Source organism: Lithobates pipiens, unplaced genomic scaffold (genome assembly GCF_037356315.1).
Source record: "Lithobates pipiens isolate NorthernLeopardFrog02 unplaced genomic scaffold, aLitPip1_a1.2 Scaffold_8, whole genome shotgun sequence".
In the NCBI taxonomy this organism is placed as follows: Eukaryota; Metazoa; Chordata; class Amphibia; order Anura; family Ranidae; genus Lithobates; species Lithobates pipiens.
Genome location: NW_027507903.1, coordinates 158,066,818 through 158,210,996, shown reverse-complemented (window position 1 = coordinate 158,210,996; position 144,179 = coordinate 158,066,818). Strand labels below are relative to the sequence as shown.

The following is a 144,179-nucleotide window of genomic DNA, read 5'->3' as shown; positions in this document are numbered from 1 at the left end:
TTTTTGTGCCGGAGAGATAGAAACCTTAGTTCCCTGATCCATTATCCACTCCCAATCGGGTATAGACACTGGTCCCACATCCCTCTCCCATTTCCTTTTACTTTTGGTCATACCACTTCGATCTAACAATTTATCGCCCAACCTAGTATATATAAATGAAATCAAGCCTTTTAACGTATCTCTAGACATGATTTGGGATATCACCGGGATCTGTATCAGCTGTATCTCCTGTGATCTAAATTGGGCCTGAATTGCGTGTCTGACCTGGAGATATTTATAGAATGAGTGGTTTGATAAAGAGAATTCAGACCTTAAGTCAATAAATGACCTAATAGTTGAACCCTGCACCATTTGCTCTAGCTTATGTATCCCTTGAGTTACCCATTCCTTACATCTTTCAACTTTAAATAGCTCATCTAGATTCCTATTATCCCATAGGGGAGCCACCACGGATACCTTCTGATATCCCAATAAAGCCTTGACTGTTTTCCAGAGTTTAGTAACCTGAGTAGTTGTTGGGCAGCGCATATTAAACGAGTTTGCCTCTAACGCCTCCATGAGCGTATTGTGTGGACATCCTAGCATTAGTAGCTTATGACAGGGATTAGCTTCATTTATTGCTATTACTCCAGCTAAATGCTGCAACTGGGCCGCTAAGTAGTAGAGTCTAGGGTATGGAATCGCCAACCCCCCCTCTTCCAGCGGCAGCTGCAAAGTCCGTAAGCTAATCCTCGGTGGACCCTTTTTCCATATAAGAAGTCTGAATAAGGCTTCTATTTTCTTAAACCATCCTTCCCCAATCCATACTGGTGAGTTGTGAAGGAAGTACAGGATTTGAGGAAGCCATACCATCTTAACCAGATTGCAGCGGCCTGCCATCGAAAGGGGGAGACGACTCCAAATATCAGCCTTTTGTTTTAACTTCACTAGGAGAGGGGATAAATTATCTTCCAGGTAAGAATTTGCGTCCCTAGTAAACCACACCCCTAGATATTTGAACTTCTCAACCTGTTTCAAGTTCAAAATATCCTGGGGAGCGCAAATAAACCCCCGTTCCAGTGGCATCAAAGCGGATTTATCCCAGTTAATGGTTAATCCTGATATGAGACCAAATTCTCTAATCATCTTCATTGCCACTTTTAATGAGGTTTGAGCGTCCCCTAGAAAAAGCAAAATATCGTCGGCAAACAATGACATTTTTTCCTCTACCTGTCCTCTCCTAAATCCCTGTATATCAGGGCTAGCCCTAATGGCGATGGCCAGTGGCTCTACCGCCAAAACAAACAATAGGGGGGAGAGGGGGCACCCCTGCCTCGTGCCTCGTTCCAGCAAAAACATCTCAGAGAGCACATTATTGATTTTAATTTTCGCTCTTGGGTCTGTATAAAGCAGTTTTATCCATTTAAGAAAATTTGGTCCGAACCCAAATCTAATAAGCACTTTGAATAGGTATACCCATTCGAGGCTATCGAATGCTTTGGCTACATCCAGAGTCAAAACTACTCTGGAGCTTCCATTGTCTACTGGGATCTGGGCATTCAAAAACAATCTACGGATATTAATACTAGTAGATCTATTCGGGATAAAACCCGACTGATCAGGGTGAATGAGCTTATGGACAATTCTTTTTAGGCGTGTTGCAAGCACCTTTGCTAAGATTTTTACATCTGATCCCAAAAGCGAATACGGGCGATATGAGGCCGGGTCCATAGGGTCCTTATCCTCTTTAGGAATAACCACTATAGTGGCTTCCAACATCGAGGAAGGCAGGGCTCCACACTCCAAGGACTGCCTCAGTGTCTCCAATAATTGTGGCAGCAGGACCTCCCCATATCTCTTATAGACCTCGATTGGTAACCCATCGGGTCCTGGTGCTTTTAAGTTAGGCATCTCTGCTACCGCTCTTTGGAGTTCCTCGATAGTGATTGGGGCCTCCAATACTGCTAAATCTTCTGCCGTTACTATTGGGATATTCAGATTCCCCAGAAAGGCAGCCGTAGCTCCCCCTTCGCTCCCTCCTTGAGATTTATATAATGAAGTATAGTATTGATAAAATGTGTTATTAATAATGGATGGTTCAGAAGTAGTCCCTCCCTCTAGGGCCCTAATTGATAATATCGCTGAAGGGGCCGTATTTACTTTAACCAGCAGGGACAACATACGTCCCACTCTCTCTCCCTCCCCAAAGTTTGCTTGTTTCTGCAATATACGTCTATTGTCCATTCTGTACCTGGTGATTATCTTGAATTCTTGCTGTTTATCGAGCCAGGCCTTCTGTGTAATAGGATTTGGGTTTATAATATATTGTCTTTCTGTCTCTAATACCGCCTTAATGGCTTCCTCTTCCTGTTTTTTCATCCCGGCCCTGTTTCTAGCAATTTGTTGAATAAAAAGACCTCTTAAAAAGGCCTTTAAAGAGTCCCAGACGACCCCCATTGGTGCTGTGTCCATATTGACATTAATAAACTCCTTTATCCCGGTTGTTACCCAATCCGTATCCTTCATTAGTTCCAACCATACGGGGTCCATTTTCCATTGGCCAGAATATTGTTTCTTACCTACAGAGAGTGTCACTGTTAGGGGGGAATGGTCCGAGACTCCTCTCGGGCCATATTCTACCTCATCCACTCGTAACATCGCGCTACTATTCACCAGAGCCATGTCGAGTCTTGATAATGTAGAGAAAGTTGCTGAGTAACAAGAGTATTGTCGCTCTCCCGGGTACCGAGTGCGCCATGCATCGCATAGGCCAGCTTCATGTAGGAAACGAGCTAACCTCGTTGCATCTTTCACCGTTGATGCATTTACAGTTGGGAACCTGTCCAGGGATTTATCCAAAACTTCGTTAAAGTCCCCTACTGCTATCACTGGAATATCAGGTTTATCTATTACAAAGGATAATAACTCATATAAAATCTCCAATTTAAATGGAGGAGGGACATAGATGTTGGCTATCACGTAGGGGTTGTTTTCAATTTGACAATGTAAAAAAATGTACCTACCCTCTGCGTCTATACAGCTATTATAGCAAACGAACCGAACCGCCCTATCGACGAGGATGCTAACCCCTCTTGCATAGGTTGAGAACACAGAATGAAACTGGGTCTGAAATTTCCGACCTTGTAGACACCGAATCGTATCATCCATCAGATGAGTCTCCTGGAGACATAATAATCCGGGTCCTTTACCCTCTAAAGCTGACAATACCACTTTTCTTTTGGTCGGATCTCCCAGGCCCCGCACATTGCACGATACTATCCTAATTCATTTCACCTGCATCATTACTTAACAACTTATACATTTGGCAGTTTTGAAAAAAAAAAAAAAAAAAAAGTGAGAGAAAAAATAAATAAAAAAAGTGCATAAGTATAATAATACCAGAAGAAGCCTTCCCCCTTTTTTTCCTTTAATTTTACCTATGTGTGCCCTATATAGTGCATAATATTTTCTCCCATCCCCTTCTAAGTAGTGCATCTCCAAATTTGTGTATCCTTGTATTATTTTTGTTGTTATTCCCTTACCCCACCTTCCCATCCCAACTCTCCCACCCCCCCCCCCCCCCCCTTGCCAACCTCCCGACCTCCCCGCCCCATAGGGCTACCCCCTAGGGGTACACTTGTGGCCTTCTTACAATACTCCCACCACTCACTACACATACCTCCTTGTCCTTCACACATCCTTGCTGCTCAACCCCTACCCCCCACCTACATTGTGCACATTACAAAATATAAAAATTTACACCAAACTAACCCGCAATTCCTACCCACCCCCCCCCCCATAGAATATATACCCCCAAATCCCTTGAAATCCACCTTACTGCCCTATATTGTATATTTATAGGTCCTTTTTAATTTCATCTAGCCATTGGAGTGCTTCCTCTGGCGCGTTGAAAAAAAAAGTTTTTCCCAATGCAATCGCCCTTAAACGAGCTGGATAGAGGAGCGCATACTCTAGTTTATATTTAACCATTTCTCGTTTGACTGGTATAAATTCGGCTCTTCTTTTCTGGAGGTCGGGAGAGAAATCAGGATACAAAGAGACCCTAGCTCCTTTGAACCTAATATCTCCCCTCGCTCTGGCCTCCCGCAGTAGGGACACCTTATCCTGGTAATTAAGGATCTTAAGCATTATAGGCCTAGGACGCTCCCCCACATAACGAGCTTTTACCGGGGTACGGTAAGCCCATTCTATTGCAAATATCGGGGTAAATATTGCAGCCCCAAAAAGTTCTCGGAACCACCCCTCAAGAAAACCTATCAAATTAGTCCCCTCGGAGTGCTCAGGAAGACCTAGCACCCTGATGTTGTTTCTTCGATTCCTGTTCTCCATCTCATCGAGTTTATCCGCTTGTGTAGTAACTATTTTTTTAAGTGAGTCAATTTCCAGCATTGCAGGTCTCAACTCGTCCTCCATCGCGCCCGTGCGTTCCTCAAGCTCGGGAGTTCTTAGTATAGTCCTATTCAGTTCCTGCCTTATAGACAATAGTTCCTCCTTTATATATCTCAGCTGTTCATCAAAACTGGATATTGAATCTTTACATTCCTTAATTGCATTCAAAATGTCTCTTAATGTAGGCTCCTCATCCAGGTTGCCCGGCATCGGTAAGTGGGAGCTGCCTAGTGTTACTTCCGGGTTCGTTGTTATTGTTGCTGATTTACCTCCCCCCCCTCCCTTATTGCCCCCCACCTTAGCAGCTGATAGAGTGGAGTTGACCAGAGACTGGCCTTGACTCCTTCTATCTGTGGAAGAATTTTTAGTGTCTTTATTATGTGGATTTGCCTGCTGAGAGCTTAGATTGCTAGGTGAGGCTGGGCCCGAGTGGGCATAACGCTCCAATTTTGCCGCTGCCGACGCTGAAGCCATTTGGTTAGTTTTGTCCTTAGCGGCTCGGGTAATTTGTTGACCCTCTGAGGGTATCTGCTCCCCAGGGGATCTTTTTCTCGACATATTTATGGATGACCACGTAGAAGCCTGTTTTATGTGTAATCAATTTCCACCTATCAGTTCATCAGGCAGGGGTAGCGCTAGTTCAACACGCTCAGTTCCAAAAAAAAAAAAAAGGGGGACAGCAATAGTGTGGCGTCTCTCCTTCCGTAGGTGACAACTGCTCATCTATCAGAGGGGGCAATACTAATTAACATCTGACCTCCAACCTCCGCAATGACCCTTCAGCCAAGTATTCACTATTGTTTTATATTTGTTTATATCTGCACATATTCAGGCTAGGGTAATTCCAGTCAATAGATCACAATAGTTCACTATATTGGTAAATGGAGCCAAAAAAAAAAAAAAAAGGAAGGAAAAGGGAGTACTTATCTCATTTGCTAGTCCATTACCACATGAGAGTCCATGAGTCCATAGGATGGGGGTCTGCAGGGCAATCAGGTCTTCCTCTCCCTTCTCCGCACCCTTTATCAGGCAGCACTGTCAGAACTTCAATATGTTGCCTTTTATCTCGTCTATCCTGCTGACAGGTAAACCGGGGGGAGGCAGAGCGCAGCAAAACGAAAGGGGGAGGGCGGGGGAGAGCGAGGGAGAGGGGGGTCTGCACACAGGGCCCGCACGCCAGCGAACCCGCCGCCCAGAGCCTAGAGCGCCAGACGTATCCGCGCGCCAAGCTCAAACGGAGCGGAGGGAAGAAGGCTGCAATATCACAGGAACCTAGGCGCCGAGATCTCGCGAGATCCCCAGCGAGGATCTCAGCCCCTGCTCCAGCCGCGGACATCCAAAACCCAGAAGCAGCAGACCGCAACGGCTCAGATAGACACTATGAGCCTAGACATAGGGACCATAGACCCGCATATACGGGGGGGGGGCTCTTAGGCAGCAAACAAGCCCGGGGAGTGGAGAGTCAGAGCGGGGGTCTCAGCATAGGCAGGATGGCAAGAGGGAGAGCTGCGCCATGCTCTCACTCCTCACTCGCACTCACTCCCATCCACGTCCGACCACGCCCCCAGCAACAAATATCTTTACATCCAGTGCTGAGGGGTCCTTCCATTTTAAAGTCCAACTAAAGGCAAAACCTTTTCTTCAGTTTTGGACAGAATGGAGAGTAATTATAACACTTGTCAGATTTTTATTGCCGTCTGTGCTCTCATTAAAGTGGAGTTCCACCCAAAAAGTGGAACTTCTGATTTAAGTACTCGTGACCCCCTGACATGCCACATTTGGCAAGTAATTTTTTGAGGGGGCGGAGCGGGTACCTAGTTTTCACAGGTACCCAGCTCCCACTTCCTCTCCTGGTGCCACGGCACAGAGCGGAATTTCACCCCCCCCCCCAATCTTCTGGGACACGTCACAGGTCCCAGAAGATTGCCAGGCCATTCATAACACACAGCGCAGCTCGCGCATGTGCATGCCATAGCCGGGAACCCACATTTGCAATGATGGCACCATGGAGAGGAGGGGGAGAGAATCGAGGCTTTGGGCGGCCACATCACTGGACCGTGGAACAGGCGAGTGTCTGTTTATTAAGAGTCAGCAGCTACGCTTTTTGTAGCTGCTGACTTTTAAATGGGTGGAACTCCGCTTTGAGATTCCCTCTCTCTATTTGTATAATTATCATTGAAAGTGAAAGTAAAAAAAAAAAACCAAATTTTGGGTTGTCCCTAGAAAAGTAATAGACAGGGAATATTCCAAATATGAACACTAATTCTGGTTAGGGTTGCCACCTTTTCTTGAAGCCAAACTTGAACACTTGAGCAGCACACAGCAAGCTTTTTTTTTTTAGATCAGAGACCCCTTATATCACGGAACCCCCTTTAGAGACCAACTTTTGGCCTCTGAGGTGGGTCGCTGATATAAGGGGACTCTAAGAGGGGTGCTAAAATAAAGGGACTCTGATCTAATGGGAGTCTGTAAGGGGGGGTGCTAATATAAGGTGACTCTGATATAATGGGGGACTCTAATGGGGGGGTGCTGACTGCTGATTTAATAGTTGGTCAGAATTAGACCAGCAATCAGAATCCTCTATTAGAGTCCCCCATTATCTCACACTGCCCTTATATCAGTGCCCCCCCCCCCCTTCTTTAGAGACCTCTATTAAAAAGAGACCACCCCCTTAAAAACAGCACCATCTGCCCTCTTCTAGAAGATTGTCTAACGCCTTACTGGCTGGAGGGACTCTGCAGCTGCGAGTGAGTGTGTGGGATGCTGGGAACTGGCTGGAGTTAGGGGGTGGAACTGTGATGTGGAGCGGAAAAAAATCCTGTGCGTGCTGCGCACAAGCGTCATAGGATGCTAGTACACTAGCGGTCCTAGCAACCAATGATTGCAAAGATTAATCAGTCAGGTGGAGGGGTGGCAGGTTCTAGCGGGGGAGAAGGCAGAGCAGAGAGCACACAGAGCTAGGCGCAGCTGACAGAAATTCCTGAGGATATCCCACAGAATTCTCTCACTGCACTGGGACAGATTTACCTGACCGGACTGGAGGTCTGGGTTCCAGGTAGACAGACACCATGGGCACAAGCTGCAAAACCCAGACCGTCCAGGTCAAACCCGTACAGGTGGCAACCTTAGTTACGGTGACTTGGGGGTCCCCAAAGAATTCCCCTAATTTGCAGGGATTTCCTCTAACTTCCTGATTGTCTATGGGACAGGAAGTTAAGGGAAATCTCCGCAATGGGACACAGATGGCGAAAAAAAAAAATCTGACAGGGGTTCTAACCTTGCTCTATCCAAAATCAAAAATTGTCTATAGTTCTACTTTAAACAAATTTCCTTTTTTCTGTAGAACAAAACAGTCTTACTAGGTATTGGAGTACTTGCCCAGTACATGGTTTAGGATCAAAGTAAGCAGATACATTTCTGGAAGATCTGGCAAATCATGGCTCAAGGTTATCGACAGCAATGAATGGATCTCTGCCTGCAAGATGAAAGTTTGGGACATATCCACAGAACATGAAGCACATCCTCTGGTGTTTCAGATACTTGTCAATTATATTAAATCTGATTGTAAATGCTAAGAGCGATATCAAACCATGGATACTGGCCAAGATTACAGCCTGGGTAATTTTATCTGCTTGTGTATATCGCTTAATATTTGCACCAGTATCAGGTAAACACAGTACATCATAAAACTGCCACTCAGCCCAGATGCCAGGATGTCTAGTTGCCCTTAATGGTCACTTCCTTTTAGGGGCATGAGTATAATTTAGTGGCAGAAAGAACAGCCCTGAAGAGGTTATTATTGTCTTCTGTCATTACTTTACAGGCTTTTTATGTGCCAATTGAAAATATGCAAACAATGACTGGAGCCACAAAAACCGGCTAGCCAAAAGCTCCCAGCTTTTAACTTTGTAAATATTCACATAGGTATAACACTCCACAGTCCTTGGTTACCACAAAGCAAGAAACCTGATTGTTTTCTATTGGGCATTGCTGGAAGAGTCCTTTCATCTACTGTATGTGGGTTTGTGTATACATACAAGAATTTCACAAAAAATAGGAAAACTATTTTCAAGAAAGAGCTATAAGGTAAAATTATGCTTTATAAACATTTGTCTTTTAAGTGGAAATTGGCACAAAACTTTTTTTTTCCATTTTGGAATGACCTGATAGGACCTCTTGTGTGAAACTTGAAAGGGACCTAAGGCTGGCTATACATGGGTTTCAGGAAAGAAATTTGCGTGATTCCCCCATCAACACAGGGGAATGTTGACAAGGGAAGCAGCAATTGTCTTCTCACAAGACAATCTGGCGGGCTGATTGCATCCAAGTTGATTGGTCGATCAACTTGGTACATTCAGCTACCCATTAACGGTTCGAATCTTGATGAACCAGCTGAGATTCGAAGCATGTATAGCCACCCTAATAGAAAAGTTGGCCCACTTGCCATCCCCTTTTGCTCTCTCCATCTCCATATTACTACTCTACCACAAGGCAACACAGTCTGGGAATGGGCGGTGGAGACACCGTTCAACTTCTCCTTCCCTTTGCCACTAATTGAGCGATAGTGCTGCAGTGATTTCACTGCAAGGTATACCTCCTGTTGAAGAAATCTCAGGCACCAGCAGGATCAGATTGAATTTATAACAGGGTTTCTCAACTGGAGTTCTGCGGATCCCTAGGGTTCTGCAAGAAGTCTCCAGGGTTTTGCCGATGACCACTGTTCCCGTGGATTTACAGTGCCTTTAAAAATGTATTCTTACCCCTTGAAATTTTCCACGTTTTGTCATGTTACAACCAAAACTGTCAATGCTGAGGGGGTGCGGGAGGCAGTACAGGAGGGGATGTGCCACTTCTGGCTGGAGAATGAGGCTGGCTTGTCCCCCCTGGTAACGTGGGATGCCTTTAAAGCTTGGACTAGGGGGGAATATATTGCTAGGATTTCGGCCGCTCGCAGGCAGGCCTCCCACTCTCTGGATGAACTAGAGCGGGTTGCTAAGGAAAAGGAGGAAGGGTATGTGGCTAATCCTGATCAGCTGGCCTATGGGGAATGGCAATTTGCATTGCACCGGTTGTCCCTGAATCGGGTGGAGGGGATGCAGAAGTCACGGCTAGTTACAGCCCAAAAAATTTTTGAGTACGGGGACGTCTGATGGCATGGCTGGCTAGGGGACAGTTTGCGGTCAACCACATTCCTGGGGTACGGGCCTTGGACGGGACATTACTGCGGTCCTCAGAGGAGGTGAATCTACGATTTGCCCAGTACTATCGACACCTATACTCGACCAGGGTGGACTATAGCTCTCAGGAGCTGTCTGGAAACCTGGAGGGTGTCCCCCTTCCGTCCCTTAGTGTTCAGGCATGTTCGGCACTGGAGAAGGATATTACCTTGGAGGAGGTCCAGGCTGCCCTGTCGCAATTGCAGGCAGGGAAGACCCCTGGGGCAGATGGCCTGCCTAGGGAATTTTACTCACAGTATTTAGATCTACTGGCCCCCCGGCTGGTGTCCCTGTATGCTCAGTGCTTCCGTCTGGAGGCACTACCGGCATCTATGTATGAGGCGGTGGTGGTGTTGGTGCCCAAACCGGGTAAGGATCCTGAAGACTGCTCCTCTTACCGTCCGATATCGCTCTTGAATGTAGATGTCAAGGTGCTGGCGAAAATCCTGGCGAACAGGTTGTCTGCGGTATTAGAGGAGGTGGTCCACTCAGACCAAACTGGGTTTGTGCCCGGGAAGGGCACCGACATCAACCTCCGGCGCCTTTTTATTAACTTTTGCATAGCGCATAGTAACTGCGGGAAACGGGTCATCGCCTCCCTGGACGCCGAAAAGGCGTTTGACTCGGTGGAATGGGTCTTTTTATGGGAACTCTTGGGTCGCTTCGGGTTTGGGCCTAGGTTTCTCCGTTGGCTGTGGATACTGTATCGGGAACCTCGGGCCCGGGTTCGGACCAATAATAGCCTCTCGACATCCTTCCCACTACAGCGGGGTACGAGGCAGGGCTGCCCCCTTTCCCCGGCCCTGTTTGCATTGGCGATTGAGCCTCTGGCGGTGCTGGTTAGGGCCTCGGAGAGGGTGCGGGGGCTGCGGCTGGGATCGCTGGAGGAGAAAATTTCGTTATACGCGGATGATGCCCTTCTGTATCTCCAGGATGCGGATGACTCCCTGTCAGCGGCTCTTGAGATCTTTAACACCTTTGGTAGATTTTCCGGTATCCGCATCAATTGGTCCAAATCCATTTTATTTCCAATTGACCCGCAAGCTCAGGACCGCACTGTAGATGTGCCTCTCCGCTGGGTCGATCAATTTAAATACTTGGGCATCCGGGTTGGAAGGGAGCTGTCAAGCTTTGGGGAGCTTAATCTGCAGCCGGTCCTGTCCCAGCTTCGGACTAGGTGTGCGGCTTGGGCCACCCTCCCTCTGAACCTTATGGGCCGCATCAATCTGCTGAAGATGATTTTCCTCCCCAAATTCTTGTATGTTTTTCGCCAAAGTCCTACCTGGGTGCCCAAGTCCTTTTTTGCGGAGGTGGACAAATGCGTGGGCTCCTTTATTTGGAGGGGGGGGACCCCCCGGCTGGCTCGTGCTACCCTGATGCTCCCTGCCCGCTGTGGGGGGTTGGCGTTACCGGATTATCGGGCGTACTTTTGGGCGGCGGTGTTGGTCTCGGTTCGGTGGTGGCTCGCGCTCCCTAGAGGGAATGCTGCAGTGTGCTTAGAAGCGGAGGTCGTGGGGTCATTCACTGAGCTGAGCGCCTTGGTATATAAGGGGGGGCGGGCACGCAGCGAGCTCCCGGCACCTACAAAAACTACCCTCAGGGCATGGATGGTGGCCAGACGAGGGCTTGTTGGCCCGCGGGACTGGTCCCCTCGCTGCCCTCTTTGGGGCAACCCTGGTCTTTCCCATGTACAGAGAGTGCCGGATCCGCGGATTTGGGTTCGATATGGGATTAGCACGTTGGGGAACATATACGAGGATGGTGTCTTGCTCTCCTACTCAGCCCTCCGGGAGAAGTACCGCTTGCCGGGTTGGATGCTGTTCCGCTACCTCCAGTTACGCCATGCCATCGGGGCACAGTTCCCCTCCCCGATTAGACTGCAGATGGACCCTATTGAGGGGATACTAGTGCAGGAGAGGGTGGATAGGCCCCTGTCGGATCTGTACCTTGGCCTGTTACGGATGGACTCTGCTAAGATGCATAAATTGTGGGACCTGTGGAAGGCAGACTTACCTGGCCTGGATAGGTCTGACTGGGAGGACTGTCTGGCGGATAGCACCGCTATCCTGATATCCTCCAGGGAAAAGCTGATTCAGGTTAAATTCCTGCACAGGGTCTACTACACTCCCCAAAGGCTTCATAAACTGTATCCCCAGCGATCGCGGGACTGCCCCAGATGCAAACAGGCTGTGGGCACGTATTTCCATATGTTCTGGAGTTGTCCCAAAGTTGCTGAATACTGGGCCCAGGTAGTTGACACTATTAATGGTCGCCTCCAGCTGGAACTCCCCCTGTCGCCGGAGTTGGCTTTGCTGGGGATTCAGGACGATGATCAGAGGCCCAGATATACCAAACTGCTGTTGACTTACCTCCTGTTCTATGCCAAAAGGGAAATTATACTGAGGTGGCACACCTCTTCTCCCCCTACGGTTGGTATGTGGGAAAAGTCCATCAATGCGGTGCTCCCGTTATATAAACTCACTTACATGAACAGACACTGTCCCCAAAAATTCTCCAAGGTATGGATGGCATGGACGGGCTGAGGGTGGGGCTGTTGGGTGGGAGAGTGGGGGTCCCACGTCCTTCTAATTACCCTTTTTTCCCTTCTCTTTGTCTTATTCCCTGTAACTTTCCCGTTTTCCCTTTTTTTGGATATGTATTTTCATTTCATGTCTGCTTCCGGTACATGTACTATATGTTGTTTTTCTTTGCTTGGATTTGGTCCATGTTGGGCTTATTTGATGTAACGTGTCTTCATTGTTTGCAATAAAGGAACATTCTGGTTTGTTAAAAAAAAAAAAAAACTGTCAATGCATTTTACTGGGATTTTATGTGATAGACCAACACAAAGTGCACATAATTGTGAAGTGGAAGGAAAATAATAAAGGTTTTAAATTTTGTTTACAAATAAATATATGAAAAGTGTGGCGTGCATTTGTATTCAGCCCCCTTTACTCTGATACCCCTAACTAAAATCTAATGGGACCAATTGCCTTCAGAAGTCACCTAATTAGTAAATAGTCCACCTGTGTGTAATTTAATCTCAGTATAAACACAGCTGTTCTGTGAAGCCCTCAGAGATTTGCTTGAGCACCTTAGTGAACAAACAGCATCCCGAAGGCCAAGGAACACACCAGACAGGTCAGGGATAAAGTTGTGGAGAAGTTTAAAGCAGGGTTAGGTTATAAAAAAAAATATCCTAAGCTTTTAACATCTCACGGAGCATTGTTCAGTTCATCAATTTAAAATTTGAGTATGGCTCAACTGCAAACCTACCAAGACATGGCCGTCCACCTAAACTGACAGGCCAGGCAAAGAGAGCATTAATCAGAGAAGTAGCTAAGAGGCCCATGGTAACCTTGGAGTAGCTGCAAAGATCTACAGCTCAGGTGGGAGAAGCTGTCCACAGGACAACTATTAGTCGTACACTCCACAAATCTGACCTTCATGGAAGAGTGGCAAGAAGAAAGTCATTGTTAAAAGAAAGCCATAAGAAGTCCTGTTTGTAGTTTGCAAGAAGCCATGTGGATGACACAGCAAACCTGTGGAAGGTGCTCCGGTCAGATGAGACCAAAATTGAACTTTTGGCCTAAAAACAAAGTGCTATGTGTGGCAGAAAACTAATACTGCACATCACTCTGAATACACCATCCCCACTATGAAACATGGTGGTGGCAGCATCATTGTGTGGCGATGCTTTTCTTCAGCACAGACAGGGAAGCTGGTCAGAGTTTATGGGAAGATGGATGGAACCAAATACAGGGCAATCTTAGAAGAAAACCTGACTTGGGGGGGCTGAAAACAAATGCACGCCATACTTTTCACATATTTATTTGTATAAAAATGTGAAAACCATTTATCATGTTTCTTCCACTTCACAATTATGTGCCACTTTATGTTGGTCTATCACAAAAAAACAAACAAACAATTAAAATGCATTTACGTATTTGGTTGTAACATGACAAAATGTGGAAAATTTCAAGGGGTATGAATACTTTTTCAAAGCACTGTACATCCGCCCAGCAGTGGCTTGGCTGTTTCCCCTTTACAGTTTTTGCTGTTACTGAGTACCACCAGGTGGATTGATATCATCCCTGATGGCAATCTTAGGTCTTATTCACATGACCAAATTGGCCATGGGGTAGCAAGTATCTTGTGGAAAACTGTAGACGGGAATCCATGTGTGCTAATGTCTATTAGGTAAGTATAAGTAGACGCTGGTCTAGGAACTTTGGTCAGTAATATTGTATACTACTGCAGAGTGCAGAAAATTCTTGCATTCCTAAAAGAACATATGACAGATCTCAAGAGATTTAAAGCTACAGATTTAATGGAATGTGCTCTGGCCCTACAGGTCAGCCAAAAAGAACTGAAGGGTTTTATGTATGTCTGCCTTCTGTTTTCTTATGTGAAAGATATATATGAAAAGCTAGGCTGTCAATGCATTAAAAAGAACAAATAGATTAGCTGTGTGCAATGCAATGTACAGTATGTGAGCTAGACTGCACCAAGAATTGCAATGAAAGGCTACATGTTTTGCATTACACACTGACGCAATATTAGTGCTCATTTACATTGCGGTTGGGGTGGTAAAACATGTGGTTGAGCTGCATTTTTATCCCCCCCCCCCCCCCAACTGCTCCACCTTAAGCTGCAAAGGCAGTGGATAAGGATGTATTTGCAGCACTACCACCTCAGGAGCCACTGGATTTTGGGTCCCCTTTTATCTGCAAAGCCAGGCAACATGCATTTTCAGCAGGCACACATAGTCAAAGAACCAGGCCAACAGCTTTGGTTTTGTTATTTATTGGGGTAAATAACTTAGATGGGGTTAGGGTGGTTATGGAATGCCTAGAACTTGGTCAATGTAGAACTTTGAGAACAACTTGAATGATCACAGACTTATAGCAAAGACTCCCAGACTGTATTCGCTCTGTAATAACAGTACATCCTGGCTAGCCAGAAGTCTCAACTTGAGTTCAGCTACTTTAGTCTTCCCTGCAAAATGCCATCGCACCTGGCTCTAACCGAGAATTCCCCCAGCAAGGGTGAAAGATAACAGTATATTGTTCCTCTGAAAGCTAGCTGAATATTGCTCTTGGCTGTAATCTCCCTTTTAGGCTTGGGGGGGGGGGGGGGGGGACAGAGGGCTGTAGCGGTTACTCACTCCATCTCTTTTAATATTGCAGCATGGATGATGACTTCTGCCCAGGCATCCTGCTAGTTAGGTTCCATTTACTTGCCAGGGTGTCGCAACCATCTGAGATGAAACTAAAGGGGGGGGGGGTGAGGGTTGCTCTCTGGTTCATTCACCTCTCTATCCATTGCCACCCCACATCTTCTGCCTGGAGGCAGAGCCCCCCAGCATAGGGGTCCCCTCTAGGCCTCTGGATCGGCAATCTCTCCACCTTCCACCCAGGGATTGGTAGAGCTCTCACAACTATTCAGGCTTTTATCTCCATCCCTTCACCCACTAAGTTCTGGAAAGCCAAGGGGAGGCAACAGTGGCTCAGCCCTTAGAACCTGCCAGCTGAACTGTAAGCAACCCCAAATAACCCTGGCTCCACCGGCTACAGTGAAACCAAATGAACTTTACCTATAAGGCTGCTATCACACTGAGGCGCTTTACAGGTGCTATAGCGCTAAAAATAGCACCTGTAAAGAGCCTCTCCTCTCACTCCAATGTGAAAGCCCGAGTGATTGCACACTGGAGCAGTGCGCTTGCAGGGTGGTAAAAAAACTCCTGCAAGCAGCATCTTTGCAGCGCTGTAGGAGCCGTGTATACACCGCTCCTAAAGCGCCCCTGCCCATTACCCTGCCACACCGCTAGCAAAGCCCTTTTTTGGCTGCTAGCGGGGGTTAAAAGCGCCCCGCTAGTGGTTGAATAGAGACGCTAAAACGATGATAAAGTGCCGCTAAAAATATCAGTGCTTTACCCCCAATGCCCCCAACGCCGACGCCCCCAAAGACTCAGTGTGAAAGCACTCTAACTCCATTTACACAAGGGGGTGCTACACACACATAAAAAGGGAAAGAATTATACCCTGCTGCTTTAGCCTTCAAGTGTTTAGTGCCAGGCGCGTGGCAAAACTCATCTCCACAACATATTCGGTAGACAGTACATTTAAAGATGAGCTCCAGGCTCCTGCAGAAAAAATTAAAAGTCAGCAGCTACACATACTGTAGCTGCTTAATTTTAATAGCAGGACACTTACCTGTCAAGGAATCCAGTGGTGTCTTCATCCAACCTGATTTTTCAATTGGCTATTGGGTGCTGCCACCACCATCTCCACTAAGGGAAACCAGCAGTGAAGCCTGACCTTCACAGCCAGCTCCCTACTGCATATGCGCAAAGCATGCTCTCTGAATGGTCTGGCTGCAGGGGAAGAGGGATGGGGGCCAAACTTCCGGCTGAGTTTGCAGCAGAAAACTCAGCAGGAAGTGGGAGTGGGTACCTGTCAAAACCAGGTACCCTCTCCCCCCTCCCTCCTCAAAAAGGTACCAAATGTGGCAGCGGGGCGGGGGGGGGGGGGGCATGGGGAGGCAGACAAGTGAAGCTTTCCCTTTTGGGTAGAGCTCTGCTTTAAGTGAATGAGGCTACTTTGCAACCACCTGGCAGCTGCATGCAGGTTGCTCATATGGTGGGGCAGGCTTTTACGGTTAAAACAGGTGGTGAGGAGGTGACATAATGCCTCCTCACCGTCTGTTAATCATCCTCTGTGGATCGCTCTCCAAAGGGCTAACATAAATGTAAACTAGCCTTTAGAGATGAGGATTGAACACTGACTGGGACAGATAAACTAAGAATGGTGGTTGTTGAAGAATGTAAATTTTCACAGCAGACATCCTTTTTTTGGTGCAAATGTATAGCTGTTTACTGCACACCTCTGTTGTGCCAAATACTCAAAAACTCATTTTCTGTACCTGTATTTATTTGGTGCAGATTGTGAGACTCTTTGTGCAGAAAGTTGCAATTGCCATTTTATTCAAGACTTTCATTTCAAAGCCTTCAAACTGAACTATTATTTGGTCTATTATTTGGTCAATCAAAAAAAAGCAGGTTTCCATGTACTAAATATTTGGTTCACCGACAACAGGTTAACATGGATCTTTACCTTCCCCTAGTCAAAGCACATCCCCACTGTTAGCGAGCACCACTTAGGCATACATTTGACCTTTGGTCGCACCTGAAGTTAACCCCTTCCCTGCCAGTATCATTAGTACAGTGACAGTGCATATTTTTCTTAGCACTGATCACTATATTAGTGTCACTGGTCCCCAATAAGTTTCAAAAGTGTCAGTTAGGTATCCATTTTGTCAGCCGCGATATCGCAGTCCCGCTATAAGTCGCTGATTGCTGCCATTACTTGTGAAAAAATAAATAAAAGTATCCCATGGTTTGCGCACACCGATCAATATACACTTATCGGGATTATTTTTTTACCAAAAACATGTAGCAGAGTACATATTGGTTTAAATTTATGAAGAAATTCGATTTTTTACATTTTTTTATTGGATGTATTTTATAGCAGAAAGTAAAAATTGGGACAAATGATATACTCTCAGGTATATACAGGCCTCTTTTCCTCCAGCACAACTCTTACTGCAGACTACTACTCCTCAGCTCATCCAGCACTCTATTTGCATGAGCTTCCAGGCATAGCTAGCACCCTGTGGTTAGGCCTGAGACTGACTCTGCCAGGCCTTAGCAATTGCCCTTTACAGGCAGGAGCCACAGGCACCTATATTGTAGCAAGATAGAAAGTATCTGGTGCTAGCTGTCCTACATGCGGCTACTGAGCCCAGTCAGCCATCTTCAGGCCCTGTCAGCCCTCCTGGCTGCAGCTGCCCTTCTCCACTGCCCATGACACCACAGTCCATTTCTCTGGCTGTGCACCCATCCCAGACTGCATCCTCCCAGTCCTCTCAGGCGCGCCTCCCCAGTGCTTTAAGGTCTGTGCATGTCACTCACCAGCCCTCCTCGCTGTGACCAGTTGTTCTTCTCCCTGGAGACTTGCCTGGCAGTGCACTCTCCTGCTGTGCCTTTCTTGCTCCTCCTTTGCCTCCTGTCCAGGACACCCCTGTGGTTCGTATGAGGGTCTCATCTACATGCAAGCCGAGGCCCAAGGTCACCAAGAACACTGTAACCCCTCACAGTTAATCTTGTTGGGCGCAGAAATGGGCCCTGCTGTTAAAAGTTTGTGAAAAAATTTAAATTCCATGCCCCTGTAAAACAGGTGCAGAAAAATTGGGCCTATGGTGTTGGCAGTGCCTGAACACTCTAACCCCTCACAGTTACTGTTGGGTACAAGAACGGACCCTGCTGTTAAAAATTATAAAAAAAAATTAAAAATTACACGCACATGTTAAACAGGTGCAGAAAAATAGGACCGTAGGTGTTGGTGGTGCACTAAACCAAAAATATTGTTGGAAGCTAGCATAATCCAGATTCAGGAATAGGATAGGCAGCATAGGCAGTCTACAATGGATCCCAGATCCCTAGCAAATTCAATCAATTACATCAGCATCAGGGGCTTGATAGCTGCTGATCCAGGACTGATTCATTTTGATAAATGTAAGCCTACCCACAGAGTCTGTGGACAGGCACACTCTTTGATCTGTTACAAACCGTCCAGCAGCACTGAATATCCATTCAGAAAGCAGGCTGAATGCAGGAAAGGCCAGTAGTTTGCTTGCATATTGAGCAAGTTCTGGCCAGTGGTCCATCCTCAAGACCCAGTAACCCAGTGGATGCTATGTTGGAAAGGTCTCCAAGTCTGTTCTTGCCCCTAGATATTCCTGTACCATATAATGCAGACGCTGCTGATGGTTGCTTAAACCTAAAAACCCTGGTCGCTGAGGACTAAAGAATTGTTTAAAGGCATCAGTGAGCCGGCCACCTTCTCCACCGCTCTTCCTCTGACCGAACGAAGGCTCACAAACGGTTGTCCAGGACCAGGAAATGGTGACCTCCCAGGGTCTGGAAAGGCATTACACAAAGCTTTCTTCAAGGTGTCCTGAAGATGTTTCATCCTCTGCTCCCTCTGCGAAGGCAGGATAAGCTCTGCAACTTTACCCTTGTAACGTGGATCAAGAAGGGTTGCCAGCCAGTAATAATCCCTCTCCTTGATACCACGAATCCTTTCGCAGGCTTTGCAGAATCAGGGAGCCCATGCAGCGTAAGTTGGAAGAGGCACGAGATTCTGAGTCCTCTGGGTTACTAAGGATTACATTGTCAGGAACTACCTCCTCCCAGCAACGTACAAATCCTTGGGTTTCTGGGGACTGAAAACCATCCCTTGAAGACTGCTGCATGTTATCCTCTACATCTATGCTGACACAATCCTCCTCCTCTTCCTCTTTCTCCTGTGTGTTTGGTGGCCCCATAGGAATGGAATCTGCATAAAGGGGTCCTTGAGAGGAAAGGAAGTCCTCCCCTTCCTCCCGCTGTTCTGCCTCAAGTGCCCTGTCCATGATTTCATGAAGCGTGTGCTCCAGCAAAAAGACTAGAGGGACGGTGTCACTGATGCATGTATTGTCACTATTCATCATCCTTGTGGCCTCTTCAAATGGTGACAGGACAGTGTATGCATCCTTAATCAGTAGCCACTGGTGTGACAAAAAGAAGCCAAGCTCCCCTGAGCATGTCTTGGTGCCATTCTCACACAGGTACTCATTGATGGCCCTCTGCTGTGTAGGCAGCCATTGTAGCATTGCCAATGTTGAGTTTCACCTGGTGTGTATGTCACAAATGAGGCGGTTGGTGGACAGGCTGAATTACCGTTGAATGTCAGCCAGCTGAGCACTGGCATTGTATGACCGCTGGAAATGACCACAGACTTTTCTGGCCTGCCTCAGAAGATCTTATAAGCCTGGTTACCTGGTCAAGAAACACAGCTTTTTGGAAGCGTGGTGGCGGAACAAGCTCAAACACTGAGCCCTGTCCTACATCCCCAGCTTTCCCAGCTGCCAGCAGAGTTACCCAGTGTGCCGTGAAGGAAAGGTAATGTCCCTGACCATGCCTGCTGGACCATGAGTCAGCGGCAATGTGAATCTTGCTGCTGAACGTCCTATCCAACGAAACTAAAACATTTTCTTCCACATGATGGTAGAGAGCTGGAAGGGCCTTACGTGAAAAGAAAATTATTTTTGGAACCTGCCACTGTGGTACAGCACATTCCACAAATTCACTAAAGGGGGCAGAGTCTACCAAATTAAAAGGCAACAGTTGTAGTGCTAGCAATTTGGCCAAGCTAGCATTTAGACGCTGAGCATGTGGATGGCTGGGACAGTATTTTTTTTTTTACGGTTCAGCAACTAGGGTAGTGAAATTTGCCTGCTGAAATCAACAGGTGGTGTCCTGCTAGCAGATTGGCTGCAAGTACTTGTGGCACCTATTGCTATACCTTCATTCCTCTCAGTGCAGGTTTTTGAGAGGACTTGAGGTATAGTAGAGGTTGGGATCCCAGATGAGGAGCAAAGAGAAGTCTGCTTTTTTATGATGTAGGTCTTTCAGGTGCTGTTGCCAATGGACTGCATGGCAGGTCATCATATGTCTTGTCAAGCACGTGGTGCCCAAGTGGGTGGTGTCCTGGCCACACTTGATCCGCTTCAGAGATTGCAAACAGCAATGGTGCGATCTACTGCACGTGTTGAAAAAAGCCCACACCAATGAACTTTTGGAAGTCAGCTGGGAGTGAGCAGTGCCCTGCAGCTGTGGAGCTCTAGGGTGGCTGCCCTTAAGCTGGCCCCTGGAGGACATCTTGCCTCATTGGAGTTGTGCCTCCTCATCCTCCTCACTTTCCTCCTCTCTTCTCTCAGGCATCCAAATACAATCAGTGACCTCATCATCCCCTCCCTTCTAGATCACTGGAGCAAACTTGGCAGTATGCTGCAGCTGGGGGAACATGACTGTAGTTTCTTGTCCTTCTGTGGCACCCCCTCTCTCTAGGTTCACGTTCCTCCCTTCCTCAACCTGAGAACCAACATCGAATCATTCAAATTGCTGTGCATCCCCCAGCAGCATGTAACCGATACTATGATCGAATAATTCTGGTGACTCCTCCATGCCTGATGGTGGGGCTACGGAAGGAGCAACTTTGGACAAGGAGCTGGTGGAATAGTTCGCTTTGGAAGGCAAACTAGTATCAGCATGGGTGACAGAGAAAGAGGACGGCTTAGTTATCCACTCCATCAACTCTTCTGCATGTTGTGGCTCAATAATACGGCCAGCAGCAGAAAAAAAAGGACAAGTGTGCCCCGCCTGCAGGTGATGCACCATGTCTGCGACCACCAATTTTCACTGTAGACACAGAGGCTGCTTGCCCTCTTTTAGTGCCTGTGAGAGTCTTCCTCTCCTTGGTGGCCTTCCGGACATAATGGGAATTTTTCACACTGCTATACACAGTATTATATATACTGTACACTGCCTGCACTGTATTATATACTGTACACCGCCTGAAGTGTATTATATACTGTACACCACCTGCACTGTATTATATATTGTTCACCGACTGCACTATATTATTTACTGTACACTGACTGCAATGTATTATATACTGTACACACTGTATTATATACTGTGTACAACGCCTGCACTGTATTATATACTGTACACCAACTGCACTGTATTAGATACTGTACACCGCCTAAAGTGTATTATATACTATACACCGACTGCACTGTATTATATTCTGTATGCCGCCTGCTCTGTATAATATACTGTACACTGACTGCAATGTATTATATACTGTACACACTGTATTATATACTGTGTACACTGCCTGCACTGTATTATATACTGTACACCGCCTGCACTGTATTATATACTGTGTACACCGCCTTCACTGTATTATATACTGTACATGGCCTGCACTGTATGCAGGTCAGATGCATACTTTGGCCAATCAGCAACCGTCAATGCACTGCGATCTCGCAGTGCTTAATGGGGCACTCCGCGATGCTCGAAATTGCCGCGAACGACCCATATGTTTGTTCTGTGAACAAATGAATACCCATTGTTCGAGTTGAACTTACGTACAACTCGAACATTGGGACCATTCCTAGTTATATGCCTGATAAAGGAGTCATGTGTGACCCCAAAAACTTGCACTCTTCTGCTGTGGTGTGATCACTCTGAATAAAAACTTCTGGACGTTACTTGAAGATCTATGCTGTGCTGGCCAATATGTACATTAGTTTGTGAGATCTCATGCATGCATACACATGCTGCCGGATCTCTGGTGTCGGATTAGCAGATACCTGTGGCTTGTGTGTGGAGAACTTTGCTGACAACCCCGCCTAGGCGATAATTAAGCCTAGGTCCACATACACTATATTGTCAAAAGTATTGGGATGCCTGCCATTACACACACATGAACTTTAAAAAAGGAAGTATGCTTTTTTTTTTTTCTTGGCCATTCATACTTACCTAGGTGGATGCAGCATCGGTCTGATGCTGCATCTGTCCCCCACCGCCTCTACACTGAGAACCTAGCCATCAGACACTGCCAATGGCTCAGTTCTCACAGATCCCCGAGCAGAGAGCTGCTGACTGTCAATCAGCAGCTCTCCTCTCTGCTCCTCCATGCTCACTGGAGCTCTGAGTTGTGGAGGGGCGGAGCGGCCACCTCAGGCTCTCGGCAGTTTGCGAGAGGGTGAGACAGGCATCAGTCCAGGCACCTAGCGGATCCAGACTTTATTGTTGTGATGATGCTGTGCCTGGACTGATTCCAGTGACGTCAGCAGAGAGCAGATTTCAGACCGCTCTCTGCTGAAAACGGGTCACAGGAGTGCAAAACGAATTGCACTCCTGTGACCCATAGGAGAAGTCCAGCCAAGCAAGCTCAAGCTGGCATCCCAGTCTTATTCTGTAGGGTAAAATATTGAGTTGGCCCACCCTTTGTAGCTATAACAGCTTCAACTCAGGGAAGACTATCTAGAAGGTTCAGGAGTGTGTCTATTGGAATGTTTGACCATTCTTTCAGAACACTTTTGGGATGAATTAGAGTGGAGACCGCAAGCCAGGCCTTCTCTTCCAGCATCAGTGCCTTCCGTCACAAATGCACTTCTAGAAGAATGGTCAAACATTCCTATGGACACATTCCTAAACCTTGTGGACAGCCTTCCCAGAAGACTTGAAGCTATTATAGGTGCAAAGAGTGGGCCAACTCAATATTGAACCCTACGGACTAAGACTGAGATGCCATTAAAGTGGTTGTAAACTCTTTACAGCCACTTTAAACTACAGGCAAGCCTATAATTAGGGTTACCTGTAGCTGCACTGGATATCTCCTAAACCTGCACGGTTTAGGAGATATCCCTGTATTTGCATGTACTGACGTCATGTGGCACATGTGCACTTAAGCCAACTGAAGCAATGGCTCGTACGTACCGCTGCTTCAGTTGTACTGTGCTGTTCCCGGTGACTCCCGTGCATGCGCGGGAGTGACATCATCGCGGCTCCGGACAATCACAGCGCCGGAGACGAGATACCCGGAAGTAACCTCTGGGATAGATGTCGCCGGCCGGAGGGGGAGATGAGGACGGCTGCGAGGGCTTCATTCTTGGATAAGTAATTCATAATGTTATGCATACTAGCTCGTTATGCCTTTATGTTGCAGGGTGTTTATTTATTTTTTTCAGGAGGGTTTACAATCACTTTAAAGTTCATGGGGTGGCAAGCAAAATCACGCATGCATTCCCCACCATTACACCCCCCATTTCAGACTCGCAGAGAAAACATGCTGCTCTTTTGCAGAAGTGTGAGGGTGACATTGGGGCCCATTCACACTACAACACACATAAAAACGTGCCTGCAGTGCATTGCATTTGTTGCGTTTTCATGTGTTTTTCTGCATATATTTTTTTTCAAAGGCATGATTCCTCTGAGCTATGGCTGTGAGTGAGAGGTACATTTTGACACATTTATCTATGTTGCGATATTATGCAAACCTGTTGCATAAAATCGCACTGCTAAGGAACGCAGAGAAACAGCGTTCTGGTGTGAACATAACACATAGAAAGCTATTGTTTTCTGTGCGTCATTGCCGTTACCTGCGTTTTTCCACATGGAACTGCACACATAGTGTAAATGGGCCCTTAATTGTTAAAGGCACCCCCCCCCCCCCCACATATTGGCGTTCTCATGAATGCCAAACAAACTACAGGGCTGCGGCACTCTGAGGCTTGGTGCAGAGCGTTTGAAAGCGTCAGAGATTATTTTAGTGACATTTTGGGGGGGGGGGGGTAGAGCATCCCACTGAAAAGAATGAGCCCCTACACGCAGAACGCGGATCGAAATTTTGAGAAACTAGGTAAGAATATATATATATATATATATATATATATATTTATATATATATATATATATATATTTGTGTATATGAGGGGAGAGAGGAGCTGGATAAAATGGGTGAAGTTGCACTTTAAATAAGGCAGTTTGCTGTGTTTGTGTGGTAATTGTGTGCACACTGTCCATAGTTGTAGTTTATTATATATTATAACATGTAGTACTCGGTTCTTCCATTCAATAACTCCCCATTCCAATGAGGGGGGGGGTGTCCGTCCTTGTCCCAGTCAGGTGTCCCCTCATGTCCGGGGCCCTCACACACAAAGAGAGACCGGTGTTATCGGTGTGAGCGGACACACTGACTGCCGCCTCCTGTCTGATCATAAAGTAGAAATGAGGGTGTGCGTGTGCTGAGCGCGGTGCATTGTGGGTGTGCGGGACCTGCGGAGGGAGGCGGATGGAGAGCCGGTAAGTGAGAGGGAGGGAGGAGGAGCGGAGGAATCACAGGGGAGGGCGTCCGCCACCGCCGCTTAAAGGGGAACCGTTAACTAAGAATATAGATCCGGTGAGTAGAGCCGCGTCACCCCTTCCCCTGATCCGGTGTGTGTCTGGGCGGCGGGCTGCGGTGGGTGAAGGAGGGGGGAAAGAAGGCCGTGCCGCCTTAAGGGCCGGGGGGTTTGGCAGCGGCGGGGTTAATGGCAGTCGGACTGCCGACATCTTTCTTCATCGCTGGCCTGTACCGAGGGCCTGAGTGGCGGGCCGGGCCTGGCCGGGGACACTGGAGGAGCCTCCCTGCGCCTTTAAGGCGGATGGGGAGGAGTGAGCGGTCCGGGGCCTGGGCCCCACTCTACAATCAATAGAGGCAGCCTGAGGAGAGAGGGGCCCCGGGCCGGAACACTTATCTCACCGGCCTCACTCCTCTGCACAGACCAACACATGTGTGCTGACACCCGGGGGCACATATGGGAGCCTGCACAGAGACATAGTGCAGGGGGCCCCACATATAGGAGCCTGCACAGAGACATAGTGCAGGAGGGGCCCCACATATATCAGACAGTGCAGGAGGGACCCCCATATATCAGACTCTGCAGAGTGACAGTGAAGGAGGGACCCCCATATATCAGACTCTGCAGAGTGACAGTGCAGGAGGGACCCCCATATAGACTCTGCAGAGTGACAGTGCAGGAGGGACCCCCATATATCAGACTCTGCATAGAGACAGTGCAGGAGGGACCCCCATATATCAGACTCTACATAGAGACAGTGCAGGAGGGACCCCCATATATCACAGCCTGCACAGAGACAGTGCAGGAGGGACCCCCATATATCAGAGCCTGCACAGAGACAGTGCAGGAGGGACCCCCATATATCAGAGCCTGCACAGAGACAGTGCAGGAGGGACCCCCATATATCAGAGCCTGCACAGAGACAGTGCAGGAGGGACCCCCATATATCAGACTCTGCATAGAGACAGTGCAGGAGGGACCCCCATATATCAGACTCTGCATAGAGACAGTGCAGGAGGGACCCCCATATATCAGAGCCTGCACAGAGACAGTGCTGGAGGGACCCCCATATATCAGAGCCTGCACAGAGACAGTGCAGGGGGGACCCCCATATATCAGACTCTGCATAGAGACAGTGCAGGAGGGACCCCCATATATCAGACTCTGCACAGAGACAGTGCAGGAGGGACCCCCATATATCAGAGCCTGCACAGAGACAGTGCAGAAGGGGCCTCACATATCAGAGAAAGTGCAGGAGGGGCACCACATTTCAGACTCTGCATAAATACACAGTGCAGCAGGGGCTCCATATATCATACTCTGCATAGAGACAGTGCATGAGGGGCTCCATATATCAAACTCTGCATAGAGACATCGTACAGGAGGGTCCCCCATATATCAGAGCCTGCACAGAGACAGTGCAGGAGGGGCCCCACATTTCAGACTCTGCATAAATACACAGTGCAGGAGGGGCCCCATATATCAGACCCCGCATAGAGATATAATGCAGAATGAGCCCCGATATGGACTCTGCATAGACACATATTGCCAGATGGACCCTGCATAGAGACACATTGCAGGAGGGGCGCCCCAAACATCAGACCCTGCATAGCGCCATAGTTCAAGAGCAGTCCCCAGACATCAAAGGGACCCTGCATGAAACTGTAGTGCAGGAGGGGCCCCAGCTATCAGACCCTGCATAGTGCAAAAGGGCCCCCCACATATCAGATGGACCCTGCATAGAGCCATAGTGCAGGAGTTGCCCCCAGACATAAGATGGACCCTATACACCTAGAGTTATAGTACTGGAGGGGCCCCTAAACATCTTTATAGGGGGTCAGTCAGATGTACTTTGCACCCCTAGAGCCATAGTGAGGAAGGTGCCCCCTGTTATCAGATGGACCCTGCATCCCTAGAACCATAGTGCAAGAAGGGCCCTCAGTCATCAAAATCACCCTGTATAGAGCTATAGTGCAGGAGGGGCCCACAGATTCTGTACAGTGCATAAATAAGTAAGAAAATGCCCCCCCCCAATTCTTCTAGCTCTCTAGGAGCACACCCTGAAAACAGGACGTGTAGATAAGCAGCACAGGGGGATTTTCTGCTCCTGTAACCATTGCAGTGTTTGTACTTCTATTGCCCTTCATGGCTGCATTGCTTTATTACCTTAGACACACTTTACAAAGTACATGTAAACCTCATATGAATAAGTAATTTTTAATTATAAAAGTGTTTTTGCCTTTTTTTTTTTTTCCTATGTTGTATCTTAATGCTGCTGATCGTCTGCGTCCTCTTTGTAGCAACTTTCCAACTTTTTTTTTTTTTTTTTTTTTTTTTTATTGATTGGTGCATGTGGCTTGCCTAGGACAGGTTAGCTGATGCTGACAAGGGCATTGGAGAGTGTATGACAGGCTGACAATGCTGGAATACAATGGAGAGGTGGGGACAGAGTGCTGTCACCGAAAGATAGGAACAAAGGACTTTCATGACAGGATCACTAGCTATACTTTTCCTGACAGCTGCAGATTAAAAATATTGGAAATTATTTTTCAAAATGACATTAACGTTCTGATGGTTGTGTGAGATTTAGTTGAATTTACGTAATATTAAATCCAAATGTGCTTTTCGTCCCTGAATATGGGGCAATTGTTTTGTGACTCATTCTGCCTTCTTTATCAAATATTTATCTTTATCTAAAATAACAGTTATAATACTGTATTGCCATTGAATGAAATCACATAACATTTTCATTGTCTTTATACATTGACAATAACGCTCATTATTATTATTGTGAGGAATCTACAATAATGTTCTTGTATGTTATGACGTTGGCTGTAAAAACTGTTTCTTGTGTAATAAAAAAAAAAAGCAGAATCCAGGCTGATTTCTGGAAACAGGAGGGAAATGCGAGTCCTAAATTATAGTAATTGGATATATAGATCTCCAATATATTCCCTCTGGTCTGATAGTGGAGGTCTGTTATCAAATTGGTTTCATGTTTTACCTGGACAAAATAAAACGATTAATCTGATTATTCATATCTTAATTTCAGATACACAATGTGGGGGGGGGGGGGGTATTATATAGCTGTGCCCCTGGGAATAGTGTCTCACAACAGTTGGCTTTGCCCCACTGCAAATAATGCGATCAAAGTGTCTGGCCTAATTGGTCAAAAATGCACCATGTTGCACCAAAAGAATCTCCTGCACCTCTTTCCAGGTCATGTATATGACGTGTATTGCCTAGTTGTGAATGGACCTCATAGACAATGTTAGCATTCCTCTTGTGTTGACTGCTGAAGTGTAACAGGCCGCTGCATTTCTCTACAGGAAAACTTGCTGCACTGCAGCATTGTGGTGCAAGGATTAAATGAAATCTTATTTTGTGACCCTTCAATAAAGTAAATAGAAAAAGTAAGCAGTGCCTTGTAGTGTAACAATGCAAAGCATCACCCTTGTACACCTGGTGTGAATCGGCCCTATGTGGAGAATTATTTTGCATTGAAAACAGAAAAGTTGGTGCTTTTGACAGAGTTCCAGAATTGGGGTGCCAAACTTGCAGATCTTTGATTTTTGTATGAGAGAGTATTATTATTTATTTTATATTTCACATAGAAATGCAGAGGAAAAACTGTATTTGAGGTCTTGGGGTAAGGATGGGAAAAAATTGTGACATCACAAAGCTCAACCGTGACCTAGGTGATTTTTGTCAGGGTAATATTCTTCCGGATGGTTGTCTGACCTCACATAACCTGATTATTTGGGGTTATAATAAGGTCACCAGTGACAGGAGGAAGTTGTTTTATCTTGCTAGTGTTTATGGTTTAGATTTGTGTTTAGTTATGTTTTAACTTCCTTAAAATATGCATTGTTTTCTAATTTGGAGCTAGAAATGTACTTGTGGTTATAACCTAGTTTTGTTTGTATTGTGCTAAGAAGGTGTTTTTTGTTTAAAATCTGAATTTATCCTGGTGAGAATATTAAATATCTTGCACGCATGTACAACTTTCTTGCTGGGAGAAAATCTCTACATCTGTGCTAATTGATTCAACTTTGGACTACTTTTACATGTACTTATTGCTGTGGGAATCTGTGTGATCAAGGCTGTTAGTGTCTGTTGTATGCTGTTTAATAGTTGCGTTCGTTGCAGCAGTCCTGGCTGTGCGTGCGCTGTTTCTGCAGGTAATACAAAGCCCGGCTCTGGCACACAATGAAGGCCTGTCTGTGCTTTGCTGCATTAAAGGCAGCGTCTGAAATTTAAGGTGTTCCTGATTCCGGCAGTCCTCATATCAGCGGCGTTCTCTCAGCAGTATCTGCACACACCTCCTCCTTCCTCCCCTTTTTTTTTCTTCTGCTCTTTGAATGGATTTTCTTGGTTTCTTTTTCCACCAATGTGTTTCTAATTGTAGGAAAAATTGGGAGGGTCTAAGCTGGCATTGCGTTTCCTTTTTTTATTTTTTTTTGAGTGTTGCATACCTTCATGTCATTGAAAACAACGAATACTAATATACAAAGGAAAATCCATTCAATTAGTTTTTTGGCCAAAGTTTGCTGCTTTTTTGTAAAGTTTATTTCTATAGCATTACAAATGTTCATAGGATTAAAAGAAATCTGACATGGGCAAAAATGGAGGTATCATTGCTGACCTATATTTCTGAAAATTCTGATTGCCTGGCATAATTTGGATTCAGTACTCATGTTTTGGCTTGAAGCAAGCTTAAGCCTGCCTAGGTTCACACTGACAGTGGGAATAAAATCGTGTGAGTTCAGCTGAACTAACACCATTTCAATCCTGCATGTCAGCCCCGACTTTGGGGGCGATTTCAGAGACATCTGTGGGGGTTTCTGCACAGATGTCTGAACAAATTGCACCCCAAAGTTGCCAAAAGTAGTACAGAAACTACTTTTGGGAATCGGTGCAGCGCCGTACCGCTTCGAACTGTGCCATTGCTGCCAATTTGACATGCCAAATTTGCGTCAATGTGAATTAAGGCTTAAAAATGCTGCTTGTGTTTTGCTTGTAGAAGCAGTGCAATGTTATCCTATCTGTCCATGCACATCAGAACGTTTGGAGGCATATTTTAATCGCTTGCCTACCAGGAACTCTTACCCCCTTCCTACCCAGACCAATTTTCAGCTTTCAGTGCAGTTAGTCTTTAGGCCTGTACACATGATCGGATTTTTTGACAACAAAAATGCAAATTGGCTGTTTTAAGGCAACATCCAACCGTGTGTACGCTCCATCAGACAAACTTTTTCAGTTTTCTTTGGACAAATGTTGGCTGCGTGAACAGACAAGCTTTTTGACAACATAAGTCCGATAACGCAAAGTCCGATCGTGTGTACAGAAAACCATCGGACTTAACAAACACGCATGCTCAGAACCAATGCAAAAGATCAGACAATACAGAAGTTGACCAAAGGTGGTGGTAAAGAGCAGAAAAACCACATGATTTGGTGAAAGTTGGTTAAAAAAAGTCCAATCGTGGGTATGCTTAAAAAGTTCAGAGCCAATGCCCTTTGTACAGAAATCCACGGGAAACTTTTGTTTCAACTCCATTCGTGTGTATGAGGCTTAAGACTGACAATTGTGCAGTCATGCAACACTGTACCCATCCTGAAATTTTTTATCATTGTTTTGCGACAGAGCTTCCTTTTAGTGGTATTTAATCACCACTGGGTTTAATATTTTTTGCTAAACAAATAGAAAAAGACTGAAAATTTTTTGGGGAAAAAACCTTTCCTAACCTGGCCATACATTATACAATGTTATAATTAATGACATTTTCTTTAGACTTGCCTATAACTGTGTAGTACAAGGGCATGCACGAATGCATACAAATTTGAAAGTGTTTAGGTCTGAACTCATATTATATGGTCTTGGTAAATCTAAAGGAAAGTTGTACAAGAAAATTGTATACTGTATGGCCAACCTTAGTTTCTGTTTATAAAATTTAGCAAATAGGTAATCTTCTTCCTTCCTTTTTTTTTTTTTTTTTCTTCACTGATGTGTGCTGATGAGGCGGCAGCACTGATGATCAGTGCCCTGACTATCAGTGTAAGGCCCCTTTCACATGGACGATCTGTTCAGGTCCGCCTGTCAGTTTTTCAGCCGGACCTGAACGGATGCTCCATAGAGCTCTATGGAGTGTCGGATGTCAGTGGTGACATGTCCGCTAATATCCGAGCCGCTCCGATCCTAAAAAGTATGACGGAGGAAAAGGCAATTTTTCCATCCGTCATCGGATCGGGTGACGACGGACACTGCGGTCCGTCGTCACCCGATCTCCCATAGGGGAGGGCGGCGCTGTGACAGGTCCGTCCCTGCGCAGTGTGCAGAGACGGATCTGTCCTCTGCCTGCTCAGCGGAGATCGCTCCGGCGATCCCCGCTGTGCAAGCGGGTATCCACGGGGAGGATAATTACTGATCCACCCCATGTGAAAGGAGCCTTAGTTTGCCCTGTCACAGGATTGCCAGCTATCGGCTTTCCTTTCCTCAGACAGTGTTAGTGCTGAGGAAAGTAAATGCATTTATTTACATGTGATGAGCTGTGATTGGACACAGCTGATCACGTGGTAAAGGGTAGCTGTGATTGGCCCTTTACCTCGTTCTGTGATCAGCTGTGTCCAAAGGAGTTTGCTAGCAAAAAGAATAATTGCTCCTAAACTCTCATACAAAATCACTCTATGTGAGGTTTTTTTTTTTTTTCTGCCAAAAGAACTGGCTTTTTTTTTTTTTAATATTTTTTTAGCCCAGCGTACGTGGACTCTAACAATGCTATACATAAAGGTAAAAAAAAAAACTATATGCAGCAGCCACCCCCCCCCCCCCCCATAATACTTGCCCAAGCCCCAATCTCTGTCCAGCAATACACATGAGCGCCTTGGCTCTCCTGGGTCTTTCCCTCCTCATGAGACAGTAGCGGGAGCCATTGGCAATTGTCAATAACAGCTAGTGAGCCAATGAGGGAGTGGAGCTGAGCCGTGCTCTGTGTGCGAATGGACACATGGTGCAGCTGCTCGGGAACAAGCCTGCTTGGGTGCCCCCATAGCAAGCTGCTTACTATGGAGGCACTAAGTAAGAGGGAGCGGCCAGGAGCGCTGGTGGGGGACCTGAGAAGAAGAGGTTCAGGGCTGCTCCATGCACAGAGCAGTTAAGTATAACATGTTTGATGTTAAAAAAAAATAAAATAAAAATAACAAACCTTTAATATGTTAAAGCCAAAGGCCTTGTTGGACTAATGTAACTATGCCATACCTGCTGGACCCCTGTGGAAGCAGAGAATCGCTGTAGTAGTAACCAATACTATAGTAATCATCGCTGTCTTCCCAGGTCTTGCTGAGCTGCTGCCCTGTTGCGTAGTGAACGTGGGCTCGCTCGCTCGGCATAAGTGCCATTCACAGAACAACTTGCATTTTTTTTCCAACAATGCAAAGCGCTCTCTGACTGGACAACATGGAGATTGTGACATTATCTCTCAACCTCATACATTTGGAGAACATCTTGATACACAAAAGTTGAAGGATAAGTCCAGCCTGAGCTTGTTTGGCTGGGCTTCTCCTCCTATGGGTCACAGGAGTGTGTAATTCATTTGGACTCCCGTGACCCATTTTCAGCAGAAAGTGGTCTGATGTCACCAATATCAGTCCTGACTCTTGGAGTCGGGGAGCCACCAGGGCCCTGGACTGATAGCCATCTCAGTGAGCTGCTGAGACGGCCACTCCCTGCCCCTCCACAGCTAAGTGCTCCAGTGAGCTTGGAGGAGCAGAGCAGGAGAGCTGCTGACAGGCAGCAGTTCTCCGCTCAGGTAGGTGAGAGAACCGATCCATCAGCGGTGTTCGAAGGCTTGGTTCTCAGTGCAGAGTTGCTGGGGGACAGGTAAATATAAAACTGCAATAACCCCCAAACCCATACTTTTAATTAAAGCTGAACAGTAGTCTTATCTAGCTCCTGTACTATACTTTGGGATTAGACAAAGTGCAGCAGCATGCTGTTGAGATCATTGCTCTCCTTTCAGGGAGCTCTTGATACATGTTTAATCCAGTTATGGATTCATTAAATTGTGCTCAGCTTTGAAAACCTTAAGGAATTGCTTAGAAAACCTATCCAAAGAAACCCAGAACACTGGGGTACTTGAGATAAATTTACACCAAATTGTATTTGCGAAGCACGGGCTTTAATAAAAAGATATAGCAAAATGTCAATGTGCACTCACAGTTGTGAATTTTGTAAGTACATTTTGTCACCTGCAATTTTGTGAGCAAAGAAAGTAAAGAGAATTCTGTACAGACAGAATTCTGAAATCCTCCATTGAAGATGTGGTTTGCAAGTTCAAGTGCCGTTTTTCAATCCTGACTATATTAACCCCTTCAGTCTCAGACACTTTCATCCTCTTCCTGCCCAGGCCGTTTTCAAGTTTTCATTGCTTGCACTTTGAATGTCAATTACTCAGTCATGCAACACTGTACCCAGATAAATTCTTTTACCATTTTTTTATTTTTTTTTATTTTTTTGAGATAGAGCTTTCTTTTGGTGTTAATTATTCACCATTGTGTTTTTTTAGTTACTGTTCTAAGAGGCATGGTGACTTTTTTTTTTTTTTTTTCCGCAAAGTTGCCGTTTTACCAAGTTATGTCTCACGCACATCATAGGCATATTACTAATTACACCCCAAAACTCATTCTGCTGTGCCTCTCGATAATGGGGATACCACATATGAGACTTTTTTTTTTTTTTTTTTTTTTTTACAGCTTGGATGCATATAGGGAGGGGCCCAAAATCCAAGAATCACCCTTGGACTTTTTAAGGAACATAGATTACTTCAGATCACATTTTTGGAGCACCAGGACAATGGAAACACCCACAAAATGACCACTTTTTGAAAAGCAAACACTCCAAAGGTATTTTCTAAGAGGCATAACGAGTCTTTTAAAAATAAATAAATATATATATAAATATAAATATATATATATATATATATATATATATATATATATATATATATATATATATATATATATATAATTTTTTTTTTTTTTTTTTTGCCACAAATTGTTTGAAAAGTGAAAATGTGTGTGGTGCGTGTTTTTAGTTTTGTTTTTTTTCTTTACAAAAAGTTGTCAGTTAATAAGATATATTGACCACATTGATTATACACATTCTTAGAATTACACCCAAAACACATACTGCTGCTCCTCCCGAGTATGGTGCTACCATAAGTGAGACTTATCCACACATACGGCCCAAAAATTAAAGAAGCACCTTCCTGGGACATAAATTACGAATCTAATTATCACATTTTTTGGAGGCCTTGGAGCACCAGGACCCGGAACATTCATAAAATTACCACATATTGGAAACAAACAGGTGTTTTCTAAGAGGCATGGTGAGTCTTCAAAAATGAAGATAATGATAATTTTTTCCTTTTAAAAGTTGTCAGTTTAACCACTTCAGCCCCGGAGGATTTTACCCCCTTCCTGACCAGAGCCCTTTTTTTGCGATTCAGCACTGCGTCGCTTTAACCACTTCAGCCCTGGAAGAATTTAACCCCTTCCTGACCAGAACACTTTTTGCGATTCAGCACCGCGTCGCTTTAACTGACAATTGCGTGCAAGGTTGTAACCGAACAAAATCCCCCCCCCCCCCCACAAATAGCGCTTTCTTTTGGTGGTATTTGATCGCCTCTGCGGTTTTTATTTTTTGCGCTATAAACAAAAGAACAGCGCCAGTTTAGGCCAATATGTATTCTACATATTTTTGGTTAAAAAAAAGCAATGCAATAAGCGTATGTTGATTGGTTTGCGCAAAAGTTATAGCGTCTACAAAATAGAGGATCTATAGCATTTTTATACATTTAAAAAAAAAATTGGTAATGGCGGCGATCTACGATTTTTATTATTTTCTTTATTTTCGGGACTGCAACATTATGGCAGACGCATCGGATATTTTTGACACTATTTTGGGACCATTGTCATTTATCCAGTGATCAATGCTATTAAAATGCATTAATTACTGTGTAAATGACACTGGCAATGAAGGGGTTAAGTGTGTCCTAGGGAGTGATTCTAACTGTTAGGGGGCCGGGCTTCAACACACAGGATGATCACTGTCCAGTCACTAGGCAGAATGGGGAAATGCTTTGTTTACAAAAGCATCTCCCCGTTCCTCTCTGTGACACGATTGCGGGCACCCGGTGGACATCAAGTCCACGGACAGGCACCTGCGACACTGCTTCTTAACTACTTAAGCCGCAGACCATTTGGCAGCTAAAGGACCAGGTCCCTTTTTGCGATTTGGCACTGCGTCGCTTTAACTGACAATTGCGCGGTTGTGCGACGTGGCTCCCAAAGAAAATTGGTGTCCTTTTTTTCCTATAAATGGAGCTTTCTTTCGGTGGTATTTGATCACCTCTGCGGTTTTTATCTTTTGCGCTATAAACAAAAAAAGAGCGACAGTTTAAAAAAAAAAAAAACAATATTTTTTTACTTTTTGCTATAATAAATATCCCCCAAAAATATATATAAAAAAACAAAACCCTTTTTCCTCAGTTTAGGCTGATACGTATTTTTCTACATATTTTTGGTTAAAAAAATCGCAATAAGCGTATATTGATTGGTTTGCACCAAAGTTATAGCGTCTACAAAATAGGGGATAGTTTTATGGCATGTTTATTTTTACATTTTTTTTTAATTTTTTTTTTTTATTTTTTATTTTTTGCGACTGCAACAATATGGCAGACACATTGGATATTTTTGTCACTATCTTTGGACCATTGTCATTTATACAGCGATCAATGCTATAAAAAAATGCATTGATTACTGTGTAAATGACACTGGCAGTGAAGGGGTTAACCACTAGGGGGTAATGAAGGGGTTAAGTGTGTCCTAGGGAGTTATTCTAACTGTTAGGGGGCTGGACTTCAACACACAGGACAATGATCACAGTTCTCGATGAGAGAGCTGTGATCACTGTCCTGTCATTAGGCAGAACTGGGAAATGCTTTGTATACAAAAGCATCTCCCCATTCTTCCTCTCCGTGACACGATCGTGGCACCCAGTGGACAATTGAGTCTGCGGGCCCTGCGACACTGCTTCTTAAAGGGGACGTACCGGTTTGCCAACATACATCTGCGTGTGCTGGGTCGGCAAGTGGTTAATAAAATATTTCTCACTTGAAGCATTGGGAGTACCTAGAATTACAGCCCAAAACGCATTCTGCTGTTCCTTACGAGTATGGCAATAACACATGTGAGGGACTTTTTCAGTGTGTCTGGACTAATTATATACCAGACTTTATATCTTGTGTATCACACAAATAAACCCTCCCAGACAAGTTAGACACATTCCTAAACCTTGTGGGCAGCCTTCTCAGAAGAGTTAAAGCTGTTATAGCTGCAACGAGTGGGCCAACGTAATATTGAACCCTATGGACTAAGAGCGGGATTGCATTAAAGGCCATGTGCGTGTATAGACAGGTGTCCCAATACTTTTGACTAGTGTATGTATGTGAGGGGAAAAAATATATTAAACTCTTTTCATCAATTTTGGAGGGACATCCGGTTCTTGGTAATATCACTGTTGTGTCATATTTTCTCCATTTGGTGATTACTGTGTTCCATGGTATATCTAATGCCTTGGAAATTCTTTTGTACCCATCTCCTGACTGATACCTTTTGACAATGAGATCTGTCTGATGCTTTGGAAGCTGTCTGTGAACCATGGCCTTTGCTGTAGGATGCGACTAAGAAAATGGCAGGAAAGACCTACTAGAACAGCGGAACTTTATTTGGCGTTAATCAGAGGCACTTTAAATATTGGCAAGTGTGTACTGACTCCTATTTAACGTGAGTTTGAATTGCTTAATTCTGAACACCGCTACATCCCCTGTTATACCCCACACTTATGCAACCACATTCTTGTAGTTTTTTATTTGTACTCCCCCCCACACACACACTTGTCACACAATTGTCACCACATGTCGGTAACAACCCGTGCAATCAGTACTTGCAAAGAAGCCAAAACAAGTTCAGAAATGAAGTTGTGTAATAAAATGGAATGACATAAGGAAAAGTATTGAACACGCTAACTGAAATGTATTTAATACTTTGTACAAAATCCTTTGTAATGTCAGCTTCAAGACGCCTTCTGTACGGAGAAACTAGTCACATGCATTGCTCAGGTGTGATTTTGGCCCGTTCTTCCACACAGTCTTCAAATCTTGACTGTTCTGTGGGCCTCTTCTATGAAGTCTGATCTTTAGGCCTGGTTCACACCGCTGCGGGGGGAGATCCGGATGTGATTCGCACAGCAAATCACATCTGATCTCCGTAGCGATGCGAGTTCAGCCATACAGATAGTATGGCTGAATTCGCAGCGCTCCCGCAGCAAACTCGCACGGGACCCTTTTTTGGGTCAGCAACAGAATCGGATCGCATGGGGAGGTTCACACCATGCGATCCGATTCCTGTGCGAGTCGGCAGATCGCACTGCGATATGCCGACGGATCTGGGGGTGTCATTAACATAACATTGACACTCCCAGCCGTCCGCATAGGGCAGTGTGAACTGCCGGCGGGAGGTGTGCGATGCGGGTAAACGCCGCGGATTCGCGGCGTTCCCGCATCGCTATAGTGTGAACCCGGCCTTGGTTCTTTCCATAGAATTTTCTATTGGATTCAAGTCAGGTGATTGGCTGGGCCATGCTAGCAGCTTTATTTTCTGTCTTTGAAACCAATTGTGTTTCCTTGGCTTTGTGTTTTTGATCACTGTCTTGCTGAAATGTCCACCCTTGTTTCATCTTCATCATCCTGGTAGATGCCAGTAGACTTTTTTTTTTTTTTTCTCCAAATAGTTTTTATTGGTAAACATGAACAGAAAATCATAACAGAAATTAAAGCCGATGCAATCAGTATTTGTAGTCTTACAACTTTCTAATTAGAGTAGTTCAAAAGCACTGTTACATACCACTTGCCCTATTAAAATTAGGGCTGCAACTAACAATTATTTTCATAATCGATTAGTTGGCTGATTTTATTGTTTTCGATTAATGGTTAACCTTAAAGAGGAGCTGCACCTTTAAAAAAATATATTAAAAGCCAGCAGCTACAAATATTGCAGCTGCTGACTTTTTAATAAATTGACACTTACCTGTCCCAGGGTCCACCGATGTCGGCGGCAGAGGACGGGCAATCGCTTGTCTCTCCGCTGCCCCCGCCGCCATCTTCTGTCAGGGAATCGGGAAGTGAAGCATTGCGGCTTCACTACCCGGTTCCCTACTGAGCATGCACGTCTCCACTGGTCCCCGCTGTGTCCTGGGAACTGTGTGTTTCCTAGAACACAACCGGGGGGGAGGGGCGGGGTCGCATCTGCGGCTTGCTTGTCCCGGAAGTGAGTGCAGATACCTGGATTATCCAGGTATCTGCACCCCCCTCCCCCCTGAAAGGTGCCAATTGTGGCACCAGAGGGGGGGAGGGATCAGATGAGCAGAACTTCCACTTCAGGGTGGAGGTCTGCTTTAAAAAAAAAAAAAAAAAAAAGTGGGTCAAATTGACATTCATTTTCAACCACAGTGACGGGAAAATTTGGAAATAATAGGAAACTTCTACAGACAGTGTATGTGGTTTTTGTGTAGAAATGAAGTGAAGATTTCAAACAAAATTCTTTCATTCAGCGAATGTACAAAGATTTTTCACCTGAATATTCTCACCTGAAAATTGATCCGTGAGGCCAGCATAAGGCTCGGTACACACCTATGCAGTTTTTACTTTTGATCTGTTTCTGCAGTGCTTTTTGCTGTGCATTTTGATTTTACTGCAATTTGCGTTTTTTTTTTTTTTGCATTTTTTTTTTTTGGGCAGAGTAAAAATCTTTTTTTTTTTTTATCATTTGTTTTTTTCCAAACAAATTGCGTTTGAAAGACCTCTGCGAAAATACTGTGTGTCATAAAATATTGCAACAACCTCCATTTTATTCCCTAGGACAGTGATGGCGAACCTTGGCACTCCAGAGGTTTTGGAACTACATTTCCCATGATGCTCAACTACACTGCAGAGTGCACGAGCATCATGGGAAATGTAGTTCCAAAACATCTGGGGTGCCAAGGTTCGCCATCACTGCCCTAGGGTCTCTGCTAAAAAAAAAAAAAAATATATAATTCTTCTAAGTCTACGTTGTCTAGCAGAAAATACAGGATTTTTACTTGTGTCAGAAAAGATTTAGGGTCCTTTCACACGGGGCGGATCAGTTCTGATCCGCCCCGTGGATATCCGTTTGCTCAGCGGGGATCACTCCGCCGATCCCCGCTGAGCAGGGAGATGACAGCTCCGTCTCTGCACACTGCGCAGGGACGGATCTGTCACAGCGCCGCTCTCCCCTATGGGAGATCGGATGACGACGGACCGCAGTGCCCGTCGTCATCCGATCCGATCCGCAGACGGATGGAAAAATAGCTTTTTCCTCCGTTACACTTTTTCGGATCGGAGCGGGTCGGATGTCAGCGGACATGTCACCGCTGACATCCGACGCTCCATAGACCTCTATGGAGCACCCGTTCAGGTCCGCCTGAAAAACTGACAGGCGGGCCTGAACGGGACATCAGTGTGAAAGAGGCCTTAGTCTTTAAATGGTTAAACTGAGAACTACACAAAGAGTTAAATTCATTCATAAGTATAAACCATGTATCTCTTTGTTCTTTTCTTGGCAGACTGCCCAGAGAGGAGGAAAGTCTCTTCATGGAACACTTCAGGCAACTTGCATTGACTTCTATTACAGAAGTCATTTGCCAGTCGCCTGTTATAAGTTATAATCTGCCTTTTTTATTTTTTTAATCAGCACATTCGGATGATGCTGATTAATTAAAAAAACACCAAATATCGGTCGACCTCTAGTTGTGTTCACTAAATAGAAGCGAGTATACCGTCCAGATAAGAGGTCTTTGAGGATCTGTTCTAGCGGAAAGTGCTTCAAAAGGAGTTCTCTAAACCATTGTGTGATAGGTCTGGCCTGGCACTATGCCAGCAGATTTTTATCAAAGTCTTGGTATATTTTTGCATTCATCCTTCCTTCAATGATATCAAGTTTGCCAGTACTGAAAGCTGAAAAACAGCCCCACACTATGATGTTCTCACCTCCAAACTGTTGGTAGGGTTGTTTTAGGGGAGATGTGCAGTGCCATTTGACCTTTAGGCTAGGTTCACACTGAAGCGATGTGGCAACGCAGCGAATCCGCCGGCAGTTCACACTGCCCTATGCGGACTGCTGGAAGTGTCAGTGAAACCTTAATGACCCCCAGATCAGTTCGCATATCGCAGTGCGATCTGCAAACTCGGACAGGAATCGGATCGCATGGTGTGAACACCCATGCGGTCCAATTCTGCTGCGGACCAAAAAAAGGGTCCTGTGCGAGTTTGTGGCGGGTGCACTATCTGTATGGCTGAACTCGCATCGCACAGAGATCAGATGTGATTTGCACTGCAGTGCGGTGCGAATCACATCCGGTTCTCCTAGCCTCGCCAGTGTGAACCCAGCCTCAAACATAGTGTATAGTATTGCTTCCAAAGAGTTCAATTTTGGCCTCGTGACCAGACTATATTCTCCCATTTTTTTTTTTTACAGGCTTGTCTAAATTTTGTGCAGCAAACTTTAACCACTTCCCGACCAGCGCACGTCGATGTACGTGGACAGAATGGCACGGGCAGGCATATGGGCGTACAGGTACGTCCAATATTCAATGCCGCCCTGCCATCGGGGGCGCGCTCCCGCGCTGGTTGGCACCCCCGTGAGTCCGGTCGCGGGACTCGATCGCCGCGGGCATCCCCGCGATCGTCTCACGGAGCGGCCGAATGGAGGAAATGCAGAGTAAACAGCATTTCTCCATTCTGCCTAGCAACTAGTGACGCTGATCTCTGCTCCATGTGATTGGAGCAGAGATCAGTGTTTACTAAATGAAAGCCCAACCCCCCACAGTTAGTAACACACCCCTAGGAACACTTAACCCCTACACTGCCACCCACTGGTTAACCCCTTCACTGCCAGTGTCATTTACACAGGAATCACTGCATTTATATAGCAGTGATTACTGTATAAATGACAATGGTCCCAAAAATGTGTCAAAAATGTCTGTTGGGTCCCCTACAATGTCGCAGTCACAATAAAAATCGCTGATCGCCGCCATTACTAGTAAAAAAAAAAAAATAATAAAAAATTATTAATAAAAATGCTATAAAACTATCCCTATTTTGTATACGCTATAACTTTTGCGCAAACCAATCATCGCTTATTGCAATTTTTTTTTTTTTTTTACCAAAAATATGTAGAAGAATACGCATCGGCCTAAACTGAGGGAAAAAATGTTTTTTTATATATTTTTGGGGGATATTTATTATAACAAAAAGTAAAAAATAATGCGTTTTTTTTCAAAATTGTCGCTCTATTTTTGTTTATAGCGCAAAAAATAAAAACCGCAGGGGTGATCAAATACCACCAAAAGAAAGCTCCATTTGTAGGAAAAAAAGGACGTCAATTTTGTTTGGGAGCCACGTCGCACGACCGCGCAATTGTCAGTTAAAGCGACACAGTGCCGAATCGCAAAAAGTGGTCTGGTCTTTGACCAGCAAATTGGTCCGGTCTGAAAGTGGTTAAATGAGCTTCAACATGCTTTTTCTTCAGCAATGGAGTCTTGCATGGTGAGGGTGCATACAGGCTATGGCGGTTGAGTGCATTACTTCTTGTTTTCTTTGAAAGAATTATACCTGCTAATTCCAGGTCTCCCTGAAGCTCTCCACAAGGCGTCCTTGGCTCTTGGACAACTTTTCTGACAATTCTTTTCACTCCACTGTCAGAAATCTTGCGAGAAGCACCTTGCCATGGCCGATTTATGGTGAATTTATGTTCTTTAAATTATTATGGCCCCAACAGTGCTCACTGGAACATTCAGAAGTTTAGAAATCCTTCTATAACCAATGCCATCAGTATGTTTTGCAACAATAAGTTTGCAAGGGTCTTGAGAGAGCTCTTTGCGTTTACCGATCATGAGATGTTTGTGTGACACTATGGTAATTAGATGCCTTTTTTATAGGTCATCATTTGAGACTGAACCAGCTGATATTAATTTGCACTGACAAGGGGCAGGATTGCTTTCTAATTACTGATAGATTTCAGCTGGTGTCTTGGCTTTCCATGTCTTTTTGCATTTCCCTTTCTTGTGTGCAATACTTTTGCCATGTATCATTCCATTTTATTACACCTAACTTAATTTCTGCACTTATTTGTTTTGGTCTCTTTGTATGCATAGATTGCATGGATTGTTGCCAACGTGTGATGCAAATGTTCATGTCAATAGCAGCTTTAGAAATCTATTTACGATGTAAATTTGCTGTCCCCTCAAAATAACTCAACACCTTTTTAATGTCTAATCCGCTGGCAACAAAAGTGAGTACACCCCTAAGTGAAAATGTCGAAATTGGGCCCAAAGTACCAATATTTTGTGTTACCATTATTTTCCAGCACTGCTTTAACCTCACTGGGCATGGAGTTCACCAGAGCTTTACAGGTTGCCACTGGAGTCCTCTTCCACTCCTCCATGACCACATAACGGAGCTGGTGCGCTTCTCCACCTTCCGTTTTGAGGATGCCCCACAGATGTGCAGTAGGGTGTAGGGCTGGAGACATGCTTGGCCAGTCCATTACCTTTACGCTGAGCGCTTCTTTAGCAAGGCAGTGGTCATCTTCTGTGGCCCAGTCTCCGAAGGGGGGGGGGGGGGAATCATGCTCTGCTTCAGTATGTTACAGTACATGTTGGCATTCATGGTTCCCTCAAACTGTAGATCCCCAGTGCTGTGTCTTTGTACCCCTCACCTGGTTGCCGCCACACACACTTGACACCATTTGAACCAAATAAGTTTATCTTGGTCTCATCAGACCACAGGACATGGTTCCAGTATTCCATGTCCTTAGTCTGCTTGAATTCAGCAAACTGTTTGCGGGGGTTTCTTGTGAATCCTCTTTAGAAGAGGCTTCCTTCTGGGACAACAGCCATGCAGACTAATTTGATGCAGTTTGCGGTGTATGGTCTGAGCACTGACAGGCTGACACCCCTCCCCCCCACCCCTTCAACAATGCTGGCAGCGCTCATACGTCCATTTCCCCCAAGACAACCTCTGGATATGACGCTGAGCATGTGCACTCAACTTCTTTGGTTGACCATGACGAGGCCTGTTCTGAGTCTAACTTTTCCTGTTAAACCGCTGTATGGTCTTGGCTACCGTGCTGCAGCTCAGTTTCAGGGTCTTGGCAATCTTCTTATAGCCTGGGACATCTTTATGTAGATGAACAATTCTTTTTTTCAGATCCTCAGAGTTGTTTGCCATGAGGTCCCATGTTGAACTTCCAGTGACCAGTATGAGAGGGTGAGTGAGAGCTATAACCCAAAAATTTACCACACCTGAGACCTTGTGACACTAAGGAGTCACGTGACACCAGGGAGGGAAAATGGCTAATTGGGCCCAATTTGGACATTTTCACTTAGTGGTGTAGTCATTTTTGTTGCCAGCAATTTTAAACATTAATTGCTGTGTATTGAGTTATTTTGAGTGGACAGAACATTTGCACTGTTATACAAGCTTTACACTCACTACTTTACATTGTAGCAAAGTGTCATTTCTTCAGTGTGGTCACATGAAAAGATATAATAAAATATTTACAAAAATGTGAGGGGTGTACTCCCTTTTCTGAGATACTGTGTATATATATATATATATATATATATGTGTGTGTGTGTGTGTGTGTAAGATATATACCGTATAAAAAACATGCGCGCACACACACACACACGTACATATGCTCTTTTCTTTGAGAGAAATAATTCAGGAAGAGAGCACAGGAAAGCCTTCAGGCCCAGTTCACACTGGTGCGACTTGCGCTCCGACTTTGAGAGCATGTGTCACATGGCATGTAAAAATCATGGTTTCCTTATGAGAGCTGCCCTGACTGGTCCAACTTGTGTCGGTCTGGCATCCTCATCTTAACCACTTGCCGCCCGCCCTATTACAAATTGACGGTGGCAAAGTGGTTTCATAATCCTGATCGGACGTCATATGACGTGATCAGGATTATGAGCCCCGGGGGCGCGCATCGCGGCGATCATTGTTGCGGGGTGTCAGTCTGACACCCGGCAACTACGATCTCGGTAAAGAGTCTCCGACGGAGACTCTTTACAACGTGATCAGCCGTGTCCAATCACGGCTGATCGCAGTGTAAATAGGAAGAGCCGGTGATCGGCTTTTCCTCACTCGCGTCTATCAGACGCGAGTAGAGGAGAGCCAATCGGTTGCTCCTCTGACAGGGGGGGTCTGTGCCACACTGGACCACCAGGGACGCCACCAGACCACCAGGGATGCTAAGCAAAAGGTAATCCTCCCTAGACCACCAGGGATGCCAGTCAGCACAATGGATGCCAATCGGTGCCCATAATGGATGCCAATCAGTGCCCACAATGGGCATCACTGATTGGCATGCATTATTGTTTGGCACTGATTGGCATCCATTTGTACAGTATAACACCAATGCCGCCTATCAGTGCCCACCTGTGCCGCCTATCAGTGCCCACCTGTGCCGCCTATCAGTGCCCACCCATGCCCATCTGTGCTGCCTATCCATGCCAATCCGTGCCACCTATCAGTGCCCATCCGTGTCGCCCGTCCGTGCCGCCTATCAGTGTCCATCAATGCCACCTCATCAGTGCCACTTCACTGGTGCCGCCTTATCAGTGCCCATCAGTGCCGCCTTATCAGTGGCCATCAGTGTAGCCCCATCAGTGCCCATCGGTGAAGGAGAAAATGTACTTATTTACAAAGTTTTGAAACTGAAACAAAACATTTTTTTTTTCAAAATTTTCGGTATTTTTTTATTTGTAGCGCAAAAAATAAAAACCGTAGAGGTGATCAAATACCACCAAAAGAAAGCTCTATTTGTGGGAAAAAAATGATAAAAATTTCATTTGGGTACAGTGTAGCATGACCGCGCAATTGTCATTCAAAGTGCGACAGCGCTGAAAGCTCAAAATTGGTCTGGGCAGGAAGGTGTTTAAGTGCCCGGTATTGAAGTGGTTAATTGATGTGATTTGGATCCGACCAGGAAGATTACACAGACGTTCCCTGAAGTTGTTTCGAAGTCGAGTCAAAGTCGTGCACTAAAGTCAAAGCCACACGACTTTCATGGCAAAGCAGTGTGAAACCTGCCTCAACTGTATTTATAAACAGACTAAAGCAATGTTTTTCAACTCCAGTACTCAAGGTGCCCCAATAGGTCATGTTTCCAGGATTTCCCTCAGATGAAACGGCTGTTGTAATTACTAAGGCAGTGAAACTGATAAAGTTACCTGTGCAAAATAATGGAAAGCCTGAAGACATGACCTGTTGGGCGCCTTGGACTGGAGTTGAGAAACACTGGACTAAAGGATGCAAATTAGAGAAGTTCATTCAACCACGTGTGCTTGTGTGTATGTAAGAAACTGGGGGAAAAAAATCTGTTTGGCAGCAAAATAGTTAAACTAATTACAAAAAGTGTGAAAGAGAAAGCTCATAAAAATCTGCAAGTCAGATCAAAATGACTTTTAAAACCCTGCATTAATTAGCCAACTTGGGGGGAGCTCTACTTCCCTTTTAAAGGATAACTAAAAAAAAAAGAAAAAAAACAAACGCTTGAAGGAGTTTTGGCAGGAGAAATTTGCAATTCTGCCAAAGAAACTACTTGCCTTTTTAGTATTTTTTTTTTTTTTCACTTGGTGTACATGGCCTTTGGGGCACATGCATACAGTAGCATACACCCGACCTGTTTCCAGCATCTGCAAGATGGAGGAGGGTATTCCAGGAGGCAAGAGTGCCATAATGTGCATTCTAATAGCTCACCCATCACAAAGCAGATACGTTTTTCCATGAGAATAAAATTGCTTGGCATGCATACTGCATTTATCAGTCATGTATTTGTCCTTTTTAATAAAGAATCAACATCCATGTCCCGTAACCATATTTAACCACTTCAGCCCCAGAAGAATTTACCCTCTTCCTGACCAGAGTACTTTCTGCGATTCAGCACTGCACCGCTTTAACTGACAATTGCGCGGTCAAACAAACTTGACATCCTTTTTTTTCCTACAAATATAGTTTTCTTTTGGTGTTATTTGATCGCCTCTGCATTTTTTATTTTTTTATTTTTTTGTTTTTGTTTTTTTTTTGCGCTATAAACATGTGGCTACTGGCCTCTTTATAGGCCCGTCGTACGTGTTTATATGTCACCTCATTCTGAATGATCGGATTTTCTGACAACTTTGTGTGACCGTATGTATGCAAGACAAGTTTAGGCTGAAATCCATCGGAAAAAAAATGGCGGATTTTGTCGTTGGAATGTCCAACCGTGTGTACAGGGCATTTCTGGCTCCTGTCCAAATTGGCCCTAGTATTTGGATGTGTGACTGTGCGTTAAGGCCCGTACAAACGGTTGGACTTTTTGACAACAAACATGCAAATTGGCTGTTTTGGAGCAACATCCGACTGTGTGTACGCTCCATCGGACAAACTTTTTCTGTTTTCATCAGACTTTTGTTGGCTGTGCGAACAGACAAACTTTCTGGCAACAAAAGTCTGATGGAGCAAAGTCCGACCGTGTACGCAAAAGCATCGGACTTTTGTACAAGGTACAAACACGCATGCTCAGAACCAATGCAAAAGATCAGACTACAATACAGAAGTTCACCAAAGGTGGCACTGGAGTCATTGAACGTCCTCTTTTGAAGCGGAGTCAGTACGTTGTGACATCATTGCGTTCGTGTTTGTTGTCAAAAAGTCCGACCGTGTGTATGCAATACAAACTTGTGGACCACGCCCTTTGTACAAAAGTCCACGGAAAAGTTTGTACAAAGTCCGACCGTGTGTATGAGGCTTTAGGGGCCTTGGAATGTAAGCTCCCCGGAGGGCAGGGACTGATATGAATGAATAATATACTGTATATGTAAAGCGCTGTGAAAATTGATGGCGCTATACAAGTACCTGTAACAAGTGTATACTCTAGGGCTGATTGTTATCTTCATGGATAAGCGAGTTCCTGAACCTCATCAAGTATGTACATGTGAGGTATCGGGACACTGGGCATTTACACACTTGTTCTGAGTCAGGGACTCATCGAGAATGGCCATACATTGACAGAATTTTTTTATCATTCAGTCTCTGAGCTGAATGAAGAAAATATAACAGATTCCTTCATCCACGCTACACAGAACAGGTGGACAAATCCCCCTGCTGTATTATTGTATTTTGACAGCCACCAGCAGAAAGCCCAAGAGGTCACATCTCTGGAATCAAGCCAGTACTTGGTGAAATGTTTGGTAGAGGGGTAGATCTAGACAGGGCTGCAGTGGGCTATGTCCACGTTAAATAAAGCTGGATGTGATCTGACATCATTGATATGCAGCTTCCTGCTTTCCTACAGTGTACACCATTTTGGTATCTAACCTTCCGTGAGTGCTTCAGTCGTGCATATATCAACACATAGCTGTTTATTTGTACTTCCCTGTTTGAACACATTGTTTAGATAAGGCAATATGTATAGAAAACAATTTGCCTACTTGATGACACATTTCAATTAAGTACTAAAACTGTACCCCAACCAAACCCCACCCACAAACCCCCAGATTATGCCACGTTCTGTTTGGAAGTTCCATTTTTGATTATTTCCTGTCACATCTCATACAGCCAGACTTAAAGTAGTTCAAAAAGCAGAAGTTTTTTTTTGTTTTTTTTTAATCTTAATGCATTCTATGTCTTCTGTGTGCAGCATCCTTCCTAACACTTTCCTAAACCCCCTCTCCATCCAGTGACGTTGTATGAGAGAATCAGCTGTCTGGGACTCGCCTTTCTCATTTTCTTTTTGCTAGAAAATTACTTAGAACCCCCAAACATTATACATTTTTTTTCTAACATCCTTGAGAATAAAATGGCAGTCATTGCAATACTTTGTCACACTGTATTTGCGCAGCTGTCTTACAAGCGCACTTTGTTTAGAGAAAAATACACTTTATTAAATAAGACAACAGTAAAGTTAGCCCAATTTTTTTATATCGTGAAAGATAATGTTATGCAGAGTAAATCAATACCAACATGTAACGCTTCAAATTTGCGCGCGCTCGTGGAATGCGACAAACTTTTACCCTTAAAAATCTCCATAGGTGACATTTAAAAAAACTACAGGTTGCATGTTTTGCATTATAGAGCAGGTCTAGGGCTAGAATTCTTGCTCTTGCTCTACCGATCACAGCAATACCTCACATGTGCAGTTTGAACACTGTTTTCATATGCGGGCGCTACTCACGTATGAGTTCGCTTCTGCACGCAAGCTCGGCGGGACGGGGCACGTTTAAAAATGTTAACTTTTTTTCTTTCTTTATTTTTTTTTTCTTATTTGACCATTTTTTTTTTTTTTTTTTTTTACAGGGTTTAAGGGGGAAAAAAGAGTAACTTTTACTCCTATTACAAGGAATGTAAACATCCCTTATAACAGAATAAAAAGCAGGACAGGACCTCCTAAATATGAGATTTGGTGTCAAAAAGACCTCAGATCTCACATTTACACTAAAATGCAATAAAAAATAAATAAAAAAATAAGTGTCATTTAAAAAAAAAATGGCTCTTTAAGAGCTATGGGTGGAAGTGACGTTTTGATGTCGCTTCCGCCCTGCAGTGTCATGGAGACAGGTGGGGGCCATCTTCCCCTCACTTGTTACCATGTCAGCCCAGGGGACAGACGCGATCGTCTCCGCCACTGCCAACAGCTCTGGAAAGCAGCGGAGGGCACCTCTCCCACCACCGATAAAAGTGATCTCGTGGTGGATCTGCCACAGAGACCACTTTTTATCTTATCTTGTACTGGACTGCCGGCTGAACACGGGGATACTGGGGTTATGGCAGCTAGCTGCTGCCATAACGATGTCCATTCCCAAAGTAGGGACGTACATCATCATGCGGCGGTCCAGAAGTGGTTGAATAAACAAAAAAACAAGACTATGACTTTAAAGTGGTATTAAACCCAAAAATGTATTATATTGCAGCTTACTTATCATTAGATGTGGTTGCATCAGTTTTATCTTCTTTTGGCCTTTTTCCCCTCAATTTTCATCTGGTGATCTGGCCTCCTGTGTAAGGCCCCATATACACTGCTGCTACTGCTCAATGGATGTTCAGAGTTGCATTTAAAGGCAAAAAAATTAGACGCTGAAGTTTCAGATGCAAAATGCGGTAACCCACATTTAGCCGCGTTTTTGTTTTTATAGTCGTTTTTGTTCTTGGCTATTAAAATAAAAAAAAAAATTTCTTTTTCTTTTTTTAGAAATGCTTCTAAATGCAAACGCGGCATGTAAACATGACAAAATGGACGTTTTAAACGTGGGTTACTATCTGTCAAGTTAAATCGTTCAGGAGCGGTTGTAAAAATGTCCCATTAACATGAAACCTTACTGAAATGTTGACGTTGTTTAACCACTTGCCGACTGGGCCATAGCCGAAAGATGGCTACCGCGCGGTTGGCTTATTCTGGGAAAGCGTCCATGCGCATCCTTCCAGAATGTTGCTCTCGCGTGCTCCCGTAAATATCCGTGATCACGGTACCATGTGACAGTGCGATCACTTTTAAACAAACCAACGTCATGTCTTGATGCTGGTTCCTCCCTCCCTCCCTCCCTCCCTGTACCAATCTGTACAGTGCGAGGGGAGAGATTGTTTGTTTGTAGCAGCGTTGTGAGCTGGATCTGTAGTGCCCACAGCGCTGCTCAGTGCCCATACTCTCCCATAAATTTTAACAGAAACACAGAATTATTATTTTTTTAAAGTCTTTTTTGATTTATAGCGCCAAAAATAAAAAATAAACCCAGCAGTGATTAAATATCACCAAAAGAATGCTCTGTTTGTGTGAAAAAAAGGACAGAAATATCATATGGGTACGGCGTTGCATGACTTTTTTTTATTACACATGCACACACCGATCAGCAATAACTTATAACTGAGTAGGCCCCCTTTTGCCATCAAAACAGCCCTGATCTTTTGGGACTTGAACATCACTAGACCTCTCTCTATGGTCCTCCAGCTCATACAGAAGTAGGACACACAGACCCTTATTTGGAGCTATTTTATCCAAGGATATAAGATAAAAGGCACATCTTTGCCAGTTAATATTTAAAAGCTATGTTCTCTGCTGATCTTTTTCTTTCTTTATTATATTGTTTTGTTTTACTCTCTCTAGGTTCATCCACAAAGGAGCCAAAAGTATTGTTGATTAAGTGACACAAACTGAAGAATTCATCTGAGAAACATGTCTGTCCGGGAATCTTTCAATCCTGAGAGTTATGAGCTTGACAAAAGCTTCCGCCTAACGCGCTTTGCAGAGCTTAAAGGCACTGGGTGCAAAGTTCCTCAAGATGTTTTACAAAAATTGCTAGAATCTTTACAGGAGAATCACTTTCAGGATGATGAGCAATTTCTTGGTGCAGTTATGCCAAGGCTGGGTAAGTTATTGGGTGTTGTAAGTGTAACTTCAATAAATATGCTGTGAAGATGCTCACTAAAGTGATTGTATGTAGTACATGGCATTTGTAACCCTGAGTTGTAGGATCTTCTGCAGGTTGAGTTTTTCACAATGCCATGTAATACATGACCCAATGGTGTCTGTGTAAACAAATCACTGGTGGAATTTGGGTAATCCTAGGTTGTTGACCACATGTAATGTGTAACTTTGAGCATACATTAAAAAGGAATCCAGTCCACATTGTTTTGGCGCTGGTAGCAAAATACTGCATGAAAAGTTGTCTGTACATATGTAAGGTTTGCATACAGCTTAAATGGCGCCTATTGGCTTCTGCTCAGAGCCAACGTGTAAATATCACTGATTACACAATATTATTGTTTACATTCCCCCCCCCCCCCCACCCTCAAACTAGTCATTCATGCAGTGGCAGCAGATATACAGAATAACCGTGGCATTTTCATTCTGAAAAGGTACAATACTCCTGCAACTTGTACACCCCCTTGTGAGCCCTTAAACTGTGAGCAACTGCATTATTGCTTTTTTTTGTTTGTTTTTATTGAGAAAAAATGTTCCAACCATGGTAGGGTAAATACAATATCTCAAGATCACGATTGAGTCATCTATCCGAGACTTCTCTGTAGAATGAACCATGTGAAAGAAATACACAATACAAGCAATGGAAGAACATAGGTTCAAACTGCAAGGCATAATTACACCTACATGGCAAAATAAATAGACCGCATTTGATATCAGCACGTGATTGGGAGCTTGTATCGGGGGCAGCCAACCATCAGTCCCAGATCTTGTTGTATTAGCTGGGTACCCTCTATTTACATAGATACGCTTCCTATAGGGCACTAAAGAATTGACATCAGGACACCAGGCTTGAAGTGTAGGAGTTAGTGCCAGCATCCAAAACTGAGCAATAAGTTTCCTAGCAATAAAAAGCACTTCCTGCAAAAAATATCCCAAACTTATCTTCTGGGTTAGGGAAGAAACCTAACAGACACAACTTTGAGTCAATTATCAAAGATGGGGCCCATCTTTTGAAGGAATCAAACTACTTGAGATCAGTAATTATGTATAGCCAGACAATCCTATAGGATATGGAAAAAAAAGTCCCCGGGGGGTTGTAACATCTGGGACATTTGGGGGAATGAGAGGGGCGATATTTGGCAATGTGTACTGGGGTCAGGCGTGCTCTATGTAGAATGTAAAGCTGTGTAAGGTAATGTTAGGCCTTAGAAGACACCTATTTACAAGCATCTAGTATCTTGTCCTAATCTCCATCCTACGTGTCCCGGACATCCTGCACCCATCTAGATTTAAGCTGTTAGGCCGACCTAGTGGCTGAGGGAATGAGAAGATCATTATAAAACATTGAAACCAGTTTTCTTAGGATCCGTTCCTATTATTGCATCCAGAATGGGGAGGACTGGGAACTGGGGATGGAGCCAGGAAATTGGGTGCGTAGGGCATGTTGTAGTTGTTGTTATTGAAAGAGCAAAGAATTGGCAAGGCAGAACTTATCCTTAAGCTCTTGAAAGGATTTTAGCCCAGCTCCAGTGAAAACCTGATATACATGTAGGATGCCCTTGGAAGTCCAAAGGGAGTGGTCCCATATCGTTAAGAGTTCAGGTAGTTGGGTGTTACACCATAGAGGTGTGTTAGCATGGAAAGTAGGCGGCTCGATCATGCATACCATGAGGTCCTAGATTCTCAGGTGGTGACAGGCTATGCAAGAATGGTCAAAGTGTTCCCACATAGTAGAACCTGCAAAGGATGGGTGGCAAATTGGGTGGTTGGGTTACAAACCAGGGCCAGGTACAGCTGTTTGTCCTGTTTTATCCAGATTAAAAAAAATAAATGGAAAAAAAAAAGGGTAGCGAGATGGGATGCTATATTGTATAGGTTAAAATTGGGTAGGACCGCACCCACCAGTGAAACAGGATTCTTCAAAGTTCACCAGGGTGGCTTATGGCGACTTGATCCCCAGACAAAGGAGTTAAAGCGGGAGTCCGTCCGGAGTTCCGCCGTTTTTTTTTTTTTTTTTAAAGCCAGCAGCTACAAATACTGCAGCTGCTGACTTTTAAAATAAGGACACTTACCCGCCCAGCGCGCCCGCGATGTCGGCACCCGAAGCCGATCTCTCAATCGTCTCTCGGGTGCTGCCGCCGCCATCTTGGGTATGGGAATCAGGAAGTGGAGCCTTTCGGCTTTATTTCCCGGTTCCCTACTGCGCATGCGCGAGTCGCGCTGCGCAATAAGGATGGACCCGCTGCCTCTGGGATCTGTGTGTTTCCCAGCAGGCAGCGGGGGACTTTCGGAAAGGGGCGTAGATTCATGCCCCTTTCCGCAGAGAGCTATCCCGGAAGTGGGTGCAGATACCTGTACTGTACAGGTACCTGCACCCCCCTCCCCCCTGAAAGGTGCCAATTGTGGCGCCGGAGGGGGGGGGAGGATTCCAAAGAGCGGAAGGTCCACTTTAGGGTGGACCTCCGCTTTAAGAATAAAATACATAAGTCGGAAGAATTGAAAAGGCATGTAAACTGGAGAAAGCCACAAGAAGTCTAGTATTTTTGGTAGTAGATTAATAATTTTGAGTAAATTTGATTCTTCCCATAACCCCCAAGGGAAGGCAGCTCCATACTTGAGTCTTGGTTTTGATCAAAACAGGTTTGATATTATTATTATTATTCAGGATTTATATCACGCCAGCAATTTACGGAGCGCTTTACAATATAAAAAAGAGACAATACAGTTACAATACAATAAAATACAAGAGGCTTAAGAGGGCCCTGCTCAGATGAGCTTACAATCTAATAGTTAAGGGCTAAATATCAGAAAATGCTTACCCTAGCCATGGGGCAAGGGCACCAAGGGATCTATGGGTAGTATTTTTGAGATTTCTCCCAGTTAATTTCTAAGAAGCAACTGCGTTTTTTTTTTTTTTTTTTTTTTTTTTTTTATAACCTTTTTGTTAAGCATGTAATTGAGTGCAGATTTTATAGCAAAGAACCAGAATTCAAAGACCTAGTAATGTTATTTATCTGCTCATGAAAAAGCTGCATCTTCAGTGTATACTTTTTTAAAATTATGTTTTCAGTTGTGAACAATAAGGTAGTAAAAAGGATTTTGTTGTACTGTTAATTGCATTTTATTTCCTTTTTTTTTTTTTTTTTTTTTTTTTTATTAGATCCCTTGGTGTAATAATTATTGTTTTTACCCAAGATTCACACCATATTCAGTTAAGATTCACACATTTTTCATAACAACAAATCATGTGTGAAAACTGTACATCTTTGGTGTTCTGTTTGAGAGATTTCTCTTCACTTCCTGTCCCAATTGAGGAACCGGGAGCGAGAGGAATTCTTTCCAAAATGAGGGGAAACTAATTGTTACAAGATGCAAAAAAAAAAAAACGAAGGCCACATGTTAGATTCCCATACGTCAATGAATAATCCAATGATCACTCTTGTCTGCCTGCTGTATACTAGTTTAATTTCTTTTGAGTGACACTTGTCACAAGGAGGAACCCAGAATGGTGAAAAGTAATCATGGGATTAATGGTTTTATTGCGGTATGTGAGTTGAACAAATGAGCCTGCAATTGCAGTCGAAAAGGAGATCTGGGGGGTGGCCTTGAGCAGTATCCTCTATACCTCCAGCTTTAGTGAATATTTTTCTGCATGTAGTATATGTAAGAGGTTTTTGGATTTTGACACGTGATCTTTGCTAGCTTATGTCTGTTAAAGATCAGGACAATTGTTTGTAACTAGATATAATGTGCACATCTGGAAGGAGGAAGAAATTCTGGTCCACTTTCGTGTGTCATCTTGTTCTACTTTTCTAGTTTTTTTTTTTTTTTTTTTAAATCTATTTTTCATTATGTAAAATCCAAAACTCCTCTTTAAAGGAAAGTAAGTACATCCACTCCTGAAAGCTATTCATTACATGAGGTTCAAAGTGAAAATGCAGATTTTTACATTTTCTGTAAATACATTTTTTTCAGCGAATTTGCCAAATGTAATGAAGTTCATTAAATTCAGTAATGAAGTTCATTAAAAGTAGTAAGCTTGCTGGCTGCAGCTGATCACAAACGCCTCTAATCCCCACCACAGATTTACGTTGCTTGCCACACCATAGTGCAATTGGCTGTGTGTACCTTCAACTATAAGGCCTGTTCAGTCCTGTTTATTGTATTAACGCGTGTTCTTTGCACGATAGCATAGGGAAGCCCTTTGGTTTGTATGGGCTGCCCTACGTGTGACAAATGCGCCAAAAGAAGTTCTCGCTTCTTTCTTTGTTTTGTTTTTCTTTCCTATGCATTTCCTAGGTGTGTTTTGGGGAGCCATTAACGGCACAGCGAGTGTGATGATCAGTTTTCACATGTTCCCAAAAGGCACATGTGTGAATGGGCTGAAGAGAGATCTGCTATACCTATCGAGAGTGCAGTTCTATTTAGCTTTCACATCATTTCAGCTTTTTCCACCAAATGTGCTCTTGATCTTAGCTTTTACATTCTTTAGCTCTCCTAGTGGCGGTATCTTGCACTCTCTTTGGCTGTCTCTCTGGCAGTCTCTTACACGCCCTGGCTATCTTTCTGGCAGTCTCTCATGCTCTCTGGCTTTCTTTCATATAGTCTCTCTGGCCCTTTCTGGTGGTCTCTTGCAGCTGTCAGTCTTTTTTAAAGTCTCTCGCGCTGTCTATGGCTCTTTCTGGCAGTCTGTCACGCACTTTATGGCTTTCTTTTTGATACTCTTACGCTGTCTGGTGACCTGATGCTTGCTCTGGATCTCTTGATGGGCTCTCTCCAACTCTTGCTCTCTTTTTGATGGCATATAATACTTTCTTTGGCTTTTTCTAGTTGTGATTCTTGCTGGCTCGCTTGCTCTTCTCACTGGCTCTCACTCTCATCTTGATCTTTGTTTTCATGTATGACTACTTAGTCCTGTGCAAATGTCAGGTAGTATTGAGCTTATAATATGAGAAGGATGAACTCCCTCCTCTCTTCTTTCTTCTTCTTTCTTCTTTCTTCTAATTTTTTAAGCTGGTTTATGCTGAAATTTGTCCAGACCTGACAAAGAGCTTGTTTATACTTGCATTTTGGGACGGTAAAAACCATCAAGTTGTGTCCCCCTTAAACTGCAAAGCTAGTGGAGGGGAGTGTACACACGCCATGATCCTGATGCTTTACTTCGCAGCCATGGCAAGTATTAAACTCCCTGTAACATTTGGCAGGCAGTACCACTCTCCAAACAAACACTCCAAAGTCGGTTAAGTAACTGAGGCAGAATATCCCCCCCCCCCCCCCCCATATGCGCAGAAAAAAAAACTAGACTTCTTTGTGCCCATCCTGCTACCTATTATGTATCAATTGTTCTCTTTCACTTTTGCGGTGTTTTCATATCTTATGAGGCAGACAACATCCTATACAGGAGCTTGAATTAGGCCAGACTTTTTACTTTGCATCACTGTGCAAATAACTCACAGAAAAGATTACTTGTAAAAGCAATCTGACAGAAATTGGATATGTATGGCTTTATGCCAAGAAGTTCAAGCAATATTATTTGGATTGGAGAACCTGTTCATACTAGAATAAGATTTTTGTACTTGCTGTAAAATCCTTTCCTTTGAAGCCATTGCGCGTTTTTTTTTCCGGTTATACTGCTGCATACAGGAGAAATGGATACTGGTAAGAAAACTGGGCCAGCCCAGGATAATCCCTTCTGCTACCAGCATTCCCCAGTTTTGTAGCAAGCAGTATTGAGAGCATGATCTTAAACAAAGAGGGGTGGGACATGTGTCCCTAATAGACGCCAGAGAATAGGATTTTATGATGAGTGCAAATATCCTATTAGGAAATTAGGAAAAGGGATTTAAAAAAAACATGCCTAATGGAGGTTGAGTAACACAAAACCAAACAAGCTAAAACCAGAGTCTTTTCTGCAGTTTGAAAAACCATCTAAAGGACCTTTTGCCAAAAGATGGCATCTGATAAAACCTCAACACTTACCTGGTATAACTTGGAGAACATGTGAACTGAATATCAGGTCACATACTTGATGATCTAAAAAACAGTTTAAACAGCATAATGCCGAACAAAGCCCCAAAAGCCTTGCCCAACAGACCTAGTAGAGTGCACCTTGATAGGAAGGGTTAGAACCTAGTCCTCAAGACCATAAGCTTGGCTAATGGTGTCTGTCTGAGCCACCTAGAGATCATAGAACGATGAAAGAACAATGTCCTGGTTGAGGTAAAAAAAACAGAAATTACTTTTGTAGGAAGGAAATCCTGGGCCTCAACACCACTTTGGCCCTATGCAAAACCAAAAAAGGTTCTTTGCAGGATAAGGTCTTGTATTCAAAACACAATCCTATGCATTAGGCTCGGTTCACACAGGGGGCGAGGCGACACGACTTTCCTCGCTGTGACCTGCCGCGACCTCAGCGGCGACTTGCAAATGACTTCTGTATAGAAGTCAATGCAAGTCGCCCCGAGGTCGCCCAAAAGTAGTACAGGAACCTTTTTTCTAAGTCGGAGCGACTCGAGTCGCTCCTCTTAGAACGGTTCCGTAGTACAGAACGGGGGCGACTTGTCAGGTCGCGGCACGGCAAGTCGTGTCGCCTCGCGTCGCCCCCTGTGTGAACGGAGCCTTAAGGTGAAAAAACTTCCGACTGACCAGCCTCCCACCGCGCCCCCCCCCCCTTTTACTCATTTGAGCCCATTCATTCCCACGAGCTCTACCTCTCTGCCTGTTGTCCCGACTCTCGATTGGATAGATTGATAGCAGCTCAGCCATTGGCTCTCGCTGCTGTCAATCAAATCCAATCACGATGGGCGGGGCCACATCCTGCATTCTGTGTGATTGGATGCAGAATTAGGACTCGGGTGCGCGCCTGCGCGGGTGTCTACCTTAGGAGATCCTCCTCCAACGTGGGCACCCGATGCAGGAAGGAGTTACCAGCACCGCCAGGAGAGGAGAACCAGGGCCACTCTGCAAGACGAACTGCACAGTAGAGGCAAGTATAACATGTTTGTTTTTTTAACCGCTTCGCGCCCGCCCTATAGCCGAAAGACTGCTACAGAGCGGACGCTAACTGCCGGGAGGCCGTCCCTGGACGTCCTCCTGTTTACTTCCCCTCTGCGCGCCACCATGGGTGCGCATCGGGGAAGTTCTGTGCTGGCCGTGTCCCTAGGACACAGCCAGTCACAGCGCTGTAAACGGCCGAACACAGCGGCCTTTTACAGCGCGATCGGCGTGTCCAATGAGGGATGATCTCATATGTAAACATATGAAATCATCTCTCAGCCCCGCTCTCCCTCCTCACACAGCGTGTGAGAAGGGAGAGATGAATGGCTGCAGGGGCCGTAAAAAAAGTGCCATCCTCCCCCAGTGCCACCTGTTAGTGCTATCTGTTGTCAGTGCCATCTGTCATCAGTGCCACGTATCAGGGCCATTTGTCATCAGTGCCACCTGTCAGTGACACGTGCCATCTGTTGTCAGTGTCACCAATGCCACTTATCAGTGTCACGCGTCATCGGTGCCACGTATTAGTGCCATCTGTCATCAGTGCCATGTATTAGTACCATCTGTCATCGGTGCCACGTATCAGTGCCATGTGTCATCAATGCCATGTGTCGGTGCCATCTGTCATTGTCCTGGTGCTCCAGGGCCTTCAAAAGTGTAATAGGTAGTCAACAAGTTAGATGTGTAATTTATGCTCCTAGAACATGTGATGGTGCTCCCTGCATGCTGGGCCTCTCTATGTGGCCAGGCTGTGAAACAGTCCCACACATGTGGTATTGTAATACTCGGGAGGAGTAGCAGAATTTTTTTTGGGGGGGTGTCATTTGTGGTATACACATGCCATGTGAGAAAAATAACCTATTACAATGACAATTTTGTGGAAAAAAATTAAAAAAATAAAAAATCTTAATTTTGCAAAGAATTGTGGGAAAAAAATGACAACATCAAAAAGCTCACTATGCCTCTTGCTAAATACCTTGGAATATCTACTTTCCAAAAAGGGGTAATTTGGGGGGTATTTGTACTTTCCTGACTTGTTCGGGTCACAGGAAGCGAGAGAGGCCACCAGTACATCAGATGTGATCAATTTTGTATGATTCGCAGCTTGTAGGCTCTCTAACTTTCTCACAGACAAAATAATATCCAATAATTTGGGTTATTTTTACCAAAGATATGTAGCAGTATAAATTGTGGTCAACATTTATAAAGAAAAATTAATAATTTGCATAATTTTGTCACAGAAACAAAGAAATATGCATTTTTTTTTCAAAATTTTCGGTCTTTTTTCATAGCGCAAAAAAAAATAAAAACCCCAGAGGTGATCAAATACCACCAAAAGAAATCTCTATTTGTGGGAAAAAAAGGACAAAAAATTCATTTGGGTACAGTGTCGCATGACTGAGTAATTGTCATTCAAAGTGTGAGAGCACTGAAAGCTGAAAATTGGTCTGGGCAGGAAGGGTGTTTAAGTGCCCAGTAAGCAAGTGGTTAAATTAGGGTTTTAAAACCCCTTTGAAGTGTCCTTCACATGTGTACAGCCAGGAGACTTGTGCTGGAGGTAGAGCAAAGAAATTTGATCTTCCTCAGCAGTCTGTCACAACCCTATTTTAAAGAGGTATTAAAACCCAAAAGTAAACATTTTATATTACAGCTTACCAATATATGTGATGGCTGCATTATTTTTAATTAATTTTTTTATATATATATATATATATATATATATATACACATACACACACACACACACACACACACACAGTGCCTTGCGAAAGTATTCGGCCCCCTTGAACTTTTCAACCTTTTGCCACATTTCAGGCTTCAAACATAAAGATATAAAATTTTAATATTTTGTGAAGAATCACCAACAAGTGGGACACAATTGTGAAGTGGAACGAAATCTATTGGATTTTTGAAACTTTTTTAACTAATAAAAAAATGAAAAGTGGGGCGTGCAAAATTATTCGGCCCCCTTTCGTTAATACTTTGTAGAGCCACCTTTTGCTGCGATTACAGCTGCAAGTCGCTTGGGGTATGTCTCTATCAGTTTTGCACATCGAGAGACTGAAATTCTTGTCCATTCTTCCTTGCAAAACAGCTCGAGCTCAGTGAGGTTGGATGGAGAGCGTTTGTGAACAGCAGTTTTCAGCTCTTTCCACAGATTCTCGATTGGATTCAGGTCTGAACTTTGACTTGGCCATTCTAACACCTGGATACGTTTATTTGTGAACCATTCCTTTGTAGATTTTGCTGTATGTTTGGGATCATTGTCTTGTTGGAAGATAAATCTCCGTCCCAGTTTCAGGTCTTTTGCAGTCTCCAACAGGTTTTCATCCAGAATGGTCCTGTATTTGGCTGCATCCATCTTCCCCTCAATTTTAACCATCTTCCCTGTCCCTGCTGAAGAAAAGCAGGCCCAAACCATGATGCTGCCACCACCATGTTTGACAGTGGGGATGGTGTGTTGAGGGTGATGAGCTGTGTTGCTTTTACGCCAAACATATCGTTTTGCATTGATGCAAAAAGTTCGATTTTGGTTTCATCTGACCAGAGCACCTTCTTCCACATGTTTGGTGTGTCTCCCAGGTGGCTTGTGGCAAACTTTAGACGAGACTTTTTATGGATATCTTTTGAGAAATGGCTTTCTTCTTGCCACTCTTCCATAAAGGCCAGATTTGTGCAGTGTACGACTGATTGTTGTCCTATGGACAGACTCTCCCACCTCAGCTGTAGTTCTCTGCAGTTCATCCAGAGTGATCATGGGCCTCTTGGCTGCATCTCTGATCAGTCTTCTTGTCTGAGCTGAAAGTTTATAGGGACGGCCAGGTCTTGGTAGATTTGCAGTGATCTGATACTCCTTCCATTTCAAAATGATCGCTTGCACAGTGCTCCTTGGGATGTTTAAAGCTTGGGAAATCTTTTTGTATCCAAATCCGGCTTTAAACTTCTCCACAACAGTATTACGGACCTGCCTGGTGTGTTCTTGGTCTTCATGATGCTCTCTGCGCTTTCAACAGAACCCTGAGACTATCACAGAGCAGGTGCATTTATACAGAGACTTGATTACACACAGGTGGATTCTATTTATCACCATCAGTCATTTAGGACAACATTGGATCATTCAGAGATCCTCACTGAACTTCTGGAGTGAGTTTGCTGCACTGAAAGTAAAGGGGGGCCGAATAATTTTGCACGCACCACTTTTCAGTTTTTTATTTGCTAAAAAGTTTAAAATATCCAATAGATTTCGTTCCACTTCACAATTGTGTCCCACTTGTTGGTGATTCTTCACAAAATATAAAAATTTTATATCTTTATGTTTGAAGCCTGAAATGTGGCAAAAGGTTGAAACGTTCAAGGGGGCCGAATACTTTTGCAAGGCACTATATATATATATATATATAAATAATAAAGTTACTGAAAACCATGCAAAGAAACAAGAACACTAGCACACTGGAACAAGAAAATCAAGTTTTGGCCAGAGCAGGAAAGGGTTGGAGCCTCTGTCTGGTGTTTTAAATGCTATTTATGTTCCTGAGGATATTTATCTTTCTGTGATAGTGACAGATGTCAGACTAATATAGGCAAAATCTTACTAATGTGGACACAGTGGGCAAGTCAATTGTAACAGATGTTTTAACCCTTCCTAATTTTATAAATCGTGTTTGTCGCTGCCTGTGGCTCCTATTTCATATTCTGTAGGGTGATCTCCCCAAATGGGGCCTTGGACAGCAGTTAAAAAGCAGTATTTGAAGTTTGAGAGTATGGAGCACTGATTCTTCTTTATTTATCTTTTAATAGGCTATTCATTTTTGCGTGTTTGGCTGTAGTTCTACTTTAAATGGTTGCCAATTATTTTACAATTAGAACAATCTTTGAATATTTGCTTTTTCCGTAATTTTGCATAGATAATGATTTTATTTTTCTGGTAAATTCTTTTTACTTGCAGGTATTGGCATGGACACATGTGTCATTCCTTTAAGACACGGTGGCCTTTCCTTGGTTCAAACTACAGATTACATTTATCCCATTGTAGATGATCCTTATATGATGGTAAGTTGAAATAATTGCTCATTTTATAGGGGCAAAATTTGCAGAATATAGGTCTTCATATTTCATAGCTTTTGTTATAACCAAGATGTGAGAAAAACTCATAATGTTCCTTTTGGTTGTGGTACCCTACATGTGTATTTCTTAATATTGCTACCTATGTAATCCCTTCAATCCGTTTCTGTATGTGCTTTAAAGGAAAGCTATAACAAATTTGGGTAATTTTTTTTATTTTATTTTTTTAATACCAATTTATTTATTGAAATAAGTTGTAGAATCTTTGTTTTACAAATAAACACAAAGGGGCATACTTGTAAAGCAGGTGGCAAATCAATCTCTGTCATGTAAAACCTGTGCAGTGAATGTTTTTGCAAACATGAGATTCACTGCTTTATAAATAGACCCCTAAGGGGTCTGTTCACACTGCCCACACTAAACCTCAGCAATTTAGTGTGCGGGCAGCAGTCCATTTTGGCTGCAGTGAGAGGGCTGGGCAGTATGATCACACATTTCCCCCCCCCACCCCCCTTTTTTTTTTTTTTTACTTAGTTTGAAGTGCACTAAGTGACACTTCATGTCACGGCACACCACTGTGGTGTGTTTTTGCTGTACGGTGACATGTAATGCCTTCCTGTGCACTACGGCAAAATGCAGCATGTCTGCAGCTCATTGTACCTCCGGGCTGTGTTGCAGTGTGTCCTGTTGGTGACCCAGTACTATAAAACTCAGGTCCCCAATATGTGAATAGGGTATTAACCACCAATTTTCAGATTTTAGGGCTGTCACACTTTTGCAAACAGGTCGTTTTTTTTCTCCTTCACTGATGTGCGCTGATGAGGTGGCACTGATAGGTGACACTGGCATCACTGATGGGCACTGATTGGCAGCACTAGAGGACAATGTTGGGACCGATGTCAATTTTACAGAAGCAGTTTATAGGTTTTCTTCATCTCTTGCTGTCAGCAGGAAGAGAGAAAAGCCGATGACCAGCTTCTGTTTACATCCAGTGATCAGCTGTCATTTGCCGACAGCTGATCACATGGTAAAGGGCTGCTGTGATTAGCCTTTTACCCCAATCTGTGATCAGCTGAGTCTGAAGGACTTGACAATCACAGTGTGCCGTCCGTTTGCCGTAGATATAGATAGATTTTATATATTTTTATATATATATATATATATATATATATATATATATATATGTGTATGTATGTGTGTGTGTAAAGAACCTGCAAGTACATAAGAATACCTACAGTGCCTTGCAAAAGTATTCAGCCCCCTTGGCATTTTTCGTGTTTTGTTGCCTCACAACCTGGAATTAACATGAATTGTTTGAGGATTTGCATCATTTAATTTACAGAACATGCCCACAACTTTTGAAGATTTTCTTTTCTTTCTTTTTGTTTTTGTTTTAAGCAAACGACAAATAGGACAAAATAACAGAAAATGTCAATGTGCATAACTAGTCACCCCCCTAAAGTCAATACTTTGTAGAGCCACCTTTTGCGGCTATCACAGCTCCAAGTCACTTTGGATCAGTCTCTATGAGCTTGCCACATCTTACCACTGGGATTTTTGCCCATTCCTCCTTACAAAACTGCTTCAAGTTGGATGGTTTGCGCTTGTGAACAGCAATCTTTAAGTCTGACAACAGATTTTCTATTGGATTGAGGTCTGGGCTTTGACTAGGCCATTCCAACACATTTACATTTTTCCCCTTAAATCACTTAAGTGTTGCTTTGGAAGTGTGTTTGGGGTCATTGTCCTGCTGGAAGGTGAACCTCCGTTCTAGCCTCAAATCGCACACATAGTTGTACAGGTTTTGTGCAAGAATATCCCTGTATTTAGCACCATCCATCTTTCCCTCAACTCTGACCAGTTTCCCAGTCCCGACTGCTGAAAAACATCCCCACAGCATGATTATACCACCACCATGTTTCACTGTGGGAGTGGTGTTCTTTGGGTGATGTGATGGGTTTGCGCCAGACAGTGTTTTCTTCGATGGCAAAAAAGTTCAATTTTAGTCTCATCAGACCAGAGCACCTTCCTCCATACATTTTTGGAGTCTCCCACATGCCTTTTCGCAAACTCAAAACTTGCCGTTTTGCTGAAAGTAATGGCTTTCTTCTGGCCACTCTGCCATAAAGCCAAACTCTATGGAGCGTACGGCTTATTTTAATCCTATGTACAGATACTCCAGTCTCTACTGTGGAACTCTGCAGCTCCTCCAGGGTTTTCTTGGGTCTCTGTGCTGCCTCTCTGATTAATGCCCTCCTTGCCTGGTCGGTGAATTTTGGCGTGTGGCCGTCTCTTGGCAGGTTTACTGTTGTGCCGTGTTCTTTCCATTTGGTTATGATAGATTTGATGGTGTTCCCAGGGATCATCAAAGATTTGGATATTTTTTTTTATAACCTAACCCTGACTTCTACTTCTCAACAACATTGTCCCTTGTTTGGAGAGTTCCTTGGTCTTGATGGCACTGTTTGGTTAGCGGTGCCTCTTGCTTAGGTGTTGCAGCCTCTGGGGCCTTTCAAAAAGGTGTGTATATGTAATGACAGATCATGTGACACTTAGATTGCACACAGGCGGACATCATTTCACTATGTGACTTCTGAAGGTAATTGGTTGCACCAGAGCTTTTTATGGGCTTCATAACAAAGGGGGTGAATACATACGCACATGCATATTACTCTGCCAGAAATGCGTTTAGATCCTTAATCATGTTATTGACTGACAACCCAAAATTGTCAGCTCTGATGGGTTTTCTCCTTGCCAAACTACCCAGATCCACCCACTCTCCCATCTCAGCAACATAATGGCTAATCATGCTGCAGTCTCGAGATGAGGACTAGTAGGGCTAATTGCTGTTCTTGATTTGATGCAGAAAGGCAGACTGGAGGCAGGACAGCACTAGAATTCTAAAGTTAATTGGTATTTTCTTGCACTTCTCTTGTTTGCTCCCCTTTGGTCTGTTAAATATACCATTAAAAGTGTTTTGTTATATCGGTTTGCTAAAAACAGAAATAACAAAACCGTTTCAATGGTATAGTTAACAGACCAAAGGTCTGTTAACTATACCATTAACTAAACCCGATTCATGAAATTTGAGCTGGGCACATATATCTGTAGTGTTTTGTTATCTCTCTTTAAAGCACTGTGTCCTGTAGCTTTTGCCTGCTCAGTAGCTCTGTTATCAGCCTGATAACTTCTGACAAGTTCTCCCAAATGGGAGCCAGATTAGCAGACTGCTGCATGATTCACAGGAGGGCCCTGCAAGTCTTTGACTATATGGAGTGGGAGTGTGTGCCTTTCCACCAGTCAGGTGTCTCCTAGTGTAATCAACAATACACTGCTACTGCTGAATAAGGAAGTGAAAAATCGAACAGGACGTGCACATTTAAACTACTTGTTGCCCACCATATAGCAGAGTGACGGTGGCAAAGTGGTTTCAATATCCTGACTGGGCATCATATGACGTCCTCGGGATATTAAGCTGCTGCAACTACGGAGACTCTTTACCATGTGATAAGCCGTGTCCAATCGTGGCTGATCACAGTGTAAATTGGAAAAGCCGGTGATCGGCTTTTCCTCACTCGCTTCGGTCAGACACGAGTAGAGGAGAACCGATCGGCTGCTCCTCTGACATGTGGGAGTCTGTGCTGATCGATTTATCAGCGCAACCCCACACCCCCCGAAGGTGCCCACACTGGACCACCAGGGACGCCACCAGACCAGGGATGCCCAGCACCAAGTATGCCACCCTAGACCACCAGGGATGCCAGTCAGTGCCCACAATGGATGCCAATCGGTGCCCACAATTGGCATCACTTATTGGCATGCATTGTTTGGCACTGATTGGCACCAATCGGTACAATACTTTACATTACCGTCATGCCGCCTATCGGTGCCCATCCGTGCCGCCTATCGGTGCCACAGATCGTTGCCACTTCATTGGTGCCATTTTATCAGTGAAGGAGAACTTATTTACAAAGTTTTTTGTAACTGAAACCAAAATTTTGGTCTTTATTTTATTTGTTTAACAGAAAATAAAAATCCCAGAGGTGATAAAATACCACCAAAAGAAAGCTCTATTTGTGGGAACAAAATGATAAAAATTTAGTTTGGGTACAGTGTTGTATGACTGCGCAATTGTCATTCTGAGTGTGACAGCGCTGAAAGCTAAAAATTGGTATGGGCAGGAGGGTATATAAGTACCCTGTCTTCCCTCCTTTTTTTTTTTTTTTTTTTTTTTTCCTTTCGCTTGCAATTTGGCTAGTTCAGAGGAGTTAAGGTATAACTAAAGGCAAAACGTTTTCCTTTTAGTTTTGGACTGGAAAGAGATTAAAACACCTGTCGGGTTTTTATTACTGTCCTGTGTTCCTGTGATTCACCTTCTCTAGCTGTCCTTTTTACCAATATTGCCAAAAATGCTGGCTAAGCGCTTCCACCTCCTCACAACACTCCTTTATGTAGCGGCGGCAGCCAGGAATTTAAAACCTTTAAAATTATAGACCGGTTCTCTTTAATATGGGGCAGAAATCGAAATCGCTTTATCAACAGATTTTTTTTTTTTTCAAATAAATACTTTCTTGCAAATCATTAAAAAAAAGTACTCCCAAATCATGTAGGTTCACAGCACATCAAGCCACTAGCTTGTGGCACAGTGGTAAGTTTGACTCAGAGTGTTCCAATGCCAAAGAGACACTGTCTAGGATCTAAATTGGCTTGCGTGTTTCAAGGGTAAACCCTCTTATTCATTCTTGTTAAAAAAAATAAAAAATAAACCCTCTTCTTCAGAGCCAAATAGATAGGATCTATCCATTACTAATATACAATCTCTCACAAAAGTGAGAACACTCCTCACATATTTGTAAATATTTTATATCTTTTCATCTGGCCATACTGAAGAAATTACATTTTTGCTGCTATATAAAGTAGTGAGTTTACAGCTTGTATAACGGTGTATTTGCTGTCCCCTCAAAATAAATCTACACACAGCCATTAATGTCTAGTGAGTACACCCCTAAGTAAAAATGTCAAAATTTTGGCCCAATTAGCCATTTTCCCTCCCTGGTGTCATTTGCCCATTAGTGTTACAAGGTCTCAGGTGTGAATGGGGAGCAGGTGTGTTAAACTTGGTGTTGTCGCTCTCACTCTCTTTATACTGGTCACCTCATGGCAAAGAACTCTGAGGTTCTGAAAAAAAAATGAATTGTTGCTCTACATAAAAATGGCCTAGTCTATAAAAAGATTGCCAAGACCCTGAAACTGAGCTGCAGCACGGTGGCCAAGACATACAGGACAGGTTCCACTCAGAACAGGCCTCGCCATGGTCGAACAAAGAAGTTGAGGTCACGTGCTCAGCATCATATCCAGAGGTTGTCTTTGAGAAATCGATGTATGAATGCTGCCAACATTGCTACAGAGGTTGAAGGGGTGGGGGGCCAGCCTGTCAGTGCTCAGACCAAATGCCGCACATTGCATCAAGTTGGTCTGCATGGCTGTTGTTCCAGAAGGAAGCCTCTTATAAAGATGATGCATAAGAAAGCCCACAAACAGTTTGCTGAAGACAAGCAGACTAAGTACATGGATTACTGTAACCATGTCCTGTGGTCTGATGAGACCAAGATAAACTTATTTGGTTCAAGCGTGCGAGACTGGGCCACAGGGCAGTTTTCCAACATAACGACTCCAAGATGACCACTGCCTTGCTAAAGAAGCTGTAGGTAAATGTGATGGACTGGCCAAACATGTCTTCAGACCTAAACCCTATTGAGCATCTGGGGCATCCTCAAATGGACGGTGAAGGAGCGCAAGGTCTCTAACATCCACCAGCTCTGTGATGTCATGAAGGAGTGGAAGAGATCTCCAGTGGCAACCTGTGCAGCTCTGGTGAACTCCATGCCCAGGAGGGTTGAGGCATTGCTGGAAAATAATGGTGGCCACACAAAATATTGACGCTTTGTGCCCAATTTGGACATTTTCACTTAGGGGTGAACTCGCTTTTGTTGCCAGCAGTTTAGACATTAACCACTTCCCGCCCAAGGTACGTCATATGATGTCCTGGACTTTGAGTGGGGATATCTGAAAGATGCCTGCAGCTACAGGCATCATCCAGATATCCTCTTTCAGCCAGTGATTCCCTGCACCGTAAGAACAATCAGATGTGGAGTCTATAAGACCCACATCCCCCCGTAAAGAGGACCTGTCACGCAATATTCCTATTAGGGGATGTTTACATTCCTTGTAATAGGAATAAAAGTGATCAAAAAAGAAAAAAAAAAAAGTTTAACTAGAAAGTAAAATAATACATTTTTATTTAAATTTGCTCGCAGACTGGAGCAAAAGCATATGTAAGTCATGCCCACATATGTCAACTGCATTCATATCGCACATGTGAGTTATTGCTGCGTGCGTTAGAGCAAGAGTAATAATTTTAGCTCAAGACCTCCTCTGTAACTCTGTAAACAGTGTCTTCTCTGGAGAAGTACCAAAGTTTGGCGCCATTCCACATACACATTTTATACACACACTCACTCTCTCACAAAAGTGAGTACACCCATCACATTTTTGTAAACATTTCATTATATCTTTTCATGTGACAGCACTGAAAAAATTACACTTTCTACACTGTAAAGTGTACAGCTTGTATAACAGTGTAAATTTGCTGTCCCCCCCCCAAAATAACTAAAAACAGCCATTAAACACTTTCTGGCCAATTCTGGCACTGCTCCTACATGTAAAAATCATATTATTATTTTTTATTTTATTTTTTTTAAATTACTCAAAACCCTCAAACATTATATATGTTTTTATTTTTGCAGAGACCCGAGGGAATAAAATGGCAGTCATTGCAACTTTTTAGGTCACATGGTATTTGCTCAGCGGGTTTTCAAACGCCTTTTTTTGGAGAGAAAAAAAGTTTCAAGCAGTAATAAAAATAAAAAAAAGAGAGAGAAAGACACAGTAAAGTTATCCCAATTCTTTTGTATAATGTGAAAGATTGTGTGCCTATATATATATATATATATATATATATATATATATATATATATATATATATATATATATATATATATATATATATATATGTATGTATGTATGTATGTATGTATGTATATGTATATGTGTGTGTGTGTGTGTATATATATATATATATATATATATATATATATATATATATATATATATATATATATATATATATATATATATATATATATATGTATATATAGTGCAAAATTATTTGGCCCCCTTGCGTTAATACTTTGTAGAGCCACCTTTTGCTGCGATTACAGCTGCAAGTCGCTTAGGGTATGTCTCTATCAGTTTTGCACATCGAGACACTGAAATTCTTGCCCATTCTTCCTTGCAAAACAGCTCGAGCTCAGTGAGGTTGGATGGAGAGCGTTTGTGAACAGCAGTTTTCAGCTCTTTCCACAGATTCTCGATTGGATTCAGGTCTGAACTTTGACTTGGCCATTCTAACACCTGGATACGTTTATTTGTGAACCATTCCTTTGTAGATTTTGCTGTATGTTTGGGATCATTGTCTTGTTGGAAGATAAATCTCCGTCCCAGTTTCAGGTCTTTTGCAGACTCCAACAGGTTTTCATCCAGAATGGTCCTGTATTTGGCTGCATCCATCTTCCCCTCAATTTTAACCATCTTCCCTGTCCCTGCTGAAGAAAAGCAGGCCCAAACCATGATGCTGCCACCACCATGTTTGACAGTGGGGGTGGTGTGTTGAGGGTGATGAGCTGTGTTGCTTTTACGCCAAACATATCGTTTTGCATTGTGGGCAAAAAGTTCGATTTTGGTTTCATCTGACCAGAGCACCTTCTTCCACGTTTGGTGTGTCCCCCAGGTGGCTTGTGGCAAACTTTAGATGAGACTTTTTATGGATATCTTTGAGAAATGGCTTTCTTCTTGCCACTCTTCCATAAAGGCCAGATTTGTGCAGTGTACGACACATTGTTGTCCTATGGACAGACTCTCCCACCTCAGCTGTAGTTCTCTGCAGTTCATCCAGAGTGATCATGGGCCTCTTGGCTGCATCTCTGATCAGTCTTCTCCTTGTCTGAGCTGAAAGTTTAGAGGGACGGCCAGGTCTTGGTAGATTTGCAGTGGTCTGATACTACTTCCATTTCAAAATGATCGCTTGCACAGTGCTCCTTGGGATGTTTAAAGCTTGGGAAATCTTTTTGTATCCAAATCCGGCTTCTCCACAACAGTATTATGGACCTGCCTGGTGTGTTCCTTGGTCTTCATGATGCTCTCTGCGCTTTCAACAGAACCCTGAGACTATCACAGCGCAGGTACATTTATACAGAGACTTGATTACACACAGGTGGGTTCTGTTTATCACCATCAGTCCTTTAGGACAACATTGGATCATTCAGAGATCCTCGCTGAACTTCTGGAGTGAGTTTGCTGCACTGAAAGTAAAGGGGCCGAATAATTTTGCACGCACCACTTTTCAGTTTTTTATTTGCTAAAAAGTTTAAAATATCCAATAGATTTCGTTCAACTTCACAATTGTGTCCCACTTGTTGGTGATTCTTCACAAAAAATTTAGATTTTATATCTTTATGTTTGAAGCCTGAAATGTGGCAAAACGTTGAAAAGTTCAAGGGGGGCCGAATACTTTCGCAAGGCACTGTACATAATGCTTTTGATGCCATCTCATGGGAGTATTTACATTACATGCTATGCAAATGGGGCTTCTGGAACAATTTCCCTTGGCTAAAATCTCTTTGTAACGGCCACTCGGCTTGCATCAAATACCTAAATTATTATTCCTCCTCCTTCCCTTTTGAAAAGGGAACCCGCCATGGATGCCCCCTTTCCATTGATCTTATTTATTCTTGCTCTCCAGCCTTTAGTTCATCTTAATTATCCTAACATTCATGGTGTATTCATAGGTCGTCGCTCTTATAAGGTCATCCTTTTTTGCTGATGACCTTCTATTGACTTTAACACAATTCACTATTTCTCTACTGAATCTGCTGTGCATCTTGTATTCATTCGCCCAAATTTCCAACCTCTGCCTAAATGGGGACAATTCAGTGGCTCTCAATGTCTTCTTACCACTGCCACCCTCGCAGTTCTGCCACAAATTTTCCTGTGCTAATAAAAGCCTAGAATATCTTGACATTCGCTTAACCCCTAATTTTTCTGATTTATATTCTGCCAATTACATTACGACCATTTGCAGTCTCAAATCTTGACTTTCTTCCTGGTCCGGACACCCCCTCTTTTGAATGGAGTGCATTAACTCAATTAAAATGACTGTTGTACAGAATAACTATCTCTTCAGCACTCTCTCAACCCTGGTATCTTCCTTTTACCATAAAATTTCTCCAAAACCATGTTATGTCTTTTTATCTGGCATAATCATAAACCTTGAATCCCCAAACACACTTTGTACATCCACAGATGACCGGGGGGGGGCTTCACGTTCCCAACTTTCTTCTAGATGCTTTTTATGCAGCCATGGAGCACCTTTTGTGGGTTGAATTGGAAGCTGATCACACGCTCTCATCCATTTAAAATCACTACCATGGACCCCCCTAATTCTCACCCACTCTTAGCCCTTTAATGAAATGTACCTTAAATGTTTGGGGGTCCCTTTTTAAATACTCTAGCAAATTACTAGTTACCCCACATTATAGGGAACCCTTTTTTCTACCAGGATTAGATTCCCCAATGTCCTTTATTCTGTTGGACCTTACATAAATTCTCCAGAAACTACTCCCTTAGAGATAGATGGGTGATCCTTGAAGACTGATTTGAGGCTCCTTATTTGGAGCTGTTCCAGTACATCAACTAAGGTACAGTGTTATATCGCTCCTCTGGGACAAAGACCCACTTACTACATTAACTGTTTTGGAACGCACTCCTACTCCCCTGGCACCCAATCTATTTCTATGGTCTAGTCTCAACCTAACCAACAATGCTCATGTAACAAGGTGGGAAGAGGATTTGAGGGCCCAAATACCCTTCTACTATCTTACTATTGACACTTGCACTATTAATGTCACCTCCCTCGAGTTGGTCTATATTCTCCTTGCTATGTGGTATTCGGTGCCCTCAAAATCACCCCACATGTTCTTTGAGCATTTGGGTCTGTGTGTTTGTTGTTGTTGTTGTTGTTGTGTGTTTTTTTTTTTTTTTTTTTTTTTTCGTGAATACCAGAGATGTCCTCCATATATGGTGGATCTGCCTGATGTTGGGCTGATCTGGTCCAAAGTATATTCTCTCTTATTATGAATTTGCTTCTCCAGAGACACCTGGCTGGCACTTTTACACTTTCAACCTTCAAGTGTTACCAAAATAACAGTTTATGCTAATCTATTTCATCACTGACTTTTAAATTAACAATATCCAGGGCATGGTATAAACAATTTACGCACTTCTCCTGAAGTCAAATCCGGAACTGATGGCCCTATGTGGGCCTATATTATAATAAACACTAATGGTGTGTGTGGCCTCCCAATGGCATGCCTCTCTCTCACCTATCCCCCCCCCCCCCCCCCCCCACCTTACTACCAATTTTTCTTCTTTTTCCTCGTGTTTTTTTTTTTTTTCCTTTTTTCTTTCCTCCTTTTTTTTCCTTCTTTTTTTCTTTTTTTTTTTCCAATCCGTAGATCATAACCCATGTAATTTACATTTTACGTATACTCAATTCTTAAATGGCCTCCGATACCGTTGCAGTTAACCCTCCATGTTCTCATTCTTGCAGCAATCTTGAATGTTGTTCTGTTGAACTCTTGTTTTACAAGCTGATTTTTATCTTGCATAAATATATTTGTACATTTTTTTTGTTTGTTAAACACATTGTAAAACTAATAAATACATTGACATGAAAAGGTCATCTACATATTTTTGTCTATCTTTTCCAGGGACGGATAGCATGTGCAAATGTATTAAGTGACCTATATGCAATGGGAGTCACTGAATGTGACAACATGCTTATGCTTCTTGGTGTCAGTAATAAACTGACTGATCGGGTAGGTAATATAATGCGTAAGTACACAATCTAAGCAAATACTGTTGAAAGCCATATTTGACTCTCATGCATGAAACCCTTTGCAGAAACATGGTAAATTTTATGTACCACTATACCATTCAATATTTTATGGACTCCTAGCAACAGTGAGCACCACCCCTTTTACAATAATGCAGGCGCAGAAGGAAATCCTGCCTAAAAACGAACATAAAGAAAACAATAGGTGCTTTTTTTTTTTTTGTTCTACCAACAAATGGTAGAAATACTAGGTTATTCATATGAGCTCAGAAATCGATAAACAAGTTTCTGCCCATTATGCTTGTAATTTCTGCAGTATCAGTACTTTTGTGTGCATTCGGGAAACTGTGCAGATGAGACTTTAGTGTTTGCACAACGCTATACCCTTTTTGTGCATTTCTTTTTTTGAAAGTGTCAACTGCAACCTATTTTGTGCAGTGTGCCCTGCTTTGTTAAACTGTACACTAATGCAGTCATGACCTATTACAAAACATATACTGTATCTGTATAACAGTTTGCTAGATCCACCCCAGCTTGGTGGAGGGAGAAACATTGCTCAGTCTTGCCTACTTTGTAAATAAGTTGCCATACCAGTGTGCAAAGTAATAGGTGCCGATTGGCTCAAGACCCAAACATTGCCTATCCTAAGCTTAGCACTGTTTTTCTGGGTATTACTGGAGGCTGATGTCAAGTCAAAGTAAAAAAATATATATATTTAGGCTTCATGTACACTGGCAGCTCCTAAACTTGCATTTAGGAGCTTTCGCCAGCTTTTTTTCCAACGTTCCTAAACTCAACTCCATTAAAGCCTATGTGTCCATTTACACATAAGCTTTTAGCAAAGTTTAGGAGCCGACGAGTATAGGTGAGGTTAAACCTCCCTCCCCTGAATGTAGAAGAATCGCATTCAGTATAGGAGCAGTGTGACTGTTTTCGCCACGTTTTCCCATGGTCAGGGTAGGGGGGAGCACATGTAACCTACAGTGGATATAAAGTATCTACACACCTCTGTTTAAATTGTTAGGTTTCTGTGATGTAAAAAAATGAGACAAAGATTAATTCAAAACTTTTTCCACCTTCTAATGTGACCTATAAACTGTACAACTCAATTGAAAAATAAACTGAAATAGTTTTTATTGGGGGGGGATAAACTAAAATAATGTGGTTTCATAAGTTTCCACGCCCTCCTATAATTGGTGATGAAGCTGTGTTCAAAATTAAGCAATCACATTTTAACTCATGTTAAATAGGAGTCAGTACACACCTGCCATCATTCAAAGTGCCCCTGATTAACCCCAAATAAAGTTCAACTGTTCTAGTAGGTCTTTCCGGACATTTTCTTTGTCACATCCTACAGCAAAAGCCATGGTCCGCAGAGTGCTTCCAGAGTCAAAAGGTATGAGTCAGAAGTGTACAAAAGAATTTCCAAGGCATTAGATATACCATGGAACACAGTGAAGGTGGTCGTCATTAAGTGGAGAAAATATGGCACAACATTACCAAGTACTGGACGTCCCTCCAAAATGTATGAAAAGACAAAAAGAGAACTGGGCAGGGAGGCTGCCAAGAAGCCTTCAGGAAAATTAGCAAGTACTGGTTGTGTGGTACATGTGACAACAATCTTCCATATTCTTCGTATGTCTGGGCTATGGGGTAGAGTGGTAAGATGGAAACCTTTTCTTATGAAGAAAAGCATCCAAGCCCGGCTAAATTTTGCAAAAACACATCTGAAGTCTGCCAAAAGCATGTGGGGAAAATGTTTTATGGTCTGATGAAACCAAGGTTGAACTTTTTGAATTCCAATAGAGATGTTTGGTGCAAGAACACCATACTCACAGTGAAGGATGGTGGTGGCAGCATCATGCTTTGGGGCTGTTTTTCTTCAGCCGGGACAGGGGCCTTAGTCATGGTAGAGAGAGTTATGAACTGTTCCAAATACCAGTCAATATTGGCACAACACCTTCAGGCTTCTGCTAGAAAGCTGAATATGAAGAGGAACTTCATCTTTCAGCATGACAATGACCCAAAGCATACGTGCAAATCAACAAAGGAATGACTTTGCCAGAAGAAGATTAAAGTTTTGGAATGGCCCAGCCAGAGCCCAGACCTAAATCTGATTGAAAATCTGTGGGGTGATCTGAAGAGGGCTGTGCACAGGCGATGCCCTTGCAATCTGACAGATTTGGAGTGTTTTTGCAAAGAAGAGTGGACAAATATTGCCAAGTTAAGATGTGCCATGCTGATAGACTCATACCCAAAAAGACTAAAAAAAGAGACTAAAATCAAAAGATGCTTCAACAAAGTGTTTAACCATCCCCCCAAAAAATTTTTATATCCTGGACCCTTAAAGCAGATTAAACAGTGCAGTGCATGTGCTATGTAATCTGCCCCCCTCTAAATTGTAAAAAAAAAAAAAAAAAAAAAACCTGCCTGAACCTGCCACTTCCTGTATCCCCTCTCTGCTCTGACCACGATAATCCGGGCTGGTCTGTGGTCAGAGTACATCCCTGAGTCATCCACAGCCCTGCTCTCAGCTCTCATCTCTCCCCCTCATCCCCTCCTCCCTGCCTGTCAGTTGTGTCTGTCTTTGTTATATAAATTAATCATTTGCCTTTTGGATTAGAGAATTTAATTTATTATAGGAAACGCACAATATTTGAACATTCTGTATGAACTTGAAAATTGTGCATATTAGTTTACTGCATGTCCCTTTGTAAATTTCTCCCCCAGTTTCCCAACTCTAGGTACCAGAAACCACAAACTAGTTTGGTTTCTGGCTGTCTACACGGAACCGTAGCTGTTATTTGTAACATATATCGTTCTGTGACAAAGCTGGAGAATTAGTGGTCTCTGGTGACATGACTGAGGAAAACTGGAATAAGTAAAGTTTTCATAGCCATTTTAACCACCTTCTATTTTTTGGTTTTATGTCGACCAATCTGACAATGAAGCTACCTATATATCATCACTAGCCATATAGTAATGCATACATAACAATACACCCTCTTTTTCTGCACTTCTTACAATTCCAGTAGCTTTTGCCAAATGAAACTTGAAATCTGAAATGTACTTTATTCTTGGAATAAATGTTTGACATGTTCTTTCACTAATTTGCTAAATCTTTACTAGAGGGCATAAAATAAAAAGAAAAGGAAGCACTTTCCATTATTTAAAGGTTGTAGACACCCTTGAAACTTTCATGCATATGTAACCCAATTTTTACAAAAAGTGGTAAGAGACAAAGGAAGTCTTGTCCTTTGATTATACTCCCACTTACAGGAGAATTGGATGCTGGGAAACAAAAACAAAGCCCAGCCCAGGATAACCCCTCCTACCAGCAGAGTCCTTTTCCCTGTTTGTCTATTTTTCTTGTTCAGTCTTGACATCTCTAAATCACTGTTAGGGTTACATTTCTGATTGCAGCTATCTGGCATAGTTATCCTCAGCCTGGCTTTTGGGGTATGTTGAGTGTTTTTCTGGAAGTGACATTTGGGCACTGGCATTTGCATGGAGTGCTTTCCAGACTCTGGTAAAAGCTACAGAATGCTTTCTAGGTCCAGGCTTTGTCTCGGAACATGATCTATTGTTCCCCATTCCTCCTGGTTTTATCATGGAAGGGTTAATGCTGTGGAACGGAGTATTGGCGTCACCCACTAGGTGAAATGTCTCTCGTTATCCGCCATACAGTGTTGATGAAGCATGCACTGCTGCTTGTGCTTGCAAGAGACATGTGGAACTTCAGTTTTTTTCTGTTCCTGCTGCCCACTTACAGTGACGTTGGTCAACTAGACCCATCCCACTCTCACCTGCTACCAGCTTTTGTGACTATTTGAAGTCTTGCTTTTTACCCTGAGCCCACATGGTAATTAACAAAGCACTTGATATTCTGATAGAGAATGTTTTTCTTTTTAAAGGACTCCAACAATAAGTGGTTGGAAGCCCTTTCTAGAACTCTGTTTTCGCTATTGTGCCCTGCCCTGCCTTTCATCCGATTCTGGCTGTGACCTTACTCTGTCGAATCATGTCTGACTGGTCAAAATACCTAAGAGGAGATCTAACAACTGCTGCGTTTGATTGCTTGCTAATACATGTGGAACAAATTGCTGTAGCTTTAAAAGATGAGTTCACCTTTGGGAACATGTTTCCCACTGCTGCAGCCGCTTTCTCCCTGTGGCAGCAGTATGGGGGAGAAGTTCCCTGTACTAGCTGTCACTTTTTGAAAATGGCAAGCCTGTGCGGGGCACCGCTCCGTATTATGAGATCCGACATCCTTTGCGACTGTCAGCTTGTGTTTTCAATGAACTACCCTGGCGATATGAGCACTGTGGTGGTTCATTTGATTCCCTTGTGTAAAGGGCCATTTCTTAACATTCAGAGAGTATCAAGACTTTGCATTCTATTCCTTGGCCTTTTTCTTTTCAGGAAGATGGGTTCTTTCAAAATGAATAGCATCCTTAACAATGTTAAGAGCTTAAGGACATTTGTTTCCTGAAGGCCATGGAGTTTTGGAGACCATAAAGTTTTGCTTCTGTCCCCTCATCGGTTTCTCACCTCCCAACCTTCCTGTGTCACTGCACAGATTAGCAAATGTCAATCAAGCATTCAACATATGAACCTATGCCTAGAGATCTCACTGGTAGAGGTACCTATCCCCGTAAATGAATTACAAATAGATACAAGCATGGGAGGGACTTTGAGGCACCAGTAACCAACAAAAATAATATAAAAACTCCAAAGATTTTATTGAAACGTGGTTAAAACCAAAAAAAAAAAAAAAAGGAAATATAGAAATACAGGATATAACATTGTTACTATAAATCTGTCACAAGAGCTGCAGAGCCCAGTGGTGACCCCTACGCCTTTCTACTTGTAGAGCCTTCTTCAGGGGGTTCTGATGCACAGAAATTGTAGTAGATTCTGTAAAACAATAACCATGTATAAGAAACAAAAATATTAAAACCATATATAATCAAATAATTGCACATCTTTGTTTTTGAATATTTTAGTTTTTTATATGTGGTTATTTTCTAGAATCTACAACTATTTCTGTCCATCAGAAACCCCTAATGAAGACTCTGAGTTAAAACGCGTAAGGGTCACCATTGGGCTCTGTCCATAACAGCCCTGTCACAACGGTCCTTGTGACAGATTTATAGTAACAATGTTATATCCTTTCTTTCTATAGTTCCTTTTCTTTTTTTGATGTTTTAACCATGTTTTAATAAAATCTTTGGAATTTTTATATTGTTTACTGGTGCCTCAAAGTCCCTCCCATGCTTGTATCTGTAAGTCAATCAAGCATTCTTGAGGTTTTACTCCTGTCTGTTCACGGTTCACAAACCCAAAGGTGGTATTCCCCATTTGTGTTTCAAATCTCTGAATATGGGGTCAGAAATTCTTAATGGAATCGACTAAATCTGACAACACCTCCGTTCACTTTCCTGGCTTCTGTGGACACCAAAAGTGCTTGCCTACATTTCCCAATTTTTCCAGTGCATCAGTGATTCAGAAGCTTTGTTGTGGGACCTCTGAAATACCAGTTTGTGGCTCTGTCCTTTTGGACTATCAACTGCACCTAAAGTATTCACCCATTACTAGTGCTGCTGCAACCTTGGAACATCCCAGTTGGGGGTTACTTAGACCAGTGTTTCTCAACCAAGATGTCTGTGTTCTCCCTGGGGTGCTGTGAGGATTGGACCCAGTTTGCCCTGGCTCAACATCATGGGTTTCTATGATGCAGGCCAGCCACCAGCACAAAAACGACCAACAATGCTCTAAGGCAGAACACACGTCATTTATTTCTATGGTGCTACTAGTTAACCCACCCGCACCATGGCATCTCATTATGCTGATGCAGGGCAGGTGGCATGCTGGACCATTCCCAGCATTCGGGAGAGGATGAAAGTATTTCCTGCAAACCTGCTTCATCTCCTACCCTCTCCCCTGCTGCTGGAGCCAAAATGTAGGGCTGTGATGTGAAGAGGGAACTGTGTGATGAGGACCTTTGATGTGGTAGGGGGGCTTCTGATTTAAAGTTAATGTCATTCCCCTTGTGGCGCGTCAACCTATTCTGGTTGACACTTTTGCTGGAGCCAGATTCTCTTCTGAGTGACCTCGCTAACTTCATGCGACACAACAGTGGCACAGCTTTGGCAGCTATCCTGTGAGACCTGCTGAGGGCTTATTATCAGGGAAATAACTGGGGTCAAAAGCAGGTCTACGGAGTGGGAAGATACTATAAGGCCGCGTGCACACGCGGGGACTGTTCGCTCAACTTTGTCCGCTGAACAGTGTTTCGGCGGACAGTCCGCTCGTGTGTGGGCTTTCAGCGGACAGTTTCAGCGGACAGTCTGCTGAACAAAGTTTTTCGGAAATTCCGAAAAACTGTCCGCTGAAACTTTGTTTCAGCGAACAGTCCCCTCGTGTGTAGGCTTGTTTGTCAAACTAAGTTCCGCGCATGCTCAGAAAGGATTTACACGCCGAAGTTTGCATTGCAGTGTATAGGACGTCGTTTTCTAGTCCCGTCGTACGCGCCATTCACGTCATCGCGCACGGTTTCAGCGGACTGTTCGTTCGTCGTGTGTGTGGCCAAGTCCGTCCATGCTAATTTTGAGCGGACTGTCCGCTGAAACTGTTTGACGGACAAAGTTGAGCGAACAGTCCCCGCGTGTGTACGTGGCCTTGGTGGTGAATTGCAGCATAGAGAAACTGATCTGGTGGCAAACCTGACTCCCCCCTGCCCACAAACTATGGCTAGAAACCCAGGCCCCATACAACTCTGTAGTACTGTCTGCTACCGAAAAGAAACGCTACTTTCTACAGCAAAACTATTTTGAGGAGGGAGAGAACACGGGCCATATGTTGAGTATGGTGGCTAGGACACAGCAAGAGATGACCTGTCAATGCAGTAAGGTTGAGTACTGGAGAATAATGTACATCCAGTGTGGATAAAGTTGCAACTGTTCATCAGCTCTTTGCTGCACTATACTATATACTTTCAAGACTACCTGTACATCATCTGACATATCAACCTGTTTAGATTGCTGCCCTTTTCCACAACCTGCTGCTGATGGCGTTGCAGGTCTTAATGCACCCATTATCAGAGGAGTTTACAGAAGCTCTAGCTAAGGCTCCTACCAATAAATCTGGTGTAGATGGCCTACCAGCTGAGGTCTACACCCGGTATGGGGCAACCCTCTTACCTATTCTTCTGAAAGCTATATATGAGATGGCGCAGACTGGTGTTCTACCAGACTCTGCAGGAAGCCATTGTGATCCCTAAGCCAGGCAAGGATACGCTTTTACCATATTCTTATCATCCTATATCTCTACTGAATACGGACGTTAAACTCTTAGCCCATATACTAGCTACCAGACTATCTAAAGTCATTGATAAATTAATTCACCCTGACCAGTCTGGGTTTATCCCCTCTAGATCTACTGCCCTTAATGATGGGCGCGGTTGTGTGCATCATCCCAGGCTCAGGTTTTCCATTGACAAGTAATATCTATGTTTTATACTAGGTTGCCTCAAGCTTCTGCATACTCTTTAAAGGGTGCCATGACTGAAAAAAAAGGTGGAGAAATGCTGTCACAGTAGCTTTTTGAGGAAACTGTTGGTGTGGGCTCTAATTGACAACCTGGCTAACTCATTTTAGAATATCTGGCTCTAGTCCTCGACACAGCTCAGGCCGGAGTGTTCGTTCCGCAGGAGAAACTTCAGATACCCTAGTGGTACACCGACCTGTTAGAACTCCTGGCAGAGGTCAGATTGTCAGCAAATTGATCCTTGGGACAGAACATCCTATCTGTTTCAGGGTCACTGGCTTTAATGGCATTACTGTTAAAGAGTACGTTCTGAGGGGTGGGGTATCTCTGATTCTGAAATTCCAATGTTGCTAAAAGCTAAAATTTTGAGGCTTACACTGCAGGAGTTTCTCTGCAGCTGGGTCTGGACCATGCATTTGTCTTTCAGCGAAATCAAGGGTCTGGTTTCTGTCCTTTTTTTCTGTTTTATTTCAGAGATCTCTAGCTTTTCACTCTATGATTAAGACCTTTGTATAGGAACTTTCCTGTCTGTTCCCTGTGAGCCTGTGGAGCTAAAATCTGGTTCTTTCGGCACTTCAGAAACGGCTCTTCGAGCCCATTGGAGACATTGATTCCTGTTCCCTCAGCCACAAAGTGGGATTTCTAGTAGTGTCCAATTGTGTTTGCTGAGTGTCTTAACTGTCAGTCTTATAATGCAAAGAACTCTCTCTTTTTCTTGTTTTGCATGGGGGCAAGATAGGGTTGAAGCCCAGAGAGGGACACAAGAAGTCTTTGACCTTCAGGATGTTCAAAACCAATCCAAATGAGGCATGGAGGGGCCCTTTGGTGTGTTACGCCCTGTAACACCATGTAAACGTCCAAAAGGGCGGCCTCGCAATTGTCAGTTAAAGCGACGCAGTGCCGAATTGCAAAAAGTCGTCTGGTCATAAGCCAGCAAAATGGTCCGGTCTGAAAGTGGTTAAATATCTCTATACAGTAGTAAATATAAATAACCAACTATATGGTTAGGGAGCAAAATATCTAATCCACTCTGAGAATAACAGACAGAAGAGATATACTGTATATACTATGTCTTCCTTCAAAAAAATTTAATTTTGTAATCGTTAGTGGGGTCAAACCGACATTCATTTTCAACCACAGTGAAAATTTGGAAATAATAGAAAACTTCTTGGTTAAAGGAATTTTCAGACAGTGTATGTGGTTTTCGCTCGGAAATTACATTCATTTTAAAAACGGAATGTTAAAGACAAGTGAAAATTTCAAACAAACAACATTCTTTCATTCAGCGAATGTACAAAGTGGGCAACATAAGGCTTGGTACACACCTATGCAATTTGCTTTTGATCTGTTTCTGCAAAGTGCTTTTTGCTGTGAGTTTTGAATTTTGCGCACGTGATTTTGCATTTGCGTTTTTGCATTTTTATTTTTATTTATTTTTTTGGCCAATTTGTTGGGCAGATAAAAAAAATGCAAATTGCTGCAAAAACACATTACATGCTTTTCCATTGAACTATATTGAACCAAAAAAATGCTGTTTTGCATATAAAAAAAAAAAAAGATGGTAGTCCCTGACACAGCGGCTGAAAAAAGCATAGATGTGAATGTGTCCCATAGGAAACCATGTATACGAACTGTAGTGCGTTTCTGCAAAAAGCACCAAAAAACACATAGGCGTAAACCAGGTCTAAGACGTTTAGTAACATAATGGGGTTAATAAAAAAAAAAAACTAAAATTAGCCCTTTTTATAGTACAGAAAAAAAACACATAATCACTATTGTAAGGGGTTCATTTTTTTTTTTACTGTAGAACTCTGAAAGTAATATTTACAGTAGCGATTTGCTCATCTTCTTCCTCTTCTTCCTCTTCTTCCTCTTCTTCCTCTTCTTCCTCTTCTTCCTCTTCTTCCTCTTCTTCCTCTTCTTCTTCTTCCTATAAAGGGCTCATTTTAGTTTTTTTTAACCCCGTTATGTTACTAGCCGATTAATCGATTATGAAAATAGTAATCGATTAATTTCATAATCGATTAGTTGTCTCAGCCCTAGAGACATTAGTTGTTTCAGCCCTAGATGTGAACAATCTCCAATGGCATGCATGTTCCTAGGGTTCTGCCTTCAGAAACTGTGTAGGCGATGAATGGGTCATCAAGCAGATTTGCTGCAGTGTATGAAACTAATGGTGTCAAAAAAAGTTGATTTTACATGTAACATGAAATGATCTGGATATTTTAATTGGGAAGTTTGCATACCTTTTTTTTAAATGTCTGTTCCATGGCACTCAGCTTTGTTTCAAAATCCAAAAGTCTTGTACTCCAAGTTTTGTAAGGTTTAAGCTTTTGTCATAAGATTTGTTCTATGCAAATTAAACTTAAAAGTACCGCTTTCTTAAATAAAGTAATAGTATATCTAAAGCCAAAACTTATTTATTTTTTATTTTTTTTTAAACTGTGTTCCACTAGCAGGATTTACTCTTTGTCCAGATGACTGTTGTCACTGGAACTGAAAGTATGACAGAATCTAAATTTCTCTAATGACACACATTCCTTCTCTTCTTGACCATAAGGGTTTTATAGTGCCACCTGCAGGAATAGGACATTAGGTAGAAAATAACACAGTTCTTCGACCTTGTGTTTAGGAGTAAGGACCTGGTTCCCTTCTGGGACCTGTGGTTCCATATTCCATTCCCCCTCCCCCTTTTTTCCTGGACTTTACTCCTGCAGAGAACTTCGATTAACAGCTGGGCTGAGCAACATGCTGACTAATCTAGAGTCAGTGGGACCCCGATTTGGCCATTGAGCGCATGCAGATTCTTGGCTACATGCTGCTTTGGCTGCAACAGCCCCGTCCTGGACCGAGGCGGTCAAACGCCTTGAGAGGACACGCATGACCAAGAGCCACCCTTTTGTGTCACTGTTACCCTGGCTGGCAGCCCCTCCCCAACTTCAGTGAAGAGGAGGAGCTGTCTTGCGGACCTTTACCCACATGCTCCCCTAGATTGAGAAGTAGATGCCCCTCCTCCCTCCCCGGACATGGTGTGGGGTGCAGGTACTTCGTGAAGTGGTCGGTCCTGCAAGGTCTCCTCCTTTCCTCTTGCCACTGATATTCCTCCTGTACTTCCTTGCAGAGAGCTTCCCTCCCACTCCCTCCCTGTCCCTGGATTGACGACTGGGTAGTCTGGGCTCCCCTCTTGTGCATCCCTGGGTGCTGGGGGGGGGCTTACTTTGTTGACCCTATGGGCATCCTATGCCGTGTGCCGTGGTTCCCTTTCTGAGGTCTGGGAGGCTGCATTGCAACCATGTGCATCCAGCATCTATTTTACTGGTTGTCCTGTGGCCATGTGTGAGTGGACAGGAAGACTGGCCATTTTAGGGTAGACTTCCCATAGACATGCATGGGAGCCTGTTATTGGAATGCATGGCAACCCTTTTTCTTGTAGCCAGTATGTTACCCCTCTGTGGAGGCCCTTCTGAAGAAGTGGACTTCACCTTCTGTGGTGGAACCTCCCATTTTGAGGTTAAAAGCAACCGTGGTACTGGTGGAGCAGTCTTCCTCCTTTTTAAGATCCTGTGGACCACAGGGCCGAGTTGGTTTAAATGCCGGACAGGTGTATGTGGAACTGGTGGACCAGTTTGTCCAAAGCCTGAAATATGTATGTGATGCATCCGTAGATGCTGCTCAGCTATTTTCCAAGCTCTTTGTCTTGGTGGTGGTGCTTCAAAGGGGTGCTTTTGTATCAAATTTTGGGCTGCTGACTAAAAAGACCTATGATCTATGCTTCCAGGGGGAACATATCTTCAGTGCTACATTAAATTGCATCATCAAGGACCTAATGGGTGGCACGAGTACCTGCCACCCACAAGCCAAGAAGGGGATAAACCACATCAAAAGTCTACGCCTTGCTTCACTGCCCATAACAGACCTTTTCGCTCCACTAGCTCCTCTGACAAGGGTTCCAAGTCCTCCAATGGGCGGTGCCTAACGCTCCTGGCTCCACCAAGCCCGATGGGGCTATTTATTACAGCAAAAAACACCGCCAAAAGAAAGCTCTATTTGTGGGGGAAAAAAGGCGCCAATTTTGTTTGGGTAAAGCGTTGGATTATGCATTGTCCGTTAACCTCCCTGGCTGTATGATTAGTTCTGGTTTTAGGTGCTGAAAGCGGTACAATTATTTTGCATGGAAATTTGGCGTTTTATATTGTAGTCCTGTAATTCTTAGGAATAACTCTCTTAAATCTGTTCAAACCAGAGTCTAGCAGACATCCCGGGTATGATAAAGTTTATAATATAATAAATAATAATAATAACAATTATTCAATAATGTAATCAAATCCTAAAAAACTGAAAAAGGGACACTTTCTGGTTGCTATGGACAATCTCCAAATTCCAGGCAGAAAAAACAGTATTTATAATATAAAAGTGCATGCAGGGCACTGCACAGACCACTAGGGACAAAGGGGCTGTGTAATTTTTTTTATATATACAGTACTGTAATCTGTAAGATTACAGTACTGTGTGTGTTTTGTGTGTTTTTTTACTTTTTTGAATTTGGCGCTGATCTACGCTCCCGTGCGCCGTAACGTCGCAGGGAACTGAGCTCGGTGGCATTCGTGCACTGTGTAAATCGAGCGTAGGACAGCTCGATCACACAGTGCGGAGGACATCACTGGATCCAGGGGACAAGCTAAGTAACTCTCCCTGTATCCTCCCTGTATCCAGCGATGCGATCCTGAGTTTGGCTCGGGGTTACCGCTCGTGGAACTAAAGTCCCAACCCAAGCCAGACTCGGGATCACCGCTAGGGAGGTTAAAGCAACGCAGTGCCGTATCACAAAAAATGGTCTGGTCATTGAGCAGCTAATTCAAGGCTGCTCTTTGCACAGAGCAGTCTTGATCCTCTTCTTTTTTTTGGGTCCCCCGCTAGAGGTATTGGCTCCCCCCCCCCTTTTCAAGTGCACTCTGTAGCCTCTCTCACATTCTGCGGTGGGCGGAACAGCACATTCCAGCTCTCTCTACTTTGTACATCCCAGGTGTCATAAATTGGCAAGTGGCTTTCCCTCAGTCGCCAGATGCTGATCAGGCGGAATGGTCCCTGCCCTTAGGTATGTTCCGTCAGATCTACCTACATTGGGGGACCCCAAGCACAATCATCTTGCATCAACAGGAAGGTACCTCGTTGTCCGTGGAATGCTGACATGGTGCAGCTGGTCACGGACACTCCCTGGCTGTTGTCTCTTTGGGAGTGCTTTCCTTCCCGGAGCCCTTTCTACCACCCAGGTTTACTGTGTCTGGCTTTGACGCCATGGCTATTGAAAGCCAGGGGGCATTGGGTTCACTGATTCCCACAATGTTGAAGGCACATCTTTCTTTCACACCACCAATTTTTATTGAAGGTTTTAAGCAATAAAAATCAATTGTTTACCTATGCGGGGGTTTAGTGTACATTCAAGCTTGTACATTCAAGAAAAGTATGACAAGATTTTGTACAACATAAGGTAGGCAATATGGTAGAAAGTCGACTACACAACCTTATGGTTGGAGCCACAGGTCTGAGCGAACAAGTCCAATGACCCAGGTGTGCACAAACAAAAAGAAATGAGAACAGGACAGGGACGCTAATTGCCAAGAGGGGGTAGAAAGGTCAGGTAATAGCCCATACACACGATCAGATAATCGTACAAAAAATACAGCTTTCAAAGCAATCGTACAATAATCTGATCATTAATACACAGCTTCGAGACCCAATCCCAACAATTCATGCAAAATGATCCTATAGGACAAATGTGAACATATTTCTCGCACGATACCAGATCCTACGATTTCTGTTTTAATCAGTACAGTTGTTGCTCAAAGACAAAATGTGAATACACTACAACACATTACATCTCCTCTATCGTACAAGAATTTAGTAAACCATTAATTTTCAATATGCGACTACCATGCAAAAAAAAAAAAATGATCATTCCTCTGATAATCTCATCATGTGTACCTCTTCTAAGGCTTCATGTACAATTACTTTGACCACCAGGCATGCGGGAAAATGCAAATCGTGCATCAGTTTTTTTTTTCGTTATTCTGCGGCCAGCGGTTCAAAACATTCCTATCCTCAACGTGATTCTTCCCCATTCAGAAGAGGGAGGTTAGGGGAGGTTGAACCTCCCCTAACTGCAGCAGCTCCAAAACATTCTTAAGACTGCTTTCACACCAAGCCACCCATAGCGTTTTGAATAATGCTGTGAGGTTTGGACCTGGAAGGTTTGGACTCTTCCTGTAGGTGTGACTGGGCGGGATTGAATGCTAATTGGGATGTATTCAATCCCACCCACCATCAGAGATATAAAGAAAGTTACATCATTTGCAGAGTCTGAAATACTACAAAGGGGTGTGTTTTAGGCTATAGCTGCTGCAAGAAGTGGCTGTGAAAGGGACACAGAGGGAAAAGGGCGATTCTATAGCAGGAGTGTCACATGATACAAAGCCACAATTATACCCAGAAGATCTGTAGACAAGAAAGCAACATGGTACAGAGGTATGGTTGTCTATGCTGGGATTGATCATTCAGTTTTGGTGAAAAGGAAGCTGGTGTGAGTCATGTAAAATACAGGCCATCTTTTCATTGACTATCAAGGTGGTCAGGTTGTCCTTCACTGCTGCAAATGAGTGCAAACGCCTATATGTGGACATTAACAAAAACTAGACTTGATTTTGGCCAGGTCCAGGAATGTGGACCAAGTAATCATCCACAATTGATACCCTTGTGATTACTTGGTCCACATTCCTACTGGTATATGCATTTACCCTCAGTGAGATTCTTCCTCAACTTTCCTCCACATTCCTACTGGTATATGCATTTACCCTCAGTGAGATTCTTCCTCAACTTTTTTGCAACATAGAGGAAGAACAGATTTCGGTGATCCTCATTGGCCTGGGAGAACTTGGTGCATGGACATACACAGATTCCTGGCAGATGAGCTTGATCTCCTGCCACAAGGCTGTGTCATCTTGCTTTTCTGTAACTGGCTTTAACGACATGGTCCTTGAAACCCAGATTATAAAAGATTGGGGGGGGGGGGGGGATTTCTAAATCTTTCCCACTTTACTCAAGGCGAGGAAAACTTACCTTTCGTTAGAAAATACCATTGCATCTGGAAAGCATACTTGGGTTGGTGGGAAACTAGGTACCTCAATCCCGGGGGGTAATATTCTATCCCTCCTATCCTAGTCTTCCTCCAGTCTGGCCTGGACCAGCATCTGATTCTTGGTAGCTTAAGGGGGCAAGTTTCTGCTTTATTCATTCTATTCTATTCCAGAAATATTTGACTTTGAACTCTTCGAGATCTTTTGTACAGGGAGTTGCTGATATCAATACCCCATTTCGATCCTCCCTCAGATCTGAAGCTAGTATTTATTTTTGGTCCTTCATTTGAAGCAGTTTAGGATATCTCATTGGGGGATCTTGCCAGTATGGTGACCTTATTGGTGGTCAGGCATATCTCTGAGTTGGTGTTTTTTTTTCTTGTATTTTCCTATCATGCATATAAACAAGATGGTCCTGAGACCCAGACCTTTCTTCTTTCCCAAGATGGACTCTTCCTTTCACCTCAGTGAGGAAATTATCCTCCCTGCCCCAAAGCATGGCAAGGAGATTTCACTTCACTTCCTTTTATGCGGCCAGAGCAGTTAAGGTCTACCTAGCCAGCCCATTTTTATTCAGAAAAATTGAGTCCTCCTTTTTGTCCTCCCTGAAATTCCCAAGAAAAGACATCCTGATTTCGCTTCCATCATTGCTAGGTGGCTCAAGCAGCTAATTTCAGCGTCTTATACCCGCAACTTAAGGGATCTTCCTTCCGCATTGGGTCCCCATTCTACCAGACTAGTTGGTGTTTCTAATGCCGCTTACACACGATCGGACTATCCGGCGGACTTTTTCTTCCCAAAAGATCGACGGACTTAGTAAGAAGTCTTGACTCAAAATTGTCCGCCGGACTGTGTGCTAGTCCGCCGAACTTTTCAAATGAACGGACTTGCCCACACACGTGAACGTGACTCCAGCTAGACGGGACTAACAAAGTCAATGTCGCCGTCTCCATTGGTGAGATTCACACCTCACCCCGTCACCTGGTATAGATTTAAAGGGGAACCTCTACGCCAAAAAAACGGAGTGGGGGTCCCCCAAAGTCCATACCAGACCCTTATCCGAGCATGCAGCCCGGCAGGTCAGGAAATGGGGTGGGGATGAGCAAGCCCCCCCCCCCCCCCGAACCGTACCAGGCCGCATGCCCTCAACATGGGGGGGATGGGTGCTTTGGGGAAGCGGGGGCCCCCCACCCCAGAGCACCTTGTCCCCATGTTGATGAGGACAAGGGCGTCTTCCCAACAACCCTGGCCGTTGGTTGTCTGGATCTGAGGGCGGGGGGCTTATCGGAATCCAGGAGCCCCCTTTAATAAGGGTGCCCCCAGATTCCGGCCCCCCACCCTATGTGAATGAGTATGGAGTACAATGTACCCCTCCCCATTCACCTGACGGAAAAAGTGTCAATAAAAAAAACACAACACAGGTTTTTAAAGTAGTTTCGTTTATTTAGACAGCTCCTGGGGTAATACCTTCTCAGTAATACTGGGCTGGTCTCCAGGCCTCTGCTGATGCAAGGTGCTTCAAGCCGTCATCTGGGTCTGTTGATCTTTGTTTTCTGTGTGCCTGTTTGCTGTGATGTTGCCCACCCCTACATTAATTGGGGCGTCTCCTGGTCTGACTACAAATCCTGTACTGTACGATTATGATAATAATTTTTATTTACCTGGTGTCAGTCCAGGCATCTGGCGCATCCGGACTTTGTTGCGATGAATCTGTGCCAGGACTGACATCCGTGACGTCGGCAGAAAGCGACCTTCAGCCTGCTCTCTGCTGAAAACGGGTCACAGGAGTGCAAAATGAACTTCACTCCTATGATCCACAGGAAAAATACTGCCAAACAAGCTTTGGCTGTACTTCTCCTTTAAATTATTGCCATTAAATTTTAATTTTACCTCTGCCATGAGTGGGGATGTGTAATTGGGGTTTATGTATGTGCATGTGTACAGTGCCTTGCAAAAGTATTCACCCCCCTTGGCATTTTTCGTGTGTTGTTGCCTCATAACCTTAATTAACATGGCTTGTTTGAGGATTTGCATCAATTTATTTACAGAACATGCCCACAACTTTGAAGATTTTTTTTTCTTCTATTATTGTGAAGCAAACAACAAATAGGACAGAATAACAGAAAAAGTCAATGTGCATAACTATTCACCCCCTAAAGCCAATGCTTTGTAGAGCCACCTTTTGCGGCTATCACAGCTTTAAGACCCCTTTCACACTGTAAAGCGCTTGAAAGAAGCCTCATCTGCAGTCCCAATGTGAAAGCCCAAGTGCCCTTAAGAGCCCTTTCACAATGTCAGCGCCCGAAAAATGCTCGTAAAGCGCCGCTTAAACAAGCAGCGCTTTACCAGCGTTTTTCGAGCGCTATTGGGGCGCTTTTAACCCCTGCTAGTGGCCAAATAAAGGGTTAAAAGCGCCCACAAAACGCTGCTGCCAATAGCGTTTTTCAGACGTTTAACAGGCGCTTCCCATTGATTTCAATGGGAAGGGGCGCTTTAGGAGCGTTGTATTCACCGCTCCAAAAGCGCTGCAAAGAAGCTGCTTGCAGGACTTTTTTTTGATGCCCTACCAGCGCAGCGCCTCAGTGTGAAAGCACTCGGGCTTTTACATTGGAATTGCAGTTGCAGCTTCTTTCAGGCGCTTTTTTTTAACGCTAAAGCGCCTGAAAAACACCCCAGTGTGAAAGGGATCTCGGTGTGAAAGCACTCGGGCTTTTACATTGGGATTGCAGTTGCGGCTTCTTTCAGGCGCTTTTTTTTAACGCTAAAGCGCATGAAAAACGCCTGAAAAAAGCCCCAGTGTGAAAGGGGTCTAAGTCGCTTTGGATAAGTCTCTCTGAGCTTGCCACATCTGACCACAGGGATTTTTGCCAATTCCTCCTTGCAAAACTGCTCCAGCTCCTTCAAGTTGGATGGTTTGAGCTTGTGAACAGCAGTGTTTAAAGCGGAGGTCCACCCTAAAGTGGACCTTCCGCTCATTGGAATCCTCCCCCCCTCCGGCACTACAATTGGCACCTTTGAGGGGGGAGGGGGGTGCAGGTACCTGTACAGTACAGGTATCTGCACCCACTTCCTGGATCGCTCTCTGCGGAAAGGGGCGTAGATTACGCCCCTTTCCGAAAGTCCCCCGCTGCCTGCTGGGAAACACACAGATCCCAGAGGCAGCGGGTCCATCCTCATTGCGCAGCGCGACTCGCGCATGCGCAGTAGGGAACCGGGAAATGAAGCCGAAAGGCTCCACTTCCTGATTCCCATACCCAAGATGGCGGCGGCAGCACCCGAGAGAGACGATCGAGAGATCGGCTTTGGGTGCCGACATCGCGGGCGCGCTGGACAGGTAAGTGTCACTATTTTAAAAGTCAGCAGCTGCAGTATTTGTAGCTGCTGGCTTTTAAAAAAAAAAAAAAAAAAAACGCGGACTCCCGCTTTAAGTCTCACCACAGATTTTCTATTGGACTGAGGTCTGGGCTTTTACATGTTCCCCCTTTAATCCACTCAAGTGTTGCTTTAGAAGTGTGTTTGGGGTCATTGTCCTGCTGGAAGGTGAACCTCCATCCTAGCCTCAAATCACAGAGTGGTACAGGTGTTGCTCAGGAATATCCCTTTATTTAGCACTATCCAGATTTCCCTCAATTCTGACCAGTCCCAACTGTTAAAAAACATCCCCACAGCATGCTGCTGCCACCACCATGTTTCACTGGTGTTCTTTGGGTGAATCGATGTGTTGGGTTTGTGCCAGACATAGCGTTTTCTTTGATGACCAAAAAGTAAAATTTTTGTCTCATCAGACCAGAGCACCTTCCTCCATACATTTTGGGAGTCTCCCACATGCCTTTTGGCAAACTCAAAACTTGCCATTTTGTTTTTTTGCTGAAAGTAATGGCTTTCTTCTGGCCACTCTGCCATGAAGCCAAACTCTATGGAGCATACGGCTTATTGTTATCCTATGTACAGATACTCCAGTCTCTGCTGTGGAACTCTGCAGCTCCTACTTTTGCAAGGCACTGTATGTATGTTCAAGAGGATCCTTTTTTTGTTACTTTTTTTATATTGTTACAGGTTGCCTTTTTATATTACTGGTGGGGTTTTTTTTTTTTTTTGTCTAATACAGAGTGATAGTGATTTATCTTTACGGAGACCACGGGGGTCTCTGCCCTGTCAGTAGAGAAAGGCGATTGGGACAGAGCACCTCATCAGCTTCTGCACCCGGCATCTTTGCAGGAGTTTGGCAACTCTGACTTGCAAGTGCTCATAGGTGAGCACTCCTAGGTTCGGTCTAAGGAGGCCAAGAGTAATCTGCCATCCTGATTATGCATCCAGTGTTTCAAGGCTTGCTAAAGAGACGGGTAAGCTTGCGCACTATAGAGGTTGGTGTGTGGATTTATAGACACCCAGATCATTTCCACGTTACTCTAACAAGGCTGCAGAACACATGCAAAAAAATAAAACCTGTGCCCGGAGGATTGTTTTATTCTTTCAGTGCACTGCCTTGGCATTACCCATGGAAGGGTTAAAAGAGCCCAGGTTTCAGTCAGTATTGTTACTGATCAAATCCTACAGCCACTTCAAAGCAGTCTGCAGTTCCCTCCTGGAGAGTAGAGTGATTACAGTGATTCAGCTGATAAAAATAAAGCAGAACTCCAGGCAATGTTCCCCCCCCCCACTACCCATTTTGTTCTAGGGGAGCAGACGGCGGAGTTATACTTATCTGACCCTTTTGATCCTTCCTGCACAAGACTAGTCCGGTACCCCCATGCTCCAGTGGTCTTAAAAATGGGCTATTCCTGATGTCTGCACACTCAGAGCACATGTCATAGACCGAAACAGCCCAACACTGGACCATGGGTGGAGGGGGCATGGTTTTTCGGAGGATTGGCTGATAAGGTGAGTATGAACTGTGTGCTCACCCCTAGAAAAAAGCAGTTGACCCATGCAATGTGGGCATGGCCCCACTGCATGGGGAAAAAAACTTTTTGCACAGATTTGGCCATTTTAATGTTTCTCAGTAAATTGTAAAAAGGTAACAAAACACATCAGCAGTACTGTGTCATGTTCTCTGGATCTCACGACACAAACGTTATATTACACTGCATACACCAAACTGTACATTGCTATGTAATCCATGTTGTGTATGAAAAGGGCATACTTTGGCTTCATTGTATATCCCTGTCTTTTCCAACACCCTCCCATTCACCTTATGTTAGATTTCTTTCAGTATCACGATCTACAAATTCCTGCTGCTTTTATACAAATTTTCTAGCAGTAATACAGTGGATGTAAAGCACAGTAGAAGTTTAACCGCTGCTGTGTCTTATTGCTGCTGTTGTGCAGTATTCATGGACATAACACAAGATTATCAATAAGCATCCACTTGTTTTAGTTTGCATTGAAAACTGTAAACCCTTATTTTTATCATAGCATATTTTGGTTTGAACATAGTTTTCTTAATCTGTGATGTGTTTTACTCTAGGAAAGAGACAAGGTGATGCCTCTCATTATCCAGGGCTTTAAGGATGCTGCCGAAGAAGCCGGAACGTCTGTAACTGGAGGTCAGACCGTGCTGAATCCTTGGGTAGTTCTGGGAGGAGTGGCTACAACGGTTTGCCAGCCTAATGAATTCATTATGTAAGTTGATACCTGAATTTATTATAGAATAAAATCTACACCAAGATTTGTCACTTCACTGTAAAACTAAATAGATTCTTCCTTTTATGGATATAGGTCTTTATAATATTAATTGTGGGGTGTGATCCAATAGTAGTTACTGTGCAAAATGCAGTAACTCTTGATGAGCAATTATACATTGTCTTTAAAATGTAAGTTCACCTTTACAGAAAATCTGGACACCCTCCCCATCCCACCTAATTCCACTGTACCAGATACACCGGTCTGGGGATTTGAAATCCCGACTGCTTTCTCTCCTCTCCTTGCAGTGTTAAAGGTACAGGCTAGATGGCTTCCCATTGGTCAGTACCGTCCATGGTGTTGACCAATAAGAATGCTTGTAATCCATACTGGTTTAGCAATGCGGACACGAAATTAGGAAGTCCAGGATTTTCTTTTTTTTTTTCTTTTAGGAATCGTATTTACCTTGTTGGATGCAGCATCGGACCAATGCTGCATCTGTCCCCGGTGCCTCTACACTGAGAACCGAGCGATCAAACACCACTGATGTAGATTCAATCACAGCTCTCTCTGCTTTGCTCCCTCCTCACTCTTTGGAGTGCTGGGCTGTGGAGGGGATGGGGGCGGCTGGCTCAGGCTCTTAGCTGCTCACTGATGGCCTGAGCCAGGTGACTGTCCCGGGACCTGGCGGACTCCATGGTCGTGATGACGTGCCTGGACTCACAGCGGTGACGTCAGCAGAGTGTGGACTTCAGCCCACTTTCTGCTGAAAACAGGTCACAAGAGTACAAATGAACTGTACTTCTGTGATCCACAGGAGAAGTACAGCCAAACAAACTTTGGCTGGACTTTTAAGCCATTGGGGTTTCAAACCCCTGACCTGTACAGTGGGGGATTACGGCAGTCTGGTACAGCGGGACCAGGTGGGATGGGGAGGGTGTCAAGTTCACCTTACAGATTTTCTGTAAAAGTGAACTTACACTTTAAGCCAATGGGGGGAAAAAAAGCAGAAACCGTCTTTTTCTCTTTTGGTCCTTGCCTTGCTTCAGAAGCTCAATATAAACAAATGGACTTCCTTATTTCTAAGCATGTTAACACACACGCGGTAATGCAATATAGCGGCCTGGTCAGGACTGAAAAGTGCCCTGGCGTTTTGTGTCTGTGGCAACACAAGGATGTGCTATCTCATACTGCCCTGTTGTCTGCATTGCCAGCGGGCTGAAATGTGTCCAGGGATAATGACACTGAATGTTGTAGTGTTCCCACCCCCTGTCCTACATCAATTTTGAGAAGAGTCCTAGATTACAAAATTCTTTAGAAATGCAGGATATTTTGGACACTGTAAATCTGCTACTTTGTAACTGGCCATGTTAAACTTTGAATAACATGTTTCCTTTTCTAAAAATACTTAGACCTTTTATATTTTTACTTTATAGTAATGTTGCATATAAAAATGTTGATATAAATTGTGTAACATGCCTATGTAGTAGGTAAACTAAAATTGCTTGACTGTCTCTTTAGCACGCACAGTGCCCGCCAGCAGATGGCGTGCTAACGCAACAGAACTCCTTCTAGTAATTAGTTTAAAGTTTTGTCCTTGGTGTTTTCAAACTTTGATTTCCTTATCTGAAAGACATATGTTCAAGGAAGATGTTTGTGAAATGCAGGCTTAAAGAGGAGTTCCACTGGTTGTTAAGTTTATTAAAAGTCAGCAGCTACAAAAATTATAGCTGCTGAATTTTAATAAACAGACACTCACCTGTTCCATGTGCCAGCGATGCGGCCGCCCGATGCCTCTCTGTGACACTGGCATTGTAAGTGTGGGTGCCCAGCTGTGACAGCTTGCGGCTTCACAGCCACGTGTGCACTGCACATGTGCGAGTCACGCTGCTCTCTCTCCGTGGCCAGGCAATATTCTGGGACCTGTGACTTTATATTTTCACATTTAACTAAATGTTAAATGTTAAAATCTGAGGTGTTCTGTCACATTAGCAACCATGTAACGTCAGCAGGTTTGCTGCTGCTTTTAAAATTTAACATCTAAACAGTCCGTCAAATTTACAAATACTGTATTTAAGCATATAAGCTCCGTTTTGTGTTGAAACTAACTGAAATCTAAAACTCCGGTGGGTTTAACAAGATGTCCGCTTGCCCCCTGTTGAGTGTGGGGTGTAGCAATATGGCGGCGACGAAACGTCACTTCCTAACGAGACTGTGGCCGCCGCCAGGTGTACCAAGATGGCCACCACTCTGGAGCTAGGCCGAAGCCGCGGCCTTTCCAAAGTCACGCAATCCGCGGATCGGGTGGTCTGCTGATCCGAACAAGGTGACCCGTTCAGATTACGGTTCGGTGGCAATCCGTTGCACCCTTGCTATTATTCCTTACTGGTTTATACTTCATCTTCAGGTGAATGGACACTGCCATGCAGGAAGTACTTCAGTTTTTTACCAGTGTCTGCAAGGTGGATGGGCACGTTTGTTTGAGCTCTCTCAAGCTCCAGGTCTGGAGTCCCAGCACGGTTCATAAATTAATCAAGGGATTGACCGATCAGATCTATGTGAAACAGGCTTATGTGCTTAGATAAATGGTATCCAAGCCTCGCAAGGAAGACACAAGGATCCTGTGAGGTTTTGCCTGTAATGCAACCTCCAGGGGCTGGACCCCTAAGCCCTTGTACACACGGTCGGAGAATCCGTCGGAATGTGTCCTATTGGACCGTGTCGTCGGATAATCCGACTGTGTGTGGTATGCATCGAACTAATTCTGTCGGAATATCCGTCGGACCCAATTTTCCAACATGTTGGAAATATTTCCCGCCCAACTGGGCCGATCGGACATACTACGATCATGTGTAGAGAATTTTGATCGGACCAAGTGCCACGCATGCTCACATCAAATTCCTACATCAAAGCTATTGGCTACTAGCCTAAATGTAGTCCCATCGTAACGAAATTACGTCATCACGTTCTGAAAGATCGGATTTTTCGCCAACTTTGTCCGACCGTGTGTATGCAACAGTTTCGGACAAGATCCGACGGACAAAATCCGACGGATTTGGTTGTGGAAATCTCCGACCGTGTGTACAGGGGCTAAGTCTCCTAATTTGTAGCGGGAATAGGTTGAGGAAGGGGAAGAGCTAGATGCTGAGGGGAAGGCCTTGCAGATGAGTCTGCCTTTGAGGAATCTGGGCCAGAAGATGTCCAGTTGGTATCAGTCATAGAGGCTTTTGATCCAGACTCTTATTGAGATTGTTCGTTCTGCCTTTAAGTTACTTCATGCAGAGGTTTCTGAGCCTCCCTTGTCTTCTTTGGGGTCCCTGACACAGGCTTTCTCCTTGCACCCGCTGTTGGAACAGGCGGTGTATGCTGATTGGGAACATCCTGACAGGATTTTCATTCCTCTTAAGAGGTTTTCCCTTTTTTATACCCCATAGAGGAAAAGTTTAAGAAATGGAGCATGCCAGACTTAGATGCGGTAGTCTCTTCCTTTAAACAAAAACATACCTTGTCCAGTGGATAAGGCACAGGGCTTGAAAGTCCCTTTTGATAAGAAACGGGAGTCCTTCCTTTTATTTGGGCAGTTCAGCTATTCAGCCAGCTGTCGCAGCAATTGGAGTCTGCCAGTTCTTAAAGAATCAGGTCAGACGACCTGATAGGCCTAACCAGGAGGATGATTTTGCTTAAAATTGGGCAGATATTACTTGAGCTCTGGGTTTTGCTGTAGATGCCTTAAAGGATTCTACACAGCAAGTCTCTCGCCTGTCTATACACATGCGCACAATTGTGTGGCTTAAGAACTGGTCTGCCAAGCCTCCGTGTAAGAAGTTATTGGCAGGGTTCCCCTTCCAAGGGGAACGTTTGGTGATGATCTGGACAAGTAGATCCAAAAGATTGCCTGTGAAGAGAAGGACCAAGCATCCCTCGTATAAAAGCTCAGGGACTTCCTCGGGTACTTCATCGACAAGGCAGTTTCCGCCAACAACAGGGCGATAGCCAGGGGAAAGCCCCAGGGCCAGAAAAAAATAAACTGGGTCACGAAACCCGGCACCTGGGGGGGGTTGCGGGGAGGGGCCCCCACTTTATCGGGTGGCAGGAAGGCTGCTCCAATTTGGGGACATTTGGAGAACAGTGGTGCAGGACAAGTGGGTCGCCTCAACGGTGTACCGGAATTACAGAGGTTTCTTCCTCCCAGAGGTTTTAAAGATCCAATGTTCCTGCGGATCCTCCAAAAATAAATTAGTTTCAAGCACTAGAGCAGTTAGTACATCAGCGAGTGATCATACAGGTTTCGGTGTCTGAAAGGCACAGGGTTTTGTTCTAACCTGTTCACGGTTCTAAAACCAAATGGGGACATGAGGCCAATCTTGTACCTAAGGTCCCTGCACCAACATCTGTTAATCCATTCCTTCAGGATGTAGTCAGTCTGCTCGGTAGTAGCCTCGCACCAGATAGGAGACTTCTTAGCCTCCATCGAAATCAAGGATGCAAGTTTACTAGTACCTATCTTTCAGCCTCATCAGAGGTTCCTGCAATTTGCAGTAGAGGATTGTCCTTACCAGTTTGTGGCACTGCCCTTCGGGCTTGCCATAGCACCTCAGGTGTTTACAAAGATCCTAGCACCTGTACTGGGTCTTTTAAGGGCTGGGTCATAAATACTGAAAAGTCAGCCTCGAGACCAGCTCAGTCTCCAGTATCTAGGTCTGATCCTGGATACAGTGAAGGCAAAGATATTTCTGGCTCCCATAAAGATCTGTGCCCTGAAGGATCAGGTGCATCAGATAAGGGGCACCAGGCAACCCTCCATTCGGCACTGTATGAGTCTTCTGAGAAAGATGGTATCCTCCTTCGAGGTAGTTCCCTACACTCAATTCCATTCCAGGCCTATACAACAAGACATCTTGTCGGCTTGGAACAAGAGAGCACTAGCCCTGGATTACCCCATGCCCTCATCTCCCCAGGCACGCTTAAGCCTAAGCTAGTGGTTGCATGATCAGAACCTGCAAAAGGGAAGAGCCTTCCGGTGTCTTGAAGAGTACTGACCAGATGCCAGTCTCTTAGGCTGCGGAGCAACCAGGGAGGGGCTCACAGCTCAGGTGAGATGGTCAAACTCAGAGCAGAGCTTGCCCATCAACATCCTGGTTTCACGGGCGGTACATCTGGCCCTACGGTCCTGGACGGTGGGGGTTCAAGACTGCCCCATCAGGGTTCAGTCCGACAATGCCACTGCAGTATACCAACCACCAGGGTGGTACCTGGAGCCAACTCGGGAGGAGGTGAACCACATATTAACCTGGGCAAAGGACCATGTGCCAGTTCTAACGGCGGCCCATATCTCAGGAGTAGAGAACTGGAAGGCAGATTATCTCAGCTGCCATCAGATCTGCCTGGGGCAATGGTCCCTACACCCGAAAGGTTTTCAGGGAAATATGCCAGCGTGGGGATGTCCAGAGGTCGATCTATTGGTATCCAGGTTCAACAACAAGCTACATCAGTTTGTGTCCCGAATAAAGGGATCCCCTCGCAATCGGAGCAGATGCCCTAGTAGCTCCATGGAACCAGTTCTCCCTGGTTTATGCTTTCCCCCGATCCCTCGCTTTCCACATTTGTTGCACAGGATTCAGAGAGAAAGAGTTCCAGTCATCCTGGTGGCACCAGCCTGGCCCAGAAGGCCCTGGTTTTCCCAGGGATCGTGAGATTGGCAATAGATGGGCCATGGACGCTCCCGGTCTGCTGTCTCAAGGTCCTATATTCCACCACAATTTAAGTCTCTAAATTTGATGGCATGTCTATTGACGCTAGGGTGTTAAAGGATCGTGGCATCTTGGGACCGGTGGTGTCTACCCTAGTGAATTTCAGAAAAACGGTCACTAGGAAGATCTATTATAAGGTCTGGAAGACTTATATTGCTTGGTGGAAAGCCAGAAAATGGCATCCTTGGAAATACGTGTTAGGGAGAATTCTCTCTTTTCTACAGTCAGCTGTGGAAATCAGATTGGCTTTGAGTACAATTAGGGGTCAGATTTCAGCCTTGTGCGTATTCTTCCAAAGTCCCTTAGCCTCCCATTCACTGATCTGAACCTTTATGCAGGGGGTAACTAGTTTGCTTCCCCCCATTAGAACATCTATGTGTCCTTGGGACCTAAACACGGTTCTGCCTGTGTTACAGAGACAACCGTTTGAGCCTATCAAGGAAATTCCATTAGTCTTGCTGTCACGCAAACTAGCCTTCTTTTTTCTCTTAGCCTAGTTTGGCTGAAGAGAAATGACTACACTCCTTGGATGTAGTGCAAGCAGTCAGAGTTTTTGTCTAGATCTGCGGACTCCTTTTTTGTTTTACCAGAAGGACGCAAGAAGGGGCAGGCAGCTTCCATTGCTAATTGGGCTTGCCAGTTGGTCATTCAGGCCTATGGTCTGAAACATAGGGCTCCTCCTTTTAGGGTAAGAGCTCATTCAGGGGTGTAGGAACCTCCTGGACTTTTCGCAATTGGGTATCTGTGGCTCAGATTTGTAAGGCTGCTACCTGGTATTCAGTGCATACATTCACAACATTTTATCAAGTTGATGTTCGAGCAGCCGAGGATTCAGCTTTCGGCCGCTGTGTACTGCGGGCTGCCGTATAGGTCTGATGTCTATTGTTTTGGCAGGGTGTCTCCCTCCCCTCAAGGCTATCACTCTGGGGCATCCCAGTAAGAAAAGACTATTCGCCTCACTCTGTGTCCCGTGATGTATGAAAAACAAAATAGGATTTTTTTTGTCATACTTGCCTGTAAAATCCTTTTTGAGGATTAAGTGCTTGCTACAAAACTGAAGTACTTTCTGTATGGGAGGGGTTATATAGGGGATCACGGTCTAAAGACATTTTGTCTACCAGTGTCCATTCACCTGGAGATTAGATATAATCCAGTAAGTAAGGAATAATAGCCTCACTCTGTGTCCCGTGATGTAAGCAAAGTATTTTACAGGTAAGTATAACAAAAAAGATCCTATTTTTTTTTTAAATGGCAGGCAGTCCAATTTGACATAAAACTGGTCTCGGCAGCGGATTTGCCGCAAGATCACTTTTATGGGCGGTGGAAGAGGTGCCCAAAAGCCCCCTCTCTGCTGCTTACCAGACACGTCGGGAGCGGGGGAAACTATATGATTGTTGTGATGGATGGGCAGAAAGCCGAGTGGGGGGTAAGATGCCCTTGGAGGACCGGAACAATGTCAAACGTCACTTCCAGCCTTAAAGATCTCTTTTTGTTTTTTTTATTGCTTTTAAGTCTAGATTTGAGATCTGAGTTCTTTTTGCCCCCATATCTCACATTAAAGAGTACCTGTCCTGTTCATTTCTCTTACAAGGGATGTTTACATTCCTTGTAATGGAAATAAAAGTGATCCAAAAAAAAATGTTGAAATTAAAAGGGAAATTAATAATAATAAAAAATATTATAAAACATTTTAAACCTCCAAGTCGCGCACATATATGTAAACGGTGTTCAAACCACACGTGACGTATCGCTGCGATCCTTGGAGCGAGAGCAATAATTCTAGTACTAGACCTCCTCTGTAACTAAACTGGTAACCTGTAGAAATTTGTAAATGTCGCCTATGGAAATTTTTATGTGCCAAAATTTGTCACCATTCCACAAGGGGGTGCAATTTTGAAACATGACATGTTGGGTATCAATTTACTTGCCGTAACATTGTCTTTCACAATATAGAAAAAAAATTAGGCTAACTTTACTGTTCTTTCTTATTTTTTTATTTAAAAAAGTGTATTTTTCCCAAACATATTGCGTTTGTAAGACCGTTGCGCAAATACGGTGTGACATAAAGTATTACAACAATCTCCATTTTATTCTCTAGGGTGTCTGAAGAAAATATATATAATGTTTGGGGCTGCTACGTAATTTTCGAGCAAAAATACGTGATTTTAACTTGTAAACGGCAACTGTCAAAAAAGTGTATCTAAGGTCAAAATTTAAAATCCTACATTCATTTCCACACTATATTTAAATTATTTCTAGCTTTTACCTACTAATCTGAACAGTCTTGACATTTGTAAGCTTACTTTATAAAGATCCCCAAACATATACTTTCTTGAATTCTGCGATGCATATTTCCTGTGCCCTGTGAGCGGGCATTGCTGTGTCACAGAATTCAAAGATCCTACATTCTGAACTACAGAGGTGCTGAGAGGAGTTTCAGGAGGCGGCATCAGTACAGGAACCACTGCTTGCAGGCAGCAAGTAACAGTGGGATATGTAGTCATTAGAGATTGAATCTAAACAGCAGATGAGAAGCTGCAAAGCGTCAAGGCAATCCAGGAAGTTGTAGAAAGAGATGGCTGGCAGGTAGGTTGAACTTGCAACATGAAAGGAGATTTTTCAAGCATGCTTATATAAAAAAGGAAAGAAAATAATTATATCCCCCCATCAAAACAGTCAGTGTTGATGGGGGATTAAAAAATGTATTAGTACCTCGTGCCAATTATTAAAATTATAAAAAAAAAAAAATGTAAATGCTGCTCCCCTAGCTAAGGTAGGTGATAATTTAAGTGACAATATATTTGGTGTGAGGGGGCGCTCATTTGAGGATCTTGGTCGCAAAATACTAGTGTATACATGAAATAGCTTGAGTGATGAAAATAGCTACTATAACAGTATTAAACTGTAATGCGACATATTGTGAAAATATATCTTCAATGTATATTAAACCTCTTAAAGTTCTTTTAAATAAACGTCTTCAATGTACCATCAAAGGTAAGTATCCGTCACCAACTGTGAATCATACACTCAAAGTTACTTCTTAAGTTGATTCTGCTTACCAGATGGACTAATTTTACTTAAAAAGGTCAAACAGTGCTTTTAGCAAAGTGTAAACTTGCTTAATAGTTGAGACTTGTTCTTGATATGAGTTCCTCCTCCGCAAGCCCATGAGTGAGATATATGAAAGAGGAACCAATAGCGTAATCTCATTTATTAAAACATAAGTAAAATACAAAGCAAAATTCCTGCTCACATGGATATATGTGCCCTAGCCCGGCTCTGAGGCTACTCGCGTGTCGGCTGAATCAATGGGGCCTCCAGGCTCATGCATATATGACCAAGACAGACTTGGGGGCTCATTTATAACAAAGAGCAAAACACTATATGCACTCTGTTATACACTGCTTTTCTGCACACACCACAGCCCATGCTATTTATAAAAATAGTGTGGGGCCTGTAGCAGCTGGAGCTTTAGATTAGTATTAAACGCAAAAACAAAAATGTAATATATTGCAGCTTACCAAGCCTTCGATGTGGTGCCTGCATTACTTTACTTGTACATGAATTTGTTTTTTCTTTATTTCACCTGGTGATCCCGCCAGTAAGACACTTCCTGTCTTAGGATGTCTGTATTCTGGGTGAAGCAGAATTGTCAGTCTGGATTGGGTGGGATGTTAGACTAGCCCATTTAGATTTACTTGACTAACAAATTGAAGCTAAGCTCCAGCTAACATTTTTTTAAGCAATTAGAACAAACATTTTTTTCCCCTTGGAATGAAGGTTTTACATAAACGCTGACAATTGTAAGCATCCCTGGTTTGTCTCAACCCTCTAACTGCTACTTTATCCGGACAGCTTAGTCTGTTAAAGAAGTTGAAAATACCAGACTTACTGGCTGGATCACCACGCAAAAAAATAAAGGAAAAAAAGCCTAAGGCCTCTTTCACACGAACGATCCATTCAGGTATGCCTGTCAGTTTTTTAGGATGCTCCATAGACCTCTATGGAGCATCGGATGTCAGCGGTGACATGTCCGCTGACATCCGGCCCGCTCCGATCAGAAAAAGTGTGACGGAGGAAAAACCTACTTTTCTATCTAAGGATCAGATCGGGTGGCGACGGACTCTGCGGTCCATCCTCATCCGATCCCCCATAGGGGAGAGCGGCGCTCTGACAGGTCCATCCCTGCACAGTGCAGAGATGGACCTGTCATCTTCCTGATCAGTGGGGATCGACGGAGCAATCCCCCGCTCAGCCAAGCTGGCCCCGTACACGGACACGCCCATGTGAAGGAGCCCTAAAAATGAAAACAAATGCAGCCATCATATCTAAGGTTGCAATTTTAATACATTTTTGTTTTGGTTTAATATAATAGCACTTTAAGCATAAAATATTCCTTCATTCTTGGCATACCAGAGCTGACAGAGCACATTTGTAAAGCACTTCGCTCCTGATTTTTAATTCTATAACTTTTTGCATTTGCAATCTTTTGTTTGGAAATAGATTTCTAGTAAGATTGATAGAGAATGTTTACCTTTTAACATGACCCACATCTTAAATATTTGATGGAAATAGCCATTTTGTGTATGCACAGGCCAGACAATGCTGTGCCGGGAGATGTACTTGTGCTGACAAAACCTTTGGGAACCCAAGTTGCAGTAGCAGTTCACCAGTGGCTGGATATTGTAAGTATACTACTGCATATTATAGAATAGTGTAAACTTTTTTTCACCAATTTTCTGTTACTTTAGTTTGATTAGCTATCATTCTTGTAATATTATGAATTGTCCATTGTAATACCCGTTTGTAGATTTACAACAAATGGTGCCCTATCCTTCTCCCTTTTTTATTATTCTTTATTTATGTTCTCATCTTAATCGTATCCAAGTGCTTCAAAAGGTAGTTGTGGCACTGTGCTTTTAACAAGTGGGCTTTATATCAAGCTGCACTTTGTTAATTGTTCTAAGGAGTTCCTGTTATTGACACATTAATTGTATCATCAGTTGAAATAAGTAGTTACTTGAATTTGTAGTCCTACAAATAAGAAAAGGGTTTTGCTGCTTAGATTTTCCTAGCTACTTTACAAACCTGGTTGGATTTGCTGTTGATTCTTAAAAACAGAATCTCAGAATCTCCCTTTTTAATACATAAATTTTAATTAAAAAATTTATTTTGTTCCTGATATAAAGACCATTCATTTCTGTACATCACTCAATGAAGCTTGTACCAATGGGAAATACAGAGTATTAAACTATCTGGCGAAAAAAGAAATTGCAAGCATCCTCTAAAAGGGCAACAGACATCTGCCATGGAAAATGAAAAATCACAGTGCATGTTCTGCTAATAGATAAAATGTGTCTTTCACAAGCACCTAAACAGGTAATAAGCTCAAAACTTTAGACTGAGTAAATGTGGGTACAAAAATAAATGGCTGGTTTAGGTCTGTCCTCGTGGCATTTCTGCAGTGCATTCATAAAGTATTCCGATCCCCTTCACTTTTTTCAATTTTTTATGTTACTGCCAGATACAGTTGTTTTAAATTTAATTTTTTTTCTCAATCTACACTCTGTATGCCATAATGACAAAGCGAAACAGAACTTTAGAAATGTCTGTGAATTTATTAAAAATAGAAAACTGAAATATCACATTGGCATAAGTATTGAGAACCTCTTCAACAACACTTGAAATTTTAGTTCTGGTGTCACCCATTTCAAAAGCTTTTGCAAACTCCAAGCAGGCTTTCATGTGTTTTGCGCTGAGGAGAGGCTTCCGTTCAGCCACTCTGCCATAAAGGTCAGATCGATGGAGGGCTGCAGCGACGGTTGTCCTTCTGGTACTTTGTCCCATCTCCACACAGGATCTCTGGAGCTCAGAGTGACCATCGGGCTCTTGGTCACCTTTCTTACTAAGGCCCTTCTCTAATTGCTCAGTTTAGCTGGGTGACCAGCTCTTGGAGGAGTCCTGGTTGTGCCAAGCTTCTACCATTTGTGAATTATGGAGACAACTGGGCTCTTTGGAACTTTCAGTGCAGCAGAATTTTTTCGTAACCTTCCCCAGATCTGTGCCTTGCAATAATCCTGTCTCTAAGCTCTGCAGACAGTTGCTTTGACCTCTTTGCTTTTGCTCTGATACATTGTGCATTGTCAGCTGTAAGCATTTTTATAGAGGTGTGTGTGCCTTTCCAAATCACGTCCAATCAATTTAGTTTATCACAGGTAGATGCCAGTAAAGGCAATAAAATGCCTCATCAATGATCAAGACAAATGGGAGGCACCCGAGCTAAATTTCAAGTGTTGTTACAAAGGGTCCTAATACTTATTGCAATGTTATTTTATTTTTGATTCACAGACATTTCTAAACGTATCTTTTCTCTTTGTCATTATGGGGAGTGTAGAATAATGAGCAAAAAATTAATTTAAAGGTAGTATCCGGCTGCAACATAATAAAATTTTAAAAAAGTGAAGGGGGTTTTAATACTTAATGAATGCACTGTAGATCTAGGGAGATTGGAAAGGGCGTAACAATGTTTACTGTGATGTGTAGTATAGAGACAGTGTTAACAGCAGTGGAGCCACCTGGGTGTGTAATTCTTTAAGGACTGGAGAGTGTATATGATTTATAGAAACCGCCTGACTTCTGCCCCATCTAAGGCTCATGCCCCAGTCATTCAGACTCTTGTATTGGACTGTTGAATGTCAGGGGATGGGGTTTAGTGTTGGAATGAGCAGGACTTCTTTGAGTCTGATCAGAAGTTATGGTCTCTATATGAACCTAAATGTGATCTGGTCCTATACAGTTATCTTCTGAAGTTTGATTTCAAGTAAATTTCCTGGATAATCTTAAAAATCCGCCCCCCCCCCCCCCTTCCTAGCACCTATTCTGACGTACCTGTGTAAGAAAGATATGTATATTTACAAATTTTTAGGCCACTCCCGTCACATGATCTTCTGTGTGTCAGCCACTGCCGGATAAAGGGAGGAGAGAATGCTGGACAACAGCTAGCAATGCCCTGGAGCAGTGATTGGTTATCTTTAAAATGCTCCCTCTCCCCTTTAAACACTCCTAACTAACCTATGTAAGAAAATGCTATATACTTGCCTATTTTCAGGTTGGTCCAGTCATGTGATCCGTGTCCCCTGTGTCGGCCAGAGAAGGCTACGGGGGGAGGAGCGCCAACAATGAATGGGCTATAGTAATCCTATGGGTGATATCACCGCTTCTGGGCATTGCCAGCCACAGTCCAGCATTCTTTCCTCCCTTCATCCAGCACTGGCTGACACACAGAAGATCATGTGACTGGAGCGGCCTAAAAATGGGTAATTTATACATATCATTCTTACACAAGTAAATCAGAATAGGTGTTAGGAGGGAGGGGGGCTTTTTTAAGATTGGCTAGATTCATCCTGGAATTTTACTTTAATGTTACAGAAAAAGACGATTATCCTTTGTTTCATTTTATTTTCTGCCAAAAAAACAAACCTAAATCTCAAGCCTAAATATGTAAGCTCTATGGAAATAATCATGCATTTACTCATACCATGCCCTAAAGATATAAAAAAATATATATATATGTTCAATTTACTTTTGTAATGTTTGACTTTATTCTTTACCACCATCAGCCAGAAAAATGGAATAAAATAAAATTGGTGGTGACCCAGGAAGATGTGGAATTGGCATACCAGGAAGCAATGATGAACATGGCTCGACTAAACCGAACTGGTACTGAAAATTGCTGTTCAGTCTGTTTCAATAGTACACACTATTAGATTTTGCTGCTGTTTTATGTGTGGAGCTTTGTATTTCTTGCTATTAAACTTCATTATTACTCTTCCTTTTCTCTTTACACAACCTGAACCGTTTCGGCAAGGGCTTTTCCAGTTGAGTATTGGTTTTGGGTAAATGCAAGAATCTTATCTGCTACTCCCCTTTTTTTTTTTTTCCTCGAATCTCTCAGGATAGAAATCTAGAAAGCCACCACTGGTGACTTGTTTTTTAAGGTTGCTTGTCCTGGAGCTTTTATCTGTTCCTTTCCCAACTTAGTGAGTGACCCCAATCAAGCATGTGCATAATGGGTGATTTGATGTTTGATATGTACATTGTTTATGCAGGTCGATGACTTGCCAAATACTGATAGAAGGATGAGGATGACAGCCCTTCAGTAGTACCTTCAAAAGCAGACTGGCAGTGGCAGCTTCCAATATTTCTACTCTGACCTCCTTTTACAGCAAATATTATACATGGTTATAAGAAAACTGGGTTGTAAAGCAAATTCAAATGTAGGAATACCGTTTCTACAGTTTAATGCTGCAGTTGCCAAGTTATCAAAAGTGTTAGCACTTTTAGTTCTAAAAGAAAGTAGCATAGAGTTGGATGCACCCTGGACCACAGCAGATTTATACGAAATGGCTGTGTCTGGAGCCTATCTTTGTATTTTATGTTTGATATTTTGTGTACTTAGACTATTTTTTGCAAGCAAGCTACGATTATGGGGTCTGTATAATATTTCTGTTTATATAGTGGCTTAAATATTAATTCTGTTATGACATTCTTGCTTACAATAACATCTGAATATTATGTGACCTTTAAGCTTGTTACATGGCATAATAAAACTATACCTTTTAATCTTATCAGTGGACTAGTTTGGAGTAAGAACCGCGGTCAACGGTGTTCTTTTACAGCTTGTTTGATATCCATGTAAGGATTTTACCCAGGGAAACCTCTCCTTGAAAAAATATGGAGGCTGCCAGTTCCAGCCTTCCTTTCTGAAATGCCAAGTCCTAGCAGTCATGCTGATCTTTTTTTTTTTTTGACTGAAAAAGTACTGAAGTCAAAAAAAAGGTGTATCTGAAGTTCAGACTTTGCTCTGATTTCACTTATCCCATACTTATTTCAGATAAGCAACTCCTAGTACAGAGCATGGCAGTCAAGAAAATGGCAAATTAAAAAGAGGGTCAGAAAGGGAAGCCCGTGTATTTCTCTCAGCACGTTTTCTTTACCCTACTACCAGCAGGTTTTATGGTGAGGGAGAAAAATATTTGATCCCCTGCTGATTTTGTACATTTGCCCACTGACAAATGATCAGTCTATAATTTTAATGGTAGGTTTATTTTATTAGTGAGAGACAGAATAACAATAAAAAAAATCCAGAAAAACGCATTTCAAAAAAGTTAAAAAATGATTTGCGTTTTAATGAGTGAAATAAGTATTTGACCCCTTCACAAAACATGACTTAATACTTGGTGGCAAAACCCTTGTTGGCAATCAGAGGTCAGGCGTTTGTTTTTGGCCACCAGGTTTGCACACATCTCAGGAGGGATTTTGTCACACTCATCTTTTCAAATCCTCTCCAAGTCAATAAGGTTTTGATGCTGACGTTTGATAACTCGAACCTTTAGCTCCCTCCACATATTTTCTATTTGACCAAGGTCTGGAGACTAGTTAGGTCACTCTAGTACTTTAATGTGCTTCTTCTTGAGTCGTTTCTTTGTTGCCTTGGCCGCGTGTTTTGGGTCTTTTGTCATGCTGGAATACCCATCCATGACCCATTTTCAATGCCCTGGCTGAGGGAAGGAGGTTCTTACCCAAGACTTGACAGTACATGACCCGGTTTATCATCTCTTTGATGCGGTGAAGTTGTCCTGTCCCCTTAGCAGAAAAACACCCCCAACGCATAATGTTTCCCTCTCCATGTTTGACGATGGGGATGGTGTTCTTGGGGTCATAGGCAGCATTCCTCCTTTTAAACACGTTGAGTTGGGTTGATGCCAAAGAGCTAGATTTTGGTCTCATCTGACCACAACACTTTCGCCCAGTTCTCTGAATCATTCAGATGTTCATTAGCAAACTTCAGACGGGCCTGTACATGTGCTTTCTTGAACAGGGGGGACCTTGTTGGCACTGAAGTGTGTTACCAATTGTTTTCTTGGTGACTATGGTCCCAGCTGCCTTGAGATCATTGACCAGCTTTTCCAGTCTAGTTCTGAGCTGATTCCTCACCATTCTCATGATCATTGAAACTCCACGAGGTGAGATCTTGCATATGGAGCCTTAGACCAAGGGAGATTGAAAGTTTATGTTTCTTCCATTTGTGAATAATCGCACCAAATGTTGTCACCCTCTTACCAAGCTGCTTGGCGATGGTCTTGCAGCTCATTCCAGCCGTAGGTCTACAATCTTGTCCCTGCCATCCTTGGACAGCTCTTTGGTCTTGGCCATGTGTGGAGAGATTGGAATCTGATTTCAGGGGCATCTACTGGGTTGACCATTCCTATTGATGTTGACATACCTTGAGACCTACTTCATAGTGTCAAAAAACTACTAACAAAGATCTAGTCTTGCTAGCACATACAGATACACACTAGGGCAGTTGGCATACACAGACTGGGGCTCCTAGTAAATACAAATGCTCTTACATAGGCACGCACATAAACGGACACTTTCTGTGTTGATTATTGGATTATTGGCTGTTTTTCTTCCGGACACCACCTAGTAGTGAAATTGTATTCTAAGGAACCACCAAGAGAGACTTCACAGCTCATTCACATCAGTGTGCTTTGCGCAACACATGGCTCTGCTAGTGCACACTGAGAAACAGTGCTTCTAGTTTGCCGATCCTGGCTCATAGCACCGTGCATTTTTTTTTTTCACAGAATGTTATTTTCTGTTCTCCTCAGCAGTGTTGCACAAGGTGTAAGAGTATAGTGGGGATGACGATTTGCCCAATATTAAAGATCTGTGCTTATTTTCAATATTTTCCCCAAAACAACACATGCCATTTTCTTAGTCTTTTAATATTTCTGTCTAACCCATGTACAATGTGGCAAGCCATTGACCTCAAATGTTAGTGTATTGCCTGCACAGTTTTTCTATTGATCATTCATGACATCTACATCCAAGATTTTTTTGGCTGTGAGTACAGTAAATATGCTGAGCAGAAATCTTTGCCGCCAGCCTTACCTTGGAAAAATAGACTGGAAAAATCTTTCTGATAACTGATTCCCTCAGAGCTCTTGAAATGCCCATAGACACACAATGGTTACTGCTGCTTCACATCTGTTTGTTCGCTGCATATTTTTTTATGCAGTTTTAATTGTTGATATGATAATAAACATTAATTTATCACTGTATACATTGTGCAACAAAGTTAATCTCTCAAAACAATCTAGAGGTATAGCAAACTAGATGTTTTCAGTATGTGATGTCTGTAAAAACTAAGGCAGAGGTTAGTCTGCCATTACCATGGTAATATTGCATGATCTTTAAGGTAGACTTTTCACCTAATTTCTCGACACCAGCAAATGTACAAAAAAAAAAAAAGTTTTATCTCATAGCGTTGTATTTTTTCTGTTTAGCTTCCTTAGTGTATATTCAAGAATATTCTGTGCTTTGTGCTGTTGGGAAATGTTATGAAATTTTATAACAATGCACATGGCTGTAACATTTTCTTAGTTGGTTACTGCGTATAGCAGCAGTTTGTTTTCCATACCTACCTGGAAAAAAAATACATTACTTCTACCCCCATGAGCTTGTTTAAACTAAGCAACTTGGGGTCCATGCACAATGGGTTTAGAAAAAAAAATGCTGCTTCTACAGGAGTTTTGCAATTTTTTTTTTTTTTTTTTCTCATACCTGTAGAAGCAGCTCAATGTTACCCTGTCTCCACACACATGAAACATAGGATGTTTAGAGGCAGAAAAAACACCTTTCTGGATTGCTTTTTTGAGAGGCAGAAAAAAAAAAAGCTTAATGCTCCTAAATGATTCTAAATGCGGCGTTTAGGACCATTTGTGTTTTCTAGTGTACAATATGATTTATAAGAGAGTAATGTTTTGGGGGGAAAAAAACACTTGTAAAAGCAAAAACCTATAAATTATTCAAAGCTGTTGTGCAATATGAGCTACCATGAGCATGTTTATGCAGCTTTTTATGCTCCTGGTGCACATGGGCTCTTAAAGTGTCTTAAAGTACCCTTGGTCTGCTTGAATGATGGGCCTTTCTGGTTGGGCAATTCCCCAGCCCTTCTTTTTTTCAGAAATGGGTTCCTTAAACACTTCTGCCCAGGAAGGATTTGCCCCCTCCTGACCAGGCCATCTTTTGTGATTCGGCACTGCTTTGCTTTAATTATCAATTGCGCCATTGTACCCAAACAAAATGTAAGTACTTTCCCCCCCCCCCCACCAATTGATCTTTCTTTTGGTGGTATTTGATCACCTCTGCGGTTTTTTTTTGTTTTTGATTTTTGCTTTAAACAAAAAACTGCGAAAATTTTGTAAAAAACACTATATTTTGTCGTTTTGCTATATTAAATATGCCAAATTCTTTAAAAAATAAAAAATGCCCTCAGTTTAGGCCGATATGTATTCGTCTACATATTTTTGGTTAAAACCATTGTTATAGCACTGATTGCTGTATAATTGTCAATGGTTTCAAAAATGTATCTGCCATAATGTCGCAGTCCCGATAAAAATCACAGCCTGCCGCCATTACTAGTAAAAATAAATAATTAAAATGCTATAAATCTATCCCCTACTTTGCAGACGCTATAAGTTTTGCGCAGACCAATCAATATACGCTTATTTCGATCATTTTATTTTTTTTACCAAAAATATGTAGAATACATATCGGCCTAAACTGAGGGAAAAAACATTTTTTTGGATAAAAAAAATGTCGGATATTTACTATAGCAAAAAGTAAAAGAGAATAGCAAAAAAATAAAAACCGCAGAGGTGATCAAATACCACCAAAAGAAAGCTCTATTTGTGGGAAAAAAGGACATAAATTTTGTTTGGGTACAACGTCGCATGACTGCGCAGTTGTCAGTTAAAGAGACACAGTGCCGAATCGCAAAAAATGGCCTGGTCATTGAGCAGCCAAATCTTCCGGGGCTGAAGCAGTTGAAATGTAAGGCCGCGTACACACGCGGGGACTGTTCGCCCAACTTTGTCCGTCAAACAGTTTCGGCAAACAGTCCGCTCAAAATTAGCATGGACGGACATGGCCACACACGACGGACGAACAGTTTGCTGAAACCGTGCGCGATGACGTGAACGGCACGTACGACGGGACGAAAAATACGACGTCCTATACACTGCATTATAACTTTCGGCGTGAAAATCCTTTCTGAGCATGCGCGCAACTTTGTTTGACGAACAAGCCTACACACGTGGGGACTGTCCGCTGAAACAAGGTTTCAGCGGACAGTTTTTCGGAATTTCCGAAAAACCTTGTTCAGCGGACTGTTCGCTGAAACTGTCTGCTGAAAGCCCACACACGAGCAGACTGTCCGCTGAAACTTGGTTTCAGCGGACAGTTTCAGCGAACAGTCCCCGCGTGTGTACGCGGCCTAAGGCTTTTTTTCCTGAAACATCCCTCTTAAAATTAGGGTGCGTGTTATATGCCTGTGCTTGTTATACGCCGATAAATACGGTATTTCATAATGAGCTTGTATGCGGTGCATACTAGCTCATTATGCTTTTGCCTTATAGGTTATTTATTTTTTTTCTTCTGGGTATACAACCGCTTTAAGGTGAAAAACCCTGAAACTTTACAACTCCTTTAAGTATGCTGTGTGAAAGGAACGGGTAACAAACATAATGTAAATATTATCCCAATTTGGCATCAAAAGTGGAAATACTCTTTAAATTTGTCAGTATGAACTGTGGAAAAGGCCATGCAGCTCTGAGCTGGGTGGTTCTTATCAAACAGCTGATTGGTGGGGATAAGATAGGCACTGCATCTGCCCCTCAGCATGGGACATTCCTATCGTATGTTTGTTTTTTGTTTTTTCTAGGTGAACTTCTATTTTTATTTAACATAAACTTAAACTTGTACTCCTCTATACATAAGATAAATTACACGTATTGAAAAAGGGCCAAAGCTCTGTCTACTGTCTAATCTGTACTGAAGACTTTTGAACCATTTTTTGAGATGACATAAATAACAGGTGCAATGATTTGTACCGATTTTGATGGCAAACATGACCCAAATTTATAGTTTGGTGATGCTAGGAGCCGCGTTAAGTGGGAGAGAATTTTTTTTTTTCTATTTTGTTGGTTTAATCCTGTTAATACTATTAAAGTAGGAATTCTAATGAATTTATACACTGAATTATTGTTAGCTGTGTTGAAAACCCGACATTGGTCAGTCTGTCTAAATTATATGTGTGTGTGTGTGTAATAAATATATAAATTTATTTATTTTTATTCAATCTAAACCTCAGTCAGAAAACAATGGACAGCAAGAGATGATAAAACAAGACTGTTGCTATCGATTATCACTACAGTTTATATTTTAGGACATCTCAGTAATGTAGGTCTAATAAAAATACCAGCAGTGTTCCAATTTAAGTTTTTTTTTATAGTTTTGTACTTGTCTAGACAGATCTCAAGAGCAAGTTACCCGATACAAAATTTGCTATATTGTGCTCTCTGGCCTGCCTGTCACTTTACATACTGTATGTGTATCTAGCTATCTATGAGATGCATAGATTTCAAGACACTTAAGTAATTTGGATATGTTTGTACTCTTTCTTTTTCCAGCTGCCGGTCTTATGCACACATTTAATGCACATGCCGCTACAGACATAACAGGTTTTGGAATTTTAGGACATGCACAAAACTTGGCTAAACAGCAACGAAATGAAGTTTCCTTTGTAATTCATAATCTGCCTGTACTAGCTAAGATGGCTGCTGTCAGCAAGGCATGTGGGAATATGTTTGGTCTTATGCATGGCTCTTGTCCTGAAACATCGGGTAAGTTTTACTATAAGTGTTAAATAAGTATTAATGTACCACTGGCTTAACTGCGATCTTTTATGTTTCATTTACACACCATGGTATGCTAATATATTGTTTCTCCGTGAGCTTTATTTTGAAGTGAATATGTGGCCAGGCTATGGGCATTCAGATATTAACATATTCTTAAAGGAGTTGTAAAGGTTTGTTTTTTTATTTTCTAAATAGGTTCCTTTTAAGCTAGTGCATTGTTGGTTCACTTACCCTTTCCTTCGATTTCCCTTCTAAATGTTTTTTTTCTTTGTTTTCTTTGTCTGAATTTTACACTTCCTGTTCCTCCTCAGTAAGCTGTTCTGGCTGACTAAACACCACTCGGATGATGGTGTGAGGTTTACTGAAGGAAAAGGTAAGTGAACCAACAATACACTAGCTTAAAGGAACCTATTTTAGCAAATAAAAAGCAAAGCTTTACAACCCCTTTAACAAGCCATAAATGAGCTTTAAAGAAAAGCAAGTGATCTACAGGCATTGTGGAGCAATTTCATCTTTAACCACTTTAAGACCATAGAATCAAGTATATATACATGATTCTGCACTTCCGCCTGCAGGGGGTGCACTGCTTCTGCTGTGATTATTCACAGCAGAAGCTGATCTGTGGGTGCCAGGCACTGGATTTCTGCTGTTACCTACTGATTGTTGGTAATGCACACAGAACTGAGATCTAAACAAGGCAGATCTCGGTTCTGATGGGGGGGATGGATTTCATGTTCTTGCAAAGCATGGAACAAAAAATGGTAAAATCACCTAACAGTACACACATAAACACTGGCTAGGCACACAGTTAACCCTTTGATCGCCCTAGATGTTTAACCCCTTCCCAGCCAGTGTCATTAATACCGTGACGGTGCAGATTTTCTTCTGCATGCATCATGGGTAACTGAGCCAAGCTAATATTCATTACTTGCTGGTTATACTTCATCTCCAGGTGAATGGACACTGGTAGACCAAAGGTCTTTAAACAGGAAGTGATCCCCTATATGACCCCTCCCATACAGGAAGCACTTCAGTTTTTTACCGGTGGATGGCACGGTTTGTTTGAGCTCTCTGAGCTCCAGGTCTCTTGCCCTACAAATGGTTCTTGAATGAATCAAGGGATTGACCAATCGGATCCATTTGACACAGGCTTTACCCGAGCCTTGCAAAGAAGACTCAAGATCCTGCAAGGTTTTGCCTGTAATGATCCGTTGCACCCCTAGTCAGCGATGAAAATCAAATTGACTTTGAGTACAATTAGAGGTCAAGTTTCAGCTCTATTAGTATTCTTCCAAAGGCCTTTTAGCTTCCCATCCACTGATCCAAACCTTTATGCAGGGGGTAACTCGCTTGCTTCTCCTATTAGGTCACATATGTGTCCTCGAACTTGGTGATGTCTGTGTTACAGAAACAAGCATTTGAACCTATCAAGGAAATTCCATTAGACTTGCTGTCATGCAAGCTAGCCTTCCTGTTGGCTATCTCCTTCAGCTAGAAGGGTGTCGGAGTTGGCGGCCCTTTCATGCAGGGAACCGTACTTGATCCTTCACCAGGACAGGGTCGTGTTATGACCCGTTTTATTCTTTTTGCCAAATATGGCGTCAGCCTTTCATTTTAATCGGGACATTATTTTGCCTTCTTTTTTCTCACAGCCTCATTCGATGGAAGAGAGACGCACTCCTTGGACGTTGTCCGGGCAGTCAAGGTTTATTTGTTTAGATCTGCCGAGATCCGAGGATTAGACTCCTTTTTTTGCTTTACCAAAAGGACCCAAGAAGGGGCAGGCAGCTTCCAAGGCTTCCGTTGTTAATTGGGTGCGTCAATTGATCATTCGGGCCTACGGTCTCAAACATAAAGCTCTCCCTTTAGGGTGGGTGCTCATTCTGTGAGGGGTGTAGGAACCTCTTGGGCTTTTCGCCATTAGGTATCTATGGCTCAGATTTGTAAGGCTGCTACCTGGTCTTCAGTGCATACGTTCACAAAATGTTATCAAGTGGATGTTCGAGTACTCAAGGATTCGGCTTTCGGCCGCAGTGTACTGCCGGCTGCCATATAAGTTCCGATGGCTATTGTTTGGCATTGTGTCTCCCTCCCCTCAAGGCTATTGCTCTGGGACATCCCAGCAGGTAATGTCCATTCACCTGGAGATGAAGTATAACCAACAGGTAATGAACATTAGCCTGACTCCGTGTCCCATGATGTACTTGAAGAAAAGGATTTTACAGGTAAGTTTGACAAAAAAATATAATATTTTTAGCATTGATCACGGTTTGGTGTCAATGTCTGGTTTTCTGCCATAATATCACAGTGCCACTATAAGTCGCTGATCTCCGTCATTACTAGTTTAAAAAAAAAAAATTACATGAATGTATCCCTTAGTTTGTAGATGTTCGCGTAAACCAATCAATATACGCTTATTGTTTTGGGTCTTATTTTTTATTTTATTTTTTAACCAAAAACCTGTAGCAGAATACATATTGGCCTAAATTTATGAAGAAGTTTTTGATTTTTTTTTTTTTTATTGGATATTTTTTATAGCGGAAAGTAAAAAGTTTATAGCGAAAAAAATAAACAAAGGCAGTGGCGATCAAATACCACCAAAAGAAAGCTCTATTTGTGGGGGGGGGAAATTACCTAAGTTTTTTTATTTAGGTACAGCATTGCATGATCGCGCAATTGTCTGTTAGAGTAATGCAGTGTCGTATCGCAAAAAATGTCCTGGTCATAAGGGGGTTAAATCTTCTGGAAGTCAAGTGGTTAAAGCCACAGCAGAAGTATTGTTTACTAAGAATATGTAAGTACTTTAGCGTCAATAGTCTAGCCACAGGTTCTCTTTAATGCCAAATCTATATGAAATAAAATGTTGTATAAAATACATTTAAAAATGTTGTTTACTGGATGCTACTGATGACCAGATTTTTTTTACATACTTGAGTTTGAAATGTGAGCCTCCATAATGTGTGTAAACTTTTTTTTTTGTTTCAAGTATGTAAATTCATGTATATAAATTGCTGTATCTGGAAAAAACAAGTTCTGTTGGCCAAAAGTCTGTACCTGGCAGCAAGGCTAGATTGGTGGCCTCCCCTGCCGTTAGCTTGTATAGTTTGGTCTCAGATTCATCTACAAGTCTGTTACCTGGACAGTGAAGTCGCAGCCTCACACTGAAAAGTCAGCATGCTGCACTTTCTATGAAGTCGACAGGATCCTAGAGTTATATTTATATAGACGGTACTTATGGAGGCAGTAGAGCCCGATTGGTTCACAGTGCCTCTCTCACTCTTATCTGTTCTAGCTTTAAAATTAGAACTTTTTGCATTTATTGGAAGGTTTTACTATGAGACATCCAGTTTATTTTGTGAAAAGTATATCATTTTAATTTTATGGTGAGCGTTGCCTTATTTGTGTTCAACTGGGAGATTAAATAAAAATGTTAACAATCAGCATTCTGCCCACATGTACATTCCTGGGCTTTGGACAATTTAGGCTTCTTGCACATGATACTCCTGTTTGAGCATCTACTTTTTCAGACTTTTTTTTATGGTATGTATTTGCGCATATTTACCCGCATTTTCACTCGTATGTAGTTGTGCGCTTTTGTGCGCAAACCTATTCTCATGTTCTCTTTCTGCACAATATGGAAATGAGCATTTTGTGAGCATTCACGCGTATTTGCGCGCGTTAGGCAGAAATTACTGGCATGTGCATAGTCACATCACAATTAATGAGCTGTATTTTAGCTCAGTAAAAAAAAAGCTGTATTGAGTTTTTTCAAGCTGCAGTGTGCAAGAGGCCTTGGTGTCATTTGCATTTTTAATTTCAGCATATCCACCGTTTTATTTCGCAAAGAATAAGAAGGTCTGTGATTTTTTTTTTTTTTTTTTTTTTGTGTAGTCAAACTTTTATTATGTAAATTACAGCAATTTAGGCAATTGATTAGTGCCAAGAGTATGAATGTCCTATTTTAAATAATACAATCCCCTGAATTCAAAGTGTTAAGCGTACTATGATGATTCATTCTTTTTGCAATGTTCTCATGTTTTTCACACATTGTCAACATAAAGATTGGAAAAAACAAACAAAAAAAAACTCATAAAAGAGCAATGTGAACTAAGGTTTCTTCATGGAAATATCAATTTATCACCAACAGCAGCTATATAGAAGGGTTTCTGTGGATGTATGAGTGTATTTATTTCTTTTTAGAAAGTCTTGAATGTCCGTTTACCAGAGAGAGATGCTTGTTAGCGCATCTGCTTCATGTAGAGCCTTGGTTGTCAAATATGTCAAGAGCTAAAAAAAAAAAAACAGACTAAAGACTTGTTCCGCTGGGCTAATGTAGTGTGCTTTTAGGTACATTTAGCTTGCTTTTGAGATCGTTCAGTGTTACTTGCCATGTGCATTTGACCTCTTTGTAGCCTGTATCAATATGTTTTAAGCTGCTTTATGCATTTACATGGACTTGTACCAGGGATATAGAAACCAATCTGATGTTAAAAAAAGCCCATTGAAATAGGCCCATAGTGATCCACAGCACTTCAAGTGTATGAACACTGTTCAGACATTAAGCTCTCTACCCAATATTTCAGTGGTATTCAACTGTCAACCACTTTACCAAATTATATAAAGTAATAGTTATGGAATAATGCAAATTCCTAAAAACTCTGTTTATTGCTTTTATATGCAGCATTCTTTTTATAATTTTTTTCTCTCTGCTTTGAACACCAAAATAAAGCGTTTCCAAATGTAAATCTGTTTTCATGTTTGTTATACATTCTTTTACAGGAGGTCTTTTGATCTGTTTGCCACGAGAACAGGCTGCACGCTTCTGTGCTGAGATTAAATCCCCCAAGTATGGAGAAGGTCACCAAGCATGGATTATTGGCATTGTAGAAAAGGGCAACCGTACTGCCAGAATCATAGACAAGCCACGAATCATTGAAGTTGCTCCTCAGGTGGCTACTCAAAATGTTAACCCAACTCCTGGTGCCACTTCTTAATTAAGGCTTACCTAGCTTTTTTGTTTTGTTTTTAAATAGACCCTATTCTTTACCATCATACAATTTAAATAATTGTAAAAAAAAGTATATATATAAATATATATCATTGTGTCTGCCCAGTTCTTGGCCTTGGGTCCAATACAGGAATGGGTATGACTTAAGAAGTAAAAATTCATTGCCTTTCTTTTTTATTTTTATTTTTTTTCCTTTTTTTTTTTTTTTTTTTGTTTTTTTCCCTACTTCCTGTTACATTAACTGAAGATGCACCTAATCTTAAGGCAGCTTCTAAGTTGACGAATTGTTATCCGATACAGTTGATTCATTTTGAATCTATAGACACTTATCTCTTGCCGCATAGGCTCTTTTTTTAAAGGTGCTTTCACCCAGCACAGACATTGCCATTAGTAGTGTCAAACAAGAAGTTAGTGTCTTCATTTATATATGTGTATTTATCATTATTGGTCTGACAATGTTGGATGCCCTTCAAATAATTATGGAGAGGCAATAAATAAATAGGTTGTGGATCATGGCCGGAGGGTGCATGTTTGATTGCTTTTTTTTTTTTTTTTTTTTCTTGCAGTTTAGGCTTGTTAAGGCTAGAGCCCTTTATAGCCCTGTGCCCTCCTTGACTTCTATATACATTGTTTAGTGAACTCCTCCACCTTGTCAATGCTAATTACGTTTCTATTACATTGATGGGTTCAGGGTGTACACGTTATGCTTAAAGCACTTCTGTTTAAGAAGATTTGTTTTCTCTAAATCTAATATTTACCATATTATTAACAAATCTACTTTCATATTAGTAGCACATGCAAATCTCTTGCAGTGTGGTTAGATGTGTTAAAGTACAATATAATTGCAGACCACCTGCAAACAAAGTTAAAAGTTGCCTACGTCACTTCAGTAATTATGTGCGCACACGTAAATACAAAACCGTTTTTAAGTATAATCAATAACTTTTCTGTTCTGTGGTTGGTAGTGTTTCATACATTTTTATATTTTGTATAGTGATTACATGCCTTTATATTTTTTCCTTTATAAATCAGCAGCTGTTAAGTAGTTGGTAGCTCTTTCCTTTCCAATTTTGGTGCATGAGTTTGTGATCTAATAAAACAAGAATTGACATTGCCAACATTGCAGCTTAAACTCCAAACTTGTTATTCAAATAAATATTTAATTTTTTTTATTGCTCTTGTACAACTTGAGTGTTTTTTCTTTTCTTACTACTACTACAACTTGCAGTTTTCAATTTCTGTATCTGATACTCTGCTCACTGGAAGAAAAACACATAAATTTAGTTCACAATGTAGTGAAAGTGCTGACTTAAAATGTATGCATTACAATTTCTGTGTCAAATATATTTTTGTGCAAGAATTAACTTTTTGTTTTATTAGTAATGGGCTTTTGGAAGATCCTTATTCACATGCAGATATTTACATTAAGGATCCTCCAGTATAAAGAAAATTTGGCCCTGTTTTTTCAAACTCAGTCATGCCATGTCATTTGCTCCTAGCTCTTTATCACTTGGTTCACATTGTTGTGGGATAGCGTGTAAATTGCATGTTCCCACCCCCACAGCCAAAACATGCTGCTCCTTTGCAGACTTGTGGAGTGCCATTCATTCCTAATAACACCAGCACACATCTGAAAATACAGCATGTATTCGGCTGTGGTTTTAACCACTTCACGTCGGCAGTATGTCATATGATGTCATGGACTTTCAGTGGTGATATCTGAACGATGTCTGTAGCTACAGCTACAATTTCTTTCCTCCGGCAATTCTATTCACCGTAAGAACAATCATAGGCACAGTTTAGCCACTTGATGTTTCTTACAGGCGGCGAGAGGGGATGTCCTGCTGCCCTCCTGTGTGATCGGCGAGCCGGAGAATAAATCGGAAGTTGGCCATAGAGATTTGTGGTGACCAGATGGTCCCCTGTCATCACTATGACCCTCGGAGGCCCAAGCGCAACGCTATGATGTCACATCTAGGCCGGCAGATGTAAACGATGCCGGGGACTCGGCTGGAAAGGCCGAGACAGGTGGTTTGTTTTTGTTTCTTGTTTTTATCTTGGTCTTCCCAGCCTGAAGGAGAGATCTGGGGTCCTATAGACCCCAGATCTCTCCATAAAGCGGACCTGTCAAGCACGATTCCTATTACAAGGGATGTTTACATTCCCTGTAATAGAAATAAGTGCTCAAAAAAATGTAAAGAGAAAGTGTAAAAATTAAACGTAAAATAAAGAATAAAAAAACAAAAATTTAAAGTGCCCCCGTCCCCTCATGCTCGAGCACAGAAGTGAGCGCATATGTAAGTCACGCCCACATATGTAAACTGCGTTTAAATCAAACGTGACGTATTGTCACGTGCGTTAGAGTGAGAGCAACAATTCTAGCCCAAGACCTTCTCTGTAACTCTAAACGTTAACCTGTTAAAAAAAAAAAAAAAGTAAATCGTCACCTATGGAGAATTTTAAGTGCCAAAGTTTGGCGCCATTCCACAAGTGTGCACAATTTTAAAGCGTGACATGTTAGGAATCTATTTTACTCAGCGTAACATCTTTCACATTATACAAAAAAATTGGGCTAACTTTAGTGTTTTTTTTACTTTTTTTTTTTTTAATTTGTGAAACCGTTTAGTTTTTTTGTTTTTTCTTCAAAAAACAAACTCGTTTGAAAAACCGTTGTGCAAATACTGTGTGACATAAAACGTTGCAACAACCACCATTTTATTCCCTAGAGTCTGCTAAAAAAAAAATGTTTGTGGATTCTGAGTAATTTTATAGAAAAAAAGATGATTTTTACATGTAGGAGCAAAGTGCCAGAATTGGCCCGGATGGGAAGTGGTTAAAAAGGTGGTTAAAAAGGTGCAGGGACCCTTTCCCTGTGTTTTTCACAGGCACAGTTGCCCTTTCAAATAAATGGGCTCATGTGCCTGTGCAAATATGAGCCACACAAAATGCAACAGTATGAACCTAGCCTTCAGGCTAATATTGCTTCACTGTTATATACTTGTGTTGCATCACATGCTTGCAACTATAGGAGTGCTGCAACTGAAGAAGTAAGAGTGGGGATACTAGAGACATGATCTAAAGCACTATTTACTGAGTCACAGAAAAGCATTTGTTCTTTTTATTGCACCTAACACATTGAATAGTTTTATGTGTTAACCAGATCCCAACCGGCGCACACCGATGTACGTCAGCAGAATGGCACAGGCAGGCATATTGGCGTACAGATACATCCATTTTAATATGTCACCCTGCCAACGCGTGCGCGCCACCAGCGGCGCGTTCGCGTGCCGGTCGGGACCCCCGTGAGTCTGGCCACGGGTCCCGCAGACTCTATCGCCACGGGGATACACCTCACGGGGTGGCTGAACGGGGAGATGCCGTTGTAAACAGCTGATCTCTGCTCCATGTGATTGTCACAATAAAAATCGCTGATCGCCGCCATTACTAGTAAAAAAAAAAAAATTTATAAAAATGCCATAAAACTATCCCCTATTTTGTAAACGCTATAACTTTTGCGCAAACCAATCAATAATCACTTATTGAAAAATATGTAGAATACATATCGGTGTAAACTGAGGGGGAAAATTTTTTTTATTTATTTTTGGGGGATATTTATTATAGCAAAAAGTAAAAAATAATGCTTTTTTTTCAAAATTGTCGCTCTATTTTTGTTTATAGCGCAAAAAATAAAAGCCGCAGGGGTGATCAAATACCACCAAAAGAAAGCTCTAGTTGTGAGAAAAAAAGACGTAAATTTTGTTTGGGAGCCACGTCAGTCGACCGCGCAATTGTCAGTTAAAGCGACGCAGTGCCGAATCGCAAAAAGTGGTCTGGTCTTAAGCCAGCAAAATGATCCGAGTGGTTAAGATGTCTTATTATAGAAGGTATAACATGTATACTGCCAATCTATTTGGCATACACCACAATAGGTTTTTTATTTTTATTTTTTTTATTTTTTTAAATGCTGTGTTTCCAAAGATTGGGAACCAACTCCTTAACCTCCCTGGCGGTAATCCCGAGTCTGGCTCGGGTTGGGATTTTAATTACAGGAGTGGTAACCCTGAGCCAGACTCGGGATCACATCGCTCGATGCAGGGGAGGACACAGGGAGAGTTACTCACCTTGTCCCCTGGATCCAGCGATGTCCTCCGCGCTGTGTGAGCGAGCCGTCCTACGCTTGATTCACAGTGCCGTATGCCGCCGAGCTCCGTTCCCTGCGACGTTACGGCGCACGGGAGCGGAGAACGGCGGCAAATTAAAAAAAGTAAAAGTACACAAAACACACACAGCACTGTAATCTTACAGATTACAGTGCTGTATTACAAAATTACACACCCCCTTTGTCCCTAATGGTCTGTGCAATGCCCTGCATGCACTTTTATGTTTTAAATACTGTTTTTTCTGCCTGGAATTTGGAGATTGTCCATAGCAACCAAAAAGTGTCCCTTTTTCAGTGTTTTAGGATTTGATTACAAATTATTGAATAATTTTTATTATTCTTTATTATATTATAAACTTTATCATACCCGGGATGTCTGCTAGACTCTGGTTTGAAGAGATTTAAGAGCGTTATTCCTAAGAATTACAGGACTACAAAATAAAAGCCAGATTTTCATGCAAAATAATTGTACCGCTTTCAGCACCTTATTCCAGACTGAATCATACCGCCAGGGAGGTTAAAGATTGTTACTCTAACATTTCATATCCCTGATATGTGCTGTTGCACCATGTACTTGTGTTAAAAGTATCCTGTTCTTTGTCCCCCTGCTTTCCTGTTTCAAACCGATGACAGCATATCCATCACCGCATGATCAGTTTTCTGGCTGTGCTGGGTGAACAGCCTGACTGTCCTCCAATGATCAGACTTCTGTTGGCATGACCCCTCTGCAAAGCCATTCAATTGGGAATATTATTGTACTGTGGTTTCATCACACCTAGCTCTCTAACACTCGCACACTCCTTGAGTTACATACGACTTATACTTACAAATGGAAGGAGACAACAGGAAGTGAGAGGAAATCTACCCCTAGGAAGAGAAATTCACTCCTGTAAGAGTTGTCTTGGAAAAACAGGTGTCGCCACTGAAGCTTTATCACCAATCCTTGTTTCCACAACAGCCCAAAATTTTCAAAATCCAGTTTAAACAGGGACAGAAAGTGAGGTAAATTCGTCTGACCAGGGTCAAAGACCGCAAAACAAATGTTAGATTATAATGTAATATGCATTATCTTGTCTGTTCCTATAGTTAGCTATTCTATCAAAGCTCTGACAATGTTGATATTGACATGGAATCTTATAGATAGGCAACTCCTATCCTCATATTGATTAGTGGTTCCAAATTAATAACCACTGCGGTAGGGAAAAGACACAAAAGATATACTCCATCTTTCCAAATAACTGTTCTGCTTTATTATGACGCAATTGAAGGTTTTAATACACATGATTATGTAGGTATCACATTTAATATTAAAATTTTTTTTTTTTTTTTTTAGTAACAAGGGCCATAACATAGGTAGGCTAATTCTAATAGGGACTCGAAAGAATAAAAACATTATTGGTGGTGTGTGCAATACATACAAAATAGAATAAAATTATATACAGGACTTACAAATTTCCTTTACAATCTCCCCTCTTTTGGTCAATATTTTGATCACTAACCATACCTGCTATCACCTTTAACCTGGAACCCCCACATGCTTAGGTGGAGGTAGTCCTGGCCAAAGCGGCAACACTCCATTGTGGAGAATATAATAGCTCAGCAGCAAATGATTGATAAGACATATTTACAGAGTACTGGCTGTACACTCCTGTGGCCAGAATAGCCTTCTAGGTTAATTGCCTAATCTAGCTTGAATTATCAGCACATGTAAACACAGACAATTTTACATAAAATAGAAGACTTACAAAAGACAAATATGACTTCAACATGGCTGAACTACTTTTCAGATCACTATATCCCTTACAATTAAAGCATTTGAATAAATAGTACCCTAGACTGTGATTCCAAGAGGGAAACAAATCAAACAGAGATTTATTTAATGTAGTTGTTTTTGCAGTGTCTGGTGTGGATCCAGATGACATTTGCTTCAAGTTTTGCAAAATTGTATTGAGTCTCCAAACATTTCCTTATATCTTTTAAATGTCTCTTAATCCACAAGTCACTTGGCTTTAGTTTTAGATCCTTCCACACTGTTAGGATCTGGAATTGTAGAGAAAACACATGAATTTGTTTGTCAAAATCGAAAATCAGCAACTTTCTCTGCGAGATCCGAATGAAGGACTTCAGCTGCTGAGACAAAATATAAGCAAATGAGTAACAGTCACAAACAAAATCTGATAGGGAGAGAGTCCAATACCCCCTTAGGAGCAAGGCAATAGTTTTCTAGTTTCTTACTCTACTTTTTCTGCTACATTGTAAACAGTAGGGGGTGTAAAAAATAAAACCTCAAAACTTCTAATAAGGATTCTCCTATAAAAAATGATTTCCTCTGTAGATTCTGGCACTCTGTACTTACAAACTACTTCTGATGACACTTTTTACTGTAGCCTTTGTAGTAGCATTTGCCACTGGATATCCAGAAAACATGTCCATACAGACAAAATACATACTTTTTGTAATCTCTGCAAGGGATTTTTAGCTTTTTGGAACACCTTTGTTAACAGGTAAAAGAAGAAGTGGTATGTTTAAAAAAAAAAAAAAAAACTGGTGAACCCTGGTTCTATCCTATGCTCATTTACTAAGGCAGCCATAACTGCTTGTGACTGATGACACAGTCCGTTTGTCAAGCTGGAGGGAAAAGAGTCTGGCACTCATAAAAGATCACATTTTTCCAAAGTCCTGTTTCATAAGAAGTTGCCTTCTGTGGTCCACTTGTTCTTCTCATCCTGGGGTCCTTAACTACTTAAGAAGCGAGCCTGTTTTTTTAGATGTGTTGTTTACAAGTTCAAAACAATTTTTTTTGCTAGAAAATTACTTGGAACCCCCAAACATTATAAATTTTTTTTTCCGTAACACCCTAGAGAATAAAATGGTGGTTGTTGCAAAACATACTGTCAACACCGTATTTGCGCAGCGGTCTTAAAAGCGCACTTTTTTTTATTAACAAATAACTGTAAATTTAGCACAATTTTTTTTTAATATTGTGAAAGATAAGGTTGCGCCAAGTAAATTGATACCCAACATGTCACATGTCAAAATTGCGCCCTCTCGTGGAATGGTGACAAACTTTTTTCCCTTAAAAATCTCCATGGGCGACATTTAAAAAAATTCTACATGTTTTGAGTTACAGGGGAGGTCTAGAATTCTTGCTCTCGCTCTGCTGATTGCGGCAATACTTCATGTGTGGTTTGAACACCGTTTTCATATGCGGGTGCTACTCACGTATGTGTGCGCTTCTGCATGCAAGCTCAGCGGGACGGGGCGCGTTTAAAAAATTGTTTTGTATTTATTTAACTTTTTTTTTTTTGGCCCTTAAAGAGCTATGGGCGGAAGTGATGTTTTCCGCCCTGCAATGTCATGGAGACAGGTGGGGGCTATCTTCCCCTCACTCGTCTCCATGCCCAGCCAGCAGATGGAGCCGATCGCCTCTGTTGCTGCCAACGCCTCCAGGGGGCCCCTCTCCCTTTAACCAGAGCTCATAGTTAAAATATGAGCTCTGGTGTACATAATGCGAGACAGTTTGGACTAAGAAGGGGAAGCAAACAGTAGATGGTACCATATAACTGATAAACAATATACGTGAGAGGGTACTTCCTCACAGTATTGATGAATTATAATTATACTATCCGATGCCCAGGGGCGGACTGACCATTGAGCCACTCGGGCACTGCCCAAGGGGGCCCCATCAGGGTTGCCAGCCTCTGTAAAACCAGTGACAGTATGTAAAAATCTGTGTTTTTTTTTTTACATCTGTCTCTGAAATATCCCTTACCGACATCCTTTTGGTCTAAAAATCCTGATATTATAGCTAACCCACCTCTCCAGTACCTTCTCAGCCAATAGAAACATGTCCGTGTATACTGTGTGTGTGTATACTGTGTGACCCCATGATCTCCTATTGCCCGGGGCCTCATGAGTTGTCAGTCCACCCCTGCCAATGCCCCAAGGGGCATTTTATAAACATCGGATAGTATAATTATAATTTATCAAAGCTTTGAGGAAGTACCCTCTGATGTATATTGTTTATCAGTTATATCACATGGTACTATCTACTGTTTGCTTCCCCTTCTTAGTCCAAACTGTCTCGCATTGTGTACACTAGAGCTCATATTTTAACTTTTGTATCCTATTGATGTCCAATTGTCTCTGAATGAATAAAATTGATATATTTCAGTGGCTAGTTTTAGCTCTGATCGCTGTATGAATGTCAATGGTCTCAAAAAACTGTGCAGCAATGTCAGAGTCATGCTAAAAATCGCCGGCATTACTAGTAAAAAAATAAAAATGTCATAACTCTATCCCCTATTTTACAGACACTATAACTTTTACGCAAACCAATCAATATATGCTTATTGCGATTATTTTTTTTACAAAAAATATGTGGAAGAATACATATTAGCCTAAACTCAAAATTGGCGCTTTTTTTGTTTATAGCGCAAAAAATAAAAATCACAGAGGTGGTCAAATACCACCAAAAGAAAAATATTTGTGGGAAAAAAAGGACATAAGTTTTGTTTGGGTACAACTTCGCATGACCACGCAATTGTCAGTTAAATCGACGCAGTGCCGTATCACAAAAAATGGCCTGGTCATTAAGAGGGCAAATCCTTCCGGCCCTTAAGTAGCTAATCTTTTTTTCTCTCAATATTGATTCATTGTATAAATGTAAAATTACAAAATTGTCATCCTAATGTAAACTAATTTACAAATTTCCCCAATAGCCTGGATTTAATTTCCAACCAAAGGTTGTCTAAACCAGTTACAATATATCTATATTATTTACAAAATTGTTAAACTCGTGTCAGAAATTAATACTCAAGTGATAATCTCAATGTCGCACCCTAATTCTAATATATATCCACAGATATACTTTCTTAAAGGAGGACATTTTACTTAATTTCCCCTTTTTTAATGCACTGTTTCTACTATCAAAGGATATAATACATGTTAAAATGTAACCTTCGTTTTACCATGTTTGGAAAACAGATTCAAAATAATTGTGATCACAAGTGTTTGTCATTAGATTAATTAAACTCTGCATATTTTTTTATGATATACTCGACCTTGCCATCTTATCATTGTTCTATCGCTGCAAATTCTTTCACGGGAAATAGATAAGGGAGGGGTACATGTCTTCAGATAGCTAACATGACACATACAAAAGATGTAGAACTAAAGCCGCGTACACACGTAGCCGTCTGACCGACGTACTTAGTCTGGCGGACTTCCCGCCAGACTGTCCGTCGGACTTTCCGAACGGGCTACTCGCCCACACACGGCACTTTTTCAGCGGACTAATACGGCGTACTAAGTCCGCCGTACTATCCACCCTACTTTTGAAATGAACGGACTCGCCCACACACGCGGAGGAAAGTCCGCTCATTTCGAGCACGTCTCCAGGTAGGCGGGGCCCGTGAAGGAGACGTCGCTGGCCCCGCCGCCTGGTATGGACTTAAAGGAGAACCCCAACGCCGAAAAAATCGGCGTGGGGTCCCCCCCAAGTCCACAACAGACCCTTGTCCGAGCACGCTACCCGGCTGGCCAGGAAAGGGGGGCGCCCCCCCTCCTGAGCCATACCAGGCCCCGTGCCCTCAACATGGGGGTGCCTTGGGGAAGGGGGGGTGCGCGGCACCCCCACCCCAAAGCACCTTGTCCCCATGTTGATGAGGACAAGGGCCTCTTCCCGACAACCCTGGCCATTGGTTGTTGGGGTCTGCGGGCGGGGGGCTTATCGGAATCCGGGGGCCCCCTTGGGTGGGGGGCCGGTATCCGGGGGCCCCCTTATTAAATGTGAATGAGTATGGGGTACAATGTACCCCTACCCATTCACCTGTAAAATAAAAGTACAAAAAAAACACAACACACGAGATAAAATACTTTATTGCACAGCTCCGGGGGTCTTCTCACCAGACTCCTCCGCTATCTTCTTGTAGCTCTTTTACTAGCGGAGGAGCCCGGCTTTCTTCCTCGCCGCCAGCCTCTTCTTCCGACTTCGGGGGTCTTGTCCCCCTCTTTGGTTCTTCGGCCGGGCCACCGCGCCTTCTTAGAGCTCTTTTACAGGCGGTGGCCTCCTCCTCCTCCGGCAGCGCGTCCCTGGCATTGCGGCCGGAGACATCGTCGAGTCAACATCTCCTGGAGGAGAAGAAGAACGGAAGGCGGCGACAGAAGACCGGGCCACCGCCTGTAAAAGAGCTATAAGAAGGCGCGGTGGCCCGGCAGAAGAACCGCGTACATCCGTTTGTCCCAAAAATGCCTTACTGATCAAGGAAGTCTGATAACTCAAATGTAAGCAAAAGGCTTACCTCAGCTGGATGATTATCAGAAATTCCCAGGTTGTCTCAAGCTCTTTGTTTTGGATTCGCACAGTCACCTGTAAATCCTCCTGGCTGGCTCGCCAACTGACGTACAGTTTTATATATAGGCAATTCCTATACTCTTATTGATTAGTGATTCCAAATTAATAACTACTGCAGTAGGGAACAGACACAAAAATATACACTCTGCATCTTTCCAAATAACTGTTCTGCTTTATTATGACGCAATTGAAGGTTGTTATACACATGATTGCATAGGTATCACATTAATATACAATTCTACTTTTATGGTAACAAGGGGCATAACAGGCAGGCTAATTCTAATCAGGACTCAAAGAATGCAAAAACATTATTAGTGCCATATGCACAGTGAATGCAGTGTGCAATACATACAAAATAGTATGCAATTAACCACTTGCCGACCGCCGCACGACGATGTACGTCAACAGAATGGCACGGGCAGGCATATGGGCGTACCTGTACGTCCCTGCCTTCCCGCGGGTGGGGGTCCCGATCAGGCCCCCCCCCCCGGTGCCTGCGGCGGTCGGTATTCGTTCGGGAGCGATCCGGGATGAGGGGGCGGCCATTCATTCATGGCCACCCCCTCGGGATCGCTCCCGACGAATGGAAATCCTTCGTGACATCACTTCCTCTCCTGTAATGTAAACACAGGAGAGGAAGTGATGTAATCTCTCCTCCGTGTCGGTATTTTTCGTTCCGACACCGAGGAGAGAGGATCGGTGAGTTGCACCAACACGACACTTCACAGTAGAACATGCCAGGCACACTCACACACCCCCTTTACCCCCCGATCACCCCCCCAATTACCCCTGCCCTCCCCCAGTCACAGTGACACCAATGCATTTTTTTTTATTTTTTTTTTGCATTGGTGTCATTTGTGACTGTAATAACTGTTAGGGCAGTTAGGGTTAGCCCCCTTTAGTTCTAATGTACCCCCCTAACCCCCCCCAATAAAGGTTTAACCCCGTGATCACCCCCCGTCGCCAGTGTCACTAAGGCTGGGTTCACATTGCAGCGGTTTATGAGAACGGATGTGATTCGCACTGCAGTGCAAATCACATCCGATCTCTGCGATTCGAGTTCAGCCATTCGCCGCACCGCCGCAAATTCGCACGGGACCCTTTTTTTGGTCCGCAGCAGAATTGGATCGCATGGGTGTTCACACCATGCAATCCAAGTTTGCAGATCGCACTGCGATATGCGAACTGATCTGGGGGTGTCATTAACATTTCACTGACACTCCCAGCAGTTCGCATAGGGCAGTGTGAACTGCCGCCGGGAGGCATGCGATGCGGGAACCCGCCGCGGATTCGTGGCGTTCCCGCATCGCTCCAGTGTGAACCCAGCCTAATAAGCGATCGTTTTTCTGATCGCTGTATTAGTGTCACAGGTGACGCTAGTTAGGCAGGTAGGTATTTAGGTTCGCCGCAGCTTTTTATAGCGCCAGGGACCCCCATATACTACCGCATAAAGCCCCCTGATTGCCCCCTAGTTAACCCTTTCACCAGTGATCACCATATAACTGTTACAGGTAACGCTGGTTGGTTAGTTATTTTTTTATAGTTTCAGGGCACCCGCCATTTATTACCTAATAAAGGTTTAACCCCCTGATCACCCGGCGGGTGTCATTTGTGACTGTAATAACTGTTAGGGCAGTTAGGGTTAGCCCCCTTTAGTTCTAAGGTACCCCCCTAACCCCCCCAATAAAGGTTTAACCCCGTGATCACCCCCCGTCGCCAGTGTCACTAAGGCTGGGTTCACATTGCAGCGGTTTATGAGAACGGATGTGATTCGCACCGCACTGCAGTGCAAATCACATCCGATCTCTGTGCGATTCGAGTTCAGCCATACAGATAGTATGGCTGAATTCGCGTTGCACCCGCCGCAAACTCGCACGGGACCCTTTTTTTGGTCCGCAGCAGATTCGGATCGCATGGGTGTTCACACCATGCGATCCGAGTTTGCAGATCGCACTGCGATATGTGAACTGATCTGGGGGTGTCATTAACATTTCACTGACACTCCCAGCAGTTCGCATAGGGCAGTGTGAACTGCCGCCAGGAGGCATGCGATGCGGGAACCCGCCGCGGATTCGTGGCGTTCCCGCATCGCTCCAGTGTGAACCCAGCCTAATAAGCAATCGTTTTTCTGATCGCTGTATTAGTGTCACAGGTGACGCTAGTTAGGCAGGTAGGTATTTAGGTTCGCCGCAGCTTTTTATAGCGCCAGGGACCCCCATATACTACCGCATAAAGCCCCCTGATTGCCCCCTAGTTAACCCTTTCACCAGTGATCACCATATAACTGTTACAGGTGACGCTGGTTGGTTAGTTATTTTTTTATAGTTTCAGGGCACCCGCCATTTATTACCTAGTCTCACTAGTGTACCCCTAAATTTAGGGGTGTCTACTTTCCAAAATGGGGTCATTTGGGGGGGGGGGGGGGTTTGTGCCATCTTGGCATTTTATGGCCTTCAAAACTGTAACGCCCTTAGAAAGCCTGAAGGCGGTGCTTGGATTTCGGGGCCCCGTACGCGGCTAGGCTCCCAAAAAGTCCCACATATGTGGTATCCCCGTACTCAGGAGAAGCAGCAGAATTTATTTTGGGGTGTCATTTCACATATGCCCATGGCATGCGTGAGCAATATATCATTTAGTGACAACTTTGTGAAAAAAAAAAAAAAAGTTTGTAATTTTCCCGCAACTTGTGGCAAAATATAAAATATTCCATGGACTCAACATGCCTCTCAGCAAATAGCTTGGGGTGTCTACTTTCTAAAATGGGGTCATTTGTGGGGGTTTTGTGCCATCTTGGCATTTTATGGCCTTCAAAACTGTAATAGGTAGTGAGGAGTGAAGTCAAATATTTACGCCCTTAGAAAACCTGAAGGCGGTTCTTGGCTTTCGGGGCCCCGTACGCGGCTAGGCTCCCAAAAAATCCCACACATGTGGTATCCCCGTACTCAGGAGAAGCAGCAGAATTTATTTTGGGGTGTCATTTCACATATGCCCATGGCATGCGTGAGCAATATATCATTTAGTGACAACTTTGTGAAAAAAAAATTAAAATAAATTAAAGTTTGTAATTTTCCCGCAACTTGTGGCAAAATATAAAATATTCCATGGACTCAACATGCCTCTCAGCAAATAGCTTGGGCTGTCTACTTTCTAAAATGGGGTCATTTGTGGGGATTTTGTGCCATCTTGGCATTTTATGGCCTTCAAAACTGTAATAGGTAGTGAGAAGTGAAATCAAAAATTTACGCCCTTAGAAAGCCTGAAGGCGGTGCTTGGTTTTCGGGGCCCCGTACGTGGCTAGGCTCCCAAAAAGTCCCACATATGTGGTATCCCCGTACTCAGGAGAAGCAGCAGAATTTATTTTGGGGTGTCATTTCACATATGCCCATAGCATGTGTGAGCAATATATCATTTAGTGACAACTTTGTGTAAAAAAAAAAAAAAAATTTTTTTTGTCATTATTCAATCGCTTGAGGCAAAAAAATAAAATATTCAATGGGCTCAACATGCCACTTATCAATTTCCTTAGGGGGTCTACTTTCCAAAATGGGGTCATTTGGGGGGGTTTTGTACTGCCCTGCCATTTTAGCACCTCAAGAAATGAGATAGGCAGTCGTAAACTAAAAGCTGCGTAAATTCCAGAAAACGTACCTTAGTTTGTAGATGTGACAACTTTTGCGCAAACCAATAAATATACAGTTATTGACTTTTTTTTTACCAAAGACATGTGGCTGAATACATTTTGGCCTAAATGTATGACTAAAATTGAGTTTATTGGATTTTTCTAATAACAAAAAGTAGAAAATATCATTTTTTTTCAAAATTTGCGGTCTTTTTACGTTTATATCGCAAAAAATAAAAATCGCAGAGTCAGTCAAATACCTTTAAAAGAAAGCTCTATTTGTGGGAAGAAAAGGACGCAAATTTCGTTTGGGTACAACATTGCATGACCGCGCAATTACCAGTTAAAGCAGCGCAGTGCCAAAGTGTAAAAAGACCTCTGGTCATTTACCAGCAAAATGGTCCGGTCTGAAAGTGGTTAAATACAGAACTTACAAATATCCTTTACAATATAATAACAAAACATTCGCTATGAAGATAAACTGAATGCTCACAGAAGCAAAGGTCTTGTTTAATTACAAGGACAGTAGCACATTTATATAACATCTAAGGATAGTAATATAGAGCATATAAAACAAAAGAACAGGGATTATACATCACCCAAGTCCTTCCACTTCCCTACCGCACATAGTCAAATTACGTCCTTGACTTAGTGCGGTCATATCTGAATGATGCCTGCAGCTAGAGGCATCATTCAGATATTTTTTCCAGCCGGCGATTCTGTGCACCATAAGAATGATCATAGTGGCAGTTCCACCTCTTAATCGTTCTTATAGGCGATGGGAGGTGACGTCCCCACCCTCCCGCTGCCATTGGTGCTTCTCCGGGCTGTCCCATGCCATCAGGGGCCCGGAGAAACAATCAGCCAGCACAGGATGACTACGATAGAGATTTACGGTGACCAGATGGTCACCAGTCATCTCTATGAACGTTGGGGTTCCAGGATGTCAACAAAACTACGATCGTGGCTGTCAGCATGAGATCGCTGAATTTTTTTTCACTGATCTCATGCTTTCCAGCCTGGAGGAAAGATGCGGGTCATCTCGCCATACAGAGGACCTGTCACATATATTCCTATTACAAGGGATGTTTAAATTCCTTGTAATATGAATAAAAGTGATCATAAAAATGTAAAAATAAAAAAAAAATTAAGTAAAATAAAAATAATAAAAAAAATTTAAAACGCCCCTGTCCCTGGAAGATCTCGCTCAGAAGCGAACGCACACGCAAGTCCCACCCACATATGTAAACTCCGTTCAAACCACATATTTGAGGTAACGTTGCGTGCATTAGAGTGTGTGCAACAATTCTAGCATTAGACCTTCTCTGTAACTTTAAACTGGTAACCTGTAAACATTTTCAAAGCCTCGCCTATGGAGATTTTTAAGTACCGAAGTTTGGCACCATTTCATGAGTATGCGCAATTTTGAAGTGTGACATGTTAGGTATCTATTTACTTGGCGTAAAATCATCTTTCACATTATACAAAAAAAATTGGGCTAGCTTTACTGTTTTGTTATTTTTTAATACATGAAACGGCGTTTGAAACATTATTGCACAAATACCATACAAGATAAAAAGTTGCAATGACTGTCATTTTATTCCCCAGGGTGTCTGCTAAAAAAAAAAAACATATAATGTTTGGGGGTTCTGAGTAATATTCTAGCAAAAAAATTATGATTTTTACATGTAGGAGAGAAGTGCCAGAATAGGCCCGGTATGGAAGTGGTTGGCTCTGTATGTTGGCTGTGCACCAGGGGAGAGAGAGAGAGAGAGAGAGAGGGGCTTTCATCATTTGCCCTCACAATTTAAAGCACTCACACAAACACCCTCTGTCCAGTGCAGTCCTCTGTTCAATGAAACGCTAAAAGGAGCTGTTATTCCTAATAACCAGGAAGTATGTTATCACCCCGAACATCCTTCAGGAAGTATGTTCTTACCCCAAACATCCTTCAGGAAGTATGTTCTTACCCCAAATATCCTTCAGGAAGTATGTTATTACCCCGAACATCCTCCAGGAAGTATGTTATTACCCTGAACATCCTCTGGGAAGTAAGTTATTACCCCGAACATCCTCCAGGACGTATGTTACTGTCTTCCACAAGGGGGCTGCATTACTCTATGAACACCTGCCTTGACCCAGGTCAACTCTCCAGTCCATACCTGTTCTTTTGAAATTGCTGCAAGTCAGGAAATCAGGTCATTTTAATTTTCACTTCACCAGGAGCTGAGCTTAAGCTCTTCTACCCCCGATACATCACATCAGGAGGCCTATGCGAGAACATACTTTAGGAGATGAATTCTCATTTGCGACCCCTTGTTACAAATACCCTGCTGTGTAAACTGATTTGCCTGGTGCTTCAAGATGACTTCCAGCAGGTCATATGGCTCTGTGATAACCAGAGAGGGAAATTAATAAATGTCTGATATTAACCATGTTGAGCCTTTTAACACTATGCTGTCCAAAACTTTAAAAATGTACCTGTTCAAACTCACATACAAATTCAACTTAAGGACAAACTTACAAAACGGTTTTCTTGGGACTATAGTCCCAGCTGCCTTGAGATCATTGACAAGATTCTCCCGTGTATTTCTGGGCTGGTTCCTCACCGTTCTCATGATTATTCAAACTCCACGAGATGAGATCTTGCATGGAGCCCCAGACTGAGGGAGATTATTTTGTGTTTCTTCCATTTGTGAATGATCACACCAACTGTTGTCACCCTCTCACCAAGCTGGCTGGTGATGGTGATGGAGCCTATTCTAGCCTTGTGTCCCTGACATCTTTGGACAGCTCTTTGATCGTGGCCATGGTGGAGAGAATCTGATTGCTTCTGTGGACAGGTGCCTTTTATACAGGTAACAAACTGAGATTAGGAGCACTCCCGTTAACCACCCCACATACATATACTGCAGCAGGGCGGCCCTAAAGTGCAAAATCACGTACCTGTACGTGATTTCTTCCATCGGCTCTGGGGTGCACAAGTGCCTCCGGAGCTGAGCTCCTGCTGTGATTGGACAAAGTTGGACCCAATCAGCGGGGCTGCTGGCCACCCGCAATTGTTTGCTGGAGCGACAGAACGGTGGTCTGCCTATCAGACAGGAAGAGAGAGATCTGTCATTCCTGCTAATTTGGAACACAGACGTCGCTTTTCCTCGAGTCAGCCCATCCCCCTCACAGTAAGAAAGCACACCCAGGGGACACAGTTAACCCTTTGATTGCCCTTCCCTGCCAGTGTCATTTATACAGTGACTGCATTTTTTTTAGCACTGATCACTGTAGGGGTCACTGGTCCCAAAAAAGTGTCACTTAGTGTCAGATTTTTTTTTTTTACCAAAAATATGAATACAAATTGGCCTAAACTGATGAAGAAATATGATTTTTTTTTTGTATGTGTTTTATAGCAGAAAGTAAAAAATATTCTTTCTCTTTCGTTCACTGACTGACACAGCTCCATATTCTTGACATAGGGTTGTTACGCCACCTTCAGGAGAGGACTAGGCAGAACATGTTATACATGTGAAACAAAAAACAGAACTTTTTAGTTCTGCCCTGGGGACAGTCCTTCCAGTAGCAACCCCTCAGCCTGCTTCCTGCAGCTTCAGTTTTTTTTCTGCCTAGTGAAGGAGATGGACCTAGGAACCCTGCGGGACCATCGGTCCTGGGATTTTTTTCAGAAGTTTGTCTTTTGCACAAGATTTTGGATCCTGTGATCTATTATCAACAGCCGGCTGGGTGACAGGCTGGATACTCTTATCCTTGTAGTCTCCCCAGCCTGGCCATCCAGCGTGTGCAGACCATAGCTACGTGCTGGGTCGGCCACGGCATGCCCCTCAGGCTCCAGGGGCAGCAGGTGAGCACAATGCTCCGGGGCACACATATGACCAGGCTACCGATGTCGGTGTCACAGTGTGCCCTGGTCAGCAGCCACCTTGTACTCTTCGGGAGTGGATCTGTGATGGGATGTCCCCAGCACGTCCGGATGGTAAGTACAGCTTTCCCTGCCTCGGTGGAGTTGAGCAGCTGGGCATTCCCTGGGAGGTTGGTTCGGGGGTTCCTCGCCTCCCTCTCTTCTCTCCCTGTCCCTATCTCCCCCCGTGGGGGATGCTGCAGATGGGCTGCTGAGTGGTGTGTGTGCCTACAGCCAGGGGTTCCCCGGGGGGCTCTCACCTGGATGGGGGCTGCGCTGATTGGCTGGGTACCTGTGGTCTCCCTGCTGGGTGTCTGGAGGTCTGCATTTGCTGATGGCCAAAGAGCTGTTCTGCCGCCATTTTCTCTGTCTTTTCACTGTCTTTCCCCTGTGTACAGTTGTTTATCGGCCATGTTTGGTGTGCCTCAGTGGGAAGCATGGTCAGGAACCATTTTACTGTAGTTCGACTGACATTTTCCCTGAGATTATGTCTTTTATACTGGACGCTCAGTGGCCATTTTGTTGTAGCCCAGCGTGGTTTTTATGCTCAGTGCTGGTCCCTGATGCTCATCACAGCACGGTTTTTCATTTAGGACACCTGGGAGCTGACACAGGACACAGGCACTAGTAGCTGAACGGCGCAGTACTCGGTCAGGGTGGTGAGTCCTGTGGTGGGGGCCCCTCAGTCTGCAGCAGGGTGGGACTGTGCACCTGTCCTAAGTCCCGAGGGTGGCAGACAGGGTGGGTCAGCATGGCTTCAGAAACTAGTGTTTCTTCCCCCGAACTCCCGGCAATTGCAACAGACTCGTCTGCAAGCAATGGATTGCCTTTGGGTGCTTTGTCGGCGGTCCTTGATACGTTAGTTGCCAGGATGGAGGCGGTGCGCGGGTGCAAAGGTGCTAAAAAGCGTCCCCTGCCCACCCCATCCTCCGGGGAGAGCTCTGACGCAGACTCTGGGCCCGCTGAGACTGGCAGCCCCTGCTCTGTCATTTCAGATGATATTGACCAGGACCGATCGGACAGTGAGGATGATTCCCCGTCTGGGTCCGCACGTGACAAAGCGCTAGTTGGAGCACTTATAACAGCTGTGCATGATACCCTGAAGATTCAGGATACAGCAGATCCTTCTGCTGAAGTAGCGGTCCCTTTTGGATCCCGTAAGCCAGCCCGTGCACCTAAGGTGTTTACGTATCTGACTTATTTCGATAAGTTCATATACAAGGAATGCGGAAGACTGCAACGGACCTTTTCGGTCCCAAAGAGTATGGCAGTGCGTTACCCCTTTGAGGAGAGCCTTCTTAAAAAATGGTCGGCTCCTCCGGTCGTGGACCCCCCAGTATCCAGGTTAAATAAAGTAACCACGACCCTGGTAGAGGGGACTCTTGCGTTTAAGGACCCCACGGACAGGAAGGCCAAGGCAGTGGCCTGTTCCTTGTTTACGGTTGTGGGGTCAGCAATGCGACCAGTGCTGGTTTTGGTACTTGTGTCGCAGACACTTACTGAGTGGGCAAAACTTTTGCACCGCAAATTGGGGGAGCAACAGGCCTCTCCGGTCTGTGTGGAACTAGCAGACCAGTTAGTACAAAGCCTTAAGTACATTTGGGATGCGGCTCTAGATACGCTCCCTCTGTTATCCAGAGCTTCAGTGTCAGCAGTGGTGCTGAGGCGCCTGATTTGGCTAAAATGCTGGTCTGTGGACCAGGCATCTACAAAAGCCCTAACAGATCTACCCTTCCTTGGTGAGCGGCTCTTTGGAGCTTCGTTGGATGACATCATTAAGAATGCCACCAGCGGGAAGAGTACCTTACTCCTACAGACCAGGAAGACCAAGGAGCCACGCCGTAGGCAAGGGCCCTCATTTTCCACTCATAAGCGGCTTTTTCGTCCGCCCGGGGCTTTGGCTAAGCGCCCCCAGCCCGACAGGACGACCTCTGAGGGACAAAAGCATCCCTGGAACCGCAAGCCTGCAAGCAAAAGTGCTACAGCATGAAGGCTTGCCCTGCCCGGCTCTCAGGTGGGGGGGTCGCCTTCGGGAGTTTGCAGCCCGGTGGGCCTCTCGACTCTCCGGCCAATGGGTCTGCAAACTGATTTCCTCTGGCTACAAGATAGAGTTCCTCTCTTTGCCACTAAAGAGATTCTTCCCCTCCAGCCTGCCAGGAGGCCCTCATAAGGGCCTCCCGGCGGTAGTGCCTGTTCCGGAGTTGGAAAGGTTCCAGGGGTTCTACTCCACTCTGTGTGTAGTCCCCAAAAAGTCCCCAATCTTGGATCTAAAAGCCCTCAATTGCTTTGTAAAAGTACAGAGGTTCAGAATGGAATCAGTTCTCTCAGTGGTCGCTGCACTCCATCAGGGGGACTCTGGCATCTTTGGACATCCAGGATGCGTACCTGCACATACCCATATGCCTCCGGCATCAGAGGTTTCTTTGATTCGCAGTTGGGGAAGCCCACTACCAGTTTGTGGCTCTCCCCTTTGGCTTGGCATCAGCCCCCCGAGTCTTTACCAAGGTATTGGCTACAATTTTGGCATTATTTCGACAACGCGGGATCGAGATCATAGGCTCTCTAGATGATCTCCTCCTGAGAGCATCTTCTGCCCAAGAATTAGAGGAGGATGTGGCGATCACCATGCAAACCCTGCAGGATTTTGGGTGGCTGTTTAACCTGAATAAGTCGGTGCTTATACCGACTCAGCGCTTGGAGTACTTAGGCCTATTGCTGGACTCCTTGGAAACGAGAGTGTTTCTCCCTTCAAACTGCAGACTCTCAGAACTGTGGTAAAACTATTGATGAACCGCAGGTGGTCATCACTACACTTTTGCATGCGAGTCGTGGGGCTCATGGTGGCCCCCTTCAAGGCAGTGCCGTACGCCCAGTTTCATACCAGAGTCTTGCAGAAGGAGATCTTGACGAAATTGGACAAATCTCTGTTATTTCTGGATCGGCAGATTCGGGTGAGCCAGTCAGTCAGGGACTCCCTGCTCTGGTGGCTGAGATCCCCGGCACTTCGGTCCGGGAAGTCGTTCCTAACTCTACACTGGACATTGATCACAACGGATGCCAGCCTGACCGGCTGGGGTGGAGTACTGGGAGTACAGTCGGCCCAGGGCCTCTGGTTGAGGGAGGAATCCAAGTTGCCGATCAATGTGCTCGAGCTTCGAGGGAATCAGGCTATGCCTCTCCCCATGGTCAATGAGACTTCGAGGGCGTCCGATCAGGATCCAGTCAGACAACTCCACGGCATGGCATATGTCAACCATCAAGGAGGAACAAGAAGCTTGGCTGCAGCACGGGAGGTCGCTCACATTCTTCAGTGGGCAGAGCGACATGTATCGCCCATTTACATCCCGGGAGTGGAAAACTGGCAAGCAGACTACCTAAGTCGCTAGATGCTGGACCCAGGAGAGTGGTCGTTGCATCCGGAGGTGTTCAGGCTACTGTGCCTGCGATGGGGCACACCAGACGTGGATCTTCTGGTGGCGTCCCATCTCAATCGGAAGGTGCTGAGATTTGTATCCAGGACAAGAGATCTTTGGGCAGACGGCGTCAGACACGCTGGTGGCTCCGTAGGATCAGTACCGACTGATCTCTGCCTTTCCTCCGCTAAAGCTACTACCACGTCTGCTCCGCAGAGTGGAGACCGAGGGGATTCCAGTAAATCTGATTGCCCCAGATTGGCCTCAACGTCCCTGGTACGCCGACCTAGTGGTTGCGGACGCTCCTTGGCGAGAAGACCTTCTGTCTCAAGGTCCGATTCTCCATCCTGCTTTACTATCGCTGGTTTTAAAGGCATGGCTGTTGAGAGCCAGGTGCTAAGGAACCGAGGCCTCTCGGACTCTTTGATTTCAACCATGCTGAGAGCACGGAAATCTTCTTCTCGGAAGATATACCATTGTACCTGGAAGGCCTACATCTCCATGTGTGAGGAGAAAGTATGTTGTGCATGCACCTATTCTGTTTTCATGATCCTGCTGTTTCTACAGTAAGGAGTAGACCAGGAATTGGCTTTAAGCCCCATCAAAGGACAAATATCAGCCTTGTCTTTTTTTCAGCGACCCCTTGCGTCTCATTCTCTAGTGAGCACTTTTATTCAGGGGGTCCGGCATGTAGTTCCTACGGTGCGTCCACCGTTACCTTCACAGGATCTGAACCTGGTGTTATCTGCGCTTCAGAAACCGCTGTTTGAGAACATCAGAGAAATTCCCTTGCTGACTCTTTCCCAGAAAGTGGTCTTCCTAGTGGCCATTACATCAGCCAGGAGGGTTTCGGAACTGATGGACTTGTCTTGCAAGTCACCCTATCTGATTATCCATAAAGATAAGGTGGTGTTGCGTCCGCAACCTTCTTTTCTGCCGAATGTGGTTTCGGCTTTTCACATCAATGAAGACTGTGTTACCATCTCTGTGTCCTGAACCGACACATCCTAAGGAGGTGGCCCTTCATTCTCTGGATGTGGTCTGGGTTCTAAGGGTGTATTTGTCTGCTACGGCTCCCTTTCGGAAGTCAGACTCTCTGTTCGTTTCGGTGGCTGGTCCGAAAAAAGGCATGGCGGTCTCGTCGGCCACCATTTCCAGGTGGATCAGACAGATCGCGGTACAGGCCTAAGCCTTGAAGGGGCAGGTGCCCCCCTTTCCTATCACAGCCAATTCCACCAGGGCAATTGGAACCTCTTGGGCCTTCTGACATGAAGTGTCAGTCGCTCAAGTGTGTAAGGCGGCGACTTGGTCGTCCGTTCACACGTTTACCAAATTCTACAAAGTGAATGTAAGCGCATCTTCAGATTCTTGCTTTGACCGCAAAGTTTGTGATTTTGCAATTGCACTTCTTTTTTCAGTTTTTTTTCTTAAAATACAGTTAACTTTGTGTATAATGCACTGTTGCATTGTTAACTGCAAGTTCTGATGCGGATAGATAAGGTGGTGACTCCCCTGTTAGGGGGCACTTCTGGTTGTGGGTGAGTTTTTTTTATGTAATATCCACATCTCCCCCCACTGTAATATCCATGTCATCTCCCCCACTGTAATATCCACGTCATCTCCCCCACTGTTATGTCCACATCTCCCCCCACTGTAATATGCACATCTCCCTCACTGTAATATGCACATCTCCCCCACTGTAGTGTCCACATCTCCCCTCGCTGTAATATCCATGTCATCTCCCCCACTGTAATATCCACGTCTCCCCCACTGTAATATCCACGTGGTCTCCCCCACTGTAATATCCACGTAGTCTCCCCCCACTGTAATATCCACATCGTCTCCTCCAATGTAATATCCACATCGTTTCCCCCCACTGTAATATCCACGTCTCCCCCCACTGTAATATCCATGTCTCCCCCACTGTAATATCCATGTCATCTCCCCCACTGTAATATGCACATTTCCCCACATCTCCCCCATTGTAATCTGCGCAGCTCTTCACAACTTCCCCACTGTAATAAGCACATCTCCCCCACTGTAATATGCACCTCTCCCCCACTGTAATATGCACTTCTCCCTATGTCTGACTCTGCTTGCTTACCACTAGCAGGCAGATCCAGGAGCAGATGAAGCGGGCGGTGATGATGACGTCAGTGCGCCCCTCACCTAGGCCGTTGCCGGGTGTACCAAGATGGCCATGGCTCCGGAGCTAGGCCAAAGCTGTGGTCTTTCCTATGGGCTCAATCCGCAGGTCGGCACACCACGCAATGCGTGGATTGAGAGGTGAGAGCCAGATGTAGTCATCAAAAGAGCCACATCTGGCTCACGAGCCATAGGTTGCCGACCCCTGCTTTTTAGAAACAGCTGAAGATCATTGCATGTCACCTACTCATATCTAATGCTGGCTGCAGCATCTTCCACAAGTCTAAACATCATCAGTGTTTTCACCTGTCCTTTGAGTAGTGTACAAGTATGAATAAAAACAAAAATGAGAAGAGCAAAGGGAAGTCATTCCTGATCAGTGGTTCACTGTCTAATCTGCACACAGGACAGGAGAACACAGGATGATGCTAAGAATTCTGCAGTGAAGATCATCAGCTGTTTTTATAGAGCTACAGTCTAGTCCATAAATATTGGGACATTGACACAATTCTAATCTTTTTGGCTCTATACACCACCACAATAGATTTGAAATGAAACAATATGTGCTTTAACTGCAGACTTTCAGCTTTAATTTGAGGGTATTTACATCCAAATCAGGTGAACGGTGTAGGAATTATAACAGTTTGTATATGTGCCTCCCACTTTTTAAGGGACCAAAAGTAATGGGACAATTGGCTGCTCAGCTGTTCCATGGCCTGGTGTTTGTTATTCCCTCATTATCCCATTTACAAGGAGCAGATAAAAGGTCCAGAGTTATTTTCAAGTGTGCTATTTGCATTTGGAATCTGTTGCTGTCAACTCTCAATATGAGATCCAAAGAGCTGTCACTATCAGTGAAGCAAGCCATCATTAGACTGAAAAAACAAAACAAACCCATCAAAGGGATAGCAAAAACATTAGGTGTGGCCAAATCAACTGTTTGGAACATCCTTAAAAAGAAAGAATGCACCCGTGAGTTCAGCAACACCAAAAGACCTGGAAGACCACGGAAAACAACTGTGGTGCATGACCGAAGAATTATTTCCCTGGTGAAGAAAACACCCTTCACAACAGTTGGCCAGATCAAGAACACTCTCCAAGAGGTAGGTGTATGTGTGTCAAAGTCAACAATCAAGAGAAGACTTCACCAGAGCGAATAAAGAGGGTTCACCACAAGATGTAAACCATTGAAAAGCCTGCATAGTTCTGGAACAACATCCTATGGACAGATGAGACCAAGATCAACTTGTACCAGAGTGATGGGAAGAGAAGAGTATGGAGAAAGAAAGGAATTGCTCATGAGCCAAAGCATACCACCTCATCAGTGAAGCATGGTGGTGGTAGTGTCATGGCGTGAGCATGTATGGCTGCCAATGGAACTGGTTCTCTTGTATTTATTGATGATGTGACTGCTGACAAAAGCAGCAGGATGAATTCTGAAGTGTTTCGGGCAATATTATCTGCTCATATTCAGCAAAATGCTTTAGAACTCATTAGGCGGCGCTTCACAGTGCAGATGGACAATGACCCGAAGCATACTGCGAAAGTAACCAGAGATTTTTAAGGAAAAGAAGTGGAATGTTATGCAATGGCCAAGTCAATCACCTGACCTGAATCCGATTGAGCATTCATTTCACTTGCTGAAGACAAACTGAAGGGAAAATGCCCCAAGAACAAGCAGGAACTGAAGACAGTTGCAGTAGAGGCCTGGCAGAGCATCAGCAGGGATGAAACCCAGCGACTGGTGATGTCTATGCGTTCCAGACTTCAGGCTGTAATTGACTGCAAAGGATTTGCAACCAAGTATTAAAAAGTGAAAGTTTGATGGATGATTGTTAATCTGGCCCATTACTTTTGGTACTTTAAAAAGTGCACATATACAAACTGTTGTAATTCCTACACCGTTCACCTGATTTGGATGTAAATGCCCTCAAAGTAAAGCTGAAAGTCTACAGTTAAAGCACACGTTGTTTCATTTCAAATCCATTGTGGTGATATATAGTGCTAAAAAGATCAGTGTCGATGTCCCAATATTTTTGGACCTGACTGTATTTGTGAAGAGCCCTATGTGGGCACTGCGTAATCTGTTTAATCTAAATGTGATCATACCTTCCTTATACTCAGCCAGGTATGTCAGATCCTCTTTATCACGCTCTGCTCTGGCCTACAGCATCTTGTCAAATGTGGCAGGCTACAGGGCTATGCTGATTGGCTAAGGAGGTGGCAGGTGGCAGAGAAACTCATCAGCAGTCACTCCCTATTGGCAGCCCAGGCAGGAAGCACCCCCCCCCCCCCTCCACACTCGTTCTTAATATATTTCCACTCGCCAAATTTGAGCAGGCGAGTGGAAATTTTGAGGACTGGTGTTGGTTACTGTCCCCCTTCATTGCAGAGACTTTTTAGCATCCATCAACATAAAGGATGCATATTTACATATTCCCGTCTTTCTAGGTCATCTGGGATCCTTGCTTGGTCATGAGAGACAACCACTATCAGTTTGTGGCCCCACCCTTCAGTCTTTCCTTGGCTCTGAGAGTATTTACAAAGGTCCTTCTGAGATTAGTGGGTTTTCTTGGTCTCAGAGGCATTCCAGTAATTGCATACTTGGACAATATCCCACAAGAGCACACCTTTTGGCCTTGGGCTTCAAAGTGTGACTCACCATGGAGGCCTGGAAGAACTTGGGTGGA

The 144,179-nt window shown here is 43.4% G+C and overlaps 1 protein-coding gene across 3 annotated transcripts; it reads left to right on the top strand.

Annotated features, from left to right (window-relative positions):
* Window positions 1–24,212: 24,212 nt before the first annotated feature.
* SEPHS1 (selenophosphate synthetase 1) lies at window positions 24,213–119,060 on the top strand. 3 transcript variants are annotated; one of them, XM_077472473.1, is made up of 9 exons: window positions 24,213–24,363; window positions 49,682–49,943; window positions 60,939–61,042; window positions 71,941–72,048; window positions 92,211–92,365; window positions 102,710–102,800; window positions 105,735–105,834; window positions 112,653–112,865; window positions 117,660–119,060. In XM_077472473.1, exons 2-9 carry the CDS (start codon window positions 49,751–49,753, stop codon window positions 117,872–117,874), a joined length of 1,179 nt encoding a protein of 392 aa, XP_077328599.1. In that variant the 5' UTR covers window positions 24,213–24,363; window positions 49,682–49,750; the 3' UTR covers window positions 117,875–119,060. The 3 variants fall into 3 exon arrangements, with proteins under 3 accessions (XP_077328599.1, XP_077328598.1, XP_077328600.1); XM_077472472.1 differs by having other exon boundaries at window positions 24,359–24,460; XM_077472474.1 differs by lacking the exon at window positions 24,213–24,363 and adding an exon at window positions 33,152–33,301.
* The last annotated feature ends 25,119 nt before the right edge of the window (window positions 119,061–144,179 follow it).

What these genes read in the sequence shown, in the direction of transcription:
- SEPHS1 (XM_077472473.1), top strand. Translation starts at nt 49,751, where the DNA reads ATGTCTGTCCGGGAATCTTTCAATCCTGAGAGTTATGAGCTTGACAAA. An exon ending in TAGATGATCCTTATATGATG is followed by an intron (nt 61,043 to 71,940) that starts GTAAGTTGAAAT and finishes TATCTTTTCCAG; the next exon opens with GGACGGATAGCATGTGCAAA. An exon ending in CAGCCTAATGAATTCATTAT is followed by an intron (nt 92,366 to 102,709) that starts GTAAGTTGATAC and finishes GTGTATGCACAG; the next exon opens with GCCAGACAATGCTGTGCCGG.